Source organism: Cnephaeus nilssonii (assembly GCF_951640355.1).
Source record: "Cnephaeus nilssonii genome assembly, chromosome: 21".
NCBI classification, from domain to species: domain Eukaryota; kingdom Metazoa; phylum Chordata; class Mammalia; order Chiroptera; family Vespertilionidae; genus Cnephaeus; species Cnephaeus nilssonii.
In genome coordinates this window covers 14,024,976-14,169,154 of record NC_137092.1, presented here as the reverse complement: position 1 = coordinate 14,169,154, position 144,179 = coordinate 14,024,976, and the positions used below count along the sequence as shown (strand labels likewise).

Below are 144,179 nucleotides of genomic sequence, written 5' to 3'. Positions count from 1 at the left end.
AAAAAAACAAAACGGCAAAAACACCCGCATGTGGCCCGCGGGCCGTAGTTTGAGGACGCCTGCCCTAAGATGTTATCTGCATTTTCTATAATTACAGGAGCACCTAAGCACCAGGAGACACTCCCTACTGGTGGGCACTGGGCATTTCCTCTGTGTAACTTTGGGAAACAAGGCGCTCCCACCCCAGCTCTCTCACCTCTTTATTCTGCTGTGTTTGCTGCCACCTCCAGCGTCGTTTCAATGCTTCCTTCTCAGCTCCCTTTTCCATCAGTGCATACAAAGCTTTCCGCAGCATCAAATCCCGATCGTGGAAACCCCACATCCCTGTTGCAAGAAAACATAACAGTAAGACACCTTACAGTGATTCAACTCCGCTTATTAATTATGATACACAGACCCTGGCATGAAGGAAATGAGGCTGAAGTCAAAGTTCAATGAAACCCTTCTGTGATTTAGGGGAAAGGCACTTAATCAAGAAAGGAAAGATGTTTCTACTCTCTAAGTTCAGAAATTTTGAGGACGTGAAAGTGGGGGATATACCAAACTCTTGACAGAAATAACTTACTCCTGATGCAAGCCTAATAAACAGGTAGCAACAGAGAAAACTGGCACATGACAATCAGCATCAAAGCTTGAGGGATGGTTGGAAAATGGGGACTTTTTTTTAAAAGCTAAGGCAGTATATTGAATTATAAATAGCCTGTATAATTTAAAGTTAATGAAAACATATCTTTTTTTTATAAACCAAAGAATAAATATTAAGTAGAATTATATACACACACATAGAGCTATATAATGCTTGCTTTCTGCTGTTCATTACTTCTGAGGGTCAACTTCTTATGGGACCCAGGATAATACTATGTTCTCCATGTGATTTCTGAATAAGACTGAAAAACCAGGGCAGGGCTCTTTTCCATCTACACACACACACACACACACACACACACACACACACACACCCTTGCTCTAAACCATTACTTCTGTCTATGATCAACATTGGTTGAAGCAAGTCCTACACATAACATTTAATTCTACTGATTCCTTCTACGGGGGAACAGAGGGCCACTTTCAAGACTCACCAAGAGAGGCTGCATGTAGGAGGCAGTTTCCATCTCCAGTAGTTGCCAAAGGAAGCAGCCTCTGACAGGTGGGGTCTACACTCACCCACCAGTTCAAACGCCCTACAGAAAAAGGAAGAAAAGAAGAGCAGATTACCCATAAAGCCCTTCCCACTTCCCAATTTTTAAAACAGACTCCAAATGTGCTTCCTATAGGAAGCCTACCAGAATAAAACCATCATGCTATTAAAGATATCTTCTTCACTTATATCTAGCTGATCATAACCTAGGGAGCACAACTGGTTAGATCAGTGGTTCTTTTTTTTTTTTTAATCCTCACACAAGAATATGTTTTTACTGATTTGGAGAGAGAGGAAGGGGAAGAGAGAGAGAGAGAGAGAGAGAGAGAGAGAGAGAGAGAGAGAGAGAGAGAGAAACATCGATGTGAAAGAAAAGCACTGATCAGTTGCCTCCTATGTGCACTCTGACCAGGAATCAAACCTGCAAACTAGGAATATGCTCTGACTGAAAATTGAACTTTCAACTTTTTGGTGTATAGGATGATGTTCCAACCATGGCAATCAATGGTTCTTAAGTGGGGACAATTTTGTCCCTCAGGGGACATTGGAAATGCCTGGAAATATGTCTGTCTGTCACAAATGGTAGGGGAATCCTACTGGCATCTAGTGGGTAGAGGCCAGGGAGACTGCTAAACACAACATAATGTGCAAGGCAGCTCACACAAGAAAAAATGATATGGTCCTAAATGTCAACAGTGCTAAGCTGAGCGACCCTTCGGGTTAGATGATGAGGTCAAGGTCATACATTAAAATCTGTACTGGCTACTTGGTATGATTCCTTCACTCCAGTCAGATTAGTAAATATTATAGCAACAGAGCTCAGCACAAATCCATCATCAGGAAAAGAAAAACAACCCCCAAGCATGTGTTCTAAGTGTCATGTAAGTATCATGTGCATATATGACAGCATGTATATGGTGTTACTCTAAAGACATGAACAATAAGACAAAGTACATAAAACATCCAAGAAGATGATTCTCAGTTCTGTAGTCACCCCACAATTGCCAATCCATTTTTATGAGGAAACTATTTTATGAATGATGCTTAAAAGTTCTTTTGAGCCCTGGCTGGTGTGGCTCAGTTGGTTGCAGTGTCACCCGTACACCAAAATGTCGAGGTTCAATTCCTACTCAGGACACCCACGTTTCAGGTTCGATCCCTGTTTGGGGCACATGTGGGGAGGACACCAATTGATATCTCTCTCTCTCTCCTTCATCTTTTTCTAAAATCAATAAAAGCATGTCCTCAGATAAGGAATTTTTAAAAAATATTTTTAAGCTTTCTTGAATTAAAGAGTCTACAGAAAGAAAAACTGGCCTATAATCTCACTAGGTAACTTGCTAACTTTAAAAATCTATAATCCTATAATAATAAAAGCATAATATGCTAATTAGACCAGACAGCCAGCTGACCTTCTGGACAAAGCTGGGGCTGAGAGGGCCGAGCCCCTTCGTGCATCAGACCTCTAGTGTATATGTATATATAAAAATCAATTCACATGGTTAGTATAGAAGGGTACAAAATGAAAAAGAAAAACTTCTTTTAGAATGCCCCTATCCCTCACCCCCCAAGTCCTTCCATGGAAGCTTTTTTAATACCTCACTAGCTTTCCCAGAACTCCCAGATATGCCACACCATCATTTAACTAATTTTAACAACCATTTAAGACAAACACAATTGTAAACAAATTGGGAAAAGTTTATATAAATAAATGTGACTTTCAGATTTATCACCACTGTGCACTGTCTATAGCACTGGTCCTTTCCGTTCACAAGGTGTTTCAGAGCCAATTATAATTCATCTGTGTGTTTTTTCATGTATTGATTTTTATTTTATTTTTTAAATTTCTTTATTGATTAAGTTATTACATATGTGTCCTTATCCCCACCATGTATTGATTTTTAAGTATTGATTCTTAGGCCTTTTGTGTGTATATCTGGTTTCCCTTCCATCAAAAAGGAAATTTCCAGAGAAAAGTGTCTAATTTGTGTCCTTACTTTAACCTGAAGAAACACCTAGCTTAATACAAGTTTATCTGACTAACTGCTGACTTTGACTATAATCAGATCACATACTTAGACTGGAAGGTACTGGTCAAGCCTGCCCTGCCCAGTGGCTGCCTGTAGGTAGAGAGCAGAGGGAAGAGCACGGAAAAGGAAGCACTCACTGACCTGCCTGTTCCAAGGCAACCAGCATGGACTGTTCAATGAGGTCTCTCTCTATGAAGCTGCGGAAGTCTTCATTGTACACAGTGAGATCTGGAAGCTGGAAGGCACAGATGGGCATTTCCAGGGGGTGCTCACTGCTCCCCCCACCCCCACCATTGGAGGAGACATGGGACCGGGCCAGGGAAACAATGCTGGAGCTGGCGTGGGAGATGCCCCTAGACAGGCGTTTTTCTGCAATGAGAAATGGAGTCACCTTAGAATATACACAGCTCACTCAGAACTTTCCACTCTGGGAAAAACTGAGTTTCAATGGCTACCAAATACCACAACTCTCTTCTCAAGCCAAATACAATTGGAGAAATACAGAAAGTGGTGTTTTTGTGTATGCATATTAGCACCAAATATACATTCCTCTTGTACCCTTTTGGGAATTTGCCTGACCTTCTTCTTCCCATGACTCTGTCCTTTTCCACTTTCATTTCCCAACATAACAGAGACCCATTCATTTGTTCTGTGGGAGGAAGAGGGAATAAGGAAAATGGGGTTGCATTTAGCTAGATTGACTCAAATAATCTCTCGGATAATTTTTAGGGTCTTGGAGAATATAGAAAATTAATGAAAAATCTTACATATTCAGGAACTTCCTTACCTACCATTAATAACATTTATTTACATTATTTATTACAACTTTTCTTGATATTCAAACTTATCAGAAATTTATAGCTACAGTCAATTCTGACTTAACATGCTACAGAGGAAGACAGTGGCTCAAATTATTTCATTTATTTTGACTATATGGCACTTACAATTCCCCAGCAGATAGCCCATTGTGATCATAATTTGGTCAGTGTAGTATTACAATTTATTTGCATGGCTCAAGTTACATAAAGATTATCAAAAGAGCTAAAAAATTTATTGGGTAGCAATTCTTAACCCAATATTTGCCAGAGATGATGTACAAAGTAAGTCAAGACTTATCTAAAAATTATTTTATAGTGATTTATTTTTTAAACTTTTTTTAGGTACTTAAAAAATACTACAGCCCCATGATAAAAAGTAAAAATACCATCAAAAGGTACAAAGTGTTACAAAGAAATCTTCCTCTCATTCAAAATTCCTGCTCCTTTTCCCCAGAGGCAACCTTTCATATAGCCTTCTAGGATTTTGTATGCACACAGAAGCACATATATCTTTTAAAATCATTTTAAAAACCTAAACAGGAGCATACTGTATATTGCATCTTACCTTTCTCAATAGATAATAGAGATTTTTTCCAAAGCAGCACATCAAGTTCCACCTAATTCTAAGAGCTACAGAATATTCCATAATATGGATGATTACAATTTATTTAACCACCCCTCTATTAATGGATATTAAAAGTTGCTGGGGCCCTGACAGCCCCAAATCTGGTTCACCCACACCCTGGATCCAGATAGGAGGGAGAAGGAAGCCCGATTCCTCACAGAATTGGCCGTGCCTTAGCTTGCTGCTGGGGCCCTGACAGCACCGAATCTGGTTCACCAGCACCCTGGACCCAGACAGGAGGGAGGAGGGAGCCCGATTCCTTGTGGAATCGGCAGTTGGTTAGCTTGCTGCTGGGGCCAACCTCCCATGGTCCCTCCTCCCAGCCAGCCGGCCCTCCCAATTGGCCCCGATGGCAGGCCAGGCCAAGGGACCCCACCCATGCACGAATTCATGCACCGAGCCTCTCGACTATATAATAACTAGAAGCCCAGTGCATGAAATTCATGCATGGGGAGGGGTCCCCTCAGCTCAACCTGCACCCTCTTCAATCCGGGACCCCTCAGGGGATGTCCAACTGCCGGGGGATCGGGCCTAAACCAGCAGCCGGACATCCCTCTTACAATCCAGGATGGCTGGCTCCTAACTGCCCACCTGTCTGCCTGCCTGATCGCCCCTAACTGCCCCTCCGCCAGCCTGATCACCCCTAACCACCTCTGCCTGCTGACTTGATCACCCCTAACTGCCTCCCCCTGCCGGCCTGGTTGCCCCCAACTGCCCCTCCCTGCTGGCCTGGTTGCCCATAACTGCCCCCCACCTGCCTGGTCACCCATTACTGCCCCCCTTGCTGGCCTGGTTGCCCCCAACTGCCCTCCTACTGGCCTGATTGTCCCCCAACTGCCCCCCTGCCAGCCTGGCCGCTCCCCTACTGCCTCCCTGCCAGCCTGGTCTCCCCATGCAGCCTGCTGTTCAGTCATTTGGTCGTCCCTCACTAACTCCCATGCGAGCCTGGCTGCCCCTCAACTGCCCCCCCCTGCTAGCCTGCCTGGTGGCCCCCCAACTGCCCCCCGGCTGGCCTAGTCGCCTCCCAAGTGCCCCCCCTGCCAGCCTGCTTGCCCCCAACTGCCCCCCCTGCCAGCCTGCTCACCCCTAACCACCTCTGCCTTGGCCCTGCTACCATGGTTTTGTCTGGAAGGATGTCCCGTCTCCCTGTCTAATTAGCATATTACCCTTTTATTAGTATAGAAAGCCCAGCAACCATTACAGTGGAATGACCAGAATGACCGATCACTGACGCACACTGACCACCAGGGGGCAGGTGCTCAACGCAGGAGCTGCCCCCTTGGTGGTCAGTGCACTCCCACAGCTAGAGCACCGCTCAGCCAGAAGCCGGGCTCACAACTGGCAAGCACAGCGGCAGTGGTGGGAGCCTCTCCCGCCTCCGCGGCAGTGCTAAGGAGCGGCAAGTCAAGTGGTAAGGAGCGAGCAGGCAGGCAGTTAGGAGCGAGGGGTCCTGGATTGAGAGAGGGTGCAGGCCAGGCTAAAGGACTACCCCCTCCCCCCACCGCACAAATTTCGTGCATCGGGCCTCTAGTATATGATAAATTCCTAGAAATGAAATTGCTCAGTCAGCATATATATGAATTTTTAAATTTTGGTAGATACTGACAATATTAACAGAATGGCCTCCAAAGAAGTATCTGGTAGTGATCCATTGAATTCTATCTTTATGTGTACCTTATCTCAACAATTAGATTGTATCCTCCTTCCTCTATTTTTTCACAATATCTGAAGAAGACCTTTATACATGATAACACTCAAGATGCAGAGTGACAGTAAGGAGTTCCAGCACCTGGACAGATTGAGGCCACCTCTGACCAGTTTGGCTGGGGACAAGGGGGAGGAATGGAAACACCTTCAAAGGATCATTGAACTCTGACTCCATTTGGCAGTGCCCCCCTTCCTTTCTACTCCGTATGAAATATCCCTCAGTTACTCTAGTACCTTGAACGATGTCATCCTGCCGCTGTAGAGTAGGTCGGGGAGGGCGAGTACACTCTCTATCAGAAAACCCTTTTTCAGGGGTCCTGGAGGTACCACTCCCTTCACTAAAGGAATGGGGCAGGATCCCAGCATGGACCTGACGTAACTGTTCAAAATCACTGAGAGCGGCACTCACATCCCAATTCTTTCCTGTCAGGACACAAAGCAAAAAATGAATTGGGCACGTAGAACATAGGAAAATTGAGTAAAGACTAAATGATCACTCTCATCATCCTATCAAAACTAGCAAGCATATACTCATGCACACTTCAATCATTCTCCTTTCCTTACCCTGCTTTAATTTTCTTCATAACACTTCTATCTGAAATACCACAACTTATTTACTTATTGTCTATTTCCTAACTAAGCTACATGAGCACAGAAATTGTCTCTCTATACGGAAAGGGCCCTTAGAGACCCAGTAACCTCATTTTACATATAAAGGATATGACACCTAAAAAAATAGAGTGATTTGCCCAAAGTCACAGCTAGTTTACACTTGTGCCTAGCAGGAATCAAGCCCAGGTCTCCTAGTTCTGTGACCCAGAGAGTTCTTAACCTAGATGTCCTCTAGGGTGTCCTTAAGCTGTATGAAATTGTACACCAAGTTACAGGTATGTGCATTTTTCTAAAGAAAGAGCTACTGGCTGTTACCAGATCATCAAAGGGAATTAACCCACCCAAATTTAAGAATCACTGCCTACTGAAGACCCTAGAAGACAGATCTGTCATAATGAATTTTTCTGTTGCTTTCTCCAATTAAATTATTCAGTAAATAACATACTGCATAATTGTTCACACTTCCTTCTGTTCCATTCCATTTACTACCACATTCATTCAATTCCTATCACCTAGTGTCCCACCTCCAATCCACTCTAAAGAATTTAATGAGATTATTCTTTCTAAAGTAGAGTTCTAATCATTTCAATTTCATAATCAAAATCTTTTACCATTGTCTATGAAATAAGCCTAGGCTCTTTTGTGTGACATTCAAGGCTTTCGATGACCTGGTCTATTTTTCTAGCCTTTTTTCTGTACTTCAATTTCCCTGGCTATGAAAGTGGAGATTATATCATACTGGGTTGTTATGAAGATTAAGTTAATTGAAAGCACTTAAAACAGTGCTTGATACACAGAAAGCATTATATATGTATTTAATGCTGTACTATTATATTTCTTGTTTTATTACAAGTATCCAGTTAAGCTTTATTTATCATTTACATCTGCTGAGTTATTTCTGTACCATTATAGTCACCATTTGGTCCAACTCCCTTTGCTCACTCTGTTTCAGTCTTACTGGCCTTTTCGCCATTCCTTTTTTTTTTTTTTTTTTAATATATTTTATTGATTTTAGAGAGAAAGGGAGGAGAGATAGAAACATCAATGATGAGAGAGAATCATTGATTGGCTGCTTCCTGCACGCCCCCTACTGGGGATTGAGCCCGCAACCCAGGCATGTGCCCTTGGCTGGAATCGAACCTGGGATCCTTCAGTCCACAGGCCGACGCTCTATCCATTGAGCCAAACCAGCTAGGGCTCTTCGCCATTCCTAGAACATGCTAAAGACTGCTCCACCTACAGCCTTTCCACTAACTATTCCCACTGCTCTTTCCCCAATATATTCTACACAGACATCTCCTCAGGTATTTGCCCAAATTTCACATTCTTAATAAGGCTTACCCTGACTATCCAATTAAAAATCACAATCTTCTGTTTCCTGTAACACCTTATAAAAAACTTTAAAATTTACTTGGTTATAATGTTTATTGACTATCTTTCCCACTGTAAGGGCAGAAATTTTGGTTTCTTTGTTCAAGTATCTAAACAGTGGTTCTCAACCTTTCTAATGCCACGACCCTTTAATACAGTTCCTCATCTTGTGGTGACCCCCAACCATAAAATTATTTTCGTTGCTACTTCATAACTGTAATTTTGCTACTGTTATGAATCGTAATGTAAATATCTGTGTTTTCTGATGGTCTTAGGCGACCCTGCTAGCGGTTCTCAACCTGTGGGTCGCGACCCACAGGTTGAGAACCGCTGCTGTAGAGCTTAAGAAACGCTGCTGTAGAGCCTAAGGTCTTTGTATGCACAGAGAAGCATATATAGCTTTTAAAATCATTTTGGGAGGGGCTCTTCAGTCTCGACTCCTAATCTCTCCCCTCTCTAATTCATTCTTTATATTACAACCTGAGTTAACTTTTTAAAAAAAATGTTTTTTTATTGATTTCAGAGAGGAAAGGAGAGGGAAAGAGAGATAGAAACATCAATGATAAGAGAGAATCACTGATTGGCTGCCTCCTGCATGCCCCTCACTGGAGGTCAAGCCCACAACCCAGGCATGTGCCCTTGACCGGAATCGAACCCAGGACCCTTCAGTCCACAGGCCGACACGCTATCCACTAAGCCAAACCAGCTAGAGCCTGAGTTAACTTTTAAAGAAAAAAGTACGAGACAGAGAGAAAATGACATCAGGTCCTTTGATTCCCCTTCTAAATTATATCTTAAATCCATCCACTTCTCACTCTGCTACCACTGTAGTTCCAAGTCACCATCATCTCTCACCTAAACTATGGAAATATTAATTGATTTTATCGCTTCTTCTCTGCCCACCTTCCAATCCGTTCTATATCTTTCAACCAGTACATTGTTAAAAACTCAAATCCAATCATGTCACTCCTGTTTTAAAATCCTTTACCAGCTTCCCACTGAAAAAAAGAGTGAAATTTAAACTCTTTACCATGTCCTACAAAGGCCCCCCCACTTTCTGTTTCCTGCCTATCTAATGAGCTCCCTATCTCTCGCTCCAGTCTTCCTACCTCATTCAATATTAGTTTTTCCAATGTACCAAACTCTTTTTCACCTTAGGGTCCTTCTTTAATCTATTTCTTCTACATAAGCTACATTGTCTTGCTACTCCTACAGATCCTTCTGGGTTTAGCACAAATGTCACTTCCTCAGGAAGGCCTTTCTGCACTCTTAATTTTGGTTTCTTTCTTACACTTCCATAGCATTTCTTACATTTCATAGCATGAGTGCATGTGCACATGGGTCTGGATGTGTGTATTTGTGTGTGTGTGTGTGTGTGCGCGCGCACGCGCACGTGCGCACTCATGCGTATGTGTGAGAGAATGAAAGAGAAAGAGAAAGAACATGCAAGCATTAATTTAAATAATTGTAATAAAATTGTTAAGAGCCAGACTCTGAAACCAGATTGCCTAGGTTTAAGTCCTACTTAACCTCTCTGAACCTCAGTTTTAAAATTGTAATACTGGGAATTTAAATCCTGATCTTCTACTTCCAAACTAAGGCTCTACTCACAGGCAGCTAAGCAAATGTCAAACTGTCACACCTTTCTAAGGGCTGACAATTTAAAAAGTTACCCTTGTATACTAAGAACTTGCCCCTTCCACCAAAGGCTTATCTATTTGCATCACCATATTTTCATCATCAAAAAAGCATCTGTTAATAATGATTCCAAACAAAGAATCCCACAATGCATGATTCCAAGCCTTAAGGACCTTAGTAAAATCTAGAACATTCACACTTACATGTATATACAGATATAAGTAAATAAAAACAGCAAAATGAAAACATTAAATTAATTCACTCTACATGGAATTACCCACACAAAATTGGAAAGGACAAAAACAAAACTATGGATGACACCAAATATGAAAATCCAAGTGATTTATATGTAAAGAAGTCTTAAAGATCTAGAATTATTCTTTTACTGAATATAAAATTCTACTTGCATTACCTGAGCATAAATTGGCAGTGGCGAAAGGTACCCTTAAAAAATTCAAGGTGAAAGGAGGAGCTTGCATTTTAAAATATGGTGGGTTATACACAGAATAGATTATTAGAAGTAACTTAAATGTAAAGCCTACCATATACAAAATGTCCTTCCGATCACCTTAAATGTTTCAAATCATCCTGGTATCACATTTTACTTTCTTCTCATTCTCCCCCAATGACCTCTTACCTTCCAGGAGGTCTCGGGCCAGCCCTGGCTCGGCTCCTGTGGAACGAACAAAATCTGACAGGACAGCATCCATGTCCAGGGTCATGTGATCATTAAGTATTTTCAGGCAATGGATGTAGGGAGGTCATAGATCAAAATTCAAGCCTCCACCTGAGGAAGAAATAAACACATAAGGCTCAAATTACACTAGAATGGGATGAGCATAGCCCAATTTCAGCAGCTTCCTAGCCAAATGGGGAAACTAACTATCCTAGCTTGTTTATTTCAATTGAATTTATTATGTAGAGTAACACTTAAGTTTCCTACTTCCTCATTAATATTAATTTCTTAACTACTACATTAACCACAAAACCATAATACCACGCCGAATAATGCTTTCCCCCCACTTTCTAGAGTATTACATTTCTACCCATCAGTTTGCTTATCCAAGGGAGCAGCAGACTACCACCCTGAAGAACTTCCCATGTGCACCTAACATAGCACCTTGTTTATTTCCTTCCTGGCACTTGATATACTCTGAAATAATTTCAATTGGTTGCTCTCTAGCCTTCTCCTCTAATATGTAAGTTCTTGAAAGCAAGGAGCTTGTGTGTGCTGTTCACTAATGTGTCCCCAGCATGTATCACCTGGCACTTGGCACAGTGCTTGGCATACAGGCCCTCAGTAAATATTTGCTGAATGAATGAATGAATACTATACTATACACTAAATAACTTTACAGTTGTCCACTCTTCTAATGCTAGCCGAGGAAATGGGAGAAACAAACTGATAGCTAGAACAACTCAAAATAAAACCATAAGTTATTACACAAAGTGGAGATCACAAAGGTTCATAACAGAAGTCAATCTTTGTCTACTAACTCCACCCAGGACAAATGATTGCCAAGTCAGTTCACCTGAAAAAGATCTCTTCTTTCAGACTTGACTTTGGCAGAAACTGTGTCCCTGACTGACAGCCTGGCACCAATCCACATTCCTCTGAAGTTAGTAGTCCCAGCTGAGGAAGCAATAATGGAGTGAAGGACAATCTCTAACTAAATTCTACCATATCAGACAGGTTGTTTACAATAAAGTCATCAGGTACACACCTGCCCTACCACACCTACCAATCTCCTGCCTTTTGGGGAAGGCAAAAGTAGAATTCTCTAAGGTAACAGTGTCTGTCTCTTCAGAAACATCTAAGATACTTTTTCTTCATACTACCCTTGACCCCAGGTCATAGCTTGTTTAGTGTTGTGATCAGATCTTGATTTTCTGCATTCCTTAGAAATATTAAGGAAATCATTTGGGGGTTATAAGCCCAGTAAAGGTCACTAACTTGATAACAATGAATTTTTATATGAGAGAGACAGCAAAATAGAAAGTATTCTCTCTTGTACTGTTCCAGTAGTACAAGAGATCTACGAGTGCCGGGACATGTTTTATTCATATTTATAGCCCCAACATCTAACATACATCTACAATATTGTAAGCGGTCAATGCCTGATGAATAAATGATGAAGTGAACCTCCACATTAGCTACCACCAAACTAATCAATTGAGGCTTAACTTAGCAGATCAGAAATTCTAGGGTACTTCTTATCACTCCTCTATTTCTAAGGGCCTTTCCAGTCCAACTCTTGAAGTTTTAGAAACTCTCCTTTCTAAAGACACATCAGCTGTACTGTGACTACTTCCACCATCCTCTTATCATATGATTTTTACCTACACCTATATTTATTAGCTGGGTGACTTTTGTTCAATTATGTACAGGATTTTAGTTGTCTCTTTTATATCCTAGACTTGGAGTCAATGACTTCTAAAATCCTTTCCAGATTAAAAAAAAAGAAGAACTTCAGTTCACTACAGTCTCATAAACTATGATACTTATATTCTCTTTTGGTCTATGTATTATCAATGTCTAATTTACTTCCATTTCAATATCACAATTGTCAGAAAAGGCTACAAATACATAAAGAACTTTTACCTAAGATATCTCAAATTCAGAATGTTATAAAATATATTCGTTCCTTACACTCAATACTTAAGAATTAAATTCCTTCACAATTCATAGATGAATGAGTGGCTTTTCCCTCCCCTAATACAGATAAGAATTCCTTCTCTAGGTCCATTTCAGTCACTGTCTTAGGTCACAGATGATAGTAGCAGCCCATATAACTGAAATGCATCAATAATCCAAAACCAAGAGCATGCTTGAAAATGAATTTCAATCTTATAAAAAAAAAACACAAACAGGCAAAGGAACCTAGTAAAGCCATTTTAATAACCTCCTGAAGGAATGTGGGAAATACACAATAAACAAACAAGTAGGAAGCAGCAAAAAAGTGCTCAGTAAAAGAGTTGATTAAGCCACAGGCAGGTAGGCAATTTCCCAGCCAGACACAGGCTTCTGAGAGAAGCCAATGAAAACTAACAATGTCAAAGCATCACAGATCTTGACTTGCTAAAAATCTCAAAGCACTAAACCATACTTCTTGGCAGCACATTCTTATATTTGATATCTCCAGGTGCATGCCACAAACTCCACCCTAACCCCACCCAACAGGTGAGGACAGCAGCTTTTGTTACATCACGACCAACACCTGGCTTGAGCTTCTCAAATTCCAGATGGGAATATCCAAGGCAATGACTGAGACTCAATCTTTCGCACTGTCTCAGAACACAGGAAGGAAACGAAGCAAACATGAGCCTGGCTTTCAAACCTTCAAAAGAAACAGAAGAAGCACTCAAATAGCTGTTGACTGAATGGTATTTAGACAAATCTCAAATGGAGTCAAAATCCTCCAATCTTCCAATTGGAAGGGACTTCAGCAATTATTTAATCTACAGTCGGCCCCCATGCAAGAAGACTTGTATTTTATCTGACAGATCAATCATCCAGTCTCCACCTGAATACAAGCTTTGATAGAGAACTCATCCTTTGCCAGGATGTCCATTTTATTGTTAGACAGCTCTAATTGTTAGGAAATACTTTTCTAAACTTAAATCATCAGCCCTCTCCCACCTATACCTTTCACAAAATGGTCCTGTTCTCTTCTCCAAAACAAAAGAAAAATCTCCCAGGAATGATGAAATTTTCATAGAAAATTATTAGATTAAGCATTTTTTTACATGAAAATTTATTGTGAATCAACACTGCAAGTGACCTTTATTTTACAAAATCTTCTCTTGTATAATAGTACTTGCTTTTTACCTGTATTCATTTGTGAATATTTGTGCTGACCCTATAGTATGAACTCAACATGTGGAATAAATGAAATCGGGTACCTTATTCCAAATTCATTTATGCTGCTATCTTTGCCTCTCATCCCAACTTCTACTTCAGTGCCCTGTTGAACTAATGCCAACAATCAAGAACAAAAAAACAAGTTAAGCCTTAGCCAGTTTGGCTCAGTGGATGGAGTGTCGACCTGAGGACCGAAGGGTTCAATTCCGGTCAAGGGCACATGCCCAGGTTGGGTTGCGGGCTCGATCCCCAGTAGGGGGTGTGCAGGAGGCAGCTGATCAATGATTCTCTATCACTGATGTTTCTATCTCTTTCCCTCTCCCTTCCTCTCTGAAATCAATAAAAAATGTATCTTTAAAAAAAAACAAGTTAATACTAAGCACTTTCAAAAACACTATCTTAATCATTAATGACAAATCTCCTGCAGCAGGCTTATTATTCCCAGTTTACAAATAAGAGAAATAAGGCTGTACAAGTCAGATGGGTTGCTCAAAATCTGAACCCAGATATTTTGAACACATGCTCTCTCTACCACACTGCCTCCCAAGGGACTAGGACTTTATTTATTCCCAGAACCGCAATGATTCTTACCCATTTAATTCATTCACTAACCTATCTCTCATATTTATTCAAGACTTAGATACTAGCTTATATTTTCCTCAGCAATTTCAGCACCCACCTAAACAATCCATCTACATTTCTGCCTTAGAGTTTCATAATCTCATCAAATTTGAAGACCTCCGTCTCTATTCCAACAGCTCAATCCTGGATTCTACTATTTCCTGAAACCATTCTACCTCTAAATCTTCAACTCCCAATATCTTACCCTGGCTACACCCTCATCTCCTTCCAGCTTTTCCTCTCTACTATTAAACCTCCTCTCTCACCTCAAGACATCCGCATCTCAGACTAAGACATCCAAATATTTAATCACCCTATTGGTTAGTTGAACAAAAATTCATGGAGTGCCTAATATGTGTTAGGCATTATGATCAGGATTAGGAACACAACAGTGAACTATAAACAATTTCTACCCTCACAAAGCTTCCAGTATGGAAAAAGAAAACCAAAAAATGTCACAATTACAATTTATTAAAGAAATGTTGAGGGCAAGGGTGTTATCTCCCATATGGAGTCAGGAAAAGCTTTCCCAAGGAAGTGATAATACATCAAAGAATCGAAGAATAAGTAGAAACTGAGAGGCAAATTGGGAAAGAGTGTTCCGAGCAGAGGAAAAATATATCAACATTCTGTGGCAGGAAGGAACAGAGAGATGAATGCAAAATGAGAATGAAAAGAGGGCCTCGTGGACCCTGTTAAAGACTCAGATTTTATCCTAAAAGTAATGAGAAGCCATTAAAGGGCTGTAAGAAGAGGCAGGACATAACTGAACTTGAATTATCAAAAAAATAACCCTACTGCAATGAGAAAAATAGTTTGGAGGAAACAAAAGTGGATTTAGGGAGAACTGATTTAGAATATTATTACAAAAGAGATGATGGTGAGCTGGACTAAAAATGATAGCAGTGAAGACTGAAAAAAATGAATAGATTCTATTTTGTCCCTTCTTGCCTACCTGAACATGAACCCAGTGGCTGATAACTTATTTTCCTGTAAAAACCTAGATCCTTATCCTTCTATTTCATCTGCCCAATGTGGACAGATCCCACATTCAACTTCTTTGCTCCTAAATGGGGCTATTGAGCAAGACAAGATCACATAACCTTGCAGAGCAATACAACTACAAATAAATGGTATTCAGTCTCGTTTCCTTCAATGATACACTGCTTGTCTTTTTATTGACTTTGGTACCTCAACCAAACTTCTCAGTACTATCCCATACTTTCACCATTCTCCTTTGGCCTCCTATTTATCACCGCTCTTACTCCTGGCAGATGACCTTGCCTCCAATTTCACAGAAAAAATTACAAAACAAAGCAAGAGTTCCTTCAGGTTTCCTCCCCTGCCCCTACCTGCTGGCTGCTAGTCTCCTCCTCCCTACAGAACTTCCTAAAATAGACATTCACTGATGCTACTTTCTCACCTTATATTCAGCCCTCAACCTGCCAAAATGGCCTTCTAGTGAAAGAGAATGGAGGTTCCTCAAAAATTTAATATCGAACTACCACATAATCTAGCAATTCCCCTCCTGGATATTTATCTGAAGAAATCCAAAACACTAATTCATAAAGATATATGTACCCGTTTGTTTATTGCAGCATTATTTACAATAGCTGAGATATGGAAACAACCTAACTATCCATCAATAGATGAATGGATAAAGAAGATGTGGTACATATATACAATGGAATATTACTTGACCATAAAAAAGAATGAAATCTTGCCATTTGACACAACATGGATGGGCCTATAGGATATCATGCTAAGTAACATAAGGCAGACAGAGAAAGAAAAATACCATATGAATGCACTTATATGTGGAATCTAAAAAAAAAAATACACAAAGCAGAAACAAAGTCACAGATAGAACAAATTGACGGTTGCCAGATGGGAAAGAAGGGATGGGTAAAAAGAGTGAAAGGGATTAAGTACAAATTGCCTGTTATAAAAATAGTCACAGGGATGTAAAATACAGCATAGGGAATATAGTCAATAATATTGTAATAACTATGTATGGTGCCAGACGGATACTAGACTTACTGGAGAGATCAATCCGTAAGGTATATAAATGTCTAGTCACTGTGTTGTGCACCTAAAACTAATATAATATCAACTATAACTAAAAAATAAATTTCAAAGAATTTTTTAAAAAGAAAGAAAATGGCACAGACATAGATAAGATCAACACACTCTTCCTTGCTGCTTATCTAAAGTGATCTCTTTGTAGCATTTGATACTTACTGACCACTCTTCCTGCCTCTCTGGCTCTGCATCTTGGTCACTTTTGTGGGTTCCTCTTCCTGTGCCATCACTACTAGTAAAGGTAGTGCACCCACAATTCTAACCTCAGGCCTTCCATCTTCTTATTTTATATCACTTCCATGATAAACTTCATACATGCCCCTGAACACCCAAATGCTGATGACTCCAAATGTATTTGCAGCCCCAAACTCTTTACAACTCACCTGGGAATCCCACATGCACTTGACACTCAGCACATTAAAACCTGAGCTCATTCTCTATCTCTGTCCCCCACCCTTTCAAACTATTTTTCTTGTAGTATTGCCTATTCTAGCAAATGGTACCATCACTCCCCACCCCCCAATCACCCAAATCCCAAGCCTGGGAGTCACCCTGAATTCTCTCTTTCCTTAGCCTCACTCACAAATAAATCTTTTACTAAGTTTTACTAATTTTACCTTTAAAATTTCTCAAATCCATCCACTACCTCCCACTTGTTACATCTCTTTTATTCTCTCTCAGGTTTTCATAACCTGGACCCCAGAAAATAGTTCCCATTGGCTATTTCGCCCTCTTCCTCTATCCAGCCATTCTTCACAGTGGTTGCTTATGGAAGCTGATCAATCTAAAATGCAAATATGATAGTATTATATCTTACTGCTCCAAATTCTTCAATGGATCCCTGATGACTAAAGTGTAAGATCCAAATTCCTATACATGATAAATAAGGCCCTTCATGATCAGCTGTATCTTACTCTCCAGCCTTATTTACTTCTCATCATTCCCTTTCTTGTACTGGCAGTTCCCCAAGTGCACTATGTGCTTCAAATTTCAGTTCCTTTGCACACGCTGTTCCCTCTGCCTGGAATGACTCCTGGTCTAGCATGTGAATTCTTATCTCTTCTTCAAGACTAACTTGAGTATTACTTCATTTGCAAAATCTTCTCTGGCCTCCCAAGTTAAATTGCCCACTTCCTCCTTTGTGCTACACCTTATACTGTACCTCTGCACAGTGTTGGTGTATATTTACTAGTTTATCTCCCCACTAAACCATGAGCAATTTAAGGGCAGGAATCTTGTCTTGTTCATCCTGTATCCCTGGCATCCAAGTACCTCGTATGTACTCAATTTTTTTTTTTAATAAATATATTTTATTGATTTTTTACAGAGAGGAAGAGAGAGGGATAGAAAGTTAGAAACATCAATGAGAGAGAAACATAGATCAGCTGCCTCTTGCACACCCCCTACTGGGGATGTGCCCGCAACCAAGGTACATGCCCTTGACCGGAATCGAACCTGGGACCCTTGAGTCCGCAGGCCGACGCTCTATCCACGGAGCCAAACCGGTTTCGGCTGTACTCAATTTTTGTTCAGATGAATAGAACTGAATTTGTACTAATACCTCACCACACACACACACACACACACACACACACACACACAGAGTATTTGCTGATAATTAAATAATCAATGTTGAAACAAGCGAATCTAAAACAATGGCTCATCTCAAAGACATTTGCTTAAGATTATATGATCTCATTTACAATAGATTTCTCTTCCTAAACATTGTTTAGCTCAGACTAATATTGAAATCAGTATGCATGTTCTAAGTACCCAACTATGTAGTAACAGAGAAAAATGACCCAGAATTAAATACCGACTGTAGATAATAAAGCTATGTTAAAATGCCTAAGAAACTACTGACCCTACATTCTCTTGTCTATAATACCCACCCCCAAAGTGTCCTCATTCTCCCAGTATACCCACTCTCCTGGTTCCACTGATGCATTACAGCTGTGTCTGAGTCTCTCCAATTCCTCCCAAAACTCATTGGGAAACCACAACATTCAAGACTGTGAAGAATTTTCAAAGGTCAGAGACTCCTCCATGATCCAGAGGAATCCAGACAGGGAGAAAGAGGAGGGGCAAAAACCTTTAGAAATTTCACACAATTCTTGATTAGGTAGGAGGGAGAGATGAAAGACTATCCTGGCAGATTGTTTTTAGCTAATATGGGTCCTTCCAAGTGAAAGAAACAAAATACAACCTTCTTAGAAAAAAGAAAATATGACCAAAATTCCACATTTAAAGAGACCTATGTTATGATTAATTGTACAACTGAGGGATAATAACATGGGCCTAAAAGAAAGCAAAGTGAAAAGAAGTAATATGTGTTAAAGTTTTAAACATTACTTCACTTAAACTTCCAAATATCTAATAAGTTTGTTTATACTATTAACCCTACATTATAGATGAAGACACTAAAACTCACAAAGGTTAGGTAATCTACCCAGGGTTACAGAGGTAAAAAGTGGTAGGACCAGGACTTTTTTCTTTAAATTTCTTTATTGATTAAGGTATTGCATATGTGTCCTTATCCCCCCAATACTTCCCCAACCCCCCTACTCATGCCCTCACCCCCCTGTTGTCTGTGTCCATTGGTTAGGCTTATATGCATGCATACAAGTCCTTTGGTTGATCTCTCTCCCTTACCCCCACCCTCCCCTACCTTCCCTCTGAGGTTTTACGGTCTGATCGATGTTTCTCTGTCTCTGGATCTTTTTTGTTCATCAGTTTATGTTGTTCATTATATTCCATCAATGAGTGAGATCATGTGATATTTATCTTTCTCTGACTGGCTTATTTCACTTAGCATATGCTCTACAATTCCATCCATGCTGTTGCAAATGGTAAGAACTCCTTTTTTTAAAAAAATATTTTATTGATTTTCTACAGAGAGGAAGGGAGAGGGACAGAGAGCCAGAAACATCAATGAGAGAGAAACATCGATCAGCCGCCTCCTGCACACCCCCTACTAGGGATGTGCCCACATCCAAGGTACACGCCCCTGACCAGAATCGAACCCGGGACCCTTCAGACCGCAGGCCAACGCTCTATCCACTGAGCCAAATTGGCCAGGGCAATAACTCCTTTTTTTTTACCGCAGCGTAGTATTCCATTGTGTAGATGTACCACAGTTTTTTAATCCACTCATCTGCTGATGGGCACTTAAGCTGTTTCCAAATCTTATCTATGGTGAATTGTGCTGCTATGAACATAGGGGTGCATATATCCTTTCTGATTGGTGTTTCTCGTTTCTTGGGATATATTCCTAGAAATGGGATCACTGAGGACCAGGACTTTCATGAACCCAACCTATCTGACTCCTGAGACCAGACTCTTGCACTGTACTACACTTAGTCCAGGGAGTTGGACTGAGAAAGCATTGGAAGTCCATTCATGTGGAAGTCCACTCTCACTGCTTCAACTCCTTTCAACTCACATTGACAGAATAGGCTCTGGGTTTAGACAGATCTAGGTTCAAATCTCCAATCTACTACTAAGGGCTGTGCAATCATGGGTAAGTAATATATTCATTTTGTGCCTTTGAGTCTTTGTGTATAAAATAGAGAAAATAGCCCTAGCCAGTTTGGCTCAGTGGATAGAGTGTCCGTCTTTGGACTGAAGGGTCCTGGGTTTGATTCTGGTCAAGGGCACATGCTCTGGTTGTGGGCTCGGTCCCCAGTAGGGGGAGTGCAGGAGGCAGCCGATCAATGATTCTCTCTCATCATTGATGTTTCTATCTCTCTCTCCCTTCCTCTCTGAAATCAACAAAAATATATTTTTTAAAAAGAAAAAAATAAATAAAATGGGGAAAATATCCGCATTTCAGGCTTCTTGTTAGGATTAAGTGACTTAAGATATGTAAAGCCTTTGGGGCAGTGCCTAGCACACAGTAAGTCCTCAAAAAATATCAGTTGCCTTCTTTCTATCTAATTCTCTCCCACACACTCTGTTTCACTCTACTGGTGACCAACACAGACCCTGTATCTTTCCTTCAAACACTCCCTCTACTCCTCCCAAACAAATCTTCCAGTTTTCCAATCATTTCCAAGGCACAGTCTTAACACATACACACTGCACCCAGTCTCTATCATCCCCATTCCAGTGTCTTTCAACTCTCTGAGCCTTCAAGAAAAATGTCGTAAAGGGGGTCCCTTATTTGTACCTTCTACCAGAAAGTCCCTCAAAAATAACAGCAAGAGAAAAAGGTCTGTTCTCTCCTAGATGTACAGACACAGCTACATTCATTCCCAAATCTTCAGGAACAGCAATTTCACTATATGTTTACTGAAATTCTATTATCTTAATCTACCAGTCCTACTTCCCCACCTTTACCCCTTACTTCTCTACTCATTCCAGATTCAAAGATTTTATCTTTGTGAAGACCCTTACTCTCATACATGTTATCTATCTTTTGGACTGTTGGAAAGAAATGTTTACATCTCCTCCTACTCACCATACATAATACTGAGATGCTTCCTACCTCCACTACAGCATATACTCAGGGAATGTCTACTTTCTCCCCTAAATCAAACTTAAGAGAAAAATACTCAATGCAATCATATAATTTACCACTCCCCAAACAATTTTTTAGTTTACCATATGCTATTGTGGATACATACCATCACTATCATGGGTATGTGTCTATGTCAGAACAAGATTTAATTTTTTCCCCCAAGAGTTTCTAGTTTTTTTAATCAGGCCTACAAATAGCAAAACAAATCTCTTGGAGACAAGTCTCATTAATAGCCAAATGCTAATATAAAGATCACGAAGAAGTTCACAGAGAACTCCTTATGCACTGGCATTTGTCTTTTCAGTGCTACTGATAAAAGGCTCCTTGGATTACAGTTATTTGGGAAATTTAATAATTTGGAAGGCTTGTACAATGGAAGTTGACCTTTGGAAAAATAAAGGCAGAGGGAGTCATAGAGAAAGTCTGTTATTATAATATTGGCACAACAACAGTAACTTGAATAGAAACAGCAATCATGTTAATGTTTATTTTTTTAGATCCAGACCAGTATGTCTATTTGCCACACACAATGAATTTTTTGTTTTCCTTTCAGGTAGGGCCAAGGATACTCCAAGGTTTGGTTCTCAATAAATTCAACTTTTAAAAGAATAGCCTGTAAAAACAAAAATTCTACTTGAGCCCTTAAAGATTCTAATTACTGAACTTTTGACATGAGAGAAAAAATACTACAAATCAACAGAGGCTAGTCCAGTAGCAAAACACACTGTTTCTCTAGAATCAACCCTCAAACATTCAATAACAACCCTCTCTCCCTTTAAAAAAAAAAAAAATTTTTTTTTTATTGACTTCACAGAGGAAGGGCGAGAGAGAGAAATATCAATGATGAGACAGAATCATCGATCAACTGCCTCCTGCATGCCCCATACTGGGGATTGAGCCCACAACACGGGCATGTGCCCTCAACCGGAACTGAACCTGGGACCCTTCAGTCTGCAGGCTGACGCTCTATCCACTGAGCCAAACCAGCTAGGACTTCTTTCCCTTCTTTATTCCTAATTATAGGGCATTTCACTGTCAGTTATAGAACTTCCATTCAAGGGGAGAAGTGACAGAAAAAAATTCCAATTAACTCTTTCTCTTCAATGAGGCAGAGGAGGCAGAGATGCGATTTTTGTGAAGACCCTGACTGGCAAAACTGTCACCCTCAAGAGAAGGTCAAAGCTAAAATCTAAGATAAGGCGGGTATCCTGCCTGACCAGCAGCATCTGATTTTTGCTGGCGAAGAGCTGGAGAATGGCTACACTCTCTCAGACTGCAATATTCAGAAAGAGTCCACCCTGCACTTGCTGTTTCATCTGCGGGGTGGTACCATCGAGCTCTCCCTCTGTCAGCTCGCCCAGAAGTAAGACTGCGACAAGATGGTCTGCCACAAAGACACAGAAGCACAAAATGACTATATTGTTACCCTGACTGTACCCCTGCCAAATGCTGCAAGAAGAACAGCCACACCAGCAACCTGTGCTCCAAGAAGAAGGTTAAATAAGGCCCTTCTACCACCTCCTCAGCCCGAAGGGCAGCCGCCTGCCTGAATCCAGTAGTCTTAGGGCCTCAATAAAGTTTCTCTTTCATTGACTAGAAAAAATAAAAATAAAAAATTGCCAATTACTGTACTATCTGCAATTAGTTACACATAGGAAATAAATTCACTTGGAAATTTCTTCTAGTAAATTAACTTCCTTGGGCATATAACTACTAACTTGTTAAAGCTTCAAACAATTTATAAAAACTTGCCTTGCCCTGGCCAATGTGGCTCGGTTGGTTGGAGCATCGTCCCATACACCAAAAAGTCGCAGGTTCCATTCCTGGTCAGGATACATACCAGGTTGTGGGTTCAGTCCCTGGTTGGGGCAAGTATGGGAAGCAACCAATCAATGTTTGTCTCTCACATGGATGTTTCTATCTTTCTCTTTCTCTCTCGCTTTCCCTCCCTCTAGAAGATCAATGAACATATCCTCAGGTGAGGATTAAAAAACAAAACAAAGAATTTGCCTTTTATAAATATATATATAATTCAGTTCAAAAAAAGGTACTTGTTATTACTATTATAATAAATGTATACTATATTTAATTATCCATCTGCAAGTTCCACAATTCCATCTTTCCTGGCCATATATAAACCTCACTGGAACAACTATAGGTCAGTATGTAAAACATTCACTGGCACTTGCTGTTATCATAAAGTGCCTTGTAATATTAGTTGACCTTCCTGATATTCACATCTTATCTCTCCAATTTGACTATCAGTCATTCATTCAAAATTTACCAATCTGAGTCCACAAGTACCAGGTGCTATTCTAGGGCCTGGGGATACAAATGAAGAAGAAAAGCCACAATCCTACCTTCAAGGCACTCCAGTCTGAAGAGAGAAATCTAAACATGTTATTGGTACCCAATGGGGTAGGAATAGGTATAGGGAGCAACCAGTTTAGCTGGATGGGTTAGGGAAGTTTCTCAAACTGAGTCCTTAGGATATGTAAGAGCTTACCAGGCTGCAGAACAAGATACATTCTAAACAGAATTCAGATCGTTTAGGTTGGCACCTTTCTTTAACACTTTTAAAACTTTTAAGTGTGCCTAACAAACTGCTTGGCACATAGCTGATGCCTAACAAATATTTGTGGACCTAAATTATTCATGTTAGCCCATATGTGTGGATAACTGAGATTTAATCTATATCTAAAATAGGCATGTGAGCCCTAGCCGGTTTGAGCCAGTGGATAGAGCATTGGCCTGCAGACTGAAGGGTCCTAGGTTCGATTCCGGTCAAGGATGCATGCCCAGGTTATGGGCTCGATCCCCAGTGGGGGGGTGCAGGAGGCAGCCGATCAATGATTCTCTCATCATTGATGTTTCTATTGTTCTCTCCCTCTCCCTTCCTCTCTGAAATCAATAAAAACGTATTTTTTAAGTATAAATAAATAAATAGGCATGTGAATTATTTATTGGTTTTAAATGTCATCATTCACCCCATAGATATGTAATGGTCTATATGAACAAATAAATGTATTTGTACAGCTTGTCCACTGAGAGAATAGTTTCTCATCTGCTGTAACTTTTTGTTTTTAAAGCACTTTAGCAGATATGTCCTCATTTATTTTATTTTTTAAAATATGTTTTTATTGATTTTTTTTTTTTTTTTTTTAGAGAGGAAGGGAGAGGGATAGAGAAATAGAATCATTGATGAGAGAGAAACAGCGATCGGCTGCTTCCTGCACACCCCTACTGGAGATAGAGCCAGCAATCCAGGCTTGTGCCCCTATTCGGAATCTACTGGTGAACCATACACTATTAACCATTTGTATGCGATACGCATCTATAGATGCAAGCGGTGGACCTTTTTTAATTAAATTCAAAATATCATGGCAGTTAACAAGAAATCACAGTAATAACTAAATTTTGAACAGGATAAGACATTTAAAAAAAGAAAGAAAGAAAACACCAACTTTTAACAAATTACGTCTCTCTGGCCAAAAGGGTAAAATGCCTGGAAGCATCAAAGCAATCACTTTCCTCACATTCATATTTACTCATATTTATTTGTAGGAAAGTTACATTTCTTCCTTTTAGGAAGGGCCACCATCAACACAGCAGCATGCAGGTCACTGCAATTTTCCCCTAATGAAAACCATAACCTCCCGACTCAGTCATTCAGTAAGCATTTATTAAGGACCTACTCTGTGCCAGGCAGCCTGCTAAGTGAAGGGGACACAGCAACCAATAAGTCATTATCCCTGCTTTCTATAAGTTCATCTAATGGGCTGGTTCCAGAGACAACCCCAAGATAGGTATCAACTAATTTCCTTCATTCAACAAAGATTTACTGAGTGCCAGGCACCAGAAACAGGGGGAAAAATGAGGAAATTCTAAAAAAGAGATCCTTTCAAAATTTACTAAACAACTTGCTCTTTTGAATTATTAAAACCACATGTTCTTCTCCAAGAATGCCAACCATCAGAAGTTGGCTGTAAAGGCTTTTGATGATAACAACTAACCAAATATTTGGGTCAAAGATACTGTTTCCCTAATCCTACTACTTAGTGAGACCAGGCAGATACTGTCCTGGACTGATATATTTTTATTATTTAAGATCCAGATTGTGGTTGATCTTACCAACAATCGGAGATAAGTTGTTTCCTTGTAGAAAGATGCTTCCAGTAGAATGCACTATAAGCCTCTCAGGTCAAACACGTGACAAATCCTGTTACACTTTCTTGCCACCATACAGTTGGTCAAAGCAGTACAGGCAACCCTTCACGATGACATAGCACCAGGCCAAGTTTTCAGGGTGACAGGTCTCTGCTTTTCCTTCTCCCTTCCACAAAAAGTACAAAAAGTATCAATTAGTAAACAAGGCATCTGGCAAATATCCCATTTTCCTCTGACTTCTTCTTGAAATTAATCCAGGAAACCAACCCTTATGAGTCCTACCCAATTAATATTTTTAATATTATTATTGATAGTGGTGGTGATAGCAACTGCTAGCATGCAGTTCACAAAGTACTTTAAAATACATTACCTGGTACACCGGTCAATGAAAAAGATGGAGAGAGGATAAGCGGAAACATCATAGGCAACTATCTCAAATATCAAAAATTAAACCCAGTTTAACTGGAATTGGAAAGCAAGTATTTTCAATCCTACCAAAGGGTCAAGTTATTTTTATCAAAAAAGCAGAGGATTGACTCTAGCAATGCCAAAATCATAAATTTCCTCTTAAATGTGTCCTTAAATGCAGGCCTAATTGATTCAAGTTGTAAATGTTAAGACCACAGTCTCAGCAAGAATCTGATAATATAAATCTTTGTTACCCCAACCCCTTTCCCAAGTCTTTACCCATAATTTAAGGCTCAATAAATATCCTTTGGAAGAAGTACTTAACAATGAGGAAGCTGCCCAAGTAAGACAAACTGACATCACACTTAGCATTCAAGTACCTTTTTTAAGATTTAACGAACACCTATTGTACACCAATAAAAGCACTAGGTTAGACACAGCCACATAATTATCTCATTAACCTCATGAGCATGCCCAGATATACTTGAACCCCCAAAACTAAACTAACTGGATCCCCAATACTAAATTGTTTTAATACTTGCAATCTTGATCCTACCTAATTAATCCCTAGAACTCAACTGGACCTCAATTCCTACTAGGACTCAGCTCTTCACTCTCACAGATTGAAAGCATTTTTAATGCTTTCTACTAGGTAATACCAAAAAATTCCTTGTGTCTATTTTTAAGCTCCTAACTCCAGAATAAACACCATTCTTCCCAGTATGGCACATTGTGATAATGGCCACAGTCTAAAACAAGTACTCTCTTGAATCACACTAGTCAGAGAATAAACCTAGAATGCTAACTAACAAATGAATTTCAGCTGGGCAGAAGACATTGGATTTTAAATAGTCTTCCCAACCTCGAAACTATTTCCTAGTCATCTGAATACAAAAGCCTTCTCTATTTGAGTGAATTGCAGAAGGCAAATTTGACCCAAGGTTCATCAGAAAGAAGTGGGGAGGAAAGAAAAAATATTCCAACTGGCATGACTACATTACAATGTTAACAGCACATTACTCACCATTGTACTACAAGAAAGAACTTGCAAGTGGGCAAGGAACATTCAGGAAGCCAAGGAAACAAACAAAACTCTCCCAGTCCTCAAAGCACAAACACATTCAAGTGCCAGGGCAGGTCACACTGTCCAGTTCATCCCCAGGTAGGAGTGGGTAAAGAGGGAGTGGAAACAGGGGAGGGAAGAGAGGAAAAGCATTACAGGGCAGGTGTGCTTGTCAGCACCAAGGCAGATTTCTTTCTTGAATTCATCAAGAACCTTTTTAACAAAGAAATACTGGGAGTTCCACCTATTTTTATCACTTGATTTATTTATATAATCGCAGAGAGCCAGCAATATATGTAAATGGCAGCATAATCTGATAATGGTTGCAGACATTCCCTTGGGAATCCATCAGATGTATTTCTAAATCCTAGCTCTGTCACTTTCTTTCTTTTTAAAAAATATCTTTATATTGATTTCAGAGAGGAAGGGAGAGGGACAAATAGAAACATCAATGATGAGAGAATCCTTGATTGGTTTCCTCCTGCACGCCCCCCACAGGGGATCGAGCCGGCAACTCCTGTGTGTGCACTGACCAGGAATAGAACCCTGACCTCCTGGTTCATAGGTTGATGCTCAACTACTGAGCCACCTCTTGCTGTGTGATCTTGAGCAAGTTATTTCACTTCTCTGTGCCTTAGCAGGAACCTCATCTCATATCCACTGTGTTATCTTCAGCACCTTAAACAGTGCTTAACTATTTTGGATGAGTTAATAAGTATTTCCTTAACAGAATATTAAATATTTTGAATGAATTAACCTTTAAATAGGTTTAAAAATATCTATCATATGTAATTATTATGAGTATTAAATGAGGTAATATATAAAGTGCTTAGTATAACTCAGGGTAGGGTCTCACTATTAAGTTTTCTTCCCTTTAACACCCAGCCAGATCAGAAGTTATAACAGATGAGTCATGGCAAGAATTAAGATGGGATAAGAATTATAGAAGCCAAGCACTGGAAGATGTTTACTACTAGAAACCCAGTCATAAAATGCAGGAATATTTAATCTTGGCAGATGATATTAAATAACAATGCCCTTATAGTACCTACATAATAAATATTAGTTGATCCAGAAAATACTACTTTGAGTCTTCAGGTATCTGATATCAGACAGATTAAAAGCCTGGCTGAAAAGAAAAAAAGAGCTCTAGCCGGTGTGCTTAGTAGTTAGAGTGCTGGCCCATGCACCAAAGGGTCATGGGTTCAATTTCCAGTCAAGGGCATGTACCTAGATTTCAGGTTTGATCCTCAGCCCTGTTCAGGGTGCGTGTGGGAGGCAACCAATCAGTGTCTCTCTTTCACATCAATGTTTCTCTCTCTCCCCCTTTCTCCCCCTCCCTCCCTCCCACTCTTTCTAAAATCAATAGAAAAAATATCCTTGGGCGAGGATTAACAACAAAAAAAAAAAGAGAAGAGTGAGAATGAGTTGCATCTTAAATATACCTGTATACATATTTGAAAACCAAATATAGCCAGTTCAATTCCCGGTCAGGGCACATGCCCAGGTTATGGCTTAATCACCAGTAGGGAGTGTGTAGGAGGCAGCTGATCAATGTTACTCTCACACATCAATGTTTCTCTCTCTCCCTCTCCCTTCCTCTCTAAAATCAATAAACACATTTTTAAAAATAAACATATACACACACACACACACACATATATATATGTATATGTGTGTATATATATGATTTCTTAGAAGGCTGTTTAATTCTCTAAAAACTTCCCATTAGCAAAATAAAAAAATATATTGATTCACAGTATTTACTGGCCTTTTTAGGTAATAAAATCAGTGCAAGTGAATTGTTCTTAACTGCTGATAGGGTAAACAAACATGGAAGATTTGGGTCCAAAACTCTTCTCCTCCCTTTACTCCAGAAAGACTAATGGGGCCTTTGAGGCTACTTCACTGATAGCTTGTAACCAAAGCAACCTATCTACACATAGGGGGAAGAACTCTCATCTTCAAAACTGAAGTTCGGAGAGTAAATGCAATTAAATCCAAAATTTGAAGGAATATTTTTCCTTGACTATGAAGAACTGAATCTCAGAGGAAGATAGCTTGAAGAAACCGGAGTCACTATTGCATTATGAGCCTGATAGAGAGACATATACATATGTAGTGTCTAAATATGAGGAAAACCTATGTGGAACTGAAACAGCTTGTGGTTAAACCTCATCATAATGTGGTCTTGGACTTCCCATTTCACTTCCCAGGCATCTGCTCTGTCTTTCAACCATTAAACCCACCTCCTAAGCAATATAATACCAGGTATGGTAGAAAGAGCACTGACTGACAGTCAAAAGAATGGGCTCTACACCACACCAAGTTCTACTACTTAAACCAGTTGTCTAAATTCTCTATATTCAGTATTACCTGAGAATGTGGGGCTAGACTCAGTGCTCTTCAAAAATTTCCACCCAGGTATCCCTTTGGAGATATATATCAGAAACTAACCAAACCCAGCTCTCCTATTGCTATAATCCAGATTAAAAACATATACATTGTTCTTATCTACCCCTTTCCCACAAAAAAAGTTAACAAATTCTATTCATGTTTCTTCAGATCACTCCAATCTTCCAGTTTCTCCATTGCCATCACTCCTGCAGAGACTCCTTCCCAGGATTACAACGGTCCTCCAACTGCTCTCTCTTCCTCATTGTACACCATACGGCTGAATCAATTTTCCTAAAGTACTAATTTACACATAAAATCTCCTGCTTGTGGCCTGGACAGTATGGCTCGATGGTTGAGCTTCAACCTATGAACCAGGAGGTCGGGGTTCATTTCCTGGTCAGGGCACATGCCCGGGTTGCAGGGGCATGCAGGGGGCAACTGATCGATGATTCTCTCTCATCACTGACATTTCTCTCTCCCCCCTCTCCCTTCCTCTCTGAAATCAATGAAAAATAATTTTTTTTAAAAGAAACCCTAGGATGTTCATCAGTCAAAACAATAAAGGTAAACTAGGCCATTAAAAAGAAATTCTCTGCTTGTGGATTTTTCACTCTAAGGATAAACCAAACTTCTCTGCCTGAGATTTAAGGCCCTCTACAACTTTACTAGTCTCATTGCTCTCCTAGGTGAAACACTATGCAACAAACGGTCTACTCAGTCGGCCCCCAAACCAAGGTGGGCTCAGCTCACTGCTCTCCTACCTTGAATTTTTCCTCTATATTTACTCAGTTTTCTCTCCTCTGAGGCCTAGATTATCCTAAAGGCAAAAATTTGCCTACCTACTACCTCTAACGCCATATAACTAAATAACTGTACTCCCCACTTGACACTTAGTACCCAAGAGTTAGTATTACTATTTATCCTTTTATGCATTCAGTCTTCACAACTAATTATTAAGTTCTTGATAACTTTTACTCTGCTATACCTGAAGCCTAACTTTTCAGAAGGCAGATAGCCAATAAAATGTTAATGATAACTATTACCTCATTTAAATTTTCTAGGCATTTTCCTCACCTAGAAAATGATGACAATATGTAAATTTCCTTTCAGTTCTAAATGCTATATGATGGTATATATGCTACTAATAGCCTGTATTTATTTCTTATATCTTGTTTTTTATATATGTATTTATGTATATGTAACTATGTTCTGTTTAACCCAGAATATAAATTCCCAAGGGGCCAATTCTCCTCCTACCTGTTTATTTACTGGGTTACACTTCCTTGACATCTCCTTACAGCAACTTGTCCAAATTCCAGTACACAGCAGGTGTTCACTAGGAAGGAATTTATAGTCTCAACTAGGCAGCAAACGTCAAGGGAAATTTATGGATGATTTTAACTTCATTTCTAGAATGAACTAGTATAGTACAAAAATTACAAGGATCATTTAGAGAAGTAATTTAATGTTAAAATGAGAGGTCACCTTGTGCCAAATAGCTAGGAACTTATTTTAGGCATTCAAAGAAGCTAGGATGCAGCATATCTTTTTTGTTGTTAATCCTCACTCGAAGATATTTTTCCCATTGATTTTTAGAGAATGGAAGGGAGGGTGAGGAAAGACAGACAGACAGACAGCCTCCCACACTCGCCCTGACTGCGGCCAGGGATTGAACCTGCAACCCAGGTACCTTACCTAAACCAGGAATTGAACCCGAGACCCTTCAGTGCACAGGCCGACGCTCTAACCACTGAACAACACAGGCCAGGGCTGAGTGCAGCATATCTTAAGTCTACATCTCAAACTGTATTTTCAGAATTCTGAGAGGTGTGGGAAGCCTCTATCCCTGGTCAGTAAACAACAAGGACCAAGTATCTTTCATGTCAGGTAATCCTGTCCTTAGTACTAATGGAAAATTTCAGAAAACAAATAGTCTAACACTCAGCCAGGTCAGCTTCCAGTTCAAAGAAGACAAAAGCAAATGCTCACAAAGTCACTAATAAAAGCAGGTAGATTTGAAAACATTTGAGAACCTGCTGTCTAAAATATTTTTGTTAGCAAGGCATTGTATTTTCCCACCGTCTTGCCTCGATTCCTCACACAGGATTGATTATCTTCAAATAAATATCAAAATTTACTAATGCAAAAACCTCAAAGAAATGTTCTTCTTTTCCTTTCATGTCAGTTATTAATGACTCAAAAGGCACTAGTAGACCAACTCATTTTAAATGTCCCTGACTTTTCAAAGAACTATTTTAGGACACAAAACTGTACTTTCAAAGTTGAATTCTATATATGATGTTTTCCAAGTAGCATGTAGCCTGAATACAACTTTAATACAGTTAAGGTACAAGGTTTATACAGAATTCTAAGCCAGGTTTTGAAGGATGAGAGGAAACAACCTCTTTAAATGTTTATACCTATTCCCCTTTTCCTTTCCTGTTCTTCAGTCCTACACTATATCAGCTAACTCCTGCTATCTATTTCTTTGCTTCTTTCCCTGACTTCTGCATCTCCCTACCCCTGATCCTAAAAACTGTGTGGGAAACTACAAGGTAAGAGTCTGGTGTCTGGAGCTGGGGCTCTTGCCCTCTTCCCTGTTAAGTCTCCAAATAAAATCAAGGGCCACAGACAATTTTCTCTTCTATGGTTTGTGCTACCCCATCTTCCTTATCAAGACAAGAAAGGAGACATGGGGGTAGCAGGAAAAGATGTTGGGGAGTCATTCACTCAAAGGAACTGTAAGCTTATTAAAGCTTACCCGATCAACTTTATGTTGCTATTGACTGCAAGTTTTCATTCTAGGCTTATTCTCAGAGCCTATCCTGTCAACAACACTCACACATCCCCCACAAACCTTCCCAAATATATTAAATGCATGCTAAGAATTAAAAACATTTTATCAAAAATTTGAGCTAAACGTAACTACAAAAAAAAAGTTGGTTGCAAATTAAATCTTAGAAATGCATTTTAGAATCACAAACGGATTTGGGATTATGCACTTCAAAAAGGTTCATGATATTCTTCAGAACCCCAGGAGGAAATCAAGGCCTGAAGTATTAAGGTAAGCACACGAAACTGCCGATATTTGACTTTTATCTACAAAATTGCAATTTCATATATTCAACTTAATATTTAATTTCTTCTTGGTGGGGGAGGGAAGAGTTTCTGGGAAGCCAAAATGATGGGTTTTTTTGGGACTATACATTCCACAATTAATAACTTCAAAATATTCTGCTGATACACAATCTGGTCTTGTTAATAAAAAGGTGTCACTAAAAATATATGTACATAGTATACATGTATGTATGTGTATATTGGGTTTTCCTCTTGAGGGGCCAAAGAATTCCTGGCTCCCAGCAGTGTTCATTAAGTGAACAGATAGGCGGCTTTTTCTCAACACCAATATCCCATCGCCAGTGAAGGTGTCAAGACCTTGATGACAAGAGCAGAATTTGATAGCTAGTGAAAGTCTGGCCATAGGAGCACACTGCCTCAAAGGCCATCAGGAGTAATTCCCAGGAGCTCCCTCATTAGGATGAGATCAGCGATCAATTCACATTTCATTTCTCAAGGAATGTCTGCTCTCATCTAATACAGGAAGTTAGTCTTGACTGCTCTCACCATTTATGTACATTTTTATATAATTTTCAGGCTGAGAGTTTCTTTTGAAGCTTTATTTTTCATGGAGGCCACTATAATGCTCAGACTTAAACTAACGGTTCACCATCACAAAGGATTGTCTTTATTTTCTTATTCATTAATTAACCATTGCTAATGGATACTAAATGCCTACTACACATAAGTTATTGTGGCAAGCCCCATGAGATACAAAGATAAAAAAGATCTTTTATCTGCTTTCCAGAGCTTAGAGTATAGAAGGGGCATGTGAATAAATAAACTCAAATACAAGATCCAGAACATATAACCACCACCAGACAAGTACCAATAAAATGAAAGGAGAATTCAAAAGTGGGAAAGATCATATCCTGTTAGAGAAGAAAAAAAAAAATCAGGGTATGATTTAAACTGGGACTTTGATGGGTAATCCTGACAATACTTTGATGGGTAGGATTTGTTAACAGGGCAAGTGCAGAGGGCAATGGAGGAAACAGGCTTAATGACTGGGTGATTAAATGAACTAGATTTATATGTAGACATATCTAAAAAACAATATAGGGAAAAAAGGATGCAAAAGGATACATGCACTTTGATTCTATTTATGTAAGATTTCCAAACAAAGCTGTGTTTGTGTATTGATATAATATTAAAATAAAAAGAAAGGTATATAACATGAAATGGAATGATATATACTAAATCAGGTCAATAGTCATTCCCGGAAAAGAGGAAGGGGGAAAGGATGCAGAGTGGGGCTTTAGCTATCTCTACCATTTTGTATCTTAAAGCAAGCAAGACATTTAAAACAAATACGACAAAATGTTAATACCCATTAAATTTGGGTTGTTGGCTCAAAATTGTGTTACGGTTTCTCCCCTGAACTTTTCTAAATAGTATTTAAAATATCTCATTATCCAAAAGTTTTAAATTAAGAAAGGGCCAGGTAACTGGAATAGTGGAGTCATTAACATAAAAGTAATAGTCAGGCCAGGCCAGCATGGCTCAATGGTTGAACATCAAGCTATGCACCAGGAGATCATGGTTCGATCCCTGGTCAGGGCACATGCCCAGCTCGTGGGCTCGATCCCCATTGTGGGACGTGCAGGAGGCAGCTCATCAATGATTCTCTCTCTCTCTCTGCCCCCTCCCTTCCTCTCTGAAATCAATAAAAATATATTTAAAAATAAATAAAATAATAATAGTCAGGAGCAGAATAGGTTTCTTAAACTTTAAGGTAACACTTGATTAACCTAGTTTTGAGACTGAGGAGGATCCTTCCTCACCCTCACACAGTGTGCACAAAAGGCACCTAGAACAGATAGGGAGGGGCTGACAAATATGAACAAGAAAGAAGTTGTTATTGCCATCCTAAATCAGATATCTGAGGGGACTAAGACCCACCTTCCCACATAACATAAATGCCGGTGTAACCAAGTCATCTCCCCAAAATGAAGCCAAGGAAACTTCCAGTTACATAGGAATTCAGATAAAGACTCACTGTGACTAGCTATTCTGTGCCTATCTCTCCTCCCCTCCCCCAAACACTCACAAACAAAAACAAAATGTACCCTTGCCCACTTGAGAAAGAATTAAGAACTGGCAGCTCTGCTAAAGTGGACAGTTTCCAAGCCAAGGCCCTTCTCTGAAGATGTTGACAAAGCCAGAGAAAAGAGTAAAGAAATCACAACTCAGTTAAGTTTTAAGAAAAACTTATCAATGGAAGGCATCCATCCTTCACATCCCCTTGTGTCCCAACTCTCCCTAGGGATTGAAATCTAAGGCCCGCTAAGATGTCCTTTATCCTGTTCTTAGACTATTCTCCAGCAAAAATGACTAAAACACAAAATCCAAACTTCTTTAGCATGTTAAACCAATTTTCCTCACAAAAATCCAATGAAATAAAAAATACAGAGAAAATTTAGAATCCAACTATAATGACATATCTTGTGTGTGTGTGTTTTTAGATAAATATATTTTTTGTCAGTGCCCAATTTCTTTTATCAAAGTTTCACTGGTACAACTTAAAACTAAGTTTAAAAGAAAACAATTTGCAGGGAACTTAGCAGGAGAAATACATCTGCACACTCAGTAAAAACAAATACCTTGACATTCTTCTACAACTGAATCATTACAGCTGAATAATAACATCCTCTTCACTCCACTCTAGGGCATCCAACTGTCCAAGGTCAAAAGTCCCTATTTCCCAAGGTAATCTCAGGGCAGATCTTCCTCAGTCAGACCTGGGAAAAGTTCACGGTGGACTGGTAAACAGACAATGGGATGGAAGACAGAAATCCCTCTGTCTTCTGACACAATACAGTGTGTGAGAATATAAGGAACATTAGAACGGGACTTGTGAAGGACTGAGAGAGGTGACCTAACATTTATTAATCACCTACCACATTACAGTCACTGAAGACTGAATTCCAGACCAACCTATCACTAAGACTACTGTGATCCTGAGTAAAGCTCAGGCATTCCATCGGAAAATGAACAAGGGAGACTAACAAAGCATAACAATCCCTGTAGTTATTCCATGATTCTATAAACATGATCACTCAACAACGAATGTGTTACTGTTAAGTATAATACAGTTATTTTTAAAGCCTTCATTTTGTTCCTCTCCAATCCACTGTCTACACATCATTGACAAAATATCTTTCTAGAACATGAAATTTACTTTATCACCCAATGTGATTCATCATTTATTTCAGCACAAGATAAAGCTGTCTGTGATCAGCCTTACCTACTTCCCCAGTCTCATCCCTGCCCTCCAACCCTGTCCTCCAGCCAAAATAATTATTAAAAGTTACCTGAAGAAGCCTGGCTGCTTTTGTTCATGCTGTTTTCTCAGCCTGCAGTGTACTTCTTTCTCCCTGTCTTCTGTAGGGTGTAGCCTTAACTCATCTTGCAAGACTCTGCTCAAATGTCATCTCCTCTGGGAGGCACTTTCAAAAGTATGCGTACCCACGGCAGAAATGACCTGCCAGCCCCCACTTTCTCCCCTACATACTTCTAGTGCAGCATCTATAACCCTTCATTCCATCTAGATATTTGCACATCTGTCTCCTCCCACTAGACCCTTGTAGGTAGAGACCTTGTCTGACTCATTTGTTTCCTGTTCCTAAAACGATGCTTACAAGACGACACTCATTCCAGGGGTATTTGATGGAGTAGGGAGTAGAGGAATAGAAAATAGGAAGGAGAAGAAAGAATCAAGTGGGATGGCCTGAAGAGTGGAGAATTGTTAGTGTTTATGAGTACCATCAGATTTGGCCTTCTGTTCTTTCCCGAAATTCTAGTCTTCAGACACCTTATTCATTCTCTTGGCTACAGCTACATCTATGCTTAGAACTGCAAAACCACACTTGCAACGTAGTAAAGCCCCCACCTCTACGCCAGCTTTAGGCTCATCTCTAACAACAGGAACAGCTTTCGCTTGGATGTTTCATTGCCACTTTAGGTCCAACACATCTCAAATTGAACTCATCGTATTCCCCTAAAAAAGAAATGACAAAACCTTCCTATCTTCTCTATTTCAGGCAATGTCTTAGAAACCCAGGCTTAAACTGTCATAGACATACTTGATCACTCCCCTTCATCTTCAATATCCAGTCCAGATGATTTCAATTTTTCCTTCACAATCTCTTTCTCTCTCTTTCTTCTCCTTATTCCACTCTCCACACAACTCTAGTGAATCACCTCACACACCACGGGTGCCAAATTTCCCTTCCCTCCAAGCCAACCTTGTTCCCTACTATCTTCATATTGCTATCCCAATCAAAATTTCTCAGGGGTTCACAATTTTCTATCATTTAAAATCTAAACTTATAAGCCTAGCTTTGAAGACCCCTTATAAACATAGCTCCAAACCATCCGAACCACCTTTGTTTCGCTATTTACTGCTACTCAGTCTTATCACTGCCCCAAGAACATCCTGAGTATATCCCTATTCCCGGCTTTTGCTTGATCCCTTCTCAGCTTCAAAATGAAATAATTTTTGTTGTTATTTTCCTCATTCCTTGTACCTAACACCATTTTGGTGTTGTTGTTTTTTAATATATTTTATTGATTTTTTTACAGAGAGGAAGGGAGAGGGATAGAGAGGTAGAAACATCGATGAGAGAGAAACATCGATCAGCCGCCTCCTGCACACGTCCTACTGGGGATGTGCCCACAACCAAGGTACATGCCCTTGACCGGAATCGAACCTGGGACCTTTCAGTCCGCAGGCCGATGCTCTATCCACTGAGCCAAACCGGTTAGGGCCCATTTTGTTTTTTAAGATCTGGAATCAGTTCCAATTCCTCTGTGACATCATTCATAAGTACCTAAGTACTCTTCTCTCAAAATACCTACGGTATAAAGTGTGTACTATGCAATAAAAAATATATTTTCACATTTTTTTAAAATTTTATTTGTGTGGCATAATAGAAGCTCAATAGGTAGTCATTTCTTCCTATTCTCCTTACTCCTAACTGGACTGTAAACTCTTCAAGGGCACAAAATTGTCATTTTACCTAATCCTCCTCAGCATCTAGCATAGAACTAAACTCAGAGCAGGTCACTAAAAATAATAGTTAGTGATTTCTCCTATCCAAAACTACTTCTTCCAAGAAATAAAGGGACAAAACATAATCCTAAAAATCACAGTTGAAAATAATCCTGAACTACACTAAGATTCCTGAATTTCCACCTCTGATTTCCAGCCAAGATACTACAATCTTCTGACTCAAGAGTAAATAATAATCCTGTGCTCATGACATCACAAGCACATAGTTTGGTAATGATGATGAGAAGGTGGGGTGGGAGGCAGGTAGGAGTGAAGGAAAGCAAGTAGACTGAAAGAACAAGGTTGAAAGGACAGCTGTGTGATTTTTTGTTTATTTTTAAATATGGACACTTATTCTTTTTTTTTAATTGGCCATATTTTCAAACAAGTTTACTTCAGGAGGAAAGATCTGACAGATTTTCAGTGGAGCTAACATCTGGAAGAGCCTCTACAAAGCACAGGTCTTTTGAAAAAGCCACCTTAATCTTCGACAATGCAACATATGACAGTAAGATTCCTCCAAATACTGTGAGTGAAGACTCATTCTGGCTGCAACATAGGCATCACCTACCACTCACTTTTAAGCACAAGGTGTCTACACAGCCTGAGAGGCCATATTGGACCCACACAGATTTTGAAAAGAAATCGTTCTTCATTAACATATGCAGTCTCGTCTTAGTTGTCCTCATATGGGTTATTCAATTTACTGATTTCTGAGGCAAAAGCTTTAATTCAAGATTGACTGTTCTCGTCACCATCAGGTAATATAGGCTTAGAATTGCAGATTCATTTCAACAGAAGTATGATCCCAAAACACGAAAATAAACCTGGTTAAAAAATAATGTATTTCAAGCCAAGAAATTTATTAAGTTCTGAATTACCTATGCTAGTGCTCTCTACAATAGCAGGGAAAGTTAAATGTACTTAAAACATGATACTGTCCTTACCATAAGCTCTTGAGGAGAATCCTGCCATCGTCTTGAGACTTTCCCACAGATCGGTACAATGGGAGACAAACAGCAGAGCTCAGCATAGTGAGTAAGGTGCATGAATACAAAAACTTCTACAAGGAATCTTATGTCTCCTGGCCGATCCTTTTAAGCCAGGATGGTCCAGAAGAGAAGCAGGAGTCACAATGTACCGGTGCCTGCCTGATTCCTTGTCCCTGAGTTTCTGAACCAGAAGGCTCAATATTCCTTATTAAATCCATCCTTTGTTCAAGGACCTACAATGACTCTATTGACCCTTCTATCAACACACAACAGAGTCTGGCCACTGAGTCTCCTCCACCCTCTTGCTTGCTCTACCCATGACTTGACCAACCCACATTCTCTGCAGTCACTCTCTTTTATTCCGACAAACACAACTTCATCATTCATACTGTACATTCTATACTTTCTGCCTGGAAGATCTTTTCTTTACTCCTAACATTTACTTGAATGCTCACACATGTTTTATAATAAGGATGAAGTAAATTGTCCAAGGTCACATAGTATAAACCTCAACCAAGATATGAACCAAGTTTCATCTAACTCTGTAGTCCCTGCCTCCCAAGTCCATTTCAAATTTTACTGACTCAGAAACAGTCCCTAATTCATCTCATTCTTATTTTGTTACTTCAAGTTTTCTAGACTTTACATACTGCATTTATAGCAATTATATTTGGTTTTGTTTCTCTGTTGTTTCCTAAATGTTAAAGCTTATAATAGTCTACCTTTCCATTTACTGTAGACCACCTTCCCTAACCCCACTCCATCCCCAGGGCAAAAACATCTGTCTTTACACCTTTTATATCATCCCAAAACCTGTCACTGGAGTCTGGAGACTGCTTTATCCACCTCAGTATTCAATAATTATTTGGCAAGGACTTCTTACTTAAAAAAAAAAAAAAATCAACTCCCTCTTTCTATCATATTAAAAAATCAACTGAGTTCCAGCATTCATGATAAAACTGCCCTGCAACTACATTCCAGTTCCACACATTTTAATTATCTAAATTTATCAGGGGCTGTTGAGAAGATTCCAGTCTGCCACTCCACAGCTCCCACAGGAAACCTACTGCTAAAGTCACATTTTAAAGCAATGTTTTGGGATTCTTCCCTTGATGGGATGAATGTTTAGAGTGAGAAAAAGGGGTGCTTCCTTACAATGTCCTCTGCCAGCATCCTTAGCATGCTTGAGACATTTAGGACCGCTAAAGCTTTTGACAAATGTTACTCAGTGCCCCCCATAACAAACTGAGAACTTATTTTTAATACTGAGTTATTCCATCATAATTCACTTGGTTAATCATACTGAGTCTCAAAATTCCAAACAAAGCCTTCTGAAAACTTGGAATAGTGGTGGGCTATTAGGCTGCCCTACACTTAACCTTGGTTTATTCAACCCCTCAATCCCCACCCCTATCCCCACGGAATTATATATGTAGTTCAACTAGGGAAAGTTGCTAAATACAGACATAATAGAATTTACCAGATATGATCACTAATATTGACACAAACCAACTCACATACTGAAAGAATTATTGATCAGCAGACTCTGAAAGGATGTGTGATTTTTAAAAATTAGATTTTACCCTTTAAATTAAATTTTCAATAGGTGTCCCAAAAGAAAAAGATTAAGGAAGTAAAGGTTCAGGAAAATTTCCAAGTTGCTGGTGACACAACTCCACCAAATCCAACTAACAATTAGCATTCATTACTTGTCAGTCTGCCTTAATACAAGTCAGCAGACAGCCCTTCCTTTGGCAAAGGTTTAGGTGGTGTTTTTTTCACAAGGAAGTTTCTGGCATTAAATGAAAGGGTAAGCCAAATCGGGCAACAACAAAAAAATTAGTTATAGTTTGGAAAATATCTTCCTTCCATTTTTCCTTCCTGCTGGAATGCATAAAGTTCAAAGTGGATAGTTGTTCAATTCTAAATTATTCATGTTAATGGATAATTATCGGCAGAAAGGTGCTGATAATCCGAAATGGGAAAATTTTTTAAATAACCGACTTCAGTTTTGGAATATCTTTTCAGCATATTTACCTTCACAATTCTTCCTAGCATGAGCTAATATTTGTATTCATTTGCAATCCCAAAGTACATAGTAACTGGCTACTTATTCAGGGAGGTGCTCTGAGGCACACAGGGTAGCTAGTGGAAATTATAACAGACCCGTATTCAGACTCCAGATGAGCAACATCAACTTCATTTATTTTACAGTTCTGTTCAGCCTGCAAAATATCAACAGACTAGCACAGCAGGATAGTTAGTAAACTTTAAAAGAACTGCTCAAAAGACAATGAGGACAAAGAGTATAATTGTTTGCCTATAATGTATTCATTTGTAAATTATGCAGAGCAAATGTTTAATTACAAGTCTGATTCTCCCTAGCCACCTGGCTTAAGTCCCTGCAGTCTTCTCCTCCCCATCAGGAACGAAATCTCATTTACTCTAAGGGAAATTTTATAAGTATATAATATAGAAAATGTGTTTAAAAGATTTAGGATTAGCTACCCTTTTGGACCAGCCTTACCACCACTTCGACTTTGTCCTTTCCTACCCTAGAAATAGATTCTGAAAGACAAAGGAATCCACCTCCTCAAAGGTCTCCTAAACGTACAGTCAGTATGAGAAGACAAAAGACTGAAGATGTACCCATTTCAGACTTTCTTTAAAAAGCATTTTAAATATGTACTTATAAAAAGATAAGGAAAATAAGAGCCAAAGCCCCGCTAATTCTTGCCTTTTGTATTTGTAACTTCTGAAGAGTCTGCAGAGAACCTTACATAAAATTTCATCATAGTCAGTTTCTTCCAACTTAATATTTATATCTGCATTGTGCCCAGAGGAGCCGCCTACGGTAGACAGACTACCTAGAGGGCGAGGGAGGGAGGGAGGGGGGAGAGAGGCAGGCTCGGAGCGCCGGTCCTCGCGAGCCGACAAGCTAAAAATACGCCGGCCCAGTAAACAAATCCCATTCCATCCCGACCGAGCCACACCGTTAACCTAGTAATTATGAGAAGAGGAGTGAGATCACGCAGCCCCCGGCTTACTCATCATCAGCTTCTAAAGTTTCCATCGGCTCATGGCAACTTTGCTTTTTTCTGAAGTTCATCAGCCTGCCCTAGAATCGCTCTCTCTCTCGCACACACTCGCACACACTTTTTCGCTCCCTGCCTCCATTACCGGACGCACCTCAGTTTGGCTATCGATAGGGGGGGAGCAAGCTTGTCTTTTCATTTTACTTTTATACTGAGACTGTACAATGAACTTTATCCGGCTGTGGGGTGGTAGCCTGCACCCCTAAGCACCTTAAAACTCCACCCTCCCTCCCCGAAAGTCTAGCTGACACAGTGCAAACTGCCCGGCACACTTGGGAGACCAGGATCGGGGGAGAGGGGAGAGCGAGGCGGGACACCGGTGAAAGGCAGGAGTAACAGGGAAAGGTGGGGCCGAAGCAAGGAACCGTCAGGGCGAGGAGGGGGTGCGAGAGGCGATGGCTCGGGGTGGAACATGATCGGAAAGGAGAAGGGGGGCAGTGGAGATCTGAGGGTCCGAGTTGGGGAAACTGAAGAGGCGGGAGTAGAACGGGGGAGGGTGACAAGGCGGGGGGCTCCGTTACCCTCGCGGCTCCCGGGGCAAGGCCCTAGGCCGGGGCGGGGCGCGGGGCCCGGCCGCCGCTCCTCATTCCGCTGCTGTGACCCCGGGGTCCGGCCGGCCCCTCCCCTGACGACGATGGAGGCGGAGGCGGAGGCGGCGGCGGAGGCTGCGACCGCGGCTGCCGCTGCGCACAGGATCCGGATCCGGAGCCAGACGGGACTGATCCGGACTGGCCTCCTCCTCCAGCGGCTTTTTTTCCTACTCCACGCACGGTCGCCACTCCGACTCCGGCGGCTGGTTCAGGATCGGTGGTTTTCGGCCGTCCGGCCGGAAACAAGCGCCAGTTTCCGGCCGGAGCGGGTTGGTGGTAACACCCAAGCCGCCCCCGGTCCTCCCGCCCCGCCCCGCCCCGCCCCTCCCGTACAGCCCCGCCTTCAGCGCCGCTCCCCTCGCCGCGGCCAGTTTGGCGCTTGTCCTGCGCGTGACCCGGTGTCTCCCTGGCCGGTCCCTGCAGCCGCCCGTCGGGAGAGGCCCGGGGCCGCAGCTGGAGGGGTCAGGTGGACTTGGGAGACTGTGCGGTAGGCTCCGTGGGCCACAGCAGTTTGGGAAGAAGCGGAAAGAAGCGGGGTGGTCCTGGAAAGGTGAGAGGGATGAAAATGCTCTAGAATGAGAAGTCTGAAGTTCTAGTTGGAGTCTGGAATGAAAAGACTCATTCTACACTGACCAGCGGAAAATTAACGCTTCTTCCAGACAGCCTCCTTCCAGTTATGCAGTCTCCTTTCTTCACTCATGAAGTAAACATACCCTTCCCTACACACACCCAATACTTATTAATTTGCGTAATGATGATGCCTTATTGACACATCTGCCTTAGACCGTTAGCACAATCAGAAATAGTTATGTAGAACCTTTTTTTGGTAATGCCTTTTAACAACATAATTCAACAGATATTTATTGAGTGCAAGGCTCATTTACATTGGGGACACAAAAATGAGCAAGACTTCAAGGATCTTACACTTTAGCCCTAACCAGTTTGGCTCAGTGGATAGAGCGTCGGCCTGCGGACTGAGGGGTCCTGGTTAGGTCAAGGGCATGCACCTTGGTTGCAGTCACATCCCGGGGGAGGGGGGGAGGGGAGGCGGTGTGCAGGAGGCAGCTGATCAATGTTTCTAACTCTTCCTCTCCCTCTCTGTAAAAAATCAATAAAATATATATTTTTATAAAGGACCTTACACTTTAGTACAATACATAAAACTGTATTCTAAAAGGCAGAACTCACCTGTGCTATGTGTGTTACAATAAGATATGGCTATGAGAACATAAGCTTGCCTGGCACATAGCAGACCTTCCATATTTGTTTGATGAATAAGTAAATATTAGGAGAATGTGGACTGTTTCAAGAAAGAAATGTTATTTAATAAATACGTCTTATGATAAACACAAAATGGGGGCAGTCCCTGTTATAATCTAACCAAGAAAATCCTCCATTCAAATTCCTAACATTGTGGCACCTGGTCTACATATTCAAAACATCTCTTGTCTATGTGCCTGGTAGGTCTATTTATAAATAAACTAGAGGACCAGTGCACAAATTCGTGCACCGGTGGGGTCCCTCGGCCTGGCCTGCGGGCATGGGGCCGAAACCAGCTCTCTGACATCCCCCGAGGGGTCCTGGATTGCGAGAGAGTGCAGGCCAGGCCGAGGGACCCCACCGGTGCACCGGGGCAGGGAGGGACCAAGGGAGGGCTTCAAGGCGTGTCTGTCCTATTTCACCCAGTCCCAATGGGCTGGACCCCAGCAGCGAGCTAACCCACCAGTTGGAGCATCATAGGGACTGGTCGAATGGTCGGACACTTAGCATATTAGGCTTTTATTATACAGACAGTCCTCAGGTTACATCAGACTCCACGTACGTCCTTTTGTGGTTACGTCACCATCTCCCATTTTTTTATAAAAAAAAAAGTTCCGTCATTTCAACATATGTACATATGTGCTTTATGTTTTTTATTATTTATTTACCACAAGTAAAGGTCAGGAATTGTTACCTTTCTTTTAAATTTTTTTTACTGTTTCACTTCATTACTGCTGTGTATGTGCTCCATGTAAGTAATGTAGGTGCTTATGTAGGTGGGTTCTGACTTACAGTGAACATCATCGCGTTACATCGCACCATAGGAACGGATCTCCGACGTAACCCGAGGGCCTACTGTATAGGATATTACAGTCAACTTTTCTGTCCCCTCACTAATTTCTGAAGTCCTAGTTTCTAAACAGGTGGAGAAGAGACATTAGAATTATCCAACTCAAGACTAGCAAATTGACTCCTGAAACAGGAAACGTCCTAGCTAGCTATATCTCTTGGGGATTCCCTGGGTTTACAGTTGAAGATTTGGGCCTGAGCCTAGGGCCATACCAAAGCCAAGCAGGTCTGAGTGCCTTGCACCCAGGACCAACAATACAGGTTGGCAAGTAGAGCCATTTGGCCTGAGCTTCAAGCATGTGGGGACCACAAATTTTGGCTACATCTCAGTGGCAAATTTGAGGAGGACAATACAATGAGACTTGGTCATTTAAGTTGATTCTAATTGAACTCCATTGATCACACCCGCCCCCCCCCTTTGCTAGATAAGTGTGAGGTAGGAGGATAGATCCACAGATGAGAAGATTCAAAAATCTAAAGCTGTCTTGTTTTACCAAGGCCCTCCCAGGACCGGGTTATGCCCATCTGTGTCTTTTTAGTCTTACGGTGTTCAAAGGCATTCTCCACCCACAGTGCAAGGCAGACTTTTACTTTTGACAGTAAAGAAGTTTCCAAATTTAAAAGCTGGGCCAAGTTGCTGGTCAAACTCATTTGTGACCACACTTTACAGACTTGGCTGAAAATTTAGGGGCCAGGAAGTGATGGGGTTGCAGTTGCTTTGTGCCTGTTTCTTGCTCTGACCATCCATCATTCATTGTTGTTTGTGCAATTGCTCAATGGACTACTTGTCTGGGGTCAGCCCGGGCTGTGTGGGTAGCAGTGTGGTCAGCCAGGCTGAGAGCCAGGCCACCTGGGTTTCGGTCCCAGCTCAGCCAGCCCCTAATCCATTAAGTGAATCCCTTCCTATTCCTCTGTGTCAGTTTCTCTGCCTAGAAACTGGGGACCTCTTCTGTCGTGATGTACAGCCGTTCAGGTTGTCACTGTGCTAAACGCTCAGTAGTTGTGATGTCATTGTCGGCAGCCAGAACTCAGCCGATGATGATGATGATGATGATGATGATGATGATGATGATGATGATTTGCTGACAGGTAGAAGAATAGTGAGGGGGAAAAGTAAAAGCAGCAGAGAAAATCCTACCAATGTACTTAGGACCACACACCCTCATCTGCCATTTGGTACAAAGTTCTCTTCCACCCTGAAGGCCTGTTTTTTGTTTACTCATTTTAGCAATTCTAAGGGCTGCAGCAAGGAGCTCCCTGAGCTTTCATGTCACTTTAAGCAAGAGAAAAAACAAACAAACACACAAAACACAGCTTTTCATTTCACAAGAGAAACTTAAAGGAGAGATTATTTCAACACTAGGGCTAATGAAGAGAGTAGCGGGAGATGTTCAGAGAAAGCTATTTTTGCAGATAACCAGGAAAAAACACACACAGCAATTGTTTGCATTTATCTGCTTTTGTGGTGGAAAAGAAAACCAAACCAAAATAATTTCCTTTCCACTACCACCACTATAATTTAGACCAGTGGTTCTGTGGAGTTTCAGAAATTACATACTGTGTCTGCCTAGGACTCAGACTCACTAACTCAAAATTCTTGGGACTGAGGACCATGAATCTCTGTTTATAAATACCTGACTTTCGCCTTTCAGCCTCCAGAAGCTACGGCAACAGCATCCCCTGTGCCCGGGGGAGAGGGGAGAGGAGGGGGTGTTCCAAGTTTCAGCCAGGCTCACCCGTCCAGTGGGCCATGGAGCTCCAAGCAGTGGATGGAGAGCAGCCTCCTGGCTCCCACTCCTTCCCAGCCCTGGAGACAGCAGCCGCCCTGCTGCTGAGCAGCAGTGACAGCTTGAAGGCTCAGGGTCAGCTCCTGTGCTTCATCCTGTGGCTCCTTGGGCTTCTCTGCTGCCTGTATCCTGCTATGCTGCTGGGCCTGCCGGGCCTCCTGCCTGAGCCCCCACCTCTCCAACTCCAGGCCTCTGGCACCAGGGCCCCTACACTTCAGTGGCTATAGCAGAGTGCCAGATGGGAAGCCACTGGTCCAAGAGCCATACTGCAGTTGTGCTGTGGTGTCCAGCTCCGGCCAGATGCTGGGCTCATACCCAGGCACCCAGATCAACAGTGCTGAGCGCATGCTGTGCATGAACCAGGCGCCACCATGGACTGGCTCACCATGATCCTTGCCCTGGAGCTATGCGAGGAGATCGTGGTCTGTGGAATGGTCAAAGACAGCTACTGCAGGCAGAAGAGCCACCTCTCAGTGCCTTACCACTACTTCGGGAAGGGCCGGCTGGACAAATGTCAGATGTATCTGCACACAAGCAGATACCCCGCATTGCCCACTGCTTCATCACTGAGAAGGCTGTGTTCTCCCGCTGAGCCAAGAAGAGGCCCATCGTTTCGCCCACTCGTCCTGGAGAACCCAGTAGCCCCACTGCCCAGCCACCTGCATCGCCTTCACCAGGCCTGCTTTTCATTCACACTCAACCAAAATCATTTAATTTATGGATCCTGCCTCTGCCATATGCCAGGTAGACCTAGGGTTCCTTCCTGCCCTACCCTGGGGACACTTAGAGCCATCTCAGGTCTTCCGACTTGAAGGGGGATAAGAGGGGGGCCATGGTGACTTTTGTACACTCCTCCCCATCCCCACTCCCTGAGTAATCTGAATCTTAACTTTGGGGTTCATCCCACCTCAGGTTCTATCCAGTGGCCTTTGCCCCAGGGCTGAGGCCCCCCACTCACCAGCTTTGTGACCTTCGACCTTGTACCAGCCCTGGTCCTTCCTCTCTACACTCCCCCTCCACCCACCTTTGGTGCCACACTTCCCAGGCTGATTGCCCTGGTCAGGGCAGTCCCGAGCTTGGGGTTTGGTTCACTGAGCGAAGGGGCCTTTGAACTGTGTCATTACAGGGCCACCTCGAGTGTACGGGTAAACATGTGTTTTCTGGAAAATAAATAAATAAATAAAATATCCATGGTTCTTTTTTTAAAATTGAGGTATAGACACATAACATTATATTTGTTTCAGGTGTACAACAGTGATTCAGTATTTGTATACACTGAAATGATCATCACAATAAGTCCGGTTACCATCCATCCCCATAGTTATAAAATTTTTATTCCTGTGATGAGAACTTGCAAGATTTACTCTCTTAGCAACTTTCAAATACACAATACAATATTATTAACTAAAGTCCCCATGACTTCTTTATAAGTGTAAGTTTGTACCTTTTGACTCCCTTCATCCATTTCACTCCCCCCCATTACCCCCAAGAAGAGGCCCATTGGGAACCACCAATCTGTTTTCTGTACTAATGAGATTTTTTGTTGGTTTGTTGGTTTGTTTGTTTTTTAGTTGTTTGTTTGGGTCTGGTTTTTTCAGATTCCACATAAAAGTGAGATCATACGATACTTGTCTTTCTCAGTCTGACTTATTTCATTTAACATAAGGCCCTCTAGGTCTATCCATGTTGTCACAAATGGCAAGATTCCACGCTTTTTTATGGCTGAGAAATGTTTCATTATATATATATTTTATTATACATATATATTCTTTATCCGTTCATCAATCTATGCACACAGGTTGTCCCATGTCTTGGCTATTGTAAATAATGCTGCAATGAACATGTTGGTACATATCTTTTATTTTTTCCTTTTTTGTCTAAAGTTTTACATATGTCTCCTTTTCCCCCGATTGACACCCTCCCCCCCCCCAATACATCTTTTTTAAATTAATGTTTTAATTTTCGTCAGACGAATACTTAGAAGTGAAATTGCGGGATCATATGGTAGTTCTCTTTAATTTTTTGAGGCATCTCCATACTGTTTCCATAGTAGCTGCATCAATTTACATTTGCACCAACAGTGCACAAGGGTTCCGTTTTCTCTATGTCCTCGCCAACACTTATTATTCCCTGCCTTTTTGGTGATAGCCATTCTAACTGGTGTGAGGTGATATCTCATTGTGGTTTTTATTTGCATTTCCCTAATGATTAGTGATATTGAGCATCCTTTCACGTGCCTGGTGACTGTCTGTATACCTTCTTTGGAAAAATGCCTATGCAAGACCTCTGCCCATATTTTAATCAGACTGTTTGTTTAGTTGGCTTTGTTTTGCTATATTTTAACCCCTTATCAGACATATGATTTGAAAATATTTTCTTCCACTCAGCAGGTTGCCTTTTCATTTTGTTAACAATTTCCCTTACTGTGCAGAAGCTTTTTAGTTTGATGCAGTCTCACTTGTGGATTTTTTTCTTTTGTTGCCTTTGCTTTTGGAATAAAATTTTAAAAATTATTGCCAAGATTGATGTCAAGGAGTTGACTGCCTATGTTTTCTTCTAGGAGTTTTTTTTTTGTTTGTTTGTTTGTTTTGTTTTGTTTTGTTTGTTTATTTTTCTGTCTTTTAAGAGTTTTATGGGGTTTTTTAAATATTTTTATTGATTTTAGAGAGAAAGGGAGAGGAAGAGAGAGATAGGAACATCAATGATGAGAGAGAATCATTGATGGGCTGCTTCGAGCCCGAAACCTGGGCATGTGCCCTTGACTGGAATCAAACCCAGGACCCTTCAGTCTGCAGGCTGACGCTCTATCCACTGAGCCAAACCAGCTAGGGCAGGAGTTTTATGTTTTTATGTTTCGGGCCTTACACTCAAGTCTTTAATCCATTTTGAGTTAATTTTTGTATATGGTGTAATACAGTAGTCTAGGTTTACTCTTTTGCGTATGGCTATCCAGTTTTCCCAATACCACTTATATGCTTTCACCATTGTATATTCTTGCTTTCTTTGTCATAAATTGACCATATATACATGGCTTTATTTTTGGTCTCTATTCTATTCCATTGATCTATGTGTCTGTTTTTATGCCAATATCATGCTGTTTTTATTACTATAGCTTTGTAATATAGTTTGAAATCAGGGAGCATGATGCCTCCAGCTTTGTTCTTCTTTCTCAAGATTTTTTGGATTATTTGGCATCTTTTGTGATTCCATACACATTTTAGGATTGTTTGTTCTATTTTTGTGAACAATGTCATTGGAATTTCTATAGGGATTGTACTGAATCTGTAGATTGCTTTGGGTAGTATATACATTTTAACAATATTAATTCTTCCAATTTATAAGTATAGAATATCTTTTTCATTTATTTGTGTCTTCTTCAATTTTATGTATTAATGTCATAGTTTTCTACCTAGAGTTCAAGGCCCAACCTATATTATATCCTTTTAAAGACTTCATATAAAATCCTAAACTATAAATGTCTTTATCAATCAATTTGAACCTAAAAATTGCCTCAAAATTATTTTTCACAAGTATTTGTTCTTAAGTGAACTATTTAATCAATTAATGAAAAAACCTAGGAATAATAAAACAGCAAGAAAGAACAGTTCAGTGACACCATTTATGTTCCTGTACCTTGTAAAGGGTTCCTAAGATAAAGCACCAGGGGAACTCCTAAATAGAAAATCCCGGCCTCCAGGTCTGTAAACACTAAAGATCACTGGAGGTTCTTTGTTGTAAATAGGACTTATCAGCTCTCAATTATTGCAAGTGCTAGTCCCCAAGAGAGCTGTGTTAGGACATTAACTAAAGGACTCTTGGCAAGATTGCACGTGTTTCTGCTCCGGCCCTGACAAATCCCCCGAGGATATAAGAATGGGTTTCTAAGGCCATCAGATGCCTAGCAACAGGTAGGTAAGGAAGAGAAGCTGGGTCCTGAGGCTTTGAAGAGAGCAAGTGCTACCTTACCTAACTGGAATGCCAGCCAGGTAGGTCAATTTCATCTCCACCTCACAGGTGACACACCCTCAGGTTTGGAGGAAAAGCCAACAATTAGACTGCCAACACATTGGCTGGGACAATGAGGAGAGGCCAGGGGAATGGAGTGACTCAGTCACTCTGTCCCCTGACCAGGTCAGCACTGGGAAGCGGGCCAAATTCAGGCTATTGGAAACCGACAGAGCGTTCAGGGGAAGGAAGAGGTGAGACTGCACTAAAGTCCCCCTTTTCACGTGACTAATGGCCCATGTTGAACTCTGTAGGCACTGCACACTAAGAATGTTTTCTAAATTATAAATATAGTTTCTTTTCCTACTCTAGGGAGCTCCGGAGTTGAATGACTATATCTAATTGACATCTATTAGAGTCTCTCTCAGTGATGTGCCCTCTGACTATTGCTTTCCCGGTTACTAACCTGATCAGCATTAGGGTTATCCCATGTGGCTTATGGTCTGTGAACAAGCCTGCAGATCACAGCAACATAGAGAAGCAAATGGATGACACCTTTTTCAGCTGGAAAAAAAAAAAAAAGCTAGAATTGAAAAGTGTTACCATTACTTAGGTTACCTTAGATTACACTTACCTATAATGTGTTAGGTAACCTTCCTAGTGCAAGAAGAGATGGAATGCTGAGGCATCCACGGATGAATAAAGTACTCTAGGAGCACCCAAGAGAAAAGTATAAGACCTGGGGGACATTTAAAAAGAAAGCATTGCCCGGATGGCGTGGCTCATCCACCTATGAACCAGGAGATCACAGTTTGATTCCCGGTCAGGGTACATGCCTGGGTTGCAGGCTTGATCCCCAATAAGGGGCATACAGGAGGCAGCAGATCAACAATTCTCTCTTGTTGGTGATGTATCTATCTCTCTCTCCCTCTCCTTTCCTCTCTGAAATCAATAAAAAATTTAAAAAATAAAGCATTGACTATGGAAAGAGAGAGGACTATGGAAAGAGAGAGGAGTATTTGTATTTCTCTCTCCCTCTCCTTTCCTCTCTGAAATCAATAAAAAATTAAAAAATAAAGCATTGATATGGAAAGAGAGAGGACTATGGAAAGAGAGAGGAGGGAAACTGAGGAGCTGAATCATGAGAAGTGGCAGAAGGATCTCACAAGTGCTAATCAGGGATGCTGCCCTGCAACAGTTTCTAAGTGGGTTAGCTCCCCACCAGGTGGTGGATGCCCTGCTCCTCTCCTAGGTCGGAGATCACACATAAGTGGCAGCTCTGCTCTTACTTGCCAGTAAATTATACTGAATATGGCACCAGACTGCTTGCCTCCTTTGTAGATCCACTACGGGAGCAACAAAAGCTCAACGAAATGGGAATTGACACAATTCAGCAAATTCTGTTGATATTTTTAAGCTCCCACCCTGTGTAGGGCATACAAAGATACAATCATTGCCCTTAAGAAGCTTTCGTGAGCAAGACTAGGCACTAGAAGTTCAAATGCTTCTGGGCTTGACACATGTCCTTCACCTAACCCAGGAAAAAACAGGGAAGGTGGTGCAGACCACAAAAGGACAATGTGGCCTTTGACTGCTGACATTTATTCCCGGAAGAAACTGAAAGGGTTGATTCTTACTACCCATACAGTACATTCTGTCATTGATTTCCTGCTTCCTACAACACTTTCCCTTTGATCTTTAGTGTCCTTCTCTCCTCCTCTAAATGAATAGTATTTACAGACCATCATGCAGCAAGCAGCATCTAACACTCAGAAAGAGAACACTGAAGCACAGCTCAGTGGTATTGCCCTGGCCTGTTCCTGTGGGATACCCTCACCTCTGGACATACACACATCCAGTTAGATTATATTGCAGACTCCGTCTGTTACTACTGTCCTTGCTTAAACCGAGGTCTTTTCTTTTCTTTTCTTTCATGTTTGAATGCATTGTCAATACCTCTATGCTGAATCATTAAGTCTATTTCCCTCTCCTAATTACCATTGCCACAAGCCTAGCTCATTACCTCTGACCTTAACTACTGTAAAATAACTCTGTAACTGGCCTCTTTTTTTAAAAATATATATTTTATTGATTTTTTACAGAGAGGAAGAGAGAGGGATAGAGAGTCAGAAACATTGATGAGAGAGAAACATCGATCAGCTGCCTCCTGCACAACCCCTACTGGGGATGCGCCCGCAACCAAGGTACATGCCCCCAACCGGAATCGAACCCGGGACCCCTGAGTCCGCAGGCCGACGCTCTATCCACTGAGCCAAACCGGTTTCGGCTGTAACTGGCCTCTTGCCTTTAATCTCTCCCTTCTCTTGCTACCCTTCATGCCTTGCCTAAAACTAAGGTCTGATCACATCATTTCCCTGCTCAAAAATCTTCAATTGTCCTTGAAGAGAAAGTTATCTACTGTCAATAATAATAATAATAATTGTTATTATTATTATTATAAGTATAGAACATTAAATAAAATATTATAATTGTATTATTATAATAGAGGCCTGGTGCACAAAATTTGTGCACTTGGGGGAGGGGAGATCCCTCAGCCCAGATTGAGGGAGGGCACAGGCCAGGCCTCCTCCCCGTCACAGAATTGCAAAAAGGGAGTGGTGACCATCAGAAGTCTCTGTTGGTTCTTCTGAGGCTCAGGATGGGAACTGGAAAAGATGATCCATATTTTAGCAGGACACAATTCATGAGTCCTTGGCTATAATAAAATAAGAAAAAATCAAACAATAAAAGGGGAGCCCTATGGAAGGGGGTCAGGAAAATGCAGAACCTTTAAAGGAAGAGAAAGAACCAAGCAGCATGGCGATATAAAACTTCGCTATTGCCTCCATATCTGCAGCAAAGCCTGACACATACACAAATATCCTGTGTGAGAAATATTTTCTGAGGAAAATGAAATTAGTTCTTTCACGTCTTGGGGCAATGTAGTGCAACACAACAACAGCACACTAGAGGTGGTGAAATGACCCATCCCTTGAACCAATCAGTAACAAAGAAAAGCATGAGGCACACCCCACATCCAGAATTTCTGGGGGTGCAGGGTGCTCTAACTGTACAGGAGAGTGAGCTTAAAGATGTTTTGTTTGAATCTCACTGGTACCTTCACAGAAATATGGGTTACAATTTGATAGGAGGTGTGTGTTCAATCCCTTTTACTTCCTTTCCCGGTGAGTCCTACAGGGGGCCCCATGCGGCACTCAGTACTAAATAAACACTTATGTGATGATCGTGTTGACCTTCGTTTTTCATTTTCCTTTCCTTTAAAATGGTCTGCTCAGAGGCCTGGTCCATCGTGCGTTTTCTGCTCCTCCAGCGGCGGCCGGGAAGCTGTGTTCCCTCCATCGCTATGAATGCTGCTGGGGCCAGTGCCCTTCCCTCGACCTAGGGGGTTGGAATCTGCCGCAGCCCTAAGCACAGTGGTATTCTGAAGGCCTTCCCCTCAGTGGAAAGAAAACACCAAGTTTCTTCCCCAGACTTATTGCCACCCACGCTCTTCCTTCCCTGGCAGGCCTCCCAGAGGTAAACTCTGCTAATAAGAAAGGTCCCAGATAATTAGTAGAGGAAATTGGAATCAAAGAGAGAAATAATGGAAGACACCATACGTGTGTCCTATTTAGTAAAACTAGTATCTGAGCGGAACAATAGGTAGCTTCTGTGTGTTCTGAGGGAAGACAGTTGGCAAGAAGAGGCAAAAGGGGACAGAGGATTAGTAGTAGAGTAGGAATTATAAAGGGTGATTCCCAAGTGCCAAATCATACCACTCTCAGGCCCAGCAAGGGGCCTTTATGCACTGAGCCCTGAATTTAAAAAATCAGCCCAGCCGGTGTGGCTCAATGGTTGAGAATCGACCCAGGAACCAAGAGGTCATTTCCTGGTCAGGGCACATGCCCCAGTTGCGGTTGCGGCTCAGTCCCCAGTAGGGGGCATGTAGGAGGCAGTGGGTCAATGTTTCTCTCTCATCGATGTTTATATCTCCCTTTCCCTCTCCCTTCCTCTTGCTTTAAAATCAGTAAATATATTTTTATATATATTAAAGGTACCATTCTGTCTCTCCTCTGGCTATATCTCTCCCCATAGGATGAGGAGGCTATGGAATCAGGAGGCATATATATCTGGAGCCTCAGACCACCACTCTCCACCTCTCCCCCACACCTACACACATACTTCTAGAGCATCCTCTGAGTTCCTGGGAATCTGGAATTCCCATCCCAAATGTCCTGAGCCCCCTTCTAGGGCTTGGGTGGGCCTCTTCACAGGGTCCAGATTCCTGAGAGTGAACACCACCACTGATGGGCCAGCTCACCTCATTCCAGGAGTCCAATTATTCTAAATTTGAGCCTAGCCTTTCAAGATGTTATAAAAGTATACTTGTCAAGGTAGAAGGATAAAATATATTTTATCTAACAACTTATTAGCTTTATGAATAACTCAATTATTTAGACATATGGTGTATGGGTCATTATTTGTACCCTTGCCCTAAGCCCCACAAATCCTAGGAGTGGGTCTCTTTAAAATAAAAAGTGCTTGGGACTAGAGAACTATGTATTTAAGCCTTAAATTTAAGCCTTAAATTTTAAGGGACAGTATGCTTCTCTGCTATTGATTAAAAATCTTGACTACAAACCTAGATTTTTTTTACAGCTAGTGATTTATCTGGAAATTTTTCTCAAGCCAAGTAGACCCCTATCAAATAATTATCTGTGTCTAAAAATCGCATTTTCATAACAAAATAATTATTGGCACTCATTGATTTCTTAGTTTTCAAACAAGGGTGTGGATTCTGGCCTCTGGTCTGCCTTGTCTGGCCCAGCTCTGGTCCCTGCTGCGGCTGCCCCTCCCACCTCTTCTCTGCTTAGCTTCTGTCTCCCTCCTTCCATTCTCATCAGCCATTCTTCTAATAAAACAAAAGCAATATAATTTTTCAGTACATAATTTTAAATATATTTTATTCAATAGCAAACAAATTGACTCATATTCCTTTCCCTCAAAAGGAAAAAAAAAAAAACTAACAATTTTTTTTTAAGTGACTCAGATTTTCCCCCCTTTAGGGTCATATACTTTTAGTAGGAAACATGTTCCGTTTTGCTATATCAAATAGTGTGGTTTTAAGGCTTTTGGTGTCTGATTTTTTTTCCCAATGGGGGTGAGGAGGAAGGGAGGCTAATCTTTGGCAGGGTTCTCCAGGCTGGAAGGACTTGAGTCAGGTATTTACTCACAGCAGCTGGGAGGGAATGAAGCCAGAGGGTGAGTGTAAAACTATATTTGGGGAGGTGTGGCAGGGGTTAAGTATTATTCTAGAGAAGCAAGATCTTGTCATCAAGTCCAACGGGCAAATTCAGAGTCAAAAATAGGAGATGAAGTCAGAGCTCAGGAACTCAGTAAACTTGAGTACAGTGAGTAAGGCAGGTATGAGGGGAAAGGGTCCAGGGCTCCAGGAGGAGCTCCAGGTCATGGGATGAGCAAACGTGGGCTAGGCCCAAGGTAGGTTTAGTGCGGGAGACATGACAGCCCGGCCCAGGGAACCCAGACCCAGTGAATACCTTTCAGATGATGAAATCGGTGTATTAATTAGGCAACAATATTTATGAAGAATATATAAGATTTACTACAATATGCATATTGTCAGCAATCTCAGCATCTTTCCCGAGGCAGAAGGGAGAAAAAGGTGTGAAGGCGGGCATTTAAAATTCACTAACATTGCAGACAGAGTGGTTACTCTAGACTTTCTCTTGCTACCAAATACAACCATCTAACCCAGTCATTTAGGAATAACAGTTTTTTATTCCAAAATGTAGAAAAATCTAGCCCCCTTCTCCCTCACCGCCCCCCCTCCCCCTCATTATTCTGCTTTCCAGCCCCAGAATCTGGAACTCAGAATGAAAGTAATGATGAGTCAGGGCAATGATGAGTCAGGGTTAGTTCCACAGTTTTCACCTGAGACAAATACTGTAAAATCACATGCCTTCTTCTGAAGCAGCTGATCTGGCTGAGGGAGCAACTCCAGCCCCTTGTAACTGGGATCCTATAGATATAGAAGAGCCACATCCACATGTGCTCACTTGAGCAGAGCACGTACTTCATGTGGTTCTCAGACCAGCAACAGGACATCACCTGGGAGCTCATTGGAAAAGCAGACAGCAGACTTGTGGGGGTAAAGAGATACCACAGGCCATATAATGACATCTTATCACCGTATCACTAAAGCGGGTTCTGCAAACCACCAACAACAGATGGGAGTCTATTATCTGGGCAAGTCAGTCAGAAGTCACATGCTTTTTACCCTGTTTTATTCAACTCGCTAATGTCTCACTGAATTCACCAGATATGTCCAACAGTATATATTTTTAAGATCCCAAGAGAAAAAAAGAAAAAAAAAAACATGTCAAAGTGCCCTGTTACTAAAAGGTAGGAGGAACTTCTACTGAAAGACCAGTACATTATCATCAGTAGCATTAGCAGCTAAGAACATTGGCATCCAGTAAGGTTTTATTGTTTGCCATAGTTGTGGCAAGACATTTATCACAATTAAATGGCAGTGGAGAACCAGACAATAGAAAAGACAAAGAAACTCCTCTTACCTGGTAAATATTCTGAAAGTAGAATCAGGAAGTAATGACTTTAAATACAAAAAGGTACAGTAACACTTCCTGCTTCCTCCTACAAGTGTTAGTGGTTAATGACAGAATTTAACTACTTTGGCCGAGAACAATTCTATTTCCTTTCTAGTTTTGACACACTAGTTAGTGGTGCTCAGAGATGTGAAAGGCAACTATTTCTCAATGGAGCACTATTAGCATATTTTAAAAGGTACTTCTCAAACATTTACCTGCACAAGGCAATGGAATAATATTCCATTCCACAAGTTAAATCTGGTCCCTGCTTAGCTTTTCTAAGCCCCTCTGGTCTATTTTAGATTATGAACTATAAGGTCTCTTAACAGAGCCATTTTCATCTTTGTTGTTAAGGATGAGGCCAGGGCAAATAATAATGGCTGAGGTAACAGTTTTTCTGGCAGGAACTTGTCCCTGATTATTGCTCCTGCGCTCTGGGGAATAAAGGCTCTCACAGGCTTATGTGGGGACATTAGCTGAAATAGGAAGAGAACAATAAAGAGGATAAGGGATTTGAGTACAAGGAGACAAAGCCTAGGAACAGATGGCTTTCTAAAGAGGGTTAAAGATAGTGATCCATGCTGTTTTCCTTGTTCTTCACAAAAGATAGAAAAATTATTCTTGAGCTTTTAGGAGTTTAGCTTGAATGACATTATATAACAAAAATTGTAGCCCTAACTGGTTTGGCTCAGTGGATAGAGCGTGGGCCTGCAGACTGAAGGGTCCCAGGTTCGATTCCTGTCAAGGGCATGTACCTTGGTTGCGGGCACATCCCCAGTAGGGGGTGTGCAGGAGGCAGCTGATCGATGTTTCTAACTCTATCCCTCTCCCTTCCTCTCTGTAAAAAATCAATAAAATATATATTTTTAAAAGAATTGTAAAGACATAACTATAGATATTTGAGAACAAATATCTCAATAAATTGCAATAATTGCAGCTACCAATTTAGAGTACACTATTTACCAGGTACTAAAGCTACAGGATTGGTGATGGTTTTGTCATTTAATCCTCTCAACCAAACTTCTTTTAACCCCAAATCTTCAGTGCAGTTTTATAAAACACCACAACCTGATCTGAGCTGAGTTATGAAAGGTAGAACATATGATGGACTTCAGGAAGGATTGACTGAAACCAAGGACTCAAATGTTTTCAGGATTCTCAGCAGCCTTCATCATGACTTCTTTCTACCGTTGACCTTTCCTCTCTCCCAGTACAGACTGGCTTCTTTCACACAAGAGAAAAGAACGGCTTCAGAGCCTCACATCTCATAATGCTCAGCACCAGAGAGGACCTGAGAGCAGCTTTCTCTGTCCAAGTTAAAAAACCTGGAAGAAGGCTCTGATTGGACCATATCGGGTCAGGTGCCTATCATCAGACCAGTAAATTATGTCTAGTGTGGGGGATGGGGAAATATTGTATTTGGGTCAAGTGTCCAGCCCTAGGCCAATGATTGTGGCCAGGAAATGGAGTCTTCTAAGAACATGGAGGCCTCCATAAGAATTACATGCTTGAAGAAGAAGTGGTCAGGGCTATGCTCATACTTGGGACAAAACAGTAGAGGGGAAGCAGAGCTGGGAGAATCTGGTTATGGGGCTGCAAGGGACTCTAGAGAGCTGTGGAGCAAGAGTGAGGCCTTGAGTGAGAACGTTCCAGTGTTCTCCAAAGGAAAGAAGAAGGAATGAAGACGTACATGTTCCCTCTTTTCAAAACATTTCCTTGAACTTGCACACAATATCTCTGCTTACATCTAGTCCAGAACCTGGTCACATGACCATACCCAGCTACAAAGGAAGTCATATATGTATTATTTATTCTGGTTGACCACCTACCATGTTAAAATTAGAGATTATTTTACTAAGGAGGAAGGTCAGAAGGAATATTAGAAGAAAACTAGCAATATATGTCATAAACTATACAATATATGTATTAGTCTTAACGGTATTTATCTTCTTTGGGGCAATATTTCTCTCCTACTGTAACCATGTGATTTTGGAGAGACTTGCCATAACAGTATTCAACTTCCCTGATCATAGAGATGAACTCCTGACACAAGTTATCTCAAACATAAACATCCCCATCCACCTTGACCTCAGCGATTAGTGCAAAGATAACACATAATCCAAATTTCACCTTCCAGAGGCCCTTGCTGGGATTTTCTGACTGGATTTTCCCCAGGTTGTGAGGTCATAAAGATATAAGCTCAGGGCTACTTATGGCTATCGTTGAAATACAGTGCAGCAACTTAAAAGATTAAAACCAACACACAGGGAGAAGCAGACATGAGAAGAGAGAAAAGCAAGGAGATTCTGAATGATATCTGAACTCTTGGAGCAGTCATCTGTAAGAACAACTCTACTACTGCCCTTTTTGCAGTTTGGCAATATGAGCCATCCATCCCCACTCTTGCTTAAGTTCATCCCATTTGGGTTTCTGTAATTTGTAATCAAAAGCGTATTTATATTTTAAATTTATATAAATGTTTTTATGTTGAATTTATATAAATACAATCTATATATTAAATTTATATATACTTTTGATTACAAATTTTAGAAATCCAAAGGGAACCAACTTAAGTAAGAAGTGGAGATATATGGCTCATATTTATATTTTAAATTTAAATAAATATTAATTTTTTAATGTAAATTAAATCTTTATATTTAAAGTGATGAAAAGCAAGGACCTATAACGAAGACTACTTTACCCAACAAGGCTATCATTTAAAATTGAAGGAGAAATAAAAAGCTCCCCAGACAAGAAAAAGCTAAAGGAGTTGTTACCACCAAACTAGTTTATAAGAAATGTTAAAGAGCCTGCCAGAAGAAGAAGAAGAAGAAGAAGAAGAAGAAGAAGAAGAAGAAGAAACAACAGAGGAACCTAGTTAAAATAATAAAATAACAATAAATACGTACCTATGACAATAACTTTAAATGTAAATGGCTTAAATGTTCTAATCAAAAGACATAGGGAAGCTGGATGACTTTTTTTAAAAAAGGCCCATACATATGCTGTTTACAAGAGCCCCTCCTCAGAATGAAAAATACACACACACCAAAAGTAAAGGGATGGAAAAAGATATTTCATGCAAATAGAAATGAAAAAGAAAATCTGGAATAGCCATACTTGTATCAGACAAACTAGACTTTAAAACAAAGGCTATATAGTAAGAGGCAAAGAAGGACACTCCATAATGATAAAGGGAGCAATCCAACAAGAGGTGTAATCCTTGTAAACATTTATGCACCCAACATAGGAGCACCTAAATGTGTAAAGCAAATCTTGAGGACATAAAGGGGGAGATCAAAGTGGTTGTCACTGGAATAGAAAAATACCTATTATTTTTGTATTTGACTTGTCAGCTCTGATTGGTTTCAATAGTTTGCCCACTTATTTTCTTTTCTATGTAGCTCATCATGTCATCTTCAAATAAAGACAGTTTTCTTTTTCCAGCCCATACACTGCATATTGTTCTCACATTCATGCATTGGTTTGATTTGCAATAAATGTTAAATAGTAGTGATGAATTCACTTGTCTGGAAATTCTTTTAAAGTTGCACCATTAAGTATAATGTCTGCTTATACATTAAGAATTCTTTTTTTTTATCCTCACCCAAGGATATGCTTTTATTGACTTGAGAGGGAAAGAGAGAGAGAGAGAGAGAGAGAGAGAGAGAGAGAGAGAGAGAGAGATATCAATTGGTTGCCTCCCATATGTGCCCCAACCAGGGATCGAATCTACAACCCTTTGGTGTATGGACAACACTCCAACCAACTGAGCCACTCAGCCAGGGCTATACATTTAAGAACTCTTTATCAAGTTAAGAAATTTTTTCTATATTCCTTTTTTACTAAGTATTTTATTATGTAAAATACTGCATCAAATGTATCCACCTTGTGTCAAATCACCACCTTGTACACCTTAAACTTTCACAATGTTATGTCAATTTTATTTCAATAAAACTGGAAAAACATAATAAAGCTCTCCCACTTTAACCTCTCAAAGTACATAGTATCTCTTAAAAATATATGTATTTTTATTGATTTTAGAGAGAGAGGAAGTGAAGGGAGAGATAGAAACATCGATGAGAGAGAAACATCAATTGGCTGCCTCCTGCACACCCCTACTGGGGATCCAGCCCACAATCTGGGCTTTGTGCCCTGGCAGACATCGAACTGGTGACCCCCGTGGTTCATGGGTTGATGCTCAACCACTGAGCCACACCAGCTGGGTGGTACATAGTATCTTTTTACTGGTAATGATCATATTCTAGTATTCCCTATCTCCCTCACTAAGTTATAGGCTCCTGATACGTTTTTTTTTTTTCATCGTATGCTTGGTTGTGCCTAGCAAGGAGTAGTCTAATGAAGATTTGTTAAATAAATGAAAGAAAAATGTAAGTGATATGAAAGAGCACTGTACACCAGATGAGGTATGAGGCCGGGCCCAACCAAACCTTCTCTCCAGTGACAGCCACGTGCATTACCCTCCTCATTGACCTAGTCGGCCGTTTTTGGCTCAACGCTCCTCTGCTGTCCCACAGAGCCTGTTACTGACATGCTCTCCCGTCCACCTCCATAAAATTTACTTGTCCTATTTTTTTTTTTTTTCATTTCCTCAGGGCCTAGGTTTCAGCCAGCAAATCAGACAAACTAATTTTCATTAATAGAGAACAAGTAATTGGAGAAGCCAAAAGGAGCACATGCCTCGGCAATAAGTGTGTGCTGCTAATAAACCGTTGTGCTTTTTCTGATTGTAAAATACATTTGTATTATGGAAAACAGTTAGCCACCCAACGTAAAAGGCAATAAAAAATCCACCACACAAAAAATCTCAGACAAGTCATAACCTTTTTGGTTTTAACATAGTGTGGCAGTTAAGAGCCCAGACTCTACTGCCTAAGCTTGAATCCCATCTCTATACTTTCTAGTTGTGTGGTTTGGGTCAAGTTACCTGACCTCTCTGTGTCTTAGCTTTATCATCTGTGAAATAGGGGTAGTGATAGTATCTATTATTGCTCTGAGGATAAAATAAGTTAACATATGCAAGATACTTAAAATAATCCCTGGTACATAGTAAGGTGTATGTTTTTGCTATTATTGTTTTGGCAAAACAAGACAGACCAACTGACAGGCAGGCAAGGGATACATATGTAATCACACATACTTAAAAAACATATTGGAATCATCCTTTACCTACATTTTTCTTTCTTTTCTTTTTTTTTTTTTTAAGCCTATAGCACCCGGTATTCCCAGGCAGTCTCCCATCCAAGTACTAACCAGGCCCGACCCTGCTTAGCTTCCGAGATCAGAAGAGATCGGGCGCGTTCAGGGTACATTTTTCTTATGCTTAGAAATGTACCATGGATACCTTTCCACATTTTAACAGCAGTTGTTTCAAACTGGTAAATCTGGGCAGAACTCAGACTTTGCCATTTGAATTTTAATGCCTTCAGGTGGAGCATGAACTCCAGTTTACCACAGTCCTCATCACTCACTAGTGTCTTATAGTCAGGTGCTTTGCACATTGAGTTTACTTGCTAAGCACTTGTAGGCATTTGCATTTTTTATCCCAACATGATTTTTAGTAATGGCATATTCTTTCATTCTGTGACTAGGCCATACTTTACTTAAACAATTTCTATTGTTAGGCATTTATCTGTTATTTCTAGCTCACTCTTATAAATAATGCTGTGAGGAACATAAACAAACAAAAACTTTTTTTAATATACATCTCTGTCTCTTTTCCTTAGAAAAATTTCCTAAAAATAAAAATGCTGGGCCAAATTCTTTAATACATATTACTAAATTGTCTAACCAAAAAAAAAAATTGTACCATTTTAAATTTCTTTTTTTTTAATCCTCACCCAAGATATGTTTTTGTTGATTTGAGAGAGGGGGGGGAAGGAAGAGAGAGAGAGAAAGAGAGAGAGAGATCAGTTGCCTCCCACACACACTCCAATCATGGATGGAACCCACAACCTAGGTATGTGCCCTGACTGGGAATTGAACCTGCAACCTTTTGGTCATTGGGACAATGCTCCAACTAACTGAACCACCCATCCAGGACCCACTTTACATTTCTACAAACTCGTTTCTTTGAACAGTTACTGATACTGGTATTTATCACCTTTTAAACTTTTAAAAGGTCTAAAAATCAGTACTATGCATCTTTTAAATATGGCCTTTTAAGGACAAAATATTTTTGCCTCCAACCTCCTAATCTTATTCTTTTTCTGATTTCCAGATAACTAAGTGAAATAGTTGGGGGAAGATAAGAATCTTAGCTATGACCTTAAATAATATCTAACATTACCAACTGTCTGTATGCCTCAAAGAACTTGCCAGGGTAAATAGCAGGAGTAAGCTATGGGATATCTTTAGTCTCTCCTAACCTCTATCATTAAGGTATGAAATTCACATTAGTGTAATTATTATTGTAGTAGTAATAACAGCAGCAGCTATCAGCCACTGCACACTTTATTGTATTCAGGCACTGTAATAAGCACTTTACTCTCATTAATGCTCACAGTAGCCCATGTGATAAGTATTATTATGAATATTATAACGGACAAAACTGAGGGTCACACAGGTTAAAGAAACTTGTTTCAAGTTACATGATAATTAGTGGCAAAGTCAGAATTTAAGCTTTGACTAATCTAACTCCAAAACCGCAATACTAAAATGTCTCTAAGCATATTATCATTAGTGATATATCTCCTTTATTTAATTTCTCAAAAGGCTTTCATATGCATAGTTTGGTGCTGATGATAATATGTCTGGGATATAATGAAGAGGTATTGTACTGGGGCAGTCTGTCTCAGTATAATAATAAACACAAAATCTCACGTGTCTCCTGCTATCCATTTAGGTCATAACCAGTACCATACTTGCAGTTAGACCTTAAAAATTACTCACACAAGCACTTTGAGTTAGATGTAGATGACAGCCCTATAGATTTCCCACACATTTAGGCTTCTCCTAGCTCCAGCAGGAATGCCAATTACAGAATAATGACAAGAGTTCTGGCCCACTCCAACCCATCCTCACTCAGCAAATTTGTTCTTTTTCTGTTCTGCAGCTGACAGAGCTACTTTAAAAAAAGAAATCTTTTCTGCAAACATTTGAAACAGCTCATCCCTCTGGCTTTTAGCATAATAAGACTGTCCGAATAATCTAGAAACCTGTTTTCCAATACTTGAATAAAAGTTCTTGAGTTTTTAGTATAAGTTGTTTGGGGTTGTGATGGCATTAGATCAGGTCAAAAATATAAATATAAATGGTGGCTTTGACTTATCTAAAATAGCATTATTCTGAAGACGGCAGTATCATTTTGTATTTGCCTATGCGCCTCATAAAAACTAACTGCAACTTTAAGCAAACATAGTCAGGTGGGAGGGTCCACGGAAGAAGCTGGGTGTGGGAAGCCACCGCATGCCAGCACTGTCAGGAGCACGCACCAAGGAACGCGGGAGGCCTTGAGCGTGAGCAGGGCTGACGCTAGGCACCGATTGTTCGTTCGTGTTGAGATAGCGGTGGCTCGAAGCAATTTCCTGACCTGATAGCCTCCGAGTAAATGTTTACTGGACCTTACTGATCTTTACTGACCTCTGAGACTGTGTCTGCTACGTGCCTGCCTGAGGGCACGATGTGTATCTAAAACGGAATAAAAAGCGGACAAGGCCAGGACTCAGTGTGCCTCTCCAGGAAAGAGGTTCCACCTGGGCCCCCAATGCCTTCTAAATTCGTATTTCCTGCATAGCATTTGCATTTGTGCGTCGGCCCCTCCTTCAGATCCTAAACCTCGCCGTGCAGGTCGCGGCAGCTAGGGCTTCTGAAGTTTTAACACTCTACGTAATCCTGAGAACCCTACGCTCCAGATCTCTATAGGAAGAACTCTATGTTTACAATAAAGCTCCATGGTTCTAAGTTCCCCCTCCCTGAACTTTCTTTCCCCTTCTATAAATACCCCTCCATTTTGGCATGCAGGCCAGAGGGTGCCCATGGATTGCTATGTCTGCATGTACTAGGTTGCAAACCTTTCTTTTTCCCGAATAAATCGTTTTTTGGTAACAAAACAGATATTTGATACTATTTTTCAGTGGACAAGCCTTTAAAAAATGTTAATATGATTCAGTGTACTAATAAGATTCATTGCATAACTAATTTTAACAGCTTTCTTTACAAGATCAACACACAACAAAATGTCATATTATGCCTCTGCTTCAGAGGTTCTTAATCTTTTTGGTCTCAGGAACTCTTTACACTAAAAAATTGAGGACCTCAAAGAGTTCTTGATTATGTGGGTTATAGCTATTGATATAGAGGAAGGAAGAGAGAGAGAAACATCGATCTGTTGCTCCACCCTCTTATGCATTCATTGGTTGCTCCTTGGGTGGGGATTGAACCCAAAACCTTGATCTTGGTACATGAGGATGATGCTCCATGGCCTGTTGTGAAGTGTTATTTTAAAATGTTGACATATTTGAAGAAAATTCAGCCTCACAGAGATATGTAGTTAGAAAAAGGAGGAATGTTTTAATAGCCTTTTCAAATAGTTGTGGTTATTCTTCTTTGATACTACACCAAAACTCAACAAGTCATAGTTTCTAAAAGGTTATTTACAATGTGGAATCTGAAAGCATATCAATGAACTTTTTTAAAATAAGTGTCTTCCTTTTTAAAAAATATATTTTTTTATTGATTTTAGAGAAGAAGGAAGAGGGAGAGAGAGATAGAAACATCAATGATGAGAGAGAATCATTGATCGGCTGCCTCCTGCACATGCCCTACTGGGGATCGAGCCTGCAACCCAGGCATGTGCTCTTGACCAGAATCGAATGGGGGACCCTTCAGTCTGCAGGCTGATGCTCTATCCACTGAACCAAACCAGCTGGGGCTCAATGAACTTTTCATACTTTGTTACACTAAAACCCATTATTTTATCTGGCACTTTGAATAGAACTTTTACCCATGCTTATTTTATAACATCATGCATTGGTCATTTGAAAAATATAGGGTCACTGAATTATGCAGATCTTTCAAATGTAAACACATTTCATTGTATAATATCAAAATATTACATTTATGAATATGATCTCATTAGAAAATCTTTAAGCATTGGGGAGCTGTTAAGAATACAATGGCAGCCTGGCCAGCGTGGCTCAACGGTTGAATGTCAATGTATGAACCAGAAGGTCATAGTTCGATTCCTGGTCAGGGCACATGCCTGGATTGCAGGCTCGATCCCCCTGGTGTGGGGTGTGCAGGAGGCAGCTGATCAATGATTCTCTCTCATCATTGATGTCTCTCTCTTTCTCTCTCTCTCTTTCTCTCTCTCTCTCTCTCTCTCTCTCTCTCTCTCTCTCTCTCTCCATTCCTCTCTGAAATCAGTAAAAATGTTTTTAAAAAAATACAATGGCAGATACAATTTTCCCAAAATTTCTAATTTTGAAAAATTCTCAGATTTTATCATTGGCAACAAATGTAATCAATTGTTTTCCTTGCAGTGATAGGCCCACTTTGTCCATTTTTGAGAAAACGCCTGCCATATACCCATGTCTCAATATGCATAGATGGTTGGTTGTTCTGTGGTAGCAGTTAGACAGACATGAGCAGAGCAAGGACAGTGGGTCAGGTACAGAAGGTCACCAGGGCAGAAAGCCCCAGGTGCCTAGCAAAGGGCAAACTGGGGAAACAAGGACCTTGCCCCCAGGGTAACCTTTCCTTCCCTAACACATCACTGGTCATGCAGTTCAGAACCTCCCCCTGACCTTTCCTCCCGGGGCCCATTGCTAGTCATCCGGGTTAGACCCCCTTAGAGGGGAAATGAACAAGGGGGCCAGAGAATAGCCCTTAAGCATTAACCCCCAGGACAATGAGGTTCTGAACTGCATCAAATACATCGAGGCCTCAATTGTGTTCCAGCTCCAGGCCCAGAAAAGCAGCAAAACCAGAGAGGTGATGTCTTGGCTGACGTCAGGACCAGCTGCATTGATTAATGACTCCATGGGGCGGCCCAATCAGTGGAGGCCACGACCCTAAAAGGACAGACCTGGCAAGCTGATGAGTATTCTACTGAGACCCTCCCCTAAGTCCACCACCCTTAGAGCCCTTGGGGTGGAGGACCCCTCGCCCGCTCCCCCTCAGGAGCAGGTCTGTGCCTTTCCTCCGCTCCACTTCCTTCCCCCAACACACCACCTTTACGTTTCTCTCTTTCTGTTAAGTTCCTAGGGCCCTTCTGTTGCCTCTGTAACGTGTTTCCTGAGCCCATTTCTTCCATCACTAACTTCTTCTACCTCTGTGACCTTCGAAATAAACGTCCACTTATAGTTTGAGTGTTGGCTCTGAATCCTTTCTTAGCCAGAACTCAAGTACCAAGCTTGCTGAACCCAGGTCCAGTCTGTCTGACTACACCGATCTCACCCCTGGTGCCGTTTTTGCCGCTGCCAACAGTCTTTCCAGTAAACACGGCATTCCATATCCAAGAGTGGCTAGTTCAGTTCAGAATTCAAACAGCTGCACAGATGCTTTTCCACTAGACAACCAACCATACTTTGGTAGACAGCATATGTTCTTATGTGTATTTATTTCATCACCCATAATATCAAAAACACGGGTTCTCAGGGTTAGACAGCAGAGGGCTCTAGTCCCAGGACACCACAGAGGCGAGATGGCCAGAAGAAATGCCAGATAAGGTGACATGAAAAATGTTACCACCCCTCCACTCCCTACTTAAAAACACTGCAGTAGGTGATTTTATCTTCTAACTGCCTGCTTCTTCGCAGATGTTGAAACTACTAATCGAATGCAGTTGATCAAGGTGTGAATGCTATATAACCTCTCTGGGGTGGCCGTAATCTGCCAGCTTGGCCCTCACTGCACAGGGGCAAAGAGAGTTACTGAGCAACCTGACTGAAGAAGGAAATAGCTGGACCCTGACCCTCCACAAGCCGGCCTTGTCCCCAGCTTATAAAAGCAACTCAACAACCCCGGTCAGAGCGCATACAAGAATCAACCAATGAATGCATAAGTAAGTGGAACAACAAAAATCTATTTTTCTCCCCCCCTTCTCTCTTTCTAAAAATCAATGAATAAAAATAAAAGCACCCTAACAGAGCCTCTCAGTGAGCAAGTTCAGATTCTAGAAAAGAGAAAAACAACATGCCAACCACACCCTTAGCACAGGGGTTACCATATGTGTATGTTTCTACCATCTCCCTTAGGTTTAATTTTTTTTAATGTTACCAATATGTGCTGGGTAGGGTTGATTTAATTATTATCTTCACAACAAACTTGCAGAATAGCTAACAATGTCCCCATTGGACAGATGGGAACACTGAGGTCCAGGGAGTCAAGCCACACAACTGGTGAGAGGATAAAGCTGAGATCCTAGCTGCTTTGGGTTCAGAGTCAGTGTCTTTTCATGATATCACACTGCCTTCCGGATGAAATATCTTTGCCTGATACTTGCTCATATATTGTTCTCTTATGAGACTTTACCATGTTACTATGTCTTTCATCATTGTAATTATTATGATGGCTTGACATTCCAAGGAGTGAAGCCATTATTATGTAATCAATCATTTTCCATTGCTGAAAATTTTATGATTACTAATAAAGCTATGGTGAATATAAGAAAAATTATTTTAATGAAATGACCCACAAGGAAGTAAATCCAGAAAGAAAAATTATGAAATTAAGATGTGCTTTAAGCCGAAACCGGTTTGGCTCAGTGGATAGAGCGTCGGCCTGCGGACTCAAGGGTCCCAGGTTCGATTCCGGTCAAGGGCATGTGCCTTGGTTGCGGGCACATCCCCAGTGGGGGGTGTGCAGGAGGCGGCTGATCGATGATTCTCTCTCATCGATGTTTCTAGCTCTCTATCCCTCTCTCTTCCTCTCTGTAAAAAATCAATAAAATATATTTTTAAAAAAAGATGTGCTTTAAGATGATTTTCATAATAACTAAAATCATTAATTTATCTCACTTAACAAAACAAATATTTTTCTCACAACAAATTAACAACAGCGCCAACAAAAGTGAATAAGTTGAGCTCATTTACATCTTTTATTCATTACTAGAAATGAATTATTAATCAGATAAGATTTAAACTGAAACCACATAAACACTCTGTGGTCCAGGCCTTTAAAAATAATGGTAATCTGCTCTTCTACTGCTCATATTCATTCTACAAACTCACAGTTTGTAGGATGTAGTTCTTTTTTAAGGCTATTTTAAATCATATATGAAAAAAACAAGAGCTAGCAAAAATTAGATCAGATATAGTCCAGACAACTCAGCATTTTAACTAATGAAAGTGATACTAAAGATCAATTTCCTAAGAAAGCAGGCTAGCTGTCCTTGGTAGATCTCAAAATGTTCGAGAAGTAGCACAAAATAACACCCCTTCTTTTTAAAATAAATAAATAAAAGCTGTTTATCTTATTGCTCATTCCTTAACCTGAAGAAAAATACTGTTTATAGTCTTTTTGAACACAAGTGTCTGCCTTGTGTAAACACCACTAAAATGACAATAAAGGCATGTGGCTCCAGGAACAAAAAGAATGGTCAACAGAAACTGGAAAGTCGGCTAATATACAACTATGTTAGCAGAACTGACACTTTATCACAGATTTCAGGCCTCCTCATACATCCCACCCACCTCCTTTTATTTTTGCTTTAAAAAGCACATGAATTTTTGCTAATCATGAAAAGCTCAATACTCTGGGTATTAGCTGGAGTATATAGAACACTGTTCTTCTCTTACTACGTCTGAAGTTTGCATCTGCTTCTCTTTCATAAGCCAGATCCTGGTACTGACTCAGAGCTAAGCTTATAGTCCTTTACCTAAGAATTGTTCCTAAATCAGATATTCCCCATACTGAGCCTACTAAACCAAGCATAGGATTCCATACATTTATCCATTTTAAATTATACTTTGTTTTATAAAGGGCTTTAGATATCTTAGATACTAATGCTTTCAGATACAAACACACACCACAAACTGTTCCCCCTTATCCCTTTTCCCCTCACTGCCTCAGTTCCAGCTATTGCTCTTCCTTTTACCTGGGAGGTTCTTAATTTATTTATTATTTTTTAAATATATATTTTATTGATTTTTTACAGAGAGGAAGGGAGAGGGATAGAGAGTTAGAAACATCAATCAACTGCCTCCTGCACACCCCCTACTGGGGATGTGCCTGCAACCAAAGTACATGCCCTTGACCGGAATCAAACCTGGGACCTTTCAGTCCGCAGGCTGACGCTCTATCCACTGAGCCAAACTGGTTAGGGCAAGGAGGTTGTTTGTTTAAATACCACATAGCTTATTCCTTACAACTCCTTCAGGTTTTTGCTCTCAGGGAATGATTCACTCACCACCCAATTTATAACAGCAAACCTTACACATTGATACTCCTGCCTTCCCTTCTTTAAACCTGTTTTGTTTTTCTCTATAGGATTTATCACCACCTAATTACCATAACATTTACTTATTTTGTTTGTCTGAATGGCCTCACTAGATTGTAAACTCCATGAGATTAGGAATTTTGTCTGTTTTGTTTAATGTTGTATTTCCATGGCTACCACATAGTAGGTGTTCAATAAATGCTTGTTGAAAGAAAGAGTAACCTCTAGCAACCAGTGTCAGGAACTAGATGTCTATATCGGTGACCGAGACACTTTCCTCTAAGAACCGCATAGAGAAGTGACTTTGTGGAAGTTAAATGTCATTCAATTTTGATGTTTTAACTCAATTAAAAATAGCATCGCCGAAACCGGTTTGGCTCAGTGAATAGAGCGTCAGCCTGTGGACTGAAGGGTCCCAGGTTCGAATCCGGTCAAGGGCATGTACCTTGGTTGCGGGCACATCCCTGGTGGGGGGTGTGCAGGAGGCAGCTGATCGGTGTTTCTCTCTCATCGATGTTTCTGACTCTCTATCTCTCTCCCTCTCTGTAAAAAATCAATAAAATATATATATATTTTTAAATAGCGGCATTAAATATTCACATCGCCCTGACCAGGTGGTTAAGTGGTTAGAGTGGCAGCTCGCGCATCGAAGAGTCTTGGGTTTGATTCCTGGTCAAGGGCATGTACCTGGGTTGCAGGTTCTATCTCGGCCCCCATCAGGGCATGTTTATAAAACAAGTATAATTTAAACTCTCTCCCTCTCTCTTTACTTTTACCTCTTTCTTGTCTTAAGCCTTGATGCCATCACTTTACTTCCAGAAAGGATGAGTTCCTAAATACTCCACAGGAGAAAGCAAAGAAACATTGAAACATTGAGATATTCAGCCCCTACATTTATGTAGTCTTCCCTCAAAAGGCTGATAAAATCCACACCCCTCCACCAGAAATTAAAGAAGGGGAGACCCAGTATATTTTGTCATAAACAGAAAACTGCCATTCATAGTATAGTGTTCTGGGTATGAGCATGGATTATGGTGTTCAGAAATGAAAACAAACAAACACGATAATGCAGTCTCTTTATGCAACAATTCAATAAGACTTAAAGCTAAGAAAAGGTTAAACTCAACATTAAACAAACATTTTGTCATCTATTTTGGCCAAAGCAAGGTATTTTCCCTTATTCACCAAACCATTACTCAGGGAGCCAGCAACCAGTTACAAAGAGCCTTCTTGGTGGTCCAAGGACGCCCTCTATCTGAGTACTGAAAAAATTCAAACGTAAATTAAATACTTTCTAAAACGGATGCTTTTTCAATAAATTCTTATTCAGCAATTGTACAAAATTGATCCTCTCTTTAATCACTACTAGCAGATAATCAGAAAAAACAAACGTCAGGCCTTTTGTTACAAGAGCACTAGTAACGGTCAAGCCTACATTCCTATAATTTACCTAGGAATTTGGAAGGAAAGCCCCTGATATTTCTCCAGAACGTATTCCATTTTATTCAATAAAATTATTGGTGTGAGTCACCTAGGTTAGTATATTGATCTCTTTGTTTGTTCTGTGCATGTAAAACTCTATGCTTTATTTAACATGCCATTGTAGCAGTTTGCCCAGTAATGAGTTTCACCAACATTAAATATTTATTGGGTATTTTCTGTGTGCAGGGCACTGTACTAGTGAAAAGGATGGGGGGGGGGGGGGGGAGGAAGAGAGACAAAAACACCACACTCTTTATCCTCAAAGAAGTAACAATGTACTTTCTAGAAAACAGGAAAACAACCTGTACAAAGAAACATATGGTAAAATGCCCACAGAAAAAGATATGCTTTCCTCTATTTGCTATTTTCTGTCACCTCATGAAAATTATTCAACTTCTTGGAACTCCTGTAATATGGAGGTAATACTCACCTCAAAGGAAAGTTACAAAAGTTAACTGAGATATTTGTCAAGGGAAAACAATCTTATACTGAAGTTCAAATGACAGGTAAGAAAAAACAAAAACCAAATGACAGGTGAGTGGAGGTGAATCTTCAAATATCAGTAACTTAAAGAATTTGCAGGTGTATCATTTTTCATTAGCATTGGGGTTTTCTGTTTTCTATAATATATGAACATTTTAAATGAATAACATGCCATTGTAGTTTACCCAGTAATGAGTTTCACCAACATTAAATATTTATTGGGTATCTTCTGTGTAGATTTAGATTTTTCTCGTTTGTATCCATTGAAAGATTCATATTTTCATTTTACTATAACTTCTCTTTCAAAACAAATCTCAAAAAAAATAAAAATGCCCAATGGGAAGTTTTACTTGGTAGTAAAACTTACTCCAAGTTTTACTTGGAGAAAATAAACACATTTTTCACAGTCTCAGAGTGACAAAAATCTGTATTTCAAGTGGCTTCTAATTTGCCTTAAAGGATTTGAAAATTGTGTATAACGTTTTATAAAGCAATCTTTTAAAAATATATACTTTTTATTGATTTCAGAGAGGAAGGGAGAGGGAGAGATAGAGAAAGAGAGAGAGAGAGAGAGAGAGAGAGAGAGAGAGAGAGAGAGAGAAACATGAATGAGAGAGAACCATTGATTGGCTGCCTCCTGCAGGCCCCACACTGGGGATCAAGCCCCCATCGTGTGCCCAGACCAGAAATCAAACCGGGGCCTCCTGGTTCATAGGTCGTCACTCAACCACTGAGCCACACCAGCAGGGCAGTTTTATAAAGTGATCTTAACAGCCAGATTAATGTTAATGTGCTCTGGATCTCGTTTTAACTGCATACTTCTTACAATTCAATGAAAGGATGATTGATTTGGTCATTTTGAACCTATTGATTACACTGACGCCAGCAAACACTGGCCATTATTTTGGTGGAGATATTTACAAGCATTTCGAGTCACTGATTTCTCGCAGTTGTTTCTTGCTATCTTTCCTGATTTTACAATTCCCCAATTTAGGGGCGGGAAAACTAATATTTTACCCTTCTTATGGACAAACGGTGCGGAGAGACTACCTGTGGGATATAAACACAAATGCAGATTTTGTGAAGTTGATGGCTTTAAGATTTATTTTGCTGTCAGGTTTTTGTCGTTTCTTAAATCAAAATGTGTGAGTTTTCCCTGAAAATCCCAACGCTACTTCGTTTTGGCCCGGCGGATACGTGCCCCCCCTTCTGGCCGGGTTCCGCGTCGCAGGCCCCCTCCTCCCCCGCAGCGGGAGCCCGCGGCGTCCAATCGCCCAGCGCGCTGAACCCGGGGTCGCTCAGGGCTCGGAGTCCCCGCGGCCGACCCCAGGTCCAGGCCCTCCTGGGAGATCTGAGGCCTCCCCCAAACCATCCCTAAAGGGCGTTCCCTTTGTTCATTCATTCAACAAGCATTTGTTCGATTTCAGATGCTCTCCGCCCTCCGAACGCCAATCTGGACCCCCCTTTGCTGGGGCACCGTCCTCGCCCTAATGACCCCGTGAAGCTGAAATCCGCCGCTGTTTATCCGCAAGCACCGCGTGTGGTCTACCAAGGGCCGTCCCTCTGAGTCCCGAGCAGCCTGGAGCATAACGCCATCTCCCTTCCCCTCGCCCTTCACTGCCACCCAAGGAAGCGTTCATGAATGGCAAAGAGTAGCCACCGCCATGCTCCGTTCTTGCCTCGGAGGTGGCCTTCAGCCAAGTTTCCTCACCCCGCGAGGCGCCACCCTCCCCCCCCCCCCCCGCCCCAGGCAGCAGGAGGGGTTCAGGCCGCGGCCGGGAAGCCAGTGGTCCGGGAGTCCAAGTCTCCAACACCCGCCGGCTGCAGAGGGGTCAGCAGCCCCGTCAGGGCAGGGCGGCCTCGGGCTCTCAGCCGGGTTTTAGCGCCGGGCGCACCGGCCCGGGCCTCCCCATCGCGCCGCGGAACTACAAGTCCCAGCAGCGGGGCTGCCCGGACTTCCGGAAGCCGAGGCTGGGCGGGGAGGAAGCGGCGGAGACCTGGCCGAGAAGCCCGGGGTTCATTTAGCCAGAAGAAAAGGGGGCGGGAAGGGCTGTGGGGCTAACCTGTCAGCTCGCCACCATGAACGTGGTTTTGGCTGTGAAGCAGTACGTTTCCAAAATGATAGAGGACAGCGGGCCGGGCATGAAAGTACTTCTCATGGATAAAGAGACGGTGAGTTTGCTTCTGCCCAGGGTTCGTGTGGGAATCCTCCCTCCCTTACAATAGCCGGTCACATTCCACTGTAGGATCTGGCATTTAATTAGAGATTTTTTAAAGGAGGGTCAGTTCTGTACGGAATGTAAAGATTGTATTAAACTTGCCCAGTCGGTTTTCAGACTAAATGGCTTTAGCCACCGCCAGAGACATTTTTTTCTTGTACCCCGAGACAATTTCTTGGAATAGAAATCCTTTCCTAAATGTTTCTGTCAAGAAATAAGTGAGACAGCACCTGAAAGGCTTTGGGATGATCCTGTTATTTCTACTCAACATTGTGTTTTTAAAGTAAAGATGTTGGAGCTCAAGCTGAGGTGACAGGTTATTTATGATTTGTTGATTGCAGATTTAAAAAAAAAACGCTTTAAGGTAATAGAAAAATGGGGGGGGGGTATGTATGGATTGTCCATGTTTACAGAGAGCTTTCTGGTACATTACATACATGTTTGGATGCTCAGTAAATGTTATAACATATGTTAGTAGTTAAGGTATCCAGTTAAATATTAATGATAAAAAAAAAGTTTAAGCCTTGGGGTATTGTTGCTTGTTTTTATTATTCTGGACCATCATAATATTAGTAATTTTTTTTCTTTACAGACTGGTATAGTGAGTATGGTATACACACAATCAGAGATTCTTCAGAAGGAAGTGTACCTTTTTGAACGCATTGATTCTCCGAACCGGGAGATCATGAAACACCTGAAAGCAATTTGTTTTCTTCGGCCTACGAAGGTACTACATACTGAACTGCATCTGCCCAGGCAAATACACAACGCTATGATCTGAAGGCATTAAGAAGGCAAAATAAATTTGTATTATCATTTGTGGCATCATAATTATCCTGGTTTATCAGAGTTGCAACCTTGACTCTCCTCCTTCCCATATCTCAGTTTACTCCTTACAGCCAGTTTTTTCCTTCAAAATGTCTTTTAGGTTCTCAGTTACTTTCAAAGCTACTATCCCAACAGAGACTCACATCACTTTATTCCTGGATTAACCTCCTCTCACTGAATAGCATTGCCACTTAATCTTATATACTTATATCAATGTTTTGAGTTTTTATCATTTTCTTCACATCTGTGCTCAGAAACCTATAATGGCTCAATTTTACTTCCGTGATTAAATCTGTATTTAGTAGCCTACTCCTCAAAGCACTCCTTTAGCTGGTCTGGTCTGCCCTGAGGTATCCGAACTCCAGTGTCCCACCTCTGCTCCTCCACTACAGCCACTAGGCCTTTGTGTCATCCCTCTGTATTTTCATTTCTGTTCTCTTCCCCTCATTAGAGATTCTTTAGCCTTCCATCAGTTGTTGTCCACCATCTAAATCTTGCTTAAGTCCTCCTTTAAAAACCCTTAACTATTTCAATCATATTTTGTATATTCTCTTACTTTATATTCCTGTTCTTCAACTCCAAAATACTCTTTTACCATGCTTGTACATTATGTATTTTCCAAAATACAAATCTAATCATGTTCTCCCCACTTGGAAACCTTGAATGACTTCTCATTACTTTTACAATAAAGACAAAACTCCTTAATTGTGGCCTGCAAGATCCTGTGTGGTCTAGTTCCTATCATTTCTACAGCCTCATTTCAAACCATTCCCCCTTCTGCTCTTAGTCACACTGATGTTTCAGTACACTATATTCCATCATGCCACAGGACCTTTGCACAGGCTCTTTCTCTGTCAGGAACTTCTTCACTGCAAGCAAATCTTCCCTGGCCTTGCTGACCAGGTCAACCCCCCTTGTTATAAGCATTAAAGCACCATCTTCATCTCCCTATTATTTGTCATGATTGAAGTATTATATTTTCTGTCTGATTAATTAATATCTATCTCACCTACCAACAGTAAGCTCCATGAAAACAGAGATGGGTCTGTTTTGTCACACTATTATGTCTCCAATGCCTGCCACATAGTGTATACGCAATAAGCCATTCCTGAATTAATGAATACTGTGTTATAATAGTTTCCAGTTGTTTCACATTTGTAAATCTTAGTCATAACATTCTGGTTGTGAGAAGGATCTTACAGATCATCTAGTGCAGTGATCGGCAAACCGCGGCTTGCGAGCCACATGCGGCTCTTTGGCCCCTTGAGTGTGGCTCTTCCACAAAATACCATGGCCTGGGCAAGTCTATTTTAAAGAAGTGGCGTTAGAAGAAGTTTAAGTTTAAAAAACGTGGCTCTCAAAAGAAATTTCAATCGTTGTACTGTTGATATTTGGCTCTGTTGACTAGTGAGTTTGCCGACCACTGATCTAGTGCATCATTTCCTAACATTTTTATTGGAGAACCTCTTTCATATATATATGAGCATATGAATGTATATATATGTATATAGTCTCTCATACTCAAAATATGTTCTTAAAAGCAATTTTTCCTTAAGATTCCATTACTTTTTAAGATACTTTTAATCTAAATGAGAATTTGCAAAGTATTTTTTTCCACTTAACAAGCAATGTGCATTGCTTACATTATTTTTAATTCTGTAAGAAAATTGTGGGGTTTTTTAACATTCAAAAATGATATTTTATGTCATGTATAGTTTGGGGATCAAATTTATACTGAAATTTAACCCTGTGTTATAATATCAAAAATAGATAAGACCTGCATTATAATCTTATACAACGGGAATTCTAATGTTTTGACCATATAAAAATCAACTGTTTTACTTCTAAATTTCATATTTTACTTTAAAATAATGTAATTATAAAAAGGGTCTTAGCCTACTATTTGCAAATACTTCCCAAACATTGAAGTTGTGCAGTCTTAGGTCCCAATAAGTTAAAAGCCAAATATAATTAACTATATTTTATCTTGACTATTGGTTTTAAAAGGACTAGACATGTTTTGATATTCTGTATAATAATTTTGATAGATGAATATAATAATTTATAGACAAGCAGTTTGAGGCACATTTGTAGAATTATCAATTTTATGTTGTATTTCAACATCTGTGTTCTTTATATATTTTTAGTCTTTTTTTTTTTAGTCTTAATTTGGCCAACGTAGCACAGCTAGTTAAAATTACATATGATTCTTTATCATTATATTTAATGTATTTCTTTTTCATCCCCAGCCTTCACCCTCCCAATATATATATACTTAATCTAGACCAGGCGTCCTCAAACTACGGACTGCGGGCCACATGCAGGTGTTTTTGCCGTTTTGTTTTTTTACTTCAAAATAAGATATGTGCAGTGTGCATAGGAATTTGTTCATAGTTTTTTTAAAACTATAGTCCGGCCCTCCAACGGTCTGAGGGACAGTGAACTGACCCCCTGTTTAAAAAGTTTGAGGACCCCTGTTCTAGACCTTAGCACACAGTAGACTCTCAGTAAACACTTAAATAAATCAATGGATGATGTTTATTAGCTTTACACTTAAGCAATTCTCATATTTTGTTTGTTATTTTCCAGGAGAATGTGGATTATCTGATTCAGGAGCTCCGAAGACCCAAATACAGTATATATTTTATTTGTAAGTATGTTATTTCACCTATTCAATTATATAACTATATCCTAGCTAGAATGTTCTGTTGGTCTCTTTGTATCATCAATAAGTTAATTGGCCGTAACCAGTTTGGCTCAGTGGATAGAGTGTCGGCCTGTGGACTGAGGGGTCCCAGGTTCGATTCTGGTCAAGGGCATGTACCTTGGTTGTGGGCACATCCCCAGTAGGAGGTGTGCAGGAGGCGGCTGATCGATGTTTCTACCTCTCTATCCCTCTCATTTCCTCTCTGTAAAAAATCAATAAAATATATCTTTAAAAAATAAAATAAAATAAGTTAATTGAATCCATCACTAAAAAAGTCTGTTTTAAATGTTCTTTCAAAGTTTAAAAGTCTTATAGCCAACATTCCATTTCAGAAAGCTAAATGTGATTTCCATTCACCATTAATTGCTTGGGTAAAAAAAAATTTGTTTAACTTTGCCTTTTAAAATTCTTTGTAAGGCAAGAAGTCATAAGTAGCCAATTTTCACAAAGTGTATTCTTATTCCTATTTTACACTTTTATGAACTGAGGCATAGAAGCTAATTTATTTACTTGGAGAGAGGATATACTTGAGTTTGTTGGAAAGGCAGAGATTTACTTTACATACCAGATAAAAACATTTCACTTCTCGTTGCTTCTTTATGTAGTACTTAAAGTACAAGTCATCAAGTAGATATCTCTTATGTGCCTAACTTTGGGGGCGGGGGGGGGGGGGGCAGAGATAGAGAAGTAGAGGCCTGGAAACAAACTAGTTTTGTGGTTACTATACCATTATACGGATTTTTTTTTTTAATGTAATACATTCTGCTTTGGCAGTTACATCCATTCTCCTCTAGATGTCGTTATTGATCTTTAGAGTTTAGTATAGTTTATTTGTGCCATTTCTAAAACCAAGGACAAAACTTAATTAACACTCAGTATGTAGGACATTTGAGAAGTTGAAGGGATAGAGTTTTAGGGTTTAGACTATAGTCTGTGATACACATACTTTCTTCAGTATATACTACAATTTAACAATGGTACCAAAAATTAACATTTGTGATAAGAGTTTGTATTTTATAAAGAACTTTCTTATATATTATTTCATTTGGTCCTTACAACAACCCCAAGAGGTAAAAATAGGTAATTTTATTAGTTTCAGTGTTCCTACTTTTGTTTTTGTTGGTTGGTTGGTTGGTTTTGACTAATAGTCACAGGTTTCCTTTTTTTAAAAAAATATATATATTTATTGATTTCAGAGAGAAAGGGAGAAGGAGAGAGAGAGAGAAACATAAATGATGAGACTGAATCATTGACCAGCTGCCTCCTGCACGCCCCCTACTGGGGATCCAGCCCGCTACCCAGGCATGTGCCCTTGACCGGAATCGAACCTGGGACCACAGGTTCCAGGCTGACGAACCACAGGTTGACGCTCTATCCACTGAACCAAACCATGTAGGGCACGGGTTTTCTTTTTTAAATGAAACATTTTATTTTGAGATAACTGTAGATTCACATATAGTTATAAGACTAATACAGATATCCCATATATCCTTTCCCCCCATGTAGCATCTTAGGTACCTACAGTACAGTATCATATCCAGAATATTGACATTGATACAGTCAGGATACAAAGCATTTCCATCTCCATAAGGATCCCTTGTATTGTCCTTTTTTAGACACTTCCCTTCCCCTTAACCCCCTCATTAACCCCTGGAAACCACAATCTGTTCTCCATTTCTATAATTTTGTCATTTCAAGAAGGTTACATAAATGGAATCATATAGCATATAAACTTTGGGGATTGTTTTTTTCTTTTTTTACTCAGCATAATTCTTTAGAAGTTAATTCAAGTCGTTCCATCTATCAATAGTTTTTATTACTGACTAGTATTCTGTGGTATAGATGTACCACAGTTTGACTAGTCACTTCTTGAAGGACATTTGACTTGTTTCCAGTTCTACAGAGAAAGCTGTTACAAACATTTGTGTACATGTGTTTGTGCGAACATAAGTCTTCATTTCTCTGTAATAAATAATGAACCAGGAGAGCAATTGCTGGGTAATGTAGTAGTTGCATGTTTGATGTTTTAAGAAACTGCCAGATGTTTTCTAGAGTAACTATGCCATTTTACTTTTCCACTAGCAATGTACAGGTGATCCAGTTTCCTTGTATTCTCACAAGCATTTGGTGTTGTCCCTATTCTTTATTTTAGCCATTCTGATAAATGTGTAGTCATTCCAGTATTTTTTAGTCTTATCACAAGCTAAGTACTTGGGAAAGTGTAAATACTTTTGTACTCAGTGATAGGTAGATGATAGATAGGCATAGAGACAGAGATTGATTCCCTGTGCTGACAAATTTAAAAGTAAGTGAACATCTACCAGAATCAGTCTTTTGCTGTGTCGCTTAGCTAAAAATTGAATAGGTCATGAGGTAAAAGGCTTCTTTTTCCTCTAAAGAGAATTATTTGATGCAGCAATTAAGATTAATAATGAATAATCTAATATTTACTTTTCTGGTTCTAAAGATTGATTTGAGCTGTAAATCTATGAAGTAGAAGAAAAAAATTACATACACTTATATTAAATTGGTTAGCACTAAAGCCAATTGAAATTTCTTGGGTGAAGCAATCAATTTCACAACTTTATTTAGTTATTTAGATTAAAATAAACAAAAATGTGTTTGTATATAGTAATTTTATTTATTACAAACTTTCAGCATAATTTATTTTAGCACTTAGCTTGCCTTCTGCTCATATTATTTTTTATAATTTTAATTCTGTATAATTTTATGTCTATTTATCTTGTATAACAGGCTCCTTTCAAAGTATATATAAAAGTAGACAGAATAATATAATAAATTCCAATGTACCCATCACCTAATTTCAATAATTATTGTGCTATGGCAAATTTTGTTTTAGCCTTACTGCCACCTACTGCCCCACCAATATAATTTTGAAGGCAATCTAATATATAATATGACTTTATCCATAATATTTCATTATGCATCTCTAAAAGATAAGGACTTATTTTTTTAAACATTACTAGTATACCCAAATAATAAAAAATAATTTCTATTTTTTTTTTAAATATATTTTATTGATTTTTCACAGAGAGGAAGGGAGAGGGATAGAGAGCCAGAAACATCGATAAGAGAGACATCGACCAGCTGCCTCCTGCACATCCCCCACCAGGAGATGTGCCCGCAACCAATGTACATGCCCTTGACCGGAATCGAACCTGGGACCTTCCAGTCCGCAGACCGACGCTCTATCCACTGAGCCAAACCGGTTTCGGCAAAAAATAATTTCTATTTTTTAAATATTCATTCGGTGTTCAAATTCTCTCATGTCTCCCCCCCTCCCTATCCCCCCATGGTTTGTTTGAATCAGGATCATGGTAAGGTCCACACATTGCTATTGGTTGATATGCTGCTTAAGTTTCTTTGCTCTTCTCTTGGGTCTCTCTCCTGTGCAATTTATTTATTGAAGAAACCAGGTTGTTCTGTTAAAGTTTCCTATAGCCTGGATCTTGCTAATTGCATCACCAATAAGTTTATTTACTTATTTTTTAAAATATATTTTTTAATTGAGTTCAGAAAGGAAAGGAGAGGGAGAGAGAGAAATAGAAACATCAATGATGAGAGAGAATCATTGATCGGCTGCCTCCTGCATGCCCCCACTGGAGATCCCGGCATGTGCCCTGACCAGGAATGGAACCATGATCTCTTGGTTCATAGGTCAACACTCAACCACTGAGCCACGCCGGCCAGGCTCTTTGCAGTTTAAAATGTTCCTCTGTCCTCCAGTTTCTGTAAGTTGGTACCTGGATGTAGAGGTTTAATTAGACTCAGATTTGATTTCTTTTTGACAAGAATACTTCATAGGTAGTCTGGTGTACTTCTACTGATCGTCTCTTAATGTGATATTAGCAGTGGTTGATGCTCAATGCCTAGGTCCAACCATTGATTCATTAGGAGCTGATAGAAATATTGTTTTAATTCTGTCATATCATTATCATTCCTTCTTTATTTTTTCAGCTGGAATATTTCTATAAATATAAAGATGAGAAATTTCCCCTCATCTACTAGTTGGTTATCTGGTGGTACAGTTTATGTATAAAAGGATAAAAGCTTACTTCTTTCCCTTTATTTATCATCATGTTATCCTTTCCTTCTATTTTCAGTATAAGTCTTGGTTCCATAGCATCCTCCAATGCTTACAATGGTGGTCCTTTTTTTTAAAAAAAAAATTACTATTATGAATTTATGGATTTAAACATCTTTATGCTGCTCATTCCAATTTGAAGGTGTTCAACTTTGACATCTACTCCAATGTGTACTAAACTTCCCTTATTCATTAGGCTTTAACTGTCAGGCCCATTTATGTCTAATTGCAGCAACGATGATCTCCTTTTAGTCAATAACAACTCATATGTCTGTTTCAGATTTCAGTAATGTGATCAGCAAGAGTGATGTGAAGTCATTAGCTGAAGCTGATGAACAGGAAGTTGTGGCTGAGGTTCAGGTAAACATATTGGTCCTCTAACTCTCTCTTATATTGGCCCTTTTTAAAGATTTGAGTCTAAAAATAGGGAAAGTGCTGTCTCAAAAGAATGGAGGCTACTCATCAGACACAATCAATGTGCATTGCACCAGACTATACTTATATTTAGAAAGTTTGGAAGATATATCAAATTGGATGGGAACAGAATTAAAGGAGTCAATGGAAATCATGAGATTGGGCTGGTACTGGAGAGGTAGAAACCTCGATGAGAGAGAAACATTGATCAGCCGCCTCCTGCACAACTCCTACTGGGGATGTGCCTGCAACCAAGGTACATACATGCCCTTGACTGGAATCGAACCTGGGACCTTTCAGTCCACAGGCTGATGCTCTATCCACTGAGCCAAAGCGGTTAGGGCTGTCCTATGATAGTTTTATGAGCCACCCTATAAGAATGTTCATCTAACCCAGCCGGGTTTGGCTCAGTGGTTGAGTGTCGACCCAGAAACCAAGAGGTCATGGGTTCGATTCCTGGTCAGGGCATATACCCGGGTTGCGGGCTCGAGCCCCAGTAGGGGGCGTGCAGGAGGCAGCTGGTTGATGATGCTCTCTCATCATAGATGTTTCTCTCTCTCTCTCCCTCTCACTTCCTCTCTGAAATCAATAAAAATGTACTTTTTAAAAAAAGAAGCTTCATCTATTAGGACCAAGTTTAATGGAATAGAATAGGAAGTAAAGGATGTGAATGGGGTTTGTTGAAGTTCTGTTTGTGGTTATCTTGCTTTAGGAATAATAAGCAGACATTTGTCATTAAGTTTAAATTTGGAAACCCCTAAATATTTATTCTGCATGCTATATAATACATCACATTAGAACATACCATGTTACCCTTCTTAAATAGTTTAGTGTTCTTCAATACATTTATCACAAACGTTTGAATACATTTATGAGCTAATTGAAGAATATTGTATTCAGGACCACAAATAAACAAGTTTTGGGTATTCTAGATGAAAAATGAATAAAAAAGAATGACCTCTTTTGAACCATATTCTCTCTCATGAGAATGCACTGGAAAGCAAAGTTCTTTTTTGTTTGAGTGTAACATTGTATACCCTATAGCAATGTTTTATTTTCACTAATTGATAAGTCCTAGAGGTCTCCAGGCATATAATATATATACTTATATAACTTTTGTGGGGTTTTTAAAGATTTATTATTGCTGCTGTTTTATAATTATTTTATTAATTTCCCCACATTGACTTTTTGTTAATTTTTAATTGATCAATTTTTCTATCTTTTACACTTACATTTCCTCAAATTTGACTAGATCACATGTGAAAATATTGCTGCATGATACAGTTGGAGTTTATGGAATATAACTGGCTGATCTTGGTGCTTTATTTGCAGGAATTTTATGGTGATTACATTGCTGTGAATCCACATTTGTTTTCCCTCAATATTTTGGGTTGCTGCCAGGTATGGAAGGAAAGGATTTTTTTTTTAAGTTTATTTATCAGGTGGGAGTTAATTCATCAAGTAAGAAAAAATTTAAGTATTTTCTCTGAATATTTAAAAAGGGTCGAAATTGGGATCCAGCCCAGCTGTCCAGAACAACTCAAGGACTGACGGCTCTCCTTTTATCCCTGAAGAAATGCCCTATGATTCGTTATCAGCTTTCATCAGAGGCAGCAAAGAGACTTGCCGAATGTGTTAAGGTATGGCATTCCCTACCCTGGTTCCAAAACACCAGACCATTCATTTCCTTATCATATTTCAAAAACTAAAGGAATATTTTATCTACAACCAAGGAGATGAAGTGTTAGGTTTATTGGCAAAGAGGTAGGTCTTTGTAATTCAGAACCAAAAAGTAACAACAACAACAACAAAAGCAACAAATTAAACTTAAAATTCTTAGGTGTAACCTAAGAAACATTTCTAAGCTATTTAACTTAATTTGATCCAATCAAATCACCTGTGAAATAGTTTCAAATTCTATCCTCTGAAATAGAATGTTATTAAACTTTTTCAAGATTTTTTTTTGTTTGTTTTGTTTTTATGGAAGGCCATGAAGATGCAAAGAACTTTTGTTAAATGTAGTTTTTATGTATTAATTTACTATTTATATCATCGCTATCTGCAACTGATTGGTTGATCAAACTCTCTTTCTCACCCACAGCAAGTCATAACTAAAGAATATGAACTATTTGAGTTCCGGCGGACTGAGGTTCCTCCATTGCTACTTATTTTAGATCGCTGCGATGACGCCATCACCCCATTGCTAAACCAGGTGCAAAAACCTTTGTTAGCATAACATAAGGATAATTTCAAGTGCTGTTCATCAAAATGCAGATGTGGAAATGAACAGGATGGCCCATTTATTTGCCTCCTTATTTTTAGCTCTTGTTTTTGCCTTATATTTCTTGTTTTTTTGATATCACTATTCTTCTAGCCACAGTAATCCTTGACTCTTTCTTCTGCCTCATCCTTCCTGTCCCTTTCTACCACCACCCCAACCCTGAATCAGGGCAACTTCTAGGTCCTATAGACTCTACTTTTCCAGTGTTTGCTCTTTTCCATTCTACTGCTGTTACCTTGGTGTAGACTCAAATCATTCATGGGAATACTGAAATAGTCACCTACTTATCCCCACTTTACATTTCATCCCACTCTATATATTTCACAGACACAGTGTTGTTAAATTAATTTCCCCAAAGCACAGTTCTGATCTTGTTTATGGCTGGCTTAGAAATCTTCATTGGTTCCCATTTGCCTACTGCAGTGGTCGGCAAACTCATTAGTCAACAGAGCCGAATATCAACAGTACAACGATTGAAATTTCTTTTGAGAGCCCAATTTTTTAAACTTAAACTATATAGGTAGGTACATTGTTATTAACTTAATTAGGGTACTCCTTCAATCGCACTGTACGTGCGCGCCCGCACGTCCGCACGTGGTATTTTGTGGAAGAGCCACACTCAAGGGGCCAAAGAGCCGCATCTGGCTCGCAAGCCGTGGTTTGCTAACCACTGGGCTACTGAGTTAAATACAGACTCCTGATCTTGACATCCAAGAGCCTTGACAATATGGGCCCAACCTTGTACAAAACCTACAGCTCACGACTGCAGATATGCCACACATGGTTTCCTGCCATCATTTTATTCATGTTGTGACCCGTCTCACTCTGGAATGTTGGAATACCTTGTCTTCCCAACTTCACCTATCAAAGTTCTTCTCTTTAAAAATCACTCGAAACATCTTGAAGCCTTTTTTCTTTTAGTCAGACACGTCCTTTTCCCCCCTAAAATTTCTGGCCAACTTTGTGTCTCTCATGTGTCTCGCGCTGCGCTCACCATGCTGAACCTGTGTTTTCACACTCTCCGAGGTTACACATTCCTTCAAGGCATATTCCTTACCCGTGTTTGTTCTAATGCAAGTGCAAGCACAGAGCCTTGCACGTAGTAGATGCTTTTTTAATAGTGACTTTGAATTTGTAGGGAAAGGCACAGTCTATATTTCAGTTCCTTCCCAGCTTACAATAATGTTAATGCTGGGGAAATCTGCGGCTGTGGAATGCAACTGCTCTATGATGCAATAGGCTTATATTCCTAAAATTCAAAGTAGTATTTGTTCACTAAATAAATTTTGATAATATAAAAAAATTAGAAAGAGAAATGATGGCCTATAATTCTGTTTGCCAAAGAAAAGCAACCGTTCATTCAACAAATTTCACTAAGGACCTGTATTAAGTAGGCAGGTACTGTATTAAGTCCTGGAGATAAAAGGTTAAAAAATACAATCTCTTCTCTCACAGAGCTCGTGGTCCCATGGGGAGAGAAGAAAAGAGATAATTTAATGATAGAGTAAGTGCTGATGGCAGAAGCATGCACAGGATGCTGTCTATGGAAGCATAAAACATTTTGTTGTGCTTATTTTAAATGCCCCAATGAAACCGGCTGTTTTGAGGATTCATCTGGCAGATATTTTAGGATAATAAAACATCTTTTATAACCTCAAGTCATTTCTTAATAAATCTAGATTTTTAAAAGATGGACTATACATATGTAAATATTTCTAGCATTAGATTCTAGATTTAGAGGGTAATTTGCTGGAAAATACTTAGTTTTGTCCAATGGGCCTATGATTAAAAGTAACCCATTCTCCATAAATAGTCAGAAGGAAAAATTTGGGGGGTTCTCCTTTCCAGTTTTACCAAATAAGCACACATTTGTAAGACTGGAAACCAACCCTCTTCACAATTCATTTTAGGTAAAAATACAAAGCTTCTGAATATGTGTGTTTTCATCAACTCACAAGGGTTTTTTCTGATAATATTAGTGTTCCCAGGATAAATATAGCACCACTCAGACCTGCAAGAATACACTTCTCATGCTGCAGAAAACCACAGAAGCGTACAGGAAATGGTACAGCTTGTAACTGCAGTACCAATATAGCCCTATCCGTGAAGCCAAAAATATACCCTCAATTCACAGGCCAAAATTGGAGCTAATGATGGATCTAATTTTCCTTTTTATCAGGAATATTAATCTTGCTGCCCTTCTTCCAAAAGAAATCTAAAAGTATTTTGATTTTTGGATGTTTAACCAATTAAAATGACAATCTTAATATTTAGAATAGCACAAAATATCAATAAAATTTGAACTAAATAGAGAATCTCCATGTAAAGAAGAGTAATTACTAAGAATAAGTTATTCGTTTTTGTTTTCCTGAACATTTACTATTTCCATGTTTTGTCAATGACCAAATTTTTTGTCATGATTCTTTATTTAGTGGACATATCAAGCCATGGTCCATGAACTACTGGGCATAAACAACAATCGAATTGATCTTTCCAGAGTGCCAGGGATCAGTAAAGACTTAAGAGAGGTGGTCCTATCTGCTGAAAACGATGAATTCTATGCTAATGTAAGTGGTTTTTAATTGAGTTTAGTTGTTTTTATGTAAGAAGGTCAATATTGACTTGTGAGAATTCATGTGGAAGGATGATGGAGGCATCCGATGAGAATAAACTGCATCTTAAGGGAAGGCAGAAGACTTGGATTCTGACCCCCCTTTAACAATATTTTTTCATAGAAATCACATACTTGGTTTCCCACTTTTAAAATCAGAACCCAATTTACTTACTTCCCTACCTTCCGTAGCCCTTTGTGAGAATAATACTGGTGCTCATCACCAGTGTCCTGACCAATGTTCAGATTTGCTAGTTAGAATGGAATTTTCTTGCCCTTTAATTCTAACTGTACTCAGAATTCTTTTTCACTTCTTCTTTTAAACTGTCTGAAAGTCAGACTAGTGGATAGAACTGTGTTTCCAACTTTCTTTTTCGCAGAATATGTACTTAAACTTTGCCGAGATTGGTAGCAATATAAAGAATCTCATGGAAGACTTTCAGAAGAAGAAACCAAAAGAACAGCAAAAACTAGAATCAATAGCAGACATGAAGGTAAATTGAACATGTATATGGATGACTAACATGCAAGTTTGGGAGCTATTCTGATTTCTACCTTAATTCATTTAGTTTGGTTTGAGGTATTTTCTGTAATATTTCTCTTTGGGAAACAATATAGTGAAAACTTTGTAATAAGCCATAAACTTCTTCCCATTCTTCAGTCACCTTTGGACTATTCAAAGACTCAGTCTGCTTACATATACCAGTTCTTCTCTTCCTAGGCATAACAAAATGCAAAATGCCATTTTATTGAAAGCTATAGATGCCTTTTTCTTGGCAGAACAATCCCTGATTTTTTTCCCCTTCATATATGCCTATCCTTGGTCAAGAAATAATAGAACCCCCATTGATGTTTTTCCCATGGCAGGCCTTTGTTGAGAATTACCCACAGTTCAAGAAGATGTCTGGGACTGTATCAAAGCACGTGACAGTTGTTGGAGAGCTGTCTCGGTTGGTCGGTGAGCGGAATCTGCTGGAGGTTTCGGAGGTTGAACAAGAACTGGCCTGTCAAAATGACCATTCTAGTGCTCTCCAGGTATCTATTCAGTCCCATTTGATGAGCACCTACTATGTGTAAGGCACTGTGCCAGGCAGAGCAAGAGATGCTAAGGCAAGTAATCCTTCTTCACCAACACGGAATTTACAGTCTAGAGAGGAGTTGAGACAAGTATATAGTTTAATATTAAGATAGATGCATGATAAGAGCCACAAAAGAATAATGTGCAATCAAAGGGTTCAGGCAATTAATTGAATATTTCGGAGGGCAACCTGATCTACTAGAAAGAATTCTAGACTAAAATCAGAAGGTCTGGAATTTAGTTTTTGGTTTGCCACTTACCGGCTTTGTGACCTGGAGCTGTTGACTTAATCTCTGAGCTAGTTTCCTCATTTGAAAAATAGGTATAATGATATTTATCACACAGGGTTGTTAGGAAGATTTTAAAAGATATAATAAAGTACATTATCTCAGTTTTTCATTACTGAACATCTGTTTTTCATTCCACAAACACATGAATGTCCGCTACACGTGCATGGTGCTATGAGGATCTACAGGTACAAAAATTAGTGTGATACCATCTTTTCCCTCAAAGAGTTCACATGATAATAGGGGAGAGAGAAATTTAAGCCAGGACTTATAATACTGTGCAATAAGTGCTATTCTAGAGGTATTTCCAACGGAATATGGAAACACAGAAAGGACAACAGTTTTCCCTAAAGTTGAGGCTTCTTAGAGCTTCGTAGAGAAGATGACATTAGATGTGGGTCTGGACAAATAAATGAGGAGGAGGAGTGTACCAACCAGAGAAAAGGGGGGAAATTCTCAGCAGAGAGAATGCAGGCATGGAGGTGTATATATATGAGTGAATAATTCAATGTAGCTAGTGCAACAATTAGTGCTGCGACATAATATTTAATTAAATCAAAATTGTGATACTGATGATAAGATTTGAGGTTATTAGGAAAAGTTTCTGAGAGAAGGTGCCATTAAGATAGACTGTAAGAATGAATAGAATCTGGAGGAGGATTTTAGTCACGAATAGCAGCAAAAGCAAAGATGCAGCAGTATGCAGAAAAGAATAAACAGTTTCACCTGTTGAACATGGGTGTGGAAGAGAATAAGGAGATAAAATTGATTTGGTAAACACGAAGCAGTTTATGCAGAAGCTTATAAGAGGAATTTATACTTGCCGAGATGGGCAAAGAGATCCAGTGTAGGGTCTTATGTAGAAAGTTGATATGATAAAATCAGTATTTTAGGAAATTGAATCTAGTTAGGACACTTGGGAGGTGAAAAAAGTGAAGTCAGTGAGGCTAGTGGACTCATAGCAATAGTAGTAAGAAATGTACAATAAGAGAAAGTCTAAGAGGCATTTCAAAGGGAGAAAACAACAATTTAGTGACAGATTGGATAGAAGGATAATAACAAATCAGAGATAATTCCAAGGTTCCTGAGAAATGGCACAATGTAATATCACTGACAATAAGTTAACTTAGGAATAGGAGTTCTTTGGGAGATAGCCATTTCTAAGCTACTTAGTACTATAAGAAGCACATTTCCATATTGATAAGGACCCAATATTCTAAAACTTAGTCTCTTTCTTTTCCTGCTGCAATTTTACTTTATAAAATAAAGCCAGTGTGGTCTAATGAAAACAACACAGGCTTTGGAGCCAGACTATCCTGGCTAATAGCCTGTCTCTACATACCACCGTTTCTTTGGGAAAATTATTTACTTTGCCCAAGCCTCAGGGATAATGATTTTAAACTTTTAGATTGTTATGAGGATTCAATGAAATATGTCAGGTTATTCACATATGTTAGGTGCTTTGTAAATGTTGGTTCCCTTCCTCTAAGCATACTTTTAAAAATATCTGGTACAAGCAAAAGAAAGAAATGCACCTACCTGTGGTTGCTCTAGTTATACCAAGGTCTTTACTGGGATAGGTAGTTGTTGGCCTTTACTTTTTCTAAATGTTTATCAGAATTTCCCCTGAAAACATTAACATTTTGAAAATCAGGAAGATGCTATTTGCTTTATATTTATGAAAAGTACCTTTATCATCACTTTTTAAAAATATATGTTTTATTGATTTTACAGACAGAGGATGGGATAGGGAGAGAGAAAGAAACATTGATTGGCTGTCTCCTGCAGGCCCCCTACTGGGGATCGAGCCCGAAACCCAGGCATGTGCCCTGACCAGAAATTGAACCCTTGACCTTTCAGTTCATGGATGACGCTCAAGCAACTCAGCCACTCTGGCCTTTAATTTTATCCCTGTGTTCTTAAATCTTCACAAAAAAAACTTAGGCAGACTTTATTAATTTTTAATTGTCTTAAATTTTGATTCTTAAATAGGTAAGTACTTGGTGAAAGAGATATATAGTAAAAGCTGAGTTTGTTACTAGTTTCAGTTATTCTGCGTTTGTGCAAGCCTGTTTGAATATGTATATCTCCCACTCTTTAAATTCAAATGATACCATATTGTACACATAATTCTGCATTTATTTTCTCACTTAACTGTGTATTTCAGAGATAAAAATCTAAAGACTCATTCTTTTTAGTATTTCTTTGTAATGATGTATCACAATCTATTTAACTTGACCAACTTACCTTAAACAATACTACTAGAGACAGTTTTAAACAACACTACTAAAGTCTATTGTTTCATGGGCCTAATATAAATATTCCTAGGAAAACTTTTTGTTTTTCTCAATAAAATGAGTTTTCTTCTCTTACTAAATAAAAACAAAATTTTGCCCTATAACTAAATTTAAATTTCCTTACGTTTATCATTTTATTTTTCCTTTAAAACAATAGAACCAAACATAATCACTAGTCAAATTTAATATCTTTATTTGTATCTCTCTACCATATGGTAAGCAGTTGGAAAAAAATTACTGTAATTCCTTGCCTGAAATATTTTTTTGGGGGAGGGGTTCACTTTAAAAGAAAGATAGTACTTTTAAAATATGAATTGCATTTGTGATCCACTTTACATTTTTTAAAGTTATCTTTTGAAGGTTTTCTTGCCCATGGTATTAGGGTTTTACAGTGAGCAGTTGATTTGTACTCCCCCCATCATAATGGATTTCTTTGGCAACATGACTTAAATAGTCTATAAAGGGAACTTTTGTTTGGTAATGAGTAGATGCCAGGGGCCTGACCCCTAGATGGGGTATAGCATTCCTTGGCTTGACCTTAGATTATAATACGTCATGAAGCAATGAATTGAGGGTATTTTTAGTAGAGATGGGGTTTGCTTTATTGAATAGTAACTGTAACATGGTGAGAGAAAAAAAAGCTCATATATTGCCAAACATTAACCTATAAGCTACTTCTAAGCAGTTATTCTACAGGCTAACAACATTTTTATTTAGAAAGAATTTCACTAGAACCAAACTGTTATGTACAACCATTGAAACATACATATCCATAGCCTCAGAAAAGACTCGTTTGATTAGTAAGGAAGATTTTTTTTTAATATATTTTATTGATTTTTTTACAGAGAGGAAGGGAGAGGGATAGAGAGTTAGAAACATTGATCAGCTGCCTCCTGCACACCCCCTACTGAGGATGTGCCTGCAACCAAGGTATATGTCCTTGACTAGAATCGAACCTGGGACCCTTCAGTCCACAGGCCGACGCTTTATCCACTGAGCCAAACCGGTTAGGGCTGGAAGATTTTTTTCATACCATGAAGAGAAACATCTCAGAAAGTAAACAATGCCCCCACCCCCACCCCATATTGTCATATCACAACTTTTTATTTGGAAGGAGGAACTAGTCTATTTTATCTTTCTTTCCTGACAATCATCCTATTAATAGCACACAGTAGAGACTGAATAAATATTTGTTAGAAAAATGAAAAGAGCTCTACTTGAAGCAATATGGAGTAGTGGTTAAGGTTTGGGCCTTTGATGGCTTGAGTTTAAAAATACCAGTAGTCTCATTCTTTTTATCTGTAAAATGAAGAAAAATAACAGTATTTCAAAGATTTTTGTGAGGGTGCAATGAGCTAATACATGTGAAGCACTTCATATTGTGCCCGATACTTATAACATTCAACAAGTATTAACTATCACCATTATCAGTGTTATTATTTGGTGATACATTCTGTTTTCTTTATGGCATCCAGGACATATTTTTTTACTTTAGTCATAACCTTGGATCTCTCCCTGGTTTCAGAGGGGTTTTTTGTTGTTGTTTTGTTTTGCTTTGCTTTTCATTAAAATCATAAGAAAATTGTTTGGGACACATAGAGCTGACAATTTTACTTTGATCAGTTAAGAGTAAAAATGATTCTTTTCTAAACCAGTGTTTAATCAGTGTTTCAGAAAGAGTGTGGACCAGAAGATCTACAGCAAAACTGAATTTTATGTGGACTAGACTATGCCAGTCAATGGAATTGGGTCCTACCTACTTCCTATTATTTTTCCTAGATAAAGCTCTTTATAGTCCCCAAATACTATTCTCTCAAACTATTAGAGTAGACTCATTTTTTATCATATCCGCATGTTGAAGGTTTCCGCCATTTCCATTCTGCTTTTCTTATCTTCTCAATGAATAATACTATTAATTTACTACATTTCTCTGGTATCAGTACCTGCCATATAAGATCATAAGTATTCAATTTAAAGATTACATGCTATTTACATACTCATATCCCTATAAACAATGTTGATACAGATTGATACATCTGCTGATTCTTGGAGATTAAGCCCAGTTCTCCATTGTAAAATTCTATCAATTTGTCTCTTTTTTTCCACTGTCAGTCACTAAGAGAAAGCAGTAGAATTTTGCAAGTCAGCTGGTCAGTTCTGTTGTGTACTGTAATGATTGAAGTGGTAGAGTATATATTGTTCCTTTCCTGCATAAGACCTTGTACCATCTCATCAAAGGAAAAAAAAAGAATTATCCATAGTTAATTCATGTTTGTCCTAAACAATGGGAATTTATTTCCTTATTTAATTCTTATCTTAGGCAAAAGGCATCTACTATTCTGTAGTTGAAACATTTGCTGAACCTATGACCTATACATTGCCAAAGTAGTAATCTTAGTTGTGAACTCAGATGTATCACTGCTATTCAATAATTATGAGATCTGAGATATTATACACCATCACTCAAGTGAAGGGGGGTTAAATATCAGTTCTCTCCATCTTTCTTCAGAATGTAAAGAGGCTCCTGCAGAACCCCAAAGTGACAGAATGTGATGCTGCCCGCCTGGTGATGCTCTATGCACTGCATTATGAGCGACACAGCAGCAACAGCCTACCAGGGCTAATGATGGACCTCAGGAATAAGGGTGTTTCTGAGAAATATCGAAAGGTAACCACATTTATACATTAATCCCACCAAACAGGTCTTCATTTCCTTAATAAAGTTATTTTCTTATGAAATGAGTTTCCTGATCCCCAAGCAATAAGAAGATGTTCTCAAAAAGATAGATACAGAGACAGTAAAGCATCAAACAGACTGTCAAATTACAGGGGGAAGGTTAGGGAGAGATGGGGGAGATAAGAGATCAATCAAAGGACTTGTATGTATGCATATAAGCATAACCAATGGACGCAAAACTCTGGGGGGTGAGGGCATATATGGGAGTGGGGTGGGGGGGGCAATGGTAAGATTTGTACACATATAATACCTTAATAAAAAAAATTGGAAAGAAAAAAAAAAAAAGATGTTCTCTCTCTCTCTCTCTCTCTCTCTCTCTCTCTCTCTCTCTCTCTCTCTAATAGCTCGTCTCTGCAGTTGTTGAATATGGTGGTAAACGGGTCAGAGGAAGTGACCTCTTCAGCCCTAAAGATGCTGTGGCTATTACCAAGCAGTTCCTCAAAGGATTGAAGGTATGACATCTCTGTGCTGTCCTAAATGAACAACAGTTGAAACCCCCGAGTCCGAGAGTGAATGAATATGATCAAAGTAATTCCCAGATTGTTGCTGATTTAGAACTGTGTCAGTTAAGTGAAATTAAAGTCAATACCCTCCTGAAAGCTTTTTTAAAATATGCAGTCTATATTGGAGCAGCATCAGCATTGGACCAAATAGCTGAGCAGACAATACCGAGATATTTCCAGGAAAACCCAAGAGTGAAAAGACAGACGGTTCTGTTAGTCATCACTATTTCACTCCATTTGTTTATAACTTAAGATTTATTAGGTAGTTTCTCCTTGAAGCAAAATAAAAATGAAGCAAACAGTTATAGATCTTTTAAAAAGACGGACCTATTTTCTTAAAATGGTCAAAAATTGGTTTTAATCTGCTAGCCTTTCTAATTCTGCCTAAATTTTTTCCATTTTCCTGAGTGTGTCTAGTCTATTTTTCTACATAATCCATTCCTTTTATTTGTTCTACTGGTCATATAACATTTTCACAAAAAGATGAGTTGGTGAATAGATGCTAAAGGATTTAAGCAATTTCATTTTAAAAATTCCTTTAAAGTAGCTAGCCTTAAATTACAGTGTTATTATGAGATTAGAACAGTTCTAATTGATGAATATATTTTAAAAAATTATCTAACCATAAAATTCTCCTAAAATTCCTATTTGAATCTATCTCATGAAATCTCTATTGAGTGCATCTTCTTTTCTGATAAGAATATCATAAACCGGTATATTGCAAGTTTTCAAAAAATGACATAAGAACTATTTTCCCCTGTCTTAGGGAATAGAAAATGTATATACTCAGCATCAACCTTTCCTACATGAGACCCTGGACCATCTCATCAAAGGAAAGCTTAAAGAAAACCTGTACCCTTATCTAGGCCCCAGCACACTCAGAGACAGGTAAGATATAAAGATATTAATAATAAAAACCAGAAACTAAGAAAATAGGACATTTAGAGTAATGTAAGGGACTACAACTCCAATTATATCATTCTATTCCTCCTCCTCCTATTGTTTCAGTTCTAAGATTCTTTTGGTTTTACATGTGTCAAGGTTAGATATAAATTCACCAGCTACACCTGAAATATTACTTCTTTTGGAATAAAGAAACAGATGTTTTGGAACAACCCAAATACTTACATTCTGTCCTTTAGTATCAGACCAGTTTGCTTATGCCATTTAAGGTTCAGTTCCATGGCATCTAACATTTGGAGTTTCAAACATTAAAGCCAAAAATAGATTTGCTGCTTGATTGCCAGCCAGAGCAGGTGGTTACTATTTTTGGTCAGGACTGAACTTTGCCAAATGTGGCCAGCATACAAACTGAGACCTCATTAACAAAGGCCATTTGTCACAAAGAAGAAAAGGATGGCTTTCTTTTGGGGTATTAACTGAAGGAAGCAATTAATTGTCATTTTAATCCAGTGGTCTATTTGTTTAAATAAAGATAAAACTTGTCCAAAACAACTTATTTATTCCACCCTGGATTTTTAAATATATACAAATTCTACCTAGTTATAAATTATATTTTTGTGTATTTTTTTTTTATTGGAACCACATGTTATAAAGAACCTAATATGTGTAGCTGAATCCTATTAGATGGGTTGATGTGAGAATTATTACTGTTGGTATAAGTCTTCTATAATTTCAGCTACTCATAATCTAAGAGCCTTGGAAGAATAGTGTTTTATAAATATAATTAATTTCTGGAAGGAGAAAAATGTTTCGAGGTACTTAGGTGACTGTTTTATATGATATATTTTTTCACTTCATTCTTTAAAAAAACCCTCTATAATTTGGTAACAGAAAAAAAAAAAAACTTTTAAAATATCCAAGGTTGAGAGGCAGAACATCTGGGGTTAAATTCAGAGAGTACACTCATTCAGATAAAATAGCTAACAATCTTGGCATCAAGGTTCAGAAATGTCAGCTAAGTGGGAAGAATCAGAACCAGCCCAAAGCTATTCACCTATCACAGAGGCTTTTTGAAAAACAGCACAAAAAGAAAAGAAAAGAAAAACAGTATAACTCTTATTAAATAGCCTTCTCATTGCAGTAAAAATATTGATTTTCTTATGAATTTTATATCAGAATTACTGAACAAAAAAAATAGCTATTTATTACTAAAGGGACACCATAGATCACCAGAGGAGTGTGTTGTATACGATTAGATTGTGACAGGAAACCTTTCTAATCTGGGTGATTCATTTTTCCAACCAAAGCTCAAAATGCACATTTGTTGTCAGCATCTGTTAGCATTTGTCACAATTACATAAATACATATATAGTTAAAATTCAATTGCTTCATCCTTTTCTGTAATGACTATTTATTGGGTGTCTTGAATATGTCCAGAACTATTGTAAGATGCTGGGGAAATAGAAGTGACAGAACAGACGGGTACCTGCCCTCAAGGAACTTACAGGAAGGAGATAGACAGTAAACTAGTAAGCAAATAAAGGATATAACTGGAGTGAGATAAGTACTTGGGGTGGTGAACACATAATATAATATACAGATGATTTATTATGAAACCTATGTCATTTGATTAACCAATGTCATCTCAGTAAATTCAATTTTTTAGAAGTTTATGTTTTTCTGCTTACCCATGTATAGAAGTGATGATTTCCAGAAATACTATATATGAAAAAAATTTTGTTTAGATTTCTAATAAGATGTAAGTTGGTTGGGTTCTCAAAGTGTCCTTGTTTATTTATATACAGCATGAACTGGCTGCTGTTTTCTAATGTTGGCTGTCTGCATTAATTAATGCTTTTGGTTGCTATAGAGAATTACAGAGAACAGGAAGATATGTACAAAGAATTGAACTTACGTATTCCACTTAGCATCAGCCATCATAAAAATGTTTTGCTATATATTTTACTGTTGGCCTCATCAGAACATCTACCTTTAAAATTCATTGGGAAAGGAATGAAAAGGATAAATGTCAGGGATATTTTTAAATTTTTTTTCAGTGATGTCTTCCTTAAGCCAGCTAGAATGAGTAGTAGGAGGCTCAGGAAAACATTTATTAATATTTTCATAACCAAATGTGACAGTCATCTTTGTTAGGGACACAGTTGAGTCAAGCACTGAGAGTCTATCCCTATATCCAGGTTTTGTCCTTACATTAAGATGACCTACAGCCCAGCCGGGTGTAGCTCAGCGGTTGAGTGTCGACCTAGGAACCAAGAGGTCACCAGTTCGATTCCCAGTCAGGGCATATGCCCAGGTTTCGGGCTCGATCCCCAGTAGGGGGCGTGCAGGAGGCAGCCAATCAATGATTCTCTCTCATCATTGATGTTTCTATCTCTCCCTCTCCCTTCCTCTCTGAAATCAATAAAAATATATTTTCAAAAAATTAAAAAAAAAAAGAAAAAAGATAACCTAGCCGAAACCGGTTTGGCTCAGTGGATAGAGCGTCGGCCTGCGGACTGAAAGGTCCCAGGTTCGATTCCAGTCAAGGGCATGTACCTTGGTTGCGGGCACATCCCCAGGAGGGGTTGTGCAAGAGGCAGCTGATCAGTGTTTCTAACTCTCTATCCCTCTCTCTTCCTCTCTGTAAAAAATCAATAAAATATATTAAAAAAAAAAAAAAAGATAACCTACACCCACAGTTACCATCCGTAACATTTTTCCCTCTTAGTCATCTGAAAATACTCTGGCACCCTGCAATGATCCGACTGAAGGAGAGTGTTCTCTGGCTATGCTAGAAACACTCCTGAGTTTATTCCTTCCCAGTTCTTGCCCTTTTTTTCCATAAGAGCCAGATGTGCTCTTGAGGCAGGTGATGGGAAGAGGGCAGCTATAGAGAAGCAACGTCATTTCCCAGGATGATCCTTATTAGTCTGCTCAGCTGCTTTTTAAATAATTGACTTACCAGATCAGGAACCCAAAACAAAAGTGTTACTGTCTGCTTCCTCTCAACAGTCACTGTACCCCGGGCAGGGAAGAACTTCCCTCCCATCTTCCTAATGAAACAATCTGTGCAATTCATGAGTGTTTATTCAAGATAAACTGCATAACAGCTCTTAGTCTAGAGTTGTCCTTCAAGGTAATGAACACTGCATATGGAATCTTTCTGTAAAAAAAACACTCATTTTCTGAAAATACAATTTTATTTTAGTTTTGAGGATTTTATTATTTCTTAAAACTGAAACTGTTTCCCCACCCTATTTTCCACCTAGGCTGACCCCTAGATAGTTCAACACAAACCAAACTATTGGTAGAGTGTCCTCGATCTCTTTACTGGCCCATTCTTGTAACATTGGATTTTTCCCCCCACAGAACTCATCCTTTATCAGTTGTGACTGTTCTTGAGAGGCCATTAATTATTTCATTGGTACTTGTAGTACCAATGAAGTGGAAAGAATTAAAAATTTACTTCCTTAGAAATGTAATGTTAAAAAGAAATTGTGTGGTGCTCACTTCAGCAGCACATATACTAAAAACTGGAACGATACAGAGATTAGCATGGCCCCTGCACAAGGATGACACGCAAATTCGTGAAGCATTCTGTATTTAAAAAAGAAAAGAGAAAAAAAGTATGTATAGCAATGAGGGTAATACTATGATAAAAGTTATAGGGTCTTGTGTTAGTTTTTAAAATTACAGCCAACTGTAATTTATTCAATCCCCTTTCTTAAGAAATATGTTCTACATCCTGACAAGAACTGAATTTGAGTATTAACTGTTCATATTCCTCTTGCCCTTCTGTAGAAATAGTAATAAGAGTTGAAACAACACATATCAGTTGGAGAAAAAGAAGAGAACCTGTATTTTGCCTGAATATTCAGTCCCCAAATAATTGAGAGTTTATCATACTTGGTAGAAAAATATTCCCATCATAATCATACAACTCTTCCTCAGCAGATGACCTTCCTCAGCAAGAAAAAAACTGGCCAGTAACTGGAGGCAAGGAATTGAAGGGCAAAGCCTTGATAGTGTAGAATATTTTAGTTATTCGTGGGCAGTGGTGGTAATGTGTTCCTGTAAGTTTATGAAGAACCTCTGATGTGTAAAGCACCAGATTAATATTGGATTAATAACTTAGACTTGCCTGGCTGGCATGGCTCAGTGGTTGAGCATTGAACTATGAACCAGGAAGTCACAGTTCGATTCCAGTCAGGGCACATGCCTGGGTTGCAGGCTCAATCCCCATTGTGGGGTGTGCAGGAGGCAGCCAGTCAATGATTCTCTCTCATCATTGATTTTTCTCTCTCTCTCTCCCTCTCCCTTCCTCTTTGATATCAATAAAAAATATTTAAAAAAATAATTTAGACTTAACGCTCATATCTACTTCTTTGAACTACTAGAGGAAATCACATAAATTATAGATCAGAGAAATTTAATTGCCATATATATGTGTATTTATATACATACAGATAATATTTCGGAAAGGATACATAAGAGACAAGAAATAATGTTTGCCTCTAGGGAGAAACTGGGGTACAAGAGGACTAAAGTGAGGGAGCGTTTTTAAATAGACACAGTATCTGATTCTCTTTCCAAGGAGTCCAACAGGAACTAATACTCTCTCAGTTAATTCCTTCAAGGTTTTGTGTGTTTTTTTAGAAAGAATACAGAGAGATAAAACAGAAAAAAAAAATGTAGACAAACATGATTTATACTTTAATTAAAAATGTTTTTATTTAGTTTTGTGCTGTAACCTCCTAAATGGATGCCTCTGCTTGATGTAGTTTTAAATAATGTCCAGGAAGTGATTTAACAAAATTAACTCTTACTAAGGTTAAGTAATTGTATCTTCTTTTGATGGCATGAGAGAATAAAAACAAGGCAAACTTTAACAGTTTTAAAAATAATATGATCTCCTTCTCATTGCCATCTACAGAAGGAGCTAAGAGGAGAACCTATCACTTTTGTTATGAAGCCATTTTGATAAAAATTGAAACACAGTAAAACTGCACAGAGCTATCCAAACGAGGCTAGTGACTGAGCTGATGTGTCAGCATGTCCAGTTTCAAAACGACACTCACGGGCTTTTTGGTTTGTTTGTTTCCATGGTTTCTTTTTCTTGGTTTATCAAAGGATTGAGGAACAAAGACTTTAAAAAGAGGTGGAGTTCCGAGAAGCGTCATTAATGTCTGTGTCATATTCTTTTTTTACTCTCAAAATACTAAATGTTTCTAGTTCCCATGTTATGGGACATCCAAATATATCAATAGTTTCCAAAACACTTTGAGGTCCTTGGACAGAGGTCATTATAATGACACTGTATTAAATATTTGACAAAGGTCTTATACATGAAGAGAGAGGTGTAGTACAAGCATAAATTACCGCTATATTGATATCATGTCATAGTGAAGTACTCTGCAGCCTCTTGAATATAAAAGAATATTTTTACATTTGGTCCCAGCAAACACTATTGTGCTATTCTGAAATCCACAGCACAGAAATTATAAGACATCCGCTCATAAACAGAAAGCAAATCACGATTCAGCATTTCTTGCTCTGTTTCCTGCCAATTTCAGATAATTAAAACTTTTTTTAGACCTTTCATTCTGTTCTGCTTTAATTATGCTTCCTCCACCAAAAAAGAAAGATTCAGAAATTAAAACTGTGTATATAATAGTAACAACAAATACTTGCCTCCCCCCCCCCTTGTCCTATGATATTAAATGTCTTCATTATTGCAGACCTCAGGATATCATTGTGTTTGTAATTGGAGGAGCCACCTATGAAGAAGCTCTAACAGTTTATAACCTGAACCGTACCACTCCTGGAGTGAGGATTGTCCTGGGAGGAACCACAGTGCACAACACAAAAAGGTAAGGGAACTGCTGAAGACCAAAATACATCATCTGTTCATAGAATCATTTAGAGTTTGTGTGAGATGAAAGATCTATACTCCATGAGGTTCATAAATCACTCAGTTAGGTCAAAGACCTGAAGAGTAAGGACCTACCTGACTTGTTGACCATTTATGTTTCCTGTTTATGTTCAGAGAAGGAGAAATCTAATTGCCACTTCGAAAATACCTAGACATAATGGTATTGAATTCTGTGAGTTTTTCTATTGTATTGATTAACTACATTCATCCAATAAGTATTTAGTAGGAAGAATACAAAGATGAATAAGATAAAGATCCTATCTCAAGTAAGTCATTATCTGTTAGAAAAGAAAAAAACATTAAAAAAATAATAATAAAAATAAGTGCCTGGATAGTCAGATTAAAGAGCCCTGGATTCTCCAAGTGGCTAAAAGAAATTAGCAAATGCTTCATGGAGAAGATGGTTTATAAGTTGAGCCTTGGGTAGAAAATGGAGAGCACATTCTAGGTAGAGTTAACTACATGAGCAAGTTGTAGAAAGCTGTCAGTAACATACATAGAGAAAGAACAGCAAGCAATCATATTTCTGTTATGCTTTCTGTTTCTGGAGTTGGTTGTAAGGTAAATATGCCCTATTCTGTTGGGAAAATGGCTTTTAGTTGTATAGCCAAAGACATTAAGTATCTCCTTGTTAATCCTTAAGGTGTTATTGTACCATTTATAAGAGGAGTGTGTGTTTTTTAATTGTTTTGTAAAAATTTTGAAATTACCTTCTGAAGCAGCCACAACTTAGAAAGATAATGTCAAAACTAAGGTGATTTTTTTTTATTTTTTAAAAAGATCCAGCCCTGGCCAGGTGGCTTAGTTGGTTAGGGCATCATCCTATACACCAAAAGGTTATGTTTTCGATTCCAAGTCAGGACACATACCTAGGTTGGGGGTTCGATCCCTAGTCGGGGCACGTATGGGAGGCAACCAATCAATGTTTCTCTCTCACATCGATGTTTCTCTCCCTTCCTCTCTCTCTCAAATCAATAAAATCAAAACAAAACAATAACAACAAAAAAACAAAAAACACATATCCTCCTCAGGTTATGATTAAAAAAGAAAGTTGCAAAAAAAAAAAAAAAAGAAGAAAAGAAAGTTGCCCAGTTAGTGTGGCTCAGTTGGTTGAGCATCATCCCCATGTACCAAGAGGTCACCAGTTCAATTCCTAGTCAGGGCACATGCCCAGGTTGCAGGCTCCATCCCCAGTAAAGGCCTGCAGGAGGCAGCCAATCAATGTTTCTCTCTCATGGATGTTTCTATCTCTCCCTTTCCCTTCCTCTCTCTAAAAAAAAAATCAATAAAAACTTTTTTTTTTTTTTTTAGTTAATGTCATGATTGTGGAAGGCTTGAATTCCAGGCTGTGGAATTTCTACTTTCTTCTATAGAAAATGAGGAATCATTGAAAGTTTAAGCAGTAAAATTATAAGAGGATCACAGTATTTTAGGAAGATTAATTTGGACGTTAAAGGTAGGACAGATAGAGGAGGAAGAGTGGACTAGAGAACAATAGCATGAGAGTTGAATTTAATGATTGGGAACCTTGAGAGAGCCATACTGAGCCATGTATACTTGGATTCGTTGGGAATCATTAGAGGTATTTGTGTATTTTTTCACTTTGTATTATTATTTGACTTTTTAACATAATTTTCCCCTTTATTGTGGAAGTAATATATACTTATTCTGAAAATATTTTAACTCAGAAAGTATAAAATTCAGTACAATTTGATAACTGTGCAAGGAAAAGAAAAGAAGCTTATTACCTCCTTAGCAACATTCTTAATAAAATTGCCTTCTGAATAAAGAGAGGCAGTCAATATTTTCTTCTCTCTCCATTGCCATATAAAATGTAATATGAATTTTTTATTGCTTTTCCTTCTCCTTTAGTACATAATACAAAGAAATAAAAGATAGTAACTAATTATAGGGACTTCATTAAGGCATAACTTTCATGTTTTTTTGAAGGCAGAAAAGGTGCCCTGAAAAAGGATCTGGTAATGGATTCGGTAGTGTCCGCCCTAAGCAGTTAGTCCATTTCTCTCTGGGGTCCATGCAGGTTTGCAATGTGTATCATCTCCTGTCTCAGTGTTTGCACTTCTTATGGAATTGCTTCTCTCCCTGGTTTTTTCATTTGTCTCACTAGTCATACTGGCCTAATATATCCTAAATTAAGGAAGAATAAGCCAGATTTCAATTTCTAGGAATCATATATGACATGAATTCTATAGCACCACAAATACTTCCACCAGCATCTATGTGGAAGAATCAGAAATCATATTGCCTCATTATGAGTTCTAGAATAGAGAAATATTTATTGAATGAATCAGAATAAAGTCAATAATCAACTTATTCCTCAAATGTTTACCTAGGCATTGGGATACCTCTGAATAAAATAAAGATCCCAACCCTCACGAAACTTACATTTTCATGCAAAGGGGAGACATAAATAAGCAATAAACTTAAAAAATAAGTAAATGTGATAGCAAGTCAGAAGGTGATAAAACCATGGGAGAAAAAAACAGAGCGGTGTGAGGGATGTGGGAATGCATGGGGGCAGTGGCAGTGACTCACACTACCCAGTATGGTGTTGGGAAAGGCCTCACTGAGAAAAGATTTGAGCAAAGACTTGAAGGAGGAAGCCAAACGAATGGGGGAAAGAGTGTACCAGGCACAGCAGAGCTGTGTCCCAAGGCAGGTTCGTGCAGTGTGTCCAAGGAGCCTGGGAGAGTCTGGGGTGGAGTGAGCCAGAGCACAAGTAGAGGGAGATGCAGTCAGAGGAAGCTGGGCCTGTTTGTGGAGGGCCCTATAGATTTTGTGAGGACCAGTCTTCACTATGAGTTAAAGGGCATTGAAGGATGTGGGTCTTTTTAAACAGCTTTGTTGAGATGTAATTCACCCCTTTAAAATATACAATTCAGCCGAAACCGGTTTGGCTCAGTGGATAGAGCGTCGGCCTGCGGACTCAAGGGTCCCAGGTTCGATTCCGGTCAAGGGCATGTACCTTGGTTGCGGGCACATCCCCAGTAGGGGGTGTGCAAGAGGCAGCTGATCGATGTTTCTAACTCTCTATCCCTCTCTCTTCCTCTCTGTAAAAAATCAATAAAATATATATTTTTTTTAAAAAAAAAAATATATATACACACACACACACACACACACACACACACACACACACAATTCAGTGGTTTTTAGTATATTCACAAATATATGCAACCATCACCACAGTAAATTTTGGAGCATTTTCATCACCTCCCCCCACCCAGCCCTAAGCAATCACAAATCTACTTTCTGACTCTGTAGGTTTCTCTGTTTGGGACATTTCATATCAATGGAATCATATAACATAGTCTTTTGTGAGTGTCTCTTTAACTTAGTAAAATGTTTTCATGGTTCATCCATGTTGTAGCCTATATCAATACTTCATTTCTTTTTATGGCTGAATATTATTTCATTGTATGCATAGACCATATTTTCTTTATCCATTTGTCAGTGATGGACTTTTGAGTTGTTTCCACCTTTTGGCTGTTAGGACTAATGCTGCTATAAACATTTGTGTACAGTTTTTGTATGTATTGTAGAGTTTGGAGAAGAACCATGTCAGCCTACTTATATTTTAGCAGGATCACACTGGCTATCAAAGCTAATATGAATTGAGAGAAGTATTACTTCTCTTAAAAGTTCAAAATGAACCTGCGTTATTGTAAAACATTTAAAAAAGCAAGTTCCTAGATGTATTTAAATTAACTGTACCCATTATTTATTCACCTATAGTAGACTGAGCGGTTACTCTAGTTGTGTTTCTGATGCACATGATCCTACCTTGCAAATAAATGAGCATCCTGGTTTGGGTTTTGAGCTAGCTTACCTATCACTTCACAAGTTAATCAATATTAAAGAGTTCTAGTCCCTGCTGGCAGCAGTTGACACGTTAAGTTAGCTGTGTGAACTGAGAGGCCAAGAAACAGATCCATGTGGATGGAATTGTTCTCCCAGTAGAAATCCCTCTGCCTTCTCGAAATCCAGGATAGACGTGGAGAAGAAAAGGGAGGCGAGGTGAACGTATTAGCCAACAGCGCTGCCGTTGCCTGAGCCCCGCCTGAACTGTAGGTGAAGAGAGCATCAGTCATCAATGCTGTCAGTTCAGTGCTTCTTAAGACTTTTTAAAAATTTTCTTTATTGATTAAGTTATTACATATGTGTCCTTCTCCCCCCTTTATCCCCCTAACCTCCCCCCCCCCCACTCATGCCCTCACCCCCCTGTTGTCTGTGTCCATTTGACAAGGAGGAGGATGGATCCTGCTAGATTTAGAAGGTGACTCCAGATCAGCAATCCTCTCACAACAGATTCCTTTCAGGCCAGTAATAATGACTATACATAGTAGGTTCTGTAATACTACTGGATTCAGTAAAACCCTCATTAGTTCTAAACCTGCACAATCATTAATGGTCCCATTTTTTTTTTCAGTTATTTTCTCTCTAAGTAGCAAAGGCAAATGAAGAAAAAGAGGCTTTCCCCCAAGTAATTCATGTTTGTTTTATTTTAAAAATTCAACATAAAAGTTAAAACCACATAATACCACAACTCTAAAGTTTACCACTGTTACTATTTGGGCATATTTCCTCCTAATGCTTTTTCTTTACCTAAAGGTTTCTGAGTTTTGTTTCATGTTTTTGGCATAATTAGGATTTCAGTGTCTATACAGTTTTGTACTTGTTTTTCTCACTTTGAATTATATTGAGAACATTTTCCCATGTAATTAATAATTATTTAAAATCATCTTAATGGCTATATAATTTCATTTTAAGGATGTCTTTAACCATTTCTATTGGACACATATTATTTACAATTCTATTTGATATAAGTAATGCTGCAAAAAACATTTTGTATATTGATAAACCCTCGTCCCATCTGATTATTTCCATAAGATAAAATGTGCAGTGAGGCAGTCTCAGATATTGCTAGATTTATAAATTGGTATAATAATCTCTGGAAAGCAATTTGACACTATGTATTCAAAGATATAGGCTGGCTTCATGGCTCTTACTGTTATTGAGGTTTTGTTAGTTTCTTGATTTTTAAGAAGCCCTGGCTCAGGTGACTGAGGAAGTGGTTAAATGACTGTAAATTTTTGTCAGAATCATCAAGTGATATACTTAAAATTGGTAAATATTATCTATGAATTATATATCCATTAAAAATTAAACCCCAACAGGTTTGGCTCAGTGGATAGAGTGTCGGCCTGCAGACTGAAGAGTCCCAGGTTCGATTCCAGTCAAGGGCACATGCCCAGGTTGAGGGCTTGGTCCCCTAAGGGGACGTGCAGGAGGCAGTTGATTAATAATTCTCTCTCATCATTGATGTTTCTTTGTCTCCCTCTCCCTTCCTCTCTGAAATCAAAATTTAAAAAATTTAAAATTTAAAAAGCACTGTAGTACCAAGTGTAAAATATATAATTAATAATTTTTTAAGCCCTAGCTGGTTTTGCTCAATGGATAGAGCATCATCAGCCTGCGGACTGAAGGGTCCCGATTCTGGCCAAGGGCACATGCCTGCTTTGTGGGCTTGATACCCAGTGGGGGGCATGCAGGAGGCAGCCAATCAGTGATTCTCTCTCATCATTGATGTTTCTATCTTTCTCTCCCTCTCCCTTCCTCTCTAAAATCAATAAAATATTTTTTTAAAAAATAATAATTTTTTAAGTTGATAATGTTTTGGATAAATGGGTTAAATAAAATATACTATTAAAATTAATTTTACGGCCCTGGCCAGTGTGGCTCAGTTGGTTGAGCATCATCCAGTCACCGAAAGGTCACCAGTTCAATCTGGTCAGGGCACAAGCCCAGGTTGTGGATTGATACTCTGATTGAGCTGATTGAGGTAAATGCAGGAGGCAACTGATCGATGTTTCTCTCTCTGTCTCCCTTCCTCCCTCCCTCTCTCTCTCCTTCTCCTGGTTTCTCCCTCTCCCTTCCTCTCTCTTTCTCTCTCTCAAATCAATGAAAACATTTTTTTAAAATTAATTTTATATTTTTGTACCTTTTTAATGTGGTTATTAAAATTACTTAGCAGCTCAAATATGTGACTAGTTTTGCATTTCTATTGGGTAGTGCTTCTTTAACCCATTCAATTTCGTTCAGTTCTCATAGCAAGGTAAATATCTTTGTTGTTATCATCAACCTAATTTTTCAGATGAGGAAACTGAGGTGTAGAGAAGTTAAGTAAGTACCTTGTCCAAAGATAGAGAGCCAATAAGTGGTAAAGCTGAAACTGAACTCAGACCGTCTGTTTCTAGTCTCTGGGTACCTAAGCACTCAGTTGAAATACTATTTTAGGAGAATTTATCTAGCTATGATTTTTTTAGAAATTCCTTACTTATAAATGTTTTTACCAAGTGGCCAGAATGTGAAGCTTCCTGGCTACTGGGAAATATAGTAAATCAGAGCAGGAGAAAAATAGTATGAAAGTGAGGAATCATTTAGTTTTAAAATTTTTGCCACCCAAAGATAATTAAGAATGAGATTTAAGACAGTGTTGCTCTTTGAGTAAAAATTAACTTGATTAACTAGTGGCAGCTGTTAGTTTCGTCACTACCTGAGATAATGCCTAAGTGTTACAATAAGGCAATTCCTACAAAGTCAGTCACATTAATGTTTTTGTAGAGAATACAGTTTAGGGCTAAGAAAACAGTTGGAATTTTTAATTTCTCTAAATAAATTTGAAGCTGGGAGGGGGCTGATTGATATTTTCAACAGGTACTTATAGATTTCTACCTAAAGAGGTAACATTAGAAACTTGGACCTTCTCCTGTAACCACAAGTTGGTAGGATCTCTGAATTATTTATAGAAAAATTGGGATCCTGTGACAGAATTTGCATTTCAAAGGAAGAGGATCCAGAGGAGACTCTTCTTCACTTATGGGCATTTCAGGATCAGTCTTGAAACTGTTGGAACCATCACCATCTTTGTAGAAATTTGGGGGGCGTTGACTTTCCTCCTTTAACCAAAGTATTAGACATCATTGCAAGAGCTGTGATGAGTGCATCACCTTCACTGGCGAGCATTTACTGGGTGTGATTATATGTAAGGCTCTGTGCAAGGTGCTAGGAAGATGAAGACATTTTCTATATCTGTAAGGATCAATGTCTAATGGGAAAATGGGTATATAAATAAATAGATGCTTCTGAAAATTTGAATTTAACCCATTCAAATATACATGTTCCCTTATTTTAATTTATTTGTGCACTGGAACATACAGTTTTTAATTAAAAATAGCTTCTTATTACAAAATCAATGCATAATCATTGTAGAAAAAAAATTAAATACAGCTAAGCAAAAAAGATGATAAAAATATCCATGCTGCTGTCATCCCACCATAGGAAATGTCAAATCTTGATGTACACCCTCTTAGGCCTTTTTCTATTAATGTATGCACACATATACATATCTATACTAATAAAAGGGTAATATGCTAATTAGACCAGGTTGACCGGCTATCTTCTGGACATCCGACTTGCTTCTGGACAAAGCCATGGTCGTGGGGGCCAAGGCAGAGAGGGCAGTTGGGGCAAAATCAGGCCGGCAGGGGAGGGAAGTTGGGGGTAACCAGGTCACCAGGAGACGGCAGTTGGGGGCGAGATCAGGCCGGCAGGGGAGGGCAGTTGGGGGCGAGATCAGGCTGGCAGGGGAGGGCAGTTGGGGGCGAGATCAGGCTGGCAGGAGAGGGCAGTTAGGGGTGATCAGGCAGGCAGGAGCAGTTGGGGGCGAGATTAGGTCAGCAGGGGAGAGCAGTTGGCAAGATCAGGCCAGCAGGGGAGGGCAGTTAGGGGTGATCAGTCAGGCGGGCAGAGGCAGTTAGGGGTGATCAGGCAGGCAGGTGGGTGAGCAGTTAGGAGCCAGCGGTCCCAGATTGCGAGAGGGATGTCCCCGATTGGAGAGGGTGCAGGCTGGGCTGAGGGAACCCTCCCCATGTGCACAAATTTTGTGCACCGGGCCACTAGTCTTAATAAAAGGGAATACTCTATTCATGTACTTTCAATGAAAATACTTATATATGTCATGTTGAATACCTGAATAGTATTCTGTTGTCTGGTTGTGCCACAATTTAGTTAACCAATCCTCAGTTTGTTGTCACTCAACAAATACTTATTGAGTACCTACTGTATTCCAAGAGCTATCTTGAGACTAGATATACAGTGGTAAACAAAACAGATATTGTTCGATATTCATTGTTTATAATTTTTCTTTCTTACAAACAGTGCTGTAATAAACATCATTTATATATATACTTATGTATACTTTATACATACGTTCAATTGTTCAGTTGTTCACTTGTCCAGTTGTTCACTTGGGTTGATAATAATAATTGAGCATATTCTGTATTTTAGACAGTCTGCTGGCTTTGTTACATATATTACCTCATTTAAACTTCATGATCCACGAGGTGATATTGTTTTGATCCCAATTTTCAAATGAAGAAACTGGAACATGGAGAAATTATGTAATTTGCCTGAAGTCATATAGCAGTGAAGTGCAATATGACTGGAATTCAAGCTAAAATTTGGCTGATCCGAGATTTCATGCTCCACTAGCAATGTTGAGATGAAATTGCTGCAGCACTTTGAAGATGCTACATGACCAGTGTGCTAGCCAGAAAAGTTTCACCAGTTTATACCTTCACACCTTGCCCTTGCCAACGCTGAGGTTAGCTGCTCCTGATTCTTAACAACCTGAAATTTAAAAAAATCATCAATTTGTATAGAAAAGGTTAGTTTCAAAAGTTTACTTCAACTCAAATGCAGAGAAAAAAACACACCAGATAAACTGTGTGAAACTAAAAGAAGAGGCCAATAAAGAAGAGAGTCAGAAAGAAAAGAGTCAAAGAGGTAGATACTGTCTGTTTCAAAGCAGCCTCCAGCTCCAGATTGCAGGCCCTGTGAGGCACTGACCTCCTCCTGTCCCTAGTTCAGTGATAGACCCCCACCCGAACGGTCATTCCAGCTAATGCACCTTTTTCTTTCATTTAAGCTGGTTTAAATAGGTTTCTGTTTCTTGCAGCCAGAACGTTGCATTTTAGGAAAATGTTTGTAGGATATGCCTTTTGGTCTGTGAGACCCAATACAGCATTTGCATTTTTGTTCAGGTTTTGTTGGGTTAAACAAAGTTAAAAATGGAAGGAAGGAAAAGCTTAAAAGTGCTGTGTAGTGATACAAAAGTGACTCATTTACTTTTTTATTTCCTACATTATCTACATTCGTATGTTTTTTTTATGATCACAAAAAATGTTCTACAGATTTTTAAGTGGACAATGTGATGCCACTGGGATTATTACGTAGTAAAGTATCGCGTTCATTACCCTTAGCACAGCCCTGAGTTGCCGTTCCTCTGCCAAAACTGTATTACCTTCCCCTACGGAATGATGCGTCCTTCAGGACGTGTGCTCTTCCACTCGGGTTATCATGAGAGCTTCTGGGCTCGAACAGGACCTGTTATTTATAAATCACCTTTTGATACTCTTTCGTCTTTTAAGAGGCAGTGCAGCATAGCAGCTCAGAGCACGGGCTCCAGTTTTGCCATGTGTCTACGTGTATGAGCTTAGGCAAGTTTTTCTGTGCCTCGGTTTTCTGTAAAATGGAGGTGATGATAGCTTCTATTGTGATGTTTGGATGGTTAATATATAAAAAATGCTTAGAGGAGAATCTGGCACAGGGTAAGCACTCAATAAGGCTACTTGCTGCTGCCGCTGCTGCTATTATTATTACATCTGGGGAAATAAAGTACAAAAGATTGGATATTCATCATCAGTACCTGTGTCATCACCCATACTTCACTTTCACATAATTCAGGAGCAGAATTATATCAGTGTCCTAAGTAGGAATATACTGGGGCAGTGATAAAATTTGCTGTGAAGATAGTCCAGTTGCCAGATGACGTTCATGACCTGTGAGGAGAAAAGTTTTTAGTAGCTCAATTTCCATTTGTGCTCACTTATAGCTTCCCCTTTAAGGCCCCCAGAGTCAGTGCCTCTATAATTCATAGACTTGCGTAGCATCATTGGCATCCAAGGCTTTCTACAGTTAGGTTATTTGGGGCTTTGTTTCTTGAACTTTTTTTTTATGATGGTTACCATTCTATTCCTGTAGTTGTGGTTGCTCTGACTAATTGACATGGTCTCAAATGTTTTCAGGGGTGAGAAAGTACATCTGTAGCTCTTTTTATTCTCAGACAATAATCTTCTTTCAGACATCTGTGTAACCAATAGTACAGGCAGTTTATACCCGAGGAATGAATCTTTTGCCCTGTGGACTATGAGGGTAATCCTTTCTGCTCACATGATACCCCAATGAATGTTATATGCACAGTGCTGGGTACATGCAGAATCCTATTGGTTGCTTTTTTTCCCCTGTTCTTGTGGGAGAGGAAATAGGCCAAGGGCTGTATTTGTTTTGTTTTGCTTTGCTTTTTGTTTTTTCAGGCATCCAGTACTAAGGTGGGAACTGGGATAGAGCAGCTACATTTCCTAATAGGCAGTTACATTGTTTGTGTGAAAGTGTCACAGGATAAAATAACCTCAGTGAAATTGTTTATAATCAAGGAACTGTTTTATATCTTAATCCAGGCACAAAATGAACATGATACATCTTTTGGAGTATCCATTCTCCCCAATTAGTTGGGGAGATTTTCAGGGACAGAATTAAATAATTTAACTGATAAGTACCTTAAAATGTGTTTATCTCAAAATTTAAAAGCTTCCTTTATTAAAAAAAATGTTTTTAAAACAAAATACCAGACCACAAAGAAAGATGTAAGCTGTGAACCCATTTGGACTATACCCTCAGAGTAATAAATTCACTCTCTTCTGTTGTTAGGGGGTTTTTAGGTGCAAAAATTTGAGCAGTGTTAATATATGCAAGTTAAATAAAATGTGTCCTAAATAGAAATAATTAATTCTGCCAGAGCACTCAGGAAATGCTTCACGTTGGGTTTCCATAGGAAGAAAGAGCAGTCAGGGCTGAGGAAACAGCATAGTTAAGGACAGGAGGGAGGAAATGGTACATATTTGAGAAATAATGGGAAGTAAGTAGAAATCCAGTGAGGAACAGGATGATCTCTCTACCAAAGCCGCCTCCAGTACTTTCAGACATAGATGGTGAATGCCAACCTTTTCCCTTGTTCCTGGTAAAATTGCTGTCAGATATTTAGGAAAAGTTAGGTGACACTTAAGCTGGGGTCTTAACCTCTTAAAAAATAATCTGATACATGTATTCATTCATCAGATACTTAACTCAACATCTAGTTTATACTGAGGATACACAGATCAAGGAGGTACCACTCAAGATGTGCATTAATTAAGAGAAGCCATTAGAAGAGAACTTCAACAGCTCCCCCTTCCGCTAATACTCTCTGCCTTCCGTCGGGTCACAGTGGATGAAAGCTTCCAGCTAAACCCAGCCCTTCCCCTGAGCACCAGATCCCATCCCCTCACTCCAAAATGTGACTCCAAACCTACTCCTCTCTCCTGAACCGGTTTTTCTCCCTCTATCTGATCATTCACACAAGGATAGAAACATGCTGTTTCTCCCCCATCTTTAAAACCCCTCTGTTAACGGTGTTCACAGCCCCCGTTGCACTCTAAGGGCAGCACCGCCTCTGTCTCACCAAGCTCCAGTCCAAGGAGAAGGGGGGTAAGTAAAGAGGGTTCTACAGCATGGCTCCTACAAAGCAGACTGCCCGCAAACTGGTAGTAAAACACCAGGGAAGCAACTACCAAAGCCGCTAGCAAGAGTGCGCCCTCTACTGGAGGGGTGAAGAAACCTCATCGTTACAGGCCTGGTACCGTGGCGCTTCGTGAAATTGGACATTATCGGAAGTCCATTGAACTTCTGATTCCAAATTTCCCTTCCAGCCTCTGGTGTGAGAAATTGCTCAGGACTTCGAAACAGATCTGCGCTCCCAGAGCGCAGCGATTGGTGCTCTGCAGGAGGCAAGTGAGGCCTATCTGGTTGGCCCTTTTGAAGACACAACCTGTGTGCTCTCCACGCCCAACGTGTAGCAATTATGGCCAAGCATCCAGCTAGCACGCCACATACCTGCAGCACGAGCTTAAGAATCCACTATGGTGGGAAACATTCTTTTTAAAAACAAGTTCTCTTCTCTTCTTCCTGTTAATGGTAGTTCTGAACGTTTGATTTCCGCCGCCCACCCCGCACCCCGCCCCCATGGAGTCAAAAGGTACCTATATATATTATCACAAGTGGAAAATAAGGGACAGAAATCAAGTATTGGCAGTTTTTCCATTTTCATTTGTGTGTGAATTTTTAAAATATAAATGTGGGGATATAAAGCATTAATGCAAGTCAAAATGTTTCAGTGAACAACTTTCAGCAGTTCAACTTTATAACAATATAAATTTTTCTGGACAGTGCCAGCATTTGGATTTTTTAAAAACAAGTACATTTCTTATTGATGGGGCGGGGGAGGACTCCTCTATTAACCTCCTCTTTCCAGATTCTGCACCATTTCTATTCTCTTTTATAGCAAAATTCTTCCAGAATTTGTTTATACTCCCTGTCTTTAATTCCTCCTTGCATATTCTCTTAGATCCACATTTTTTTAAATCCTCACCCAAGGATATGTTTATCAATTTTTAGAGAGAGAAGAAGGTGGGGAGAGAGAGAGACGTCAACGTGGGAAGGAAACATCAATTGGTTGCCTCCTGTACAGGACCCCACTGGGAATCAAACCCACAACCTAGGTATGTGCCCTGACTGGGAATGGAACCGGCCACATTTTTAGTGTATGGGACAATGCTCCAACCAACTGAGTCACCCAGCGGGGACGGCCACATTTCTTTTAAACCCCGCCTCTTCTCTTAAGCCACTCATTTTAGACTTCCCCACCACCCCCTGCTCCCCAAAATTGTTCTCGTTGTGGTCCCCAGGAATCTCCACATGGCTAATACCAGAGTCAACTTTTAGTACTTATTTTACTTGACCTATCAAGCATTTTGAAACACTTTCATCACTTAGTTTCCAGAAACTATATTCCACAGGCCCTCCGACCTCACTGGCTATTCCCTTTTTGTCTCTTTTGCTCATTTCTACTTTTGGAATCTTGGACTATTCCCTTCACACTCCCCTCCATCTCCTTCCTTAACACGTCAAATCTCACCTCTTACTACCCAACACCTTCTTCACTTCGCTCCAGCCACACCAGCCGCCTTTCTGTCCCTGGACATGCAGGCCTTGCACTTGCTCTTCCCTAGATTGTGCTCCGTTGCCTCATTCAGCTCTTGGCTCAGATGTCAGTGTCTCAGAGGCCTTCCTTGAGACACTTCTTCTCTCTTCCTCGCCACCAACACCTTCAGCTCTCCCTCAAACCTGCCTTATTGTCTCCATAGCATTTTCTTCACCTAACATGCTACAGACAGGCAGTGTAAGCATTGTGCTTAAGAGAACAAACTGATGTATTATAGAATTGTACACTTGAAACTTACATAATCTTATTAACCAATGTCACCCCCAATAAATTTTTTAAGAATTACAATGAGAGAAAAGGTCTGTAACCATATTGTCTGGGTTTGAATCCCAACTCTGTCACTTTCAAGATGTAAGACCTTGACTTCTCTGTGCCTCAATTTCTTCATAAAGTGCGGTAGTTTCTATCTCATTAGAACAGTACCTCACATATAGTGATATGTGTTCGCCGTTATTATTATTGTTGTGTTATGATTATTATACTAGAGGCCCAGTGCACAACATTTGGTGGGGGGGCCCTCAGCCCGGCCTGCGCCCTCTTGCAGTCTGGGATCCCTTGGGGGATGTCCGCCAAGTGGCTCTGAAAACTGGAAGGAGTGGAAATTGAGAGTTTTCAGTATTTAAGTTATGAAAAGTTTTATCCTCTCCTTCACTCACCCACTCCCATATTCCAGTATCTTTAGCTAAGTATTTGGTTGTAATTAGAAGCTTCATTGCTCCATTAAAGCGAATATCTTGAGTTTTTCTTCTCATTGTTTTCCTGAAGGTCTTTTTCTACTTTCCTGCTTCTCAGAAATTCTACTTTTCTTTTCTTCTTCACTGCAGCACTCTTCAGATTTGAGTCTTGATTCCTTTGGTATCTTCGGTATAATAAGAAACTCAAAAAAAAATAAATAAGAAACTCATATGTAATTCCTATCTGTGGAATATGGTGGGGGGAAAAGAGGACGAAATAGACATAATTTTGTCTTGTTAAAACATATAGCTTTGTTTAGGGACACAGTTGTTCAGCTCAATTACTTTAGTAATTAAATTTTAAACTCCTATATGTGTTAGTCTCTAGTTCCTTACAAAGACTTAAAAGTGAAACTTGTTTTTTCATGTGTGATGCAAGACTTTTTTCTGAGGTTGACTTTTTAAAATCAGGGCTTTTGTCTGCCCACCTTCCTTCTTTCCATCTTGTTGGGAAGACAAGCGATCGCATTAGTCCCCCAGGTTAGCTTAGTCCATCTCTGTTTATACCATGCCTCCCACTGAATTGTGGTTGTGAATCTGTCTTGGACTGAAAGCCCATTCAAGGAAGGAACCACAAGTGTTCATTCGTCCACCTTAGCTCAGTGCCTACTTCATAACAGATGCTCAGGAAACACTTGTTAAATTGAATTGAGTGGAACTGAATTGGATTACAGTTCTACGGGAGAAAGGACTTTCCTTTTTTAGAAAGATTTGTATTGATTTTAGAGAGAGAGGAAGAGAGAAAGGGAGAGAGAGACGGGACAGGGGTGGGAGGGTAGGAGGAGAGAAATAAATAAATATTGATTGCCACCTATATGTGCCTCGAATGGACATCAAACCTGCAACCCAGCCAAAACCGGTTTGGCTCAGTGGATAGAGCGTCGGCCTGCGGACTGAAAGGTCCCAGGTTCGATTCCGGTCAAGGGCATGTACCTTGGTTGCGGGCACATCCCCAGTGGGGGGGGTGCAGGAGGCAGCTGATCGATGTTTCTCTCTCATCGATGTTTCTAACTCTCTATCCCTTTCTCTTCCTCTCTGTAAAAAATCAATAAAATATATTAAAACAAAACAAAAAAAACCTGCAACCCAGGTATGTGCCCTGACCAGAATTGAATCCATAACCCCTCGGTGCACGGATGGCACTCCAACCAACTGAGCCACACTGGCCAGGACAGGAAAAGGGGATTTTTGAGTTTGTTTTTTAAGTGAGACTATTTAAAACAACCCTGGAAAAGAAAATCATTTTTGTTGTTGTTTTTAAGCATAGTCTAAATTTGGGGTACAGAAAGCAATATGTTCATCGCCTGTAATTGTTAAAGCATTCTGCAGTGACTCATCAAAGTCCCCAAATAGATACTTTTTGAAAAGCTACAATGGCCCTAGGAAACAAAATTAGGCTTGGAAAATATAAATAATGTTTTCTCTGCAGTCAAGAATGTGGGGTCTTGTTGATACACAGAGGAGGATCTTTAAGTATGATTTCAGGAATGCTACTCCTCTCCTTAGACTTGCACAGAGTCTGAAGTGAAGCAGGGATCACCTAATAAATTCCTACAGTGTTTCCCAGCACGTATGTTTCATTCTCATGAAAAGTCATTTTCTGATCTCCAAGAGCCTCTAGTACAACTGGCCAAAAAGCCAGGCCAGAGGGGGTGCCTGCATTCAGTAGAGAAATAAATAACTTTAGCTCCTACTCCTTTCCCTCTGCTTCACCATTGTTTTTCTTTTGCAAACGAGTTTGGAATTTAAATCCTCTAAGGTCAGAATCTTCCAGGTTTTTTGTTTTGTTTTGTTTTGTTTTTAGAATCTTCCAGGTTTAAGACTACAAACCAATGATAATAACAAGGTACCTGGTCATTCCTCCAGTCTTCTGTCTGCCATAGATCTGTCTCCTGAGAGTGAATCCCACACACTTAAAAATACTGCCCCAAAACTCGTAGCATAAAGAAGGCTCTCTTGCCAATGGGTAACAATTTTAATTCATTTCTTCAGCATACCTTTATTGAGTACCTACTAGGTGTCAGCCGCTGTGTTAAGCCCCGGAGACCCAAGCGGAGTCTTAGTTCCACCCTAAGGAGCAACAGTCCCACCCTATTTTGCTAACAATATATGGAGAGTACCTCGTTCATATTAATACAGCGTTAACATAGCACGAGGGCCAAGTGATCATCATCTTGGGCACGATTAGTTCAGCATGAAGGAGTTTGGAAAGGTTTCACAGAAATGGTGCCTTTTGCTCCTCAGCCTTAAAGGATCATAAGGATTTCATCCAACAGAGAAGGATAGTCTATCGTTTTGGACATGGGATATAATAAGAGCAAAAGCATAAAGGTATGAAAGCTCATGACATGTTCCGGGAACAATGAGAGGTTGGGCGTGGATGGATGTAGGCTGCACGGTGGGAGATGCTTCCTTCCTTTTTCCTTTGAGTAACCTCCAACCTGCTGGTCAGTTTCCTAGAGGAAGTTCTGTCTTCTGGATTGCACAGCCGAAGCAAGGAGAGCTCTCAAGTTACCTCCAGGTCAGCAAGCAGAAGGTGAGCCGGTGATGGAGAGGCGAGGAGAACGGCGCAGCTTCCCCTCTTGCCTCGCTGCAGGCTCTCGCACTGACCAGGAGCATCGGAGAAGAGCCTTGGGTTCTGTGCTTGTTCTTATAACGCATCTCCAGGTAGCCTGCTGATCCCTGAACTGTTGGCACAGACACCTAGACTCCCAGTGATGAGTTACGAATAAGTCTGAGCCCTTCCCAGCCCATTTTTCTCATGGTTTCTTTATCAAATAAATAAATGTATTCCTTGTATTTAATAGCACAATCACTTCTGTTTCTGATGAATTTTGTTGGATCTTACTTGACAAAAAGGGTTGTGAGAGCTTGGAGGAGTTTTTAGAAGTAATCATTTGGTGTACACACTGCACACTCTCTCTCCTCTTGACCCCTTTTATTTTTCATTAACCACATTCCTGCACAAGTCATTTCTGAAAACTCATCATGTTTCTGTAGAGAGCCATCCAAAAATTGTCCCTACATTGCAATTTTCTGTGGCACTGAGAAACCATGTGTGACTGCAATAAAAAGCCATTTTGTGAAAAGATACAAGTGATTTGTTTTTGTTTCTTTGGGGTTAATAACTATGTATGGGAATTCATAAGATACGGCATGAGCTCGCTTTACACCAAACATGGAGGAGGCGCTGCCTCTACACAAAGCATATTTAAAGTGTGTCAAGGCAAATAAGAAATTCTGGTGTCAATTTCACTTCTCCTGAAAGCAATGGAACATGATGCTATTAATGCCAGGAAATTATGGCATCCTCAAACCACAGCAAAAATACCACAGCATAATCCCTCCCTGGTTCTCTGGAAGTCTTTTATATTTTTTACCTTTCCTTTATTTGATAAGCATCCCCAAGCATCAGATAGATAGCCAGCACTCAAATCTGATTCACAGTAATGTGGCTTTGGGAATGTCATTTAGTCTGTGGCTTAGTTTCCGTGTATATAAAACAGGGGTAATAAAGTACCTTCCTCGTAGGATTGTAAGGATTAGATGAGGTGAGATAATACATATAAAGCACTTAGAGCATCTAAACACTAAATGAAATTAATAATAGTAGATACAATTGATTCTTTCTCAAAATTGGGGGTTCAAAACCACCACACAAAATGATTGACAACCCCCCCACGGCACTAATTAGCCGTTTCTTTACCTTACACTGATGTGAAGCCCTAGGCGTTTGTTTTAAATCCATATTATAGCTAAGAGCTAAGATCTAAATTGTTTTTTTGTTGTTGCAGTTTATTTAGATACTTTTAAAAAATTCTTCATGCTTTTTTAAAATATATTTTTTCTTGATTTCAGAGAGGAAGGAAGATAGAAACATCAATGATGAGAGAGAATCATTGGTTGGTTGCCTCCTCTACACCCCCTACCGGGGATCGAGGCAGCAACCCAGGCATGTGCTCTGATGGGGAATCGGGAATCAAACCGTCATCTCCTGGTTCTGAGGTTGATGCTCAACCATTGAGCCACACTGGCCCGGTAAGGTCTTATATGCTTTTAAAATGAGCTCTCTTCCATAGTCAAAACCCCTATGTCCCATTTATTCTACAAAAGCCAAGGTACTTGTTTTTATCTAAACAAATGTTTTGATAATAGTTCCTGTCAGTAAACTTGCAGGCAGCAATCCACAAGTCCTTATCTCTGATAGCTCCCTTCTCCCTCCCTCATGTGGAGTTACTCATAAAATAGTCAGTTGAAGAATAAAGCTACTGGCAGTTGTGTCTTATCCATGGCGATGCAGTTAGGGAGGTAACCCCATCGCAAGTCCTCGCAGTATCTTATCTCCACTGAAGAGAAACTGGCTTGAGTTATTTTTGTGATCTGTGTGTGTGGTAGAGTTGAGCTCACTGAGGAGACGATGCTATGAATATGTGTAAAGGAACCCAGAAATTCTTACTCTGAAATTTCTCTCTTAAGAATTGGTCTTTGGAAACAGTCGCAATTCATAGATCCCAATTCAGGTGCTATGAGGTGAGAGAGAAGTCAGCTTGAAGAACAGTTCAGAGAAGAGTATGGAGTATGGAAAGAGGGATGAGTAACAGGACAAAGGGACACAGAGTAAGGGAAGGTAGGGGCAGAATAATGAGGCAGTGCAGCAATGCAGGTTAATGAAAGAAAGAGGGAGGGAGGGAAGGAGAGGGAGAGAGAGAGAGAGAGAGAGAAAGAGAGAGAGAGAGAGTGTGCGAGCAGATTTATGTAACATCTTAAGGAGCAGATAGGCAGGGAAGGCTCTCCAGCCCACATGCATCTGTTCTGGAATCTGAAAATTACTTGGGAGGGTTTTGATATTTCAGCCGTCCCTCTCTCTGGCTGATGTTCCACAAAGCTCCCGCTCCTGTCTTATGCAGCATACCAGGACCCTAGGACCTCACAGATAGGAGCACTCAAATATTAGTTGACCAAAATGACAGCAAATAAGAAGATAGGGCAAGTCATGAATTACTTTCCCCCATAAACCAGAATCTATTGAAACTCTAAATCCAAACCACTTAGATCCAAGCCCTCCAAAGATCATGCAGGTTCATTTTCTCACCAGATCACTGGGGTATTTTGCTGCTTCATTTATGATGTTCTCCTGGACTTCCCCATTCTTTCAAAGTCACTTTGTAAAATAGAAGGTGGGAAAGAGATGATGGGAAGGGGGAAAGGATGGTGGGAAGGAAAGAGGTGTGTGTACAAAACCTAAACAGATTGGATTTTAACCCATTTAGCCAGTACCTTACTGTGTAGTGAGTCAGTTGATTTGCATGCCCTTATTTGTTCCATATACCTCACAAGGTAGCACTAAATATTTAAAGAAATAACATATAAGAGCACTATACCAGTCTAATATAGAGGAATTAATTAGTATGGTACATGAAAAGCAGTTAAAGGGGATATTATTGGATTAGGGGGTAAGGGAGTATTGGGAAAAGAGAGAAGCCCCCTCCTTAATTTGACAGATACCAAAAAAAGCCAACACCTATCCACTTCTCAAACCACAAACTTGGCCAACACTTTTATCTTGAGACACGTCTGGGTAAAGCGTTCTTCCTTTCCCCCCTCTCCTCTGTGCCAGGAATTGGTCTTCATTTTTGTGGTTATTGTGCACCTACCATATGCCAGGCGATGTGTTGGTTAGCTTACTGTTATTCAATAACAAGCCTAGAGGGCAATACTTCTATGTTCAAAGGACTTCCACAGGTCATCTCATATATTGTCCTGGCTTTCCTTGTTGACGGAAATAGCATTTCATCCCTCACTATTTAATATGTGGAGGAACTGAGGCCTAAAGAAATTCAGCTACTTTGCCCAGAGGCCTCAGAGCAGTGATGAAACCAGTACCCAAACCTAGGTTTCCTGGCTCCCTCTCCCCATTAACCAGGTACTGGGAAAACAATGAAGTTACTAAGAAGTTGGTCTGTCGGCTCCGAGGCAAATCGGATGAAGGAGGGATTCCCAGTCAGGGGGCATCCTGTGGGCATGGAGCCCTTCCCTCCAATCAGGTAGACCGGATGGGATTTTTCCATGTGGGTGCAGCAGGGAGAGAGACGCGGGTCCAGTTAAAGCCATCGGGCACAACGGATTACGCTTTAGAGACAAGAGTTCTATTCCTCCCAGCACTCACAGTGTGTGTCTGCAAATCGCTCAGCCACTCTGGGTCTCACTTCTCCGTGTGCAATGGAGATCATAACATACTCAGGGTTATTCTTCTGAATAACAGGCTCAAGGAAGGCCTGCCGCTTTGCAAACTGGCAGAAGAGTATATTAATATTAACTCTCTCCCACAGCGGGCCCCTCCACACGGATACCCTCCGAAGCATCAAACTTTTCCCCACCGTCTGACCTGCCCAGGCCACTCTCTCCACCACCTGGGGAGTGTGACTTCCGGGCGCCAGCTGCGGGGGACGCGCCCTCCCAGCTGGAGCGCTTGTTTTTGTTTGGGGTTGGGAGGGAGACGGTCCGGATCTGGGTTATCCGCGTCTCCACACACCCCTCCGTCTCTATTATCCGCCCCATCCGCCTCCCCGTCTCCCTCGCCAGGTCCGCCGGGTCTGTCTGTCTGTCTGTCCCGGCCCCACCTCTCGCTGTCCCTCCGTCTGAGTCTGGGTCCCCGGCGGGGTTTGGGTCTGCCTTCCTCACCCTCAGTGAGTCAGAAACAAAGGGAGGCGGGGGGGGGGCGGGGGAGCGCACCGGCTCGGGCTCCGCGATTCGCCCTTTATTTTGAACTCGCAACGTCAGCGGCCGCTGGAGGGAACCGCGGGGCGCGGGCCGGGCCGACCACCGCGCGCGGGGCCGGGGGAGCGGCGGGGCCGGGCGGGAGCTCGGGGACCCGGGCCGCGTGGGCGGCGGGATGGAGGGCGCCGAGGGGCGGGGAGCGGGCGTGCGCGTGTGTGTGAGCGAGCGGGGAGGCCGGCCCCGAGTGTAACCGGAGCTACAAAGGAGGCGAGTCCGCCAGGGGGAGGGAGGGCGGAGCGGCGGCGGCGCCGGGGGCATCTCCGCCACCCTCCCCGGGAAGAGGCCCCAGGTCCCAGCCCCCGGGCCCGCACCCCCGGAATGATGAAGAAGAACAATTCCTCCAAGAGGGTGAGTGCGCCCGCCGGCCCCGGCCCGACTTGGAGCTCTGGGGACCCCGGCCCGTGGGGGCTGCGAGCGGCCGCGCGCTCGGCGTGAGCCCCCGCCCGCCGCCGGCCCCAGGACCCCGGGCCCCGGCCCCGCGGTGCCCGCGCCCCGCGCCCGCCCGGAGCCCCCGGGGGAGGGGGCTTTTGTTTGTTTACTTGGGTGGGGGTGTCCCTTGGCGAGGCGCCCGACCCCAGCCCGCGTCCCCTGGGGCCGGCTGCAGGGTGCACGGGCTCGGCGGCGGCGGCGGCGAGGAGACAATGAGAAATTAAATAAAACGCCGTTAATCGGCGCCGCGAGCACAGGCTGGGGGAGGGGGCGGGACCCGTGGCGACCGGAGGCCACCTCGGCCCAGGCCCCTCTCCCGCTGCGGCTGCAGCTGTCTATGTGGGGGACGCGGAGGAGAGCGGTGGGGAGAGTCCCTCGGAGTGAGAACCTCCGAGGAAGTGGGGAGCGGACGCCGGTCCGCGACTCCAGCCTCCGCGGGGCGGCCCCCCGAAAGAAGGGTCTCGAGGCTCCGAGTGGAGAGGCGGAAAAAGCGGTGCTCCCCTAACTGCCCCCTCCTCTCTTGCCCCGGGGCAGGGGCCTCAGGATGGAAACCACCAGTCTGCGCTGCCCGAGAAGGTCGGCTGGGTCCGGAAATTCTGCGGGAAAGGCATTTTCAGGGAGATTTGGAAAAACCGCTATGTGGTGCTGAGAGGGGACCAGCTCTACATCTCCGAGAAGGAGGTGGGTGCCCTTAGCCTCCAACTCCCTGTCTTCTCCTGTTCCCCACCTTGTCTCCGGGGGGCGGGGGGGTGGGTTATCTGCCTCTCATTTCCCAGGTTTACCTGGCCCCCCACTTTGCTCCAAAAGCAAGTTCAGCGCTCCCTACCACTGATATCTGCTGGGAAAGGTCACCCTGAATTTAGTGAGAAGACCTGAGTGAGAAGTTGAGAGTGCATCTTCTTTAATGATTTTTCTTGGCGAATGAGTGTCTTTCTGACCACGATGATATCCCCAGATGTTCCGAGAGTTCTCAGTGTCCCCGGTGTCCCCTGCCCTGTCCTGGTCTCTGGCTGAAGTGGGGGCGTTTCTCTCTGCTCTCGCTCCTGAAACAAACGCTCTGCGAACAGCAGCATATCCGCCACCCCTTCCTGTCGCTCCCCCCCCAGCCCAGCTGCCCCCCCCCCCCCTTCCTGCCTGTAGCAGGAACATACGCAGGTCAGAGCAGCAGCACAGCTGCCGGGAATCACAGAAACGCACGCACAGCCCAGGGTCAGTCTTAGGCGATGGAGGTGGAGCGTTTGTGAGTGGCAAACCGTTATTTCTGTTGAAGCCAATGAACCAGACCAATGAACAGCGAGGTTTCCCCCTCCTACCCCCAATTCCACTAAAAAAAATAAATAAATAAATTTTAAAAAGAAGCAAGGAATTCATTCTTCACCCTCTTCCAGCCCTCTTCCCCCCCCCCCCCCCCCATTTGTATCAGAAGGGAGACGAATGTAGCTATGAACTCCAGTTGAAATGTAAACCACAGTCCACATTGGGTAAGCACCTGAGCCAAGACCAATGAGTCCAGACTCTTGTCCCTTTTCTCTCTTGTTCTTGGGATTAATAACATGAAGTCCTGTTGAGAAACTAAAATGCCCTTCCGCAGGCTAGAAGGCACCCGGGTCCCTGCCTCCGCGGCTGTGTCAGCACAGCCTGGGAGCCTGCCCTGGGCTCCCGGGGCAGGATGGACCTTCCTCCCCCGATGTGTGTTCCCTCAGCAGGCCCAACTGGGAAGTCCTCCCTGAGGTCTAACCTCTTCTGCTTTCTGCAGTCGACCATATTTAGGTAAATAAATCCTTTTATGGTATTGAAACGGACCCACACACGGTCCCGTAGAGAGATGCATCCGAACAGCACATCCACTGAGACAACTAGGGAGGAAAGGAGGGGTGCCGGGGTCAAACATCCCTCTTTGGGTGTCTCACCCTGCTGCTGACAGTAAGCTGGGAACTTGGCGAGAGAGTGAGGTGCGAGAAGACTTTGACAAGAGGATTTTTTAAAAATATTTTTATTGATTTCAGAGGGAGAGGGGGAGAGAGAAGCATCAATGATGAGAGAGAAACATTGATCGACTGCCTCCTACACGCGCCACACTGGGGATCAAGCCCATAACCCAGGCATGTGCCGGACAGGGAATCGAACCGTGACCTCCTGGTCATGCTCACAACCACTGACCCACACCAGCCAGGCAAGAGAACTTATTTTTAAGGGTCCCCTCCACCCAACTCCTGTCCTACAGAAAGTTATTACACAATTTAGCTGGCTTTCCAGTTTAAAAAAAAAAAGCAAGTGTCAAAGTGTATCTCCTGTCTCCCCCGAACTGCATAATGGCAGGAAACGGGAGTGAGCCATCAGGTCGGGCTTCCCACACGTCAGAGAACCTGAGAACAGGGGAGGGTAGATGTTTTTCTCGATTGTATTTGTCCAAAGAACAAAGTCAGGGGGTGAAAGAACATGGGTGAGCCTTGTTTTTGGAGGAAGGGGTACAGTGATGGGAAAGGATGGAATGACCTCAGCCTAGGATGTGTGGTGTCCTGTGAGTCAGGAGCATCTGACTGGTCATGGGGCCAACTGCCCCCTACTGAGAAGGGCCTAGGAAAAGAGAGAACAAGGCTATTGGTATTCTTCTTTGGAGCCAGTGTCCGTGCTACAGTGGGCTAGATTAAAGGTGAAACGGCCAGAGGACTCCAGGCTTTATTCTGTCCACTTCCCAAAAGCTCCAGAGCCAGTAGATTCAAGAGTTTTAAAAAGAAATGCAAAGTATATAATGTTTGTAAGTTACGTGTTAACGTAAGAAAACTCCTCTCTCCCTCCCCTAGAATTTGCAAGTCTTTTTTGGTTCTTCCCATATAAAGGCAGAGAGTCCCACAACTGTCTCCATCAAAGAAATCCTTCTATATTTGTTGTTAAATTTTCCCCCTCATGTTCAGTCAAAGGGGCTGCTGTACAGGAGCAGAAACTAGACCTTAGAGAGACCTCCTGGTAGAGGAAATTCTGTTCAGGGCATCTTTTTTGGCAAGCACGGGAAAACCCCTTTCTGTGGGCCAAGGACAAAGAGTCCAGGGAAGGAAGGGTTAAGTTTGGGAGATGGGTAGTTATCAGTGAGACTTTGGGAATTGGAGAGGGGGAGAAACAGTATGGTGGAGAACAGGGGTCTGGGAGCTGTCCCTCTTCCCGGGACTGGAATATACTTGTCCTAATATTTGCATCAGCATCTCCTACCCCTCCCCGCCCTACCAGGTGCTCACCTCTGTCAATGTGTCTCCTGCCCCCCAGAGCTCCTTAGCAACTGTGTCCAAGCCAGAATACCCCCTCCTTTCCCTTCCCTTCCCTTACCTTCCCTTCCCTTCCTTCCCCTAAGGAAAACAGAACAAGTAACTCTCTTCCCCTGGCTACACACACACACCCAGCACTTTCCTCTCCAAGATTTCTGGCCGCTGCTGATAGTCTCAACCCTGAGGAAGGCGGGGAGAAAAGGAGTGATGCTTTATCCCACATCCCTGCCCATGTTTCTGGGAATTGTTCTTGGATGCTCCTTGCCAGCATCTTGTGTACATCTACCCATAATCCTTCAAGGCCTCTGATCCCTTCCCAGCTCAAAGCCAGGGCGCCCTAGAAAAGGGGGAGCCCTGGAGGAGCCAAGTAGAAACAGAGTGGGTGTGCGAGCAGCCATTCACCTGACTGGGCTGTGTGATCGGCCCTTGTCACCTACGTCAGCCCCCTGGGTCCAGCGGCAAGTCAGAAGGATGGGCAGGTGCAAGACCAGAGATGGGCTGGGGGTAGAAGAGAGAACCGCTTCCCTACTTCAAGGCTGTTGAGAACCAGGAGGATAGATCAAGTCACTGCCACACACACATTCCTGTTTCGGAGCTTGACAAGTGGAGACTCTTGTGCAATAGTTCCAGACAAGGCGAGTGGATGTCTCCCAAGGAAGAGAGGCAGCTACTTTTGTCTGTTTGTTTAGTTTTATTTCTTCCCAGAAAAACAGGACCAGCTCGTTGCCAGGGTCTGCCGACCCCAGACTCAGGCAGCAGAGGGTGGATGGGTTTTCTAACCACAGGTTGCTTCCTCTGGGCCAGGAACGATGTCTCCTCTCCTCTCACAAGCCCAAGCAGCCCCTGAGCCACAGCTTCTGGATCCCAGGACTGTGGGAAACACCTCGGGGGGCAGGAGGAACAAACTCTGAGAGGTTTAAAAAGGAGGAAATGCTAATGGAATTTGCCTTGTGGAACTCGGAAAATGCTGGTTGGGGTTGGAGGATGTAGATAGAATTGTGGCCTCTGGTCAGACGTTTCGCAAGAGAGTTAAGAGCCAACTGCTGGATGGATCTGCGAAGGGTAGAACCAGGGTGCAAGACAGATACTGCAAGCAGGAAAGGCTAAGTTTAGACGCAAGGAAGAACTTCCTGGCAGAACGGGGACTCGGGCTCTCAAACTGCAATCATGGAAGGAGATGGCAGAATACTTACTTCCAAGTCTGGAATTCAGTCCTCCCGGGAGAGTATGAGTGCAGCTCGGCCTGGAGAGAGGCGGCGGATTGGAATGGCTTTTCAAGCCTGAAGAGCTAGGTTGGGCCGGCACAACACCGTGAGGGGTGGAAGGAGGGTTGGGAGCCACACGTGTATTTTTCAGCTTCCCTGAACAAACTGAAGGAAACTCCTGAAATGAAGGAGGGAGATGACTCTCTCTAATAGCATATGTCGGGGAATGAGCCACGTAGGGTGAGAAAGCGACAACAGGACAACATAAACATGAGATGGGGAGGCCAGAGGCAGCCCTTCGTGGCCTCCAGACACCCCCTGACATAGGCCCTGCCTTCATCTCCTCCCTCTGGACAAGCCAGGGCTGTCGGGGTCTTGCTTCCTTTGGGATGACAGGATTAACCTGGTAGCTGTGTAAGCCTGTCCTCTGAAGGAAGGACAAAGTGGGAGTCATGGACAAGGGTGTCATACCGGGGTGCTTGGCAGAGGACAGTCGGGAGGAGGAGTCAGGACTTGGCTGCCCAGCGCTGTCCCCCACTGTCGGCCTTTGTGGGCCTTGGGTGGGATAGGCCTTTACTGTCCTGTCATCCCTCCCTCTCAGGCTTCCTCTGTCCCCAAGACGGATCTAAACTAACAACTGGGGGGCAGAGACTAAGTAATTCTATCCTCATCACCTCACTTCCAACCCTCCCCTAGGTGAAAGATGAGAAAAATATCCAGGAGGTGTTTGACCTGAGTGACTATGAGAAGTGTGAAGAGCTCCGGAAATCCAAGAGCAGGAGCAAGAAAAATCATAGCAAGTTCACTCTTGCCCACTCCAAACAGCCCGGCAACACGGTATGTTTTTTCCTGCGCCTCGGCCACAGGAACTCTGACCAGGTCAGGGTTCCCACACTTTTGACGCATTACAGCCCTGCCCTCAAGCCGGCTATCACCCAGGGCCAAGGATCGCATCTGGGATGAGGTCAGGGCCTGGGAGGGGGGCCGGGGAGAACACCTGTCCCTCCAGGATCCCTCCCTCAGCCTCCTGGCTCAGAGGCCCTGGATTTCTGCTCTCCTGCCAGCTTTTATTATTTAGCCTGAGAATGCTATGGCCATTTCCTGCCCTCCAGGCAAGCCAGCCTTCAAACAAAGGTCATTGTCCTTCTCTCTCTGCCTCCTCCCCTCCCTCGCATACCCATGCACGCACGCACGCACGCACGCACGCACGCACGCACACCCCTGCCTCCCTCTCCCTTGCATACGCACATACGCAGGCACACACGCGCATTGCTTGGGAGAAAATCACTTTTCCCTGTATCCTGATACGTGGTTGAATTTCTGAATCTAATTTCTCCTGGCTAAGGCAAGCCATTCCTGTCGCATTCTATTTCTTCAAACAGTTAAAAACCTTTATTTTAGCACTGTCCTTCAGCAAACCTCCTCGCGTTATTTCCAGTACCACATTAATATCCAAGACCCTTCTCAGCTCTTCTTCATATATATATATATATATATATATATATATTGCTTTTTTACAGAGAGAAAGGTAGAGGAATAGAGAGTTAGAAACATCGATCAGCCGCCTCCTGCACACTCCCCACTGGGTACATGCCCTTGACCAGAATCGAACCTGGGACCCTTGGGTCCGCAGGCCAACGCTCCAGCCACTGAGCCAAACCTCAGCTCTTCTTTGGTCATTTCTAAAACAACTTGCAGGCTGTGGCATTTGCAGGAATAGAGGCTGGTTTCTTTAAGTCATGGATGACTCTGGAAGCAGAATCTCTCCTTCCAGGAGCTGGGTCTCAGAGAGTGAGATTATAATTTCTTATTTCTTCACTGTCAAGGCGAGACACCAGCTCTCAAACCCTGGCTGAAACAAGACTCTTCCCCTCACAGGCACCCAACCTGATCTTCCTGGCAGTGAGTCCAGAAGAGAAGGAATCGTGGATTAATGCCCTCAACTCTGCTATCACCCGGGCCAAGAACCGCATCCTGGATGAGGTCAGAGGCTCATTGTGGGGAGAGGGGCGCCGGGGCGGGGGGAGCTGCTGGGGCTCACTAAAGAGGGAAGGTTAGGGTGCGGCCCCCGTTCACTTGCTCCCTCACCAGCTCCCTTTCAAAACCCCTTTTTCTCTTTCTACCCTCTCCGTCTTTTCTGCTCATTCCCCTCCCCTGCTCTGTGAGGCCGGGGCCAGCCTTGGGCTAGCTTGAGGAGCCCCCTCCTAGCCAGTAAGCCTCGCCCTTGGACTTGCTCAGAAGCAGTTCAGGGGTAGGTTTCTTTCCGAGCCCAGGCATGTTTAGGCCTCAGGGGATGCGGGGTTGGGACAGAGTCTCTGAGGAGCAGTCATAGCCTCACAGTGCTTCTCTTCAGGTCACGGTTGAAGAGGACAGCTATCTCGCCCACCCCACTCGAGACAGGGCAAAAATCCAACACTCCCGCCGCCCACCAACTCGGGGACACCTAATGGCCGTGGTATGTAAGACGTCAGAAAGTACAAATTGCCGCAGGGCCAATTCCACGTCAGTCCATCTTAGATAGGACTGTAGCTCAGAGATCCCACGGGAGGCATTTGTGATGCCAAGGTCAAAGGCTGGGAAGTCCCTCTGCCCACCCGCCCTGCCTGATTCCTCCAGTTCAGAAATGTTTGTTCAGCACCTACTGTGAGTTCTAAGTCCTTGTCCTCAATAAACTCATCATCCTTTGGGGGAAAGTGACAAAGGCAGGATAAGCTACTATCTGGTGGCAGCTGTCCTGACCGGTAACAGCGTTACGTTCCCCAGGCTCAGAGGAGGAAGGATCACAGTAACACACACACACACACACACACACACACACACACACACACACCCCGTAACATACAAAGTGGTGCTTCTCTCTCCGTCTAGGAGGAGGGGCAGTCAGGTAGACGGAATGTAGGCTAGGCTCTGGAGTCAGACCCGGGTGGGAACCCAGCTTTGCAAATTAGTTCACTCTCTGGTTCCCAGAAGCTGCGTGTCCCCACCTGTAAAGTGGGGCGGTAATCGCCTGCCGTAAAGGGCTGCCATGTGTGAAACCACATCTGTATCCATGCAGCTGAGGCACTGACTACCCTTAGCACTTTTTTTTAATTAGAGTATTCTAGAGACAGGAGAACAAGTTTGGTTGGAAGGCAAGGGGTTCTGAGTTCCAGTAGCAGAGAGGTGGGGGGGTGGCTCAGAGGATGCAGGTACTGTGCTGTGTGGAGCATCCTGTGAGTGTAAACCCAGTGCGATGCTTAGAGTCCACAATGTAGAGGAAAACGACACTCTTCAGGAAGCTCTGAGCAAAGTGGAGAATGTGGGAAACACGCCTGCGAAATTACTTTTAATCACAGAAAAGTAAAAGAAGGAAGTCCAAGTCGGTATCAGAAATAGGAAGGAGCAGTCAGAGGGCTCAGCCGGGAAGGAGGGCTTCTCATCGGGAGCTGCTGAGCAGGGACGCGGGCACAGCTTGCATCTCGCGGACAGCCGCTCCTGCAATGCCCACCGACGATGGCTTACCCCACCCTCCCCGCCTCTCCCTCTCCAGGCTTCGACCTCTACCTCAGATGGGATGCTGACCTTGGACCTGATCCAGGAGGAAGACCCCTCCCCTGAGGAACCGACCTCTTGTGCTGAGAGCTTCCGGGTCGACCTGGACAAGTCAGTGGCCCAGCTCGCAGGCAGCCGGCGGAGAGCGGACTCAGACCGGATCCAGCCCTCCTCAGACCGGGCAAGCGGCCTCCCTCGGCCTTGGGAAAAGCCAGGCAAGGGGGCCACCTACACCCCCCAGGCACCTAAGAAGCTGACCCCCACAGAGAAAGGCCGCTGTGCCTCCTTGGAGGAGATCCTGTCTCAGCGGGACACTGCCCCAGCCTGCACCCTCCAACTGCGGGCCGAGGAGCCCCCACCCCGCACCCCCCCGCACCCGGGGCAGCTGTCCCGGATCCAGGACCTGGTAGCAAGGAAACTGGAGAAGACTCAGGAGCTGCTGGCAGAGGTTCAGGGACTGGGAGACGGGAAGCGAAAGGCCAAGGACCCCCCTCGGTCTCCTCCCGATTCTGAGTCAGAGCAGCTGCTGCTGAAGACGGAGCGGCTGCTGGGAGAGGCGTCTTCGAATTGGAGCCAGGCGAAGAGGGTGCTGCAGGAGGTCAGGGAGCTGAGGGACCTCTACAGACAGATGGACCTGCAGACCCCCGACTCCCACCTCAGACAGACCGCCCAGCACAGTCAGTACCGGAAGAGCCTCATGTGAAGGAAGGGGACAGGGTCTGGAACTTGGGAGGGTGGGGCCACAGACTCTGATCTCTAAGTGTTGCAGGATAAAGCTTTTTTATTTACCTCAGTTAAAAAAAGAAAACAAAAACACAATCAAACTTGTTGCTCTTGCTGATGCCCGACCCTCCTGCAACCTTCCTTTCCCAACCCCCTTCCCTTCCTTACCCCCTCTCAGATTTGAGGAGGGGTGACCCCTGTGGCAGTATTAGGAAGCTTTGCCCAGAGGAAGAGAGAGAAGGGCGGCAAAGGCACAGTCTGACCATTTCACATGCCACCCTCTGAGACAGAGTGGGCAATATGCTTTGTATAGGCTTTACGTTGGAGGGCGGGCCCCAAGTTTTCAATCTGAGGGTGAAATTTTAGCTGCCCAGCTCTAGCTCCAGGGATGTGGAAGCCAGAGCCCCTGGTCCACGCACACAGAAGTGAAACTTCTCCCAGGCCTGAGAGGATTGGGGGATTAAAATCCTCCCTGTCAGACACTGGCTTCTCACTCCCAGCGAGCCCCGATTGAGACTGAGCTGCCTGCCTGCCTGCCTCCCACAACCCTTCCCCACACCGATTCAGAGACACAGTGGCTGGTGGGATGGGTTTGGTCATTGGACTAGAGGGTCCTAGCAGAGAGGAACTAGGGACAGCTGACCTCAGTCGAAGAGCCAAACTAAGAATGAAACTGATTTGTGATGCAAGCTAGGTTGGATGAAGGGGAAAACCGAACATGTGCCCAGGTTCCTCTTTCGGCCGAGCGAGGTTTCCTGTAGCCTCCCCCTCCTTCCTTAAACCTCCCTCCCAACACCAACCAAGCCCCAGCTTTAGAGAAACGTCTCCGTGCTCACGCCTCCCAACTAGGTTCCCTTGCGTGCTTCCCTATGGCAGGTCCTCCACAGCTCATTTCATTCTGTTTGCTGCTTTCCTCTGAAGTTTCTAAGATCAGGTTTAGTAACAAGAGTTCAGGTCCAGAGGAGAATTGTGAAGGCAAGGTATGGACGATTTTTGGAAAGGACAGAGCCTCATGGACCAAGTAAATGCAGGATTGAAAGGCAGGTGGTCTGCTTCCCTGGATCTCACCTACAAGAGCCAAGATCTAGAGCTTCTAGGGGTGGGAGGGAAGAAGGGGGCGAAAATGGGGACAATGGGATAACAGCCGGTACATCCTGGCTCTGAGGCTGCCCCAATGTGACTGACATTCAGGAAGATCGAGAAAGAAGGTAAAACCTTTGGATGAAACAGACCCTTCAGTTCCTGTTCTGCTCAGACATTATCACTCCCACAACCCGTGTAAGCAGGATGGGGAATCTCTCCAAGTTACACTGTCTCTAGGGGAGAGAGTGCTGGTTTTAGTCCCCGCCACTCACAGTCATGATTTCCCTAGATCTGGCCTGTGGTTACCTACACTAGTCTCTTCCCTGGGAACATGCCTACAGAGTGGGGAGGAGTGCACCAGAGTGCCACCTACAAGTCGTCCCCAGCCTCCCGGGGCAGCAGGTGAGGGAATCTGGGCCTCCAGACTTTGTCCTCCAAGCAGGCGTCACTCTCCTAAACTCTAAGCATGGGCAGCAGGCCATTGTCACAAACATTGAAAGTCTAGGTTAAAATGATACTTTTGCCCTGACTGGCATGGTCAGTGGTTAGAGCACCTGCCACCAAAGGGTTGCCAGTTCAATTCTCGGTCAAGGGCATGTACCTGGGTTGCAGGTTCAATCCCCAGCGCCAGTTGGGGTAGGTGCAGGAGGCAACCAATCGATGTGTCTCAGGTTGATGTTTCTCTGTCCCTCCCTCCCTCCCTTCCACACTCTCTAAATATCAATGGAAAAAATATCCTTAGGTGAGGATTAACAACAACAAAAAAGATACTTTCTTTATATAAGTCTCCAGCTTTGTACGAATTTTCTTTTCCCTTCTTTCCTCCTTTGTCGCTCCCACATAATGAAGAAAAAGACATAAGCAAGAATGGCATGTATATCCCAACATGTCAATTATCTGTGGCTCCCAAGGGAGCCAGAGGGTGGAGGAGACACTGGAAAGAAGAATGACAGGTGAGGGGGAGCAGAAAAGGAAGATTGGGGGCCCTGGGCTACCAAGAGCTGGGCACTGAGCTCCTGGGGTCTTCGGGCACCAGAACCAGATCACAAGGTGGCAAAATGAGCCCAGTTTTGGAGCCCAACAGATGTGGGTTCAAATTCTGACTTCAGTTACGAGGCTCTGGGCAGGGCGCAAGCTTTCTGAGAGTCAGTGTTCTCACCTGCAAACGGAGAGTTACTGCTGGATGGGTAAAGACAGCCTATGGGAGGTGCCTGGCCGTCGAGAGATGGCCTCTGGCACTCGGTAAGGGGCAGCTGTGGCCGCTGCAGCTGCTGCTATCAGCGGGACTCAGTGGGCTATGAACAGCCAGCTCAGGCGGCGGGAGTAGACTGGAATGAGGCCTAGGGCACGGGGTTAATCACTGTCACTTTGTTCTAGTCCGGGAACTCATCCAGTCCACAGGCTGTGCCCAGAGCCTCCCCTTCTTCAAGGCGGGAGTGCCAGGTACTGTGCTGAAGGCCAGAGGCAGAAAGAATTTCAGAGCTCAGCACAAAGCCAAGCTTCCCGCTGGAAAAAGAGCTTCAGGTGTACCCTGATGGTGGTGCTGCCATGATTTCTGTTAGCAAACAGTGAGCATGGCACTCTGACTGGGGACGATAATGCTGTCACTCTAGCTCCCCGCCCCCACCCAGCACCTCTCCTTCCTCACTCCATCAGCCCAATGTCTTTACCTGCAGTGGTTTCCTTACTTCCTCCTAGTCACTATATTCTGGGGTACGTGGGTAGATGGAGTGGGGGGATGTGGGCAACTTGCTTACTACACAGTTGCCAGTAGACATTTTTCAGGATGAATATTTATTCTTTCTCTCCCGCCCCCCCTTCCCCACCACCACCTTTCGCTCAACAACTTTGTTATATTCTATTCTTACACTATTGAACTGGAAAAGGGAAAATCTTTTGGGAGGCCCTAGGATGGGGAGGTGAGGAAATCCAGAACACAGAGTTCAAGTGGGGTGAGAGGTAGAGACAGGCAGAACCAAATGCCATTTCAGGTCTCAGTGGCATTTCCTCAGCTTTTCTTGTTCTTCCTCTTTAAATTGTTAAGGAGGTGGTTGGGGGAACAGATACAGGTTTGGGGAACAGTCCAGGTCTTGCTCCATCAGGAAGACTGCCTGAGGTGTTGATCTGGAAAGCTGATGAGTTCATTTGCATGCAATTTCCTTATTTCCACAGCATTGTTATGGGTTGTTTAGGGTGAAAAGAAAAGGGGGGTGGGGGCGGGAGGGAGACCCAAGGAGTTTCTCTAATTCCTGCTCTAACCTTTAGGAGGCATGCTGTGCTTGTGACCCCGGAGAAATAGCTCTTGGTCCCTCTCCAGCCCCTCTCCAACAGTAAATTTTGCCTCATTCTCCCCCAAAAGAATCCAGTCCCAAAGACCCTCTCCTTTTCCTAAACCTCACAGGCAAGCAGTCCCAGCCCCACTCTGCATCCTCAGGTCTCGGCTACAGCTGCCTCCCTCCTCTCACCCGCTTCCTTTGCCTGGTTCATTTCTTTCTCTGCTTTCTTCCCACCTCCCGGTCTCCCAACAACAGCAGCCAATCCCCAGCTCGGTCTAGAGCCACACCATATATGGAGAGATTGGAAAGAAACCCGAGTAAATACGGGAGGGAACACACACACACACACACACACACACACACACACACACACGAGTTTTGAACGCCTTTCTGCATGTGTCTATTTGTCTGAGTCCCACCCTTCCCTGTCCCTGGCTCACCGCACCCACAGAATGTGGAACCTGTTTGCTATTCCCTGCCTGTATTTTTGCCCCTTGAGACCATCACTCCAACCAGTTCCCTCTGACCTAGATTCTCTGCACTAATTACCAGCTTAACGAGATCTAACAAACACCCAGCTTAGCACAGCGGAGACCCTCGAGGTCAATTAGTGCAACCCAGCTCCATCAGGAAAGGAGAGATGGAGCCAGAAACTCCTGTACATGCCTAACCCCAACCCCAGCCCAACCCTGGGTTTCCTTGCCTGCATGGAGAGAATGCAAAAATTAGCAGGACCAGTTTAAAAATAGGATCTTGGAGAATGAATAAGTGTGGGAGAGCTGTGTTAATGTTGGGGAGCTCTTGGGGAATACAGATTCCCAGCTCTTCCTGACTTATTAGGAGGGTAAAGGTTGGTGCAGTTACAAAAACGAGAGACATAGACACTTTTCATTTTTGTAAAGAGTGGAACTCTTGATCGGCATCAGTCTCCAACTCCTGATCTTTCCTCCTCTTTGCTTCTTTCTTTGGACAAGTTGGAGCTATCTCCCCTGTCTTTCCTGCTGGTTTGGAAGAGGTCTGAAATCACCTCTTTCTTTCAGAAATACTAGATTCAACCTCATTTCTTGCTTTTTCTTCTTCCAGATATTAAAACCATGACAGCAAACGACTCCTTCCTCCCAAGAAATACAGAAAAATGTAAAATAGGGGTCATCAGGTTTGGGTAACAAAGTACTGTCAGACACTTTGGGGTGATGCTCCAATAGCTGTCCTGTAGTGAGAGGAAATGGTTGGAACTGGTTAACAATGGGAATCTGGTTGCTTTTGCAAAGCTTGCCTGCCCAGCAGCAAATGCAACACAACAAAAAGAAAAGGAAATAGGGCGATGTGCCTCGGTGTCCATGTTTCTGGGTTCCTTTGTTAGGTGGCAAAATAAGGCAGCGGAATGGTTTCCTGTCCTACGTCTTCCACGTGCAGGCCAGTTGTCCTCATCTCACCCCTAAGTGTGTGGCTGTCACGGGAGGCGGGGGGGGGGGGGGGGGGGGAGGGCTAGTGGAATGCTCTATGCCCAAGTGGGGAAGTGGAGCCACCGCAAGAACATAACGTTCCTCTTCCCCAGCCTCCACCCAGCTCTGGCTGCAGAGGGCCTCAAGCACTCGGCCTCGTCCACAGCCCAGACTTACTTACGTAGGAATCGGGAACCTGGAGGGCAGGAAGATGCACATAAGCATTACGTCTACGTATATGTTGATGACTCCCAAACTTACTTCCGCGGCCTGAACCCCACTCTGGGATCAAGTCACAGCCAAGGGTCTATTTGACATCTCTACTTGGGTATTCAGCAAGCATCTTCAACTTAACCTAGTGGGGTGGATCCTTAAATAACGGTCCCCAATGAATCAACCTCCCTCCATGCTCTTTTTCAATGTGAGTTTACTGCTCCTCCCACTTGAAAGGCATTGCTATTTCTCCAACCACCGTTTGAAACGGGGTTTGCCTTGTGACTTGCTTTGACTAATAGAATATGCCATTGTGTAAGTTCCGGAGCTTAGGCCCTAAGAGGTCTTGCAGTTTCCTCGCTGACCATCTTAAAATCCAGCTGCATGTAAGAGCCTGAACTAACATCCTTGAGGATGTGAGTCCGCGTGGGGCAAGAGGCCCTGAAACCACACGGAACTACCCCAACATCCAAGCCTCCAGGCAAACACTAGTTGAATGCAGCACAACAGACAAGACCAGAAGACCAGCCATCCAATTAATCCACAGAATTGTGAGACATGAATAAACCATCACTGGTACATGGAAATGGGACACTGCCATAATTAAAACCTAAAGCATGTGACATTGGCATTGGGACCAGACAGCAGGCAGCAAGGAGACTATTAGTAGAGGCTGGATGAGCAGGGAGGAAATTGCTGGAGAAAGAGTCACTGTGTTATATAGTGGGGGAATGAAACCGTTACCTGTGGACTTGGAAAACAGAAAAAGTGTCTAATGAATTTGTTGGAGGTGGCCAAGGAGGTTTCCAGGCGGAATGTTGAAAGTACCAGTAAGTTTTTCTTAGCTGTAAACGATAAGGTACTGCAAGAGAAAGGAACTAAAGAAGGAACCATTCAATTTGCAAACTCGGAAGGAAAAATAATAGATAGAAATGGTCTCCTGCCAAAAAAAATTTCACCAGTGGTAACTTAGGAGAATAGCTGATGGAGAGGACCATCCTGGCCAGTGAAATTATTCAGCCATTTGAAAAGTACAGGGGAACAACTCATTCAAGGACAATGGAATTGGCTGATTGCTACTAAACTGCATTGGCATTTTACAGAGAGATAAGGAAAAGCAGTTACCAAACAATTTACCAAACAATTGAAACCGAGTGTGAAAGCCAGAGGCTTATCTGGGAGCTTACAAAGAGGTCCTTAGCTCCTGCTGTAGGAAAGCAGTAAATGATGAAGATCCAACTCAGAAATGAATAGAGTCACAGAGCTTCAAAGACTGTCACCTGAGGCAGGTAGCTGGAACCTTCAGCCAAGGTAGATCTGTTAGGCCAAGACCAGGGCATTGGTTGAGAAAACCTACACTGGAACCCTAATGCATGGCATGGGACATCTGGCAACCTTGGACTGTGGATGTCCCTGAAGATTTTGGTTTCCCATACAAAGATGGCCCACCCCTCCCCATTAAGAGCTAGCACCCCCTGCCCCCAGGAAAGACAATGCAAAGGGTCCTCCCTAAAAAGTGACAGGGGTGCCAGACTGGAGTGGCTCAGTGGTTGAGCATCTACCTATGAACCAGGAGGTCACAGTTCGATACCCAGTCAGGGCATAGGCCCAGGTTGCAGGATCCCCAGTGGGGCTGTGCAGGAGGCAGCCAATTAATGATTCTCTCTCATCATTGATGTTTCTATCTCTCCCCCTCTCCCTTTCTCTCTGAAACCAATAACAATATATATTTAAAATAAATTTTTTTAAAAAGTGACAGGGGTCAGGGTCTGCCCCATCTCCTCTTCTGGCTCCCAGGATGGATAAGTAGAGCTAAGTTACAGCACAATTCAGCTGAGAATATGCTGGACCTCCTAAGAAAGGAAAGGAATAGTATGTACCCAATAGCATGGACCAGCAGGAGCAGGAGAGTTTGCAGTGGATTAGCCTTTGAATGTGCTTGATCAAGGGAACTAGAATATAAAACTGGATAAGGAAGAGATTACTAGCCTGGGAACACTCGCTTGGGATACGAGGTTTATATTCCAGCAAGGTCCCCTGGGATGGTTCAAACGTGTTATTAGAAGACTGGAAAAAGTGATGGCCCACACCGACCACGTTTGAAATGCCTAAATTGCCACATCAGACAGTAAAAGAAAGGATTTAAAAGCTTAGGGAGTGGACATTTAGGATGGATCTAGTATTTGAGGCCTGAAGACCCACCATGGGATTACCATGGAAGTCCCAGAAGACACGCCATCAGGAGTGTGCTGATGAGAGGGCCATCAACCAGCATCACTAAGGTCAGTGGTGGCTCACCTCTTCAAGCCAGGGATGAAGGTAGGAGAGGCGATCACAGAGCTGGAATACTTCATAGCAACCATCACCATCACCGGAGGGAAGGCAGCAATCATAGGAGCTAAGAGTCACAATTATCTTAATGACCAGCATGGTTGAAGGACCAGCCAAGGGAGCTTGACCCACAGAGATCTGCGCTGGTTAGTAGCGCACAATGTCCTGAGGAATAAAATAAATGGGCAGCACATGAGAGCAGAGTTTGATATATAATCAAAAGAATGCAGGACTGGATGAGCAGGAGGCTGAGCACTTGATTATATTCCTTGATGTGGAGAAATTGGAATCCTTGTGCACTGTTCGTGGGAATGTAAAATGGTGCAGCCACTTTGAAAAACAATATGGCAGCTCCTTATAAAAACAGAATTCCCATATGATGCAGTAATCCCACTCCTGGCATATTTCCGAAAGAATTGAAAGCAGGATCTTGAAGAGATAGTTGCACACCCATGTTCAGAGCAGCATTATTCACAATGGACCAAAAGTGGAAGAACTCCAAGTGTCCAATAAAGGATGAATGCATAGCCATAGCCGGCTTGGCTCAGTGGATAGAGTGTCAGTCTGTGGACTGAAGGGTCCCAGGTTCAATTCCGGCTAAGGGCACATGCCTGGGTTGCGGGCTTGATCCCCAGTGGGGGGCATGCAGGAGGCAGCCGATCAATGATTCTCTCTCATCATTGATGTTTCTATCTCCTTCTCCCTTCCTCTCTGAAATCAATAAAGAAATATATTTTTAAAAAGCTTTAAAAAAAAGGATGAATGTATAAACAAAATGTGAAACATATACAATGAAATATTATTCAGCCTTAAAAAGGTAGGAAATCCTGTTATATGCTACAAACGGATGAACCTTGTAGACATTATGCTAAGGGAAGTAGGCCAGTCACAAAAAGATAAATACTGTATGTTTCCACTTGTATGATATACTTAAAGTAGTGAAATTCATAAAAAGTTCTGGAGCTGGGATGCACAACATTGTGAATATACTTAACACTACTGAACTGTACGTTTAAAAATGGTTATGGGTGATCAATTTTATGTGTTTTTTTACCACAGTTAAAAATAAAATATTTTTAACACTTTTTAAAAACTCATGATCTCTTGCCCAGTTCTAGACCTGAGATTGTTTTCAGACCTAAAATATATTGAATGAAACAGTGGCTGAGTCCCCTGAAGGAAGGACCCTGCACTAGCTCAGCAAATATATAGTGTATTAATCCCACCAGTCTTTCTCCCAAGGGGACACACAGCCGTTTACTTGGGTGACTGTAAACTAGGGGAGGGGAGCATCCAGTAGGACACTGGATCTGAAATGACACTGATGTTCAGAGATCTGAAATGTCACTGTGGACCCCCATTAGGATGGGATATAAGATATAAGCCAGGTCAAAATGGAGTCTTGGTTGAAGTCCATCTTAAAGTAGATCCACTGGGTCCATGGCCCCACCTGGTAGTCACTGCCCCAGCCCCTGAATGTGTAACTGGGATGTATATATTTTGCAGTTAGAAAAGGCCCCACAGCCCTAACTGGTTTGGCTCAGTGGATAGAGCGTCAGCCTGTGGACTCAAGGGTCTCAGGTTCGACTCCGGTCAAGGGCATGTACCTTGGTTGTGGGCACATCCCCGGTGGGGAGTGTGCAGGAGGCAGCTGATCGATGTTTCTCTCTCATCGATGTTTCTAACTCTCTATCACTCTCCCTTCCTCTCTGTAAAAAATCAATAAAATATATTTTAAAAAAAGAAAAGAAAAGGCCCCACCTTGGGTCATTGGTTGATGTGGGAAGAGCTAGCACAGTAGGGAAGGTCATCTCGACGCCTATGAAATCGTGCCTCTCTCTCCACTCCCCTAACTCCCAGACAAGATGGTAAATAAAAAGAGGATGTCCCATTTTGGAGGGAAGACAGAAATCAACGCCGCCCTTAAGGATCTCAAGGATGCAGGGATAGTGGTCTCTAGCACACGTCTGTAATTCACCAGTGTGGCCCCTGCAGAAATCAGAGGGTTCCTGGAGAACAACTGCTGCTTATCGTCAGCTCAGTGAGAGGTGATCTCATCGCTAGCACATATAAATATGACTTCAAGTACTGTACATGACGTGGCCAATGAATTCTTTACTCCAATCAGAAAGGAGGCTCTAGAAACAGCATTCACAGGAACTGAACAACAGCGTTTAGTTTTTCCCCAGGCTCCAGTAACTCTCCCAATCTATGTCATGATAAATTCAGAAAAGATTTAGACCAGCGGTCGCAAACTGGTGGTCCGTGAGGTCCGAAAGGTTGGCGACCACTGCTTTAGAGCATCTGGACATCCCACAGAACATCACAGTGACCCAGTGCATCAACGACGTTACACTGTTTGGGGAGAAAGAGCAAGAGGTGACTGGCACCTGGAAGCCCTGGTAAGACCCGTGCACTCAAGAAGGTGGGACAAAAACTCTATGAAGACTCAGGGAGCGGCTCCTTCAGTAAAGTCTTTTGGGTCCAGTGGTCAGGGCTGTGCTAGGACAGTGGTCGGCAAACTCATTAGTCAACAGAGCCAAATATCAACAGTACAACGATTGAAATTTCTTTTGAGAGCCAAATTTCTGAAACTTAAACTTCTTCTAACGCCACTTCTTCAAAATAGACTCGCCCAGGCCGTGGTATTTTGTGGAAGAGCCACACTCCAGGGGCCAAAGAGCCGCATGTGGCTCGCGAGCCGCAGTTTGCCGACCACGGTGCTAGGACATCCCTCTAACCAGTGGTTCTCAACCTTTCTAATGCCGCGACCCTTTAATACAGTTCCTCATGTTGTGGTGACCCCCAACCATAAAATTATTTTTGTTGCTACTTCATAACTGTAATTTTGCTACTGTTATGAATCGTAATGTAAATATCTGTGTTTTCCGATGGTCTTAGGCTCTACAGCAGCGATTCTCAACCTGTGGGTCACCTAAGACCATCAGAAAACACAGATATTTACATTACGATTCATAACAGTAGCAAAATTGCAGTTATGAAGTAGCAACGAAAATGATTTTATGGTTGGGGGTCACCACAACATGAGGAACTGTATTAAAGGGTTGAGAACCACTGCTCTAAAGAAAAGACAAGTTGCTGCATCCACAAAGAAGTAAACACGATGTCTGCTGGACCTCTCTGTTCTGGAGACAGTCTGTTCCACACCTGGGATACTGCTCCAGCCCATAGACTGCGTGACATGCAAGCTCTCCACTGTGAGTAGGGCCTGAGGCAAGGATATTGAGCCTGATCAGCAGAAGGAGGTAGAATTGCTACACAAGAGGGCAGGAATATGTGTGGAGCTCAGGTAACTCATTTGGCCACCTCTTGGCACTCTGTTGCCCAACTGTGACATGAATGGCAAGCACACCCCAGCCTGGAATGGGTGGGGTTACCAGGGGTCAGACCTCCTCAAGAGTAAGGGTTTGGACAGTGCCTGGGTGGTCCCGGGTCTGTCTCTTGTTTCAACAGTGTTGGACAGAACAGACCCAGGGACACCCCTTCTTCCAGCCTCCGACCACCCTTCACCGTCTTTTCCAGCCGGAACCACCTTCAGAACCACCTCCAAGACCAGCCAGCACACTGTGTTTTTTTTCTACCTTAACCCCTTATTGCCAAACAACCATGAGCTCCCAAATTCGTCAGAATTACTCCACCGAGCTGGAGGCTGCGTCAGCCGCCTGGGCAGCCTGCATCTGCGGGCGCCCACACCTACCTCTGGACGATGTGGCTCTGGAGGGCGGGGGCCGCTTCTTCCTCGAGTTGGCGGAGAAGCACGAGGGCGCTGAGCGGCTCTTAGAGATGCAAACCCAGCGCGGTGGCCGCCTTCTCCTCCAGGACGAGCAGAAGCCTCCCGAGATGAGTGGGCACAACTCAGGGCGCCATGCCAGCCGCCTGGCCTGGGAGAGGAGCCTGACCCGGGCCCTTCTGGGCCCGCAGACCTTCAGCTCTGACTCCTGGAGAACCACTTCCGGGTGAGGGGTGAAACTCATCAAGAAGATGGGCCACACCTGCCTGCCCTCCGCAGGCTGCGGCCCCAGGCTGGGCGGGGCGAGTGTCTCTTCCAAAGGCTCCCCCTCAAGCACGACTAGGAGCCCCTGGAGCCCGGAGGCCTTTGAGGGGCCCCTCTGCACCCCCTGGTGTCTGGCTCTTGCCTGAGCCTCTCCCCGAAACCCCAGCCATTCTTTAACCACCCTGAAGCCCTCTGCCATGCATTGGACCAAATGGAACAATAAAGCTTTTTGCAGAAAAAAGAAGAAAAAAGAATTAGGGTTTGGGTCACCCCACCAGGTAAGCCATTAGGACCAGCAGAGGTGACAGTGGAATCATCGCTAGCAGAGGGGGAGGGTGGCGTTTAGAGCAGGTAATGGAGCAGGGAGACCAGGTGCAGCCAAGACCACGCACAGCGCAGCCTGTGGTCATTTCTGGCCCTCCCTTCCTAAGGCCCCCTGGAGAGCGAGCACTGGATCCTGGAGGAGTTACCCCTCACACGTGTCTGCAGAAGGGGGTCCACACAGGGATCTACTCTAGGCACAGGGGTGGCTATAGTAGTCAGGGAGGTGCCCCACTTGGGCTGTCTTCAAGAAAGAACTTGCTCATCAGCTGCAAGAAATGCAGGGAGCTGTCAGCCTCCAGGTGTTAGCACCTTCAGGACTGTCTCCGCCTCTCAGCCAATGACTGAGAGCAGAGGCAGGGGTATTAAATATCACCAGGGCCTGGATATTTCTGCCCAATAGGAACTCTTCTCATGAGCCGTCTTTGCTCTGGAGCTTCCCAGTGGTTTGCCCAAGATAGCATCTGCATTTCAAGCTGAGGCTCTCCCTGCCCATTCCTGCTTCCTCGCCCCTTTCCTTTCACAGGCGTTACCCCCTCTTATACCTCTCACTCCTGACTCCTCAACACCTGCTTCCCAGAGGACCCAGCTGACACACCTTTCTTCCACTCGCCCTCCCCAGCGCCAATATCTAACCCATCAGCAAGTCTCTTCGGCTCTACCTTAAAGGTATATCTAGGCCCTAGCCGGTTTGGCTCAGTGGATAGAGTGTGGGACTGAAGGGTCCCTGGTTCGATTCCGGCCAAGGGCACATGCCCGGGTTGTGGGCTTGATCCCCAGTGGGGGGTGTGCAGGAGGCAGCCAATCAATGATTCTCTCTCATCATTGATGTTTCTATCTCTCTCTCCCTTTCCCTTCCTCTCTGATATATATATATTTTAAGTATATCTAGAATCTGACCATCTCTCGGTCTCTCCTCTGCCAGGCCCTCATCCAAATAGTCTGCATAGTCTCCTGATGACCTCTCTCCCTGCTTCTCTTCCCCACTCAGCACTGGGATGTCTTCTTACAGCACCTCATGCCACTTGCCTACTGAAAACCATCCAAGTTTCACGTCCCTCTTAAAATAAAACTCCAAACTCCTTTCCCTAGTAGATAAGGCCCTTCATCGTCTGACCCACACACTTAGGTTGTGCTGATGCAGCCACACAGAGCTTTCTGTTCTCCAAACACACCAACCTCTCCCACCTCAGGACTTGTGCTTTGCTGCCTAAAATACACTCTAATTCTCTTCCTTAAAACGTTTACTCAAATGTCAGCTCCTCTGAGAGTGCTTTACTGATCCCTCTGTCTTAAGGAGCTCCCCTTCCATGGAATTGCTTCCGACCACATCACTCTATTCGGTTCCCTCACAACAATTACCAGTCTAATTATTTGACTCGGTTGCCTTTTTATTCTCTCTCTCCCTAAGTAAAATATAAGCCCCCCAGGGGCCGGGTCTTGACTTGTTCACTATTATCTCCTCAGCACTCAGTACATAATACAAACTCAATAATTTTTGTGTAATGAGTGATTAAATATGATTACCTAACCTACTCACACCTCCGCCTACCAATTAGTTCTGTTGTAATAATAGTAATATATTTTGATGGCCCATTACAGTTTTTAAATAGCATATTCTTATTTGCTATTAATAGTTTTTACGCACATTATGTTTGTCTTTTTATCTTAACAATGACCCCCAAACTAAGAATAAAAAAATTGAACCAAGCTAGAAAGTGCCAAGATCTTTTTTTTTTTAATATGTTTTATTGATTTTTTACAGAGAGGAAGGGAGAGGGATAGAGAGTCAGAAACATCGATGGGAGAGAAACATCGATCAGCTGCCTCCTGCACACTCCTTACTGGGGATGTGCCTGAAACCAAGGTACATGTCCTTGACCGGAATCGAACCTGGGACCTTTCGGTCCAAAGGCCGACACTCTATCCACTGAGCCAAACCAGTTAGGAC

General features: G+C 41.7%; 4 protein-coding genes across 6 annotated transcripts in view; 3 read left to right on the top strand and 1 right to left on the bottom strand.

Moving 5' to 3' along the window:
* Nucleotides 1–42,158, bottom strand: part of OTUD7B (OTU deubiquitinase 7B) — a 50,265-nt gene extending 8,107 nt beyond the window's left edge. The window contains exons 1-7 of the mRNA XM_079761775.1: nucleotides 41,837–42,158; nucleotides 25,155–25,356; nucleotides 10,577–10,726; nucleotides 6,553–6,741; nucleotides 3,310–3,537; nucleotides 1,080–1,181; nucleotides 129–324 (exon numbers count right to left, since the gene is read on the bottom strand). Coding sequence (XP_079617901.1) covers nucleotides 129–324; nucleotides 1,080–1,181; nucleotides 3,310–3,537; nucleotides 6,553–6,741; nucleotides 10,577–10,661 — 800 coding nt within the window. The 5' untranslated portion in view covers nucleotides 10,662–10,726; nucleotides 25,155–25,356; nucleotides 41,837–42,158. The remainder of the gene's footprint in view (nucleotides 1–128; nucleotides 325–1,079; nucleotides 1,182–3,309; nucleotides 3,538–6,552; nucleotides 6,742–10,576; nucleotides 10,727–25,154; nucleotides 25,357–41,836) is intronic.
* A 31,583-nt stretch (nucleotides 42,159–73,741) lies between these two features.
* VPS45 (vacuolar protein sorting 45 homolog) lies at nucleotides 73,742–117,701 on the top strand. Of its 3 annotated transcripts, none has more exons than XM_079761767.1 (15): nucleotides 73,742–73,914; nucleotides 74,554–74,688; nucleotides 77,379–77,439; nucleotides 81,882–81,961; nucleotides 83,348–83,416; nucleotides 83,518–83,655; nucleotides 84,117–84,227; nucleotides 86,729–86,863; nucleotides 87,288–87,401; nucleotides 87,775–87,942; nucleotides 93,079–93,237; nucleotides 93,651–93,758; nucleotides 94,576–94,697; nucleotides 100,452–100,583; nucleotides 117,072–117,701. In XM_079761767.1, exons 1-15 carry the CDS (start codon nucleotides 73,822–73,824, stop codon nucleotides 117,157–117,159), a joined length of 1,713 nt encoding a protein of 570 aa, XP_079617893.1. In that variant the 5' UTR covers nucleotides 73,742–73,821; the 3' UTR covers nucleotides 117,160–117,701. The 3 variants fall into 3 exon arrangements, with proteins under 3 accessions (XP_079617893.1, XP_079617895.1, XP_079617894.1); XM_079761769.1 differs by having other exon boundaries at nucleotides 117,050–117,701; XM_079761768.1 differs by lacking the exon at nucleotides 117,072–117,701 and adding an exon at nucleotides 111,905–115,364.
* Nucleotides 117,702–121,417: 3,716 nt separating this feature from the next.
* Nucleotides 121,418–130,644, top strand: PLEKHO1 (pleckstrin homology domain containing O1). Its single transcript, XM_079761495.1, has 6 exons — nucleotides 121,418–121,744; nucleotides 122,360–122,506; nucleotides 126,987–127,127; nucleotides 128,169–128,273; nucleotides 128,644–128,745; nucleotides 129,820–130,644. The coding sequence occupies exons 1-6, from the start codon at nucleotides 121,715–121,717 to the stop codon at nucleotides 130,522–130,524; spliced, it is 1,230 nt and encodes a 409-aa protein (XP_079617621.1). The 5' UTR covers nucleotides 121,418–121,714; the 3' UTR covers nucleotides 130,525–130,644.
* A 10,875-nt stretch (nucleotides 130,645–141,519) lies between these two features.
* LOC307093752 (ferritin light chain-like) lies at nucleotides 141,520–141,873 on the top strand (the record flags this gene model as incomplete). Its single annotated transcript, XM_079762042.1, has 1 exon — nucleotides 141,520–141,873. The coding sequence occupies one exon, from the start codon at nucleotides 141,520–141,522 to the stop codon at nucleotides 141,871–141,873; it is 354 nt and encodes a 117-aa protein (XP_079618168.1).
* Nucleotides 141,874–144,179: the final 2,306 nt, after the last annotated feature.

What these genes read in the sequence shown, in the direction of transcription:
- PLEKHO1 (XM_079761495.1), top strand. Translation starts at nt 121,715, where the DNA reads ATGATGAAGAAGAACAATTCCTCCAAGAGG. An exon ending in AGAACCGCATCCTGGATGAG is followed by an intron (nt 128,274 to 128,643) that starts GTCAGAGGCTCA and finishes GCTTCTCTTCAG; the next exon opens with GTCACGGTTGAAGAGGACAG. An exon ending in GGGGACACCTAATGGCCGTG is followed by an intron (nt 128,746 to 129,819) that starts GTATGTAAGACG and finishes CTCCCTCTCCAG; the next exon opens with GCTTCGACCTCTACCTCAGA.
- VPS45 (XM_079761769.1), top strand. Translation starts at nt 73,822, where the DNA reads ATGAACGTGGTTTTGGCTGTGAAGCAGTACGTTTCCAAAATGATAGAG. An exon ending in AATCAATAGCAGACATGAAG is followed by an intron (nt 87,402 to 87,774) that starts GTAAATTGAACA and finishes TTCCCATGGCAG; the next exon opens with GCCTTTGTTGAGAATTACCC. An exon ending in AGTTCCTCAAAGGATTGAAG is followed by an intron (nt 93,759 to 94,575) that starts GTATGACATCTC and finishes CCCCTGTCTTAG; the next exon opens with GGAATAGAAAATGTATATAC.